We start from the raw sequence: 106,964 nt of genomic DNA on the forward strand, positions 1-106,964 counted from the left end.
AGGATGATTCTTAGGATTTGGTCCACAGTGAACAAAACTCACAAATAATTTTAAAACACTGTAATTGTCATTGACGTTTCGACCGGCAACCCAGGTCTTTCTCAAAAACTGCAAAACAAAGGACAAAAAAAGCGTCTAACACAGAATATCTTAAACAGTAGACATATACGAATTTAAAAATTACAAATATTATAAAAATAAATGACATATATTAGTCATACTCACAAATTTATTATTTTTTTTTTAAATGTCTATTATTAGCGCTGTTTGTGAAAAAGTACCACAACATACATCATTGCCAAAAACAATAACGTTCTTGCCTTGGCGTACGAATCACAAATAGAAGTGGAAAATAAACATTCATTGTATCTGATGTCTTTTTTTTTTTTTACCTCTTTGTTTTTATTTATTTATTTTTTTAGAGTGTACGTTTGTGTTAAGTTTAAGATCTACTGATACGCAGTGAAGCATCTGAGCATTAAAATGGTCTACTTTAACAATTCGAAATAGATTTCACTCAGGTGTTTATGTCGGTTTTCGCGTTTATGGCGTTTTTATTCCTTTGAATATGTATCATCTCAATTATTTCCCTTTTTTGTGTGTTTGGTTCGGTAGCAAGTATTTTTGTGTCATCGAAGTTAAAGGTATGTGTTTTCTCCGTTATATGGCTGCTGATGGCTGTTTTATTTTTTTTGTCGTACTTATGACCATTGATGCGGTTCTTCAACAGTTGGCTAGTCTGTCCAATGTACACTTGGTCACAGTCGTTGCATGGTATTTGATATACAATGTGACTTTTTTTATCTTTGGGTATTGGTGTTTTTAGTTTACTGAAATTCCTATTTAACAAATTTTGACCCTTGTGGCAGATTGTTACAGAGCTTCCCTTAAACACATTCGAGATTTTTTCCGATAAATTTGGTATGTATGGCAACGAACAATATTCTCGTTTTGATGGTTGTGTGTTTTCCTTAACAGAAATCTTGTTGTAGAATTTATGTATCCTTCTTTTAAAAATAGAGTTAATTAAGGCACTTGGGTAATTGTTTAGTTTTAGTGTGTACTTAGCCTTATATACAGCTTCTTTTCTGTACTCTGGATCAGATAGATTTATAGCTCTGTCAGCCAACCCGATAATAACAGTCTTTTTTTGTGATATTGGGTGTTGGGAGTGAAAATTAAGGTATCGTCCAGACCATGTATCTTTTGTGTACCACATCGTTCTGATTTTGTTTTCCTTGCGTATTAGTGTCATGTCTAAGAAGTTAATTTTGTCATCTTTTTCATATTCTATGGTAAATTTTATCTTTGTGTGATATGAGTTAAAACTATTCAGAATGAGGTCGCCCTTTTCTTTAGGTATTGCTAGAAAACAGTCGTCGACATATCGATAGAAACAGGGTAATTTAATAGTCATTTTGTCAATAACTGTTTTTTCTAGGTCTTCGAGAACAAGTTGCGCTGCTTGTAATATTTATTATTATATATGAAATAGGTCGAATTTAGAGTTAATTTTATGGCTTCCACGAACTCGTCTAGTGGAATGTCTGTGTGAAGTTTGATCATGTCCCATTTTTTATTTATTATGTCTATAGCTAAATCGATAGGAATGTTTGTGTAGAGGGACACTACATCTAGAGATGCTAAAATGTGGTCATGCGGTAGAATGATTCTGCTAATTTTTTCTTTAAACTGCCACGAATCTTTAATATAGTATTCATTATCATTCACTATGTTTTTTAAGATGTTTTTTAAGAATTTTGATAATTTTTCGAAAGGGGACTGAGTGCAAGAGACAATAGGTCTTAACGGGATATTTTGTTTATGCAGTTTTGGTAAGCCGTAGATCCTTGGGGTGATAGCATTATTAATTTTTAAGTGTTTTGCAGTTTGCGGCGAGATTAGGAGAGCTTTTTCCCATCGATTTATTATATCGTTGTTATTTTTTTGAAATATGTTTGTGGGATCGTTTTTTAATTCTCTATATGTGGCCCTATCTGATAGAAGTTCATTTATTTTATTGTCATAGTCGGTAGTGTACATTATGACTGTTTTGTTAGTCTTATCAGGTTTTAACGTTATAATGTTAGGGTTTTGTTTTAGAAAATGTTGGGTTTCTTTAACTTTTTTAACTAACATATTTTGGGTTTGGTTAGCAGTCCAGTTTTGCTTATTTTTGTAGTTTCTAATAATATTACAGCATTTTGATCTATAGTCATTCCGTGCGTCGGTTGAACAGTTTCTAAGAGCTGACTCAATACTGCTGATGATGTTAGGAATGGGTATCTCTTTTGGTTGGCTGATAGGGACGGCAAAATCTGGACCAAGACTAAAGATCTCAAGCACGTTACGCGGAATATAAATATTAGTTAAATTTTCTACCCAGTTCTTATTTTGTACTATGGTATCCATATTATTTTGATACTGTTTTAGAGAATGAATTTTTTTACAATTATTTTGCTTAATTTTATTAAAACCATCTTCAGTTTTGCCGAACACTATTTTTAAAAAATCATTCAAATATATTTGAGGTATTCTGCCAACTAAGTGGTTGTAAACAATGTTTTTTTCCCTTTCCAAAAATCTCAGAGCACTCGCTGTATCAGTGATCAATAATTTGAGGGTACTACTTACAAACTTGTTCATAACTTTGTCTTTAAAAGTACGCAGGTTATTCGCGCAAACAAATTTTACATGCTTTAGGTTAATGTTTAAAAATACCGGTGTTAACTTGTCATGCTTGCATCTTAACAGGAAAATTCTTCGGTTCTTCTGCTTTGCTATCTTTTGACTGAGGTTTGCATATCTCTTCATCAGGTTAACTGCTTCCTGTCCGTAGTTGGCTCTTATTGTTTGGTAGAAGTGCATCTTTTCCCTTGCACGATATATTGTTGAAAAATATGCTTTTCTTGGATCCTTGTATATTTTTTATAGGATGATTCTTAGGATTTGGTCCACAGTGAACAAAACTCACAAATAATTTTAAAACACTGTAATTGTCATTGACGTTTCGACCGGCAACCCAGGTCTTTCTCAAAAACTGCAAAACAAAGGACAAAAAAAGCGTCTAACACAGAATATCTTAAACAGTAGACATATACGAATTTAAAAATTACAAATATTATAAAAATAAATGACATATATTAGTCATACTCACAAATTTATTATTTTTTTTTTAAATGTCTATTATTAGCGCTGTTTGTGAAAAAGTACCACAACATACATCATTGCCAAAAACAATAACGTTCTTGCCTTGGCGTACGAATCACAAATAGAAGTGGAAAATAAACATTCATTGTATCTGATGTCTTTTTTTTTTTTTACCTCTTTGTTTTTATTTATTTATTTTTTTAGAGTGTACGTTTGTGTTAAGTTTAAGATCTACTGATACGCAGTGAAGCATCTGAGCATTAAAATGGTCTACTTTAACAATTCGAAATAGATTTCACTCAGGTGTTTATGTCGGTTTTCGCGTTTATGGCGTTTTTATTCCTTTGAATATGTATCATCTCAATTATTTCCCTTTTTTGTGTGTTTGGTTCGGTAGCAAGTATTTTTGTGTCATCGAAGTTAAAGGTATGTGTTTTCTCCGTTATATGGCTGCTGATGGCTGTTTTATTTTTTTTGTCGTACTTATGACCATTGATGCGGTTCTTCAACAGTTGGCTAGTCTGTCCAATGTACACTTGGTCACAGTCACAGCCATCAGCAGCCATATAACGGAGAAAACACATACCTTTAACTTCGATGACACAAAAATACTTGCTACCGAACCAAACACACAAAAAAGGGAAATAATTGAGATGATACATATTCAAAGGAATAAAAACGCCATAAACGCGAAAACCGACATAAAACACCTGAGTGAAATCTATTTCGAATTGTTAAAGTAGACCATTTTAATGCTCAGATGCTTCACTGCGTATCAGTAGATCTTAAACTTAACACAAACGTACACTCTAAAAAAATAAATAAATAAAAACAAAGAGGTAAAAAAAAAAGACATCAGATACAATGAATGTTTATTTTCCACTTCTATTTGTGATTCGTACGCCAAGGCAAGAACGTTATTGTTTTTGGCAATGATGTATGTTGTGGTACTTTTTCACAAACAGCGCTAATAATAGACATTTAAAAAAAAAATAATAAATTTGTGAGTATGACTAATATATGTCATTTATTTTTATAATATTTGTAATTTTTAAATTCGTATATGTCTACTGTTTAAGATATTCTGTGTTAGACGCTTTTTTTGTCCTTTGTTTTGCAGTTTTTGAGAAAGACCTGGGTTGCCGGTCGAAACGTCAATGACAATTACAGTGTTTTAAAATTATTTGTGAGTTTTGTTCACTGTGGACCAAATCCTAAGAATCATCCTATAAAAAATATACAAGGATCCAAGAAAAGCATATTTTTCAACTATATATATATATATATATATATATATATATATATATATATATATATATATATATATATATATATATATATATATATATATATATATATATATATTCTCACGTATTGATTCACGGATGGAAAAATGTGATGACACTATATTCCGGGATATCATCCGTTCGCTCGTTGAACTCCGACTGGAATCCTGCATCCGACTGGAATCCTGCAGATCTTGCATCCGACTGGAATCCTGCAGACGTTTCGCCAAAATCTCACTTGGCATCTTCAATGCTCGCGCTCCGAGTGTTCGAAGTGTTTTCGGAGCGCGAGCATTGAAGATGCCAAGTGAGATTTTGGCGAAACGTCTGCAGGATTCCAGTCGGATGCAAGATCTGCAGGATTCCAGTCGGATGCAGGATTCCAGTCGGAGTTCAACGAGCGAACGGATGATATCCCGGAATATAGTGTCATCATATATATATATATATATATATATATATATATATATATATATATATATATATATATATATATATATATATATATGTTTTAGTCCTTCACGGATGGAACTATGTGTATTGGTGGTAATCCGGGTGTTCATCCGTTCGTTGTTTGACCCTGGAGTAGGATCATTCGCCTGACGTTTCGCCAAAATCTCACTTGGCATCTTCAGAGGCCGCGCGTCCATGTCACTCGTACGTGTCCGCAGTTTAACTTCCGTATGCCTGTGAGGCTCCAACTAACTAAAATTAACCAAAACTAAGATGTTAAACATCACGTCCACTTCTTTTAAAAGTTTTTCATGGTATTTGAAACATTTCCTACTATCAGCAGTAAAGAAAACTGCTTCTATATCAAAAGTATGTTATTATATTATAGTATGCAGCACTTTCGGTAAACTTTTTAAGTCACTCGTTCCATAATATACTATTGTTTATGAGTGGCCATACCACTCCTCAATAACATTTTAATTAAACTTTAACAGTGTCTAGAGTGTGGGGTTCCACCAGTAGGCGGTCGTTGAACTATGTAGATGACACTTGTTGTTTGTTATGTCGTAAAGTGTACGTAATGGCATTTTAGTCCAATGATGGTCAATCGATCGAATAAATTTCAACAGGGCGGTCTATTCGGGCGGACATTGATTAAATTTTCATTCACTGTTGTCAAGATACCGCGACACGGAAAGGGTTTGAGTAATCGTTTTAGCTTGACCGGCAGACAAAAAATCACTGCATTAAAGTTTTCAACCTTTAATGGCATAGTTTATTTTTGACTTGTGCTTCAAACTACTGTTTACATTTTAGTACACCCAATGCTGGTGACATTTTTGTTCACAAAGGCTTAAATCCTGCGTGATATGAGTTTAACGCGGGAAAATAAATTTGAGGTGTTACAAGCGCTCTGCAGTGATAATAATCTTGTCAACAAAATAAAATAAAATGACGCATAATCCAATACTACAAACAATAATCTATAAACAACGAGGGATAAGACTAACTAAAGTACTCTTCTACTGAGTACAGGCATTTAATTACATTTTTTTTAAAAACGCATAAATTATCACACATTTTTATTTATTTCGGTAAGAAGTTAAAAAGTCGCACACCACGTACACTTGTATACGCTGAGTGAAAATTGCTGTTCAACACAAAACCTGACTTATTTTGAAACACATAAACAGACATTTCAAATACATAGACTATACAATACACTATACAATTAAAATAAGTCGTACAATAAGTAGATTTGGAAATACCGACCATATATTATTCAATACCTAATTCTATTCTCAACATGAGCGTAATAAACACTAAATATATGTGATTCTGTTAAAATGTCAGGTTAGGTAATAAATATTTGTTGGCTGCCAACCCCGTTACCAAAGAAAAGCAATTTAAAGTTCATGTTTTTATATATGACTATTACAAGAAACTTTACATGTACCGGTGTAAATCTTAAAAATTGTCGATTTTAAGCCAAGAAAATACAATTACTGAAAAATAAGTTTTGGCAAATATAGGCACATCGCATACATTGCCATGATCAAAATATCAACTGTAAATTCGTGGATAAAGTATATTAATCTAACTTTTTCTTCTTAATGCTTATTGCGAGTATTACATAATGTGCATAATGTGAAAATATCATCGTCAAATATCAAGTTTAACCAATCATTGACTTAACAGCGATAAAGAAAATGTTAAAGACTCCAGACCACTTTGCTGAATACGTTCAAGGATTTTAACACTTGGCTTATTACTTATTTACAACGCGTATAAGCCACAAATGTTAATTCATACTCGAACTCCAGTCCAGAAAAGTGTATTTTTTCATATGTAAGTCTCAAAATAAGTAATACAATTTAAGCTTGCTAAAATGAATCTTTCAGAACTTTATAGTTTTGTTTATATTTAATAAGTTGAAACTGCCTATGTTCTATCCAGTTAAGAGGTTCATAGAGAATACTTAAACTATAACTTTTTTAAATCGATCATGTCCGTCATTATATACTGCAGAACATTTTTTTATTTCTACAGCACCTAAGTTGCATATATCACGCTACATTTTTCTATTTCTTAAGCATCTAAGTTGCAGATATTTTTCAAAAGAATTTTAAGAGTCGTAACGTCTGACATTACGACAAGATTTTAAAGTTACCTAATATTAGCACTATAATTACAGTAATGAGCACTGATTACCACTATGCTTGCACTAATTGATATTGGTTAATAACACGTATTATTGAATATCTGAAATTAGGTCTAAGAATATTTTATTTTTATGTAGCTATTAACACAAAAAACCAATTTTGATACGTGAAGAGGTTTCCACATATCGATCTTCGAAAATATTAGCAAGTATGGAGTTTAAACAAATGGACGACAGCCGCGCGTTTGTAAAAAAAACCTCCTTGCTTTAATTTAAATTCCATTTCCATTGGCGAAGCCCATTAAGTCTATAGGGTTGGTCTTCTTCTTGTTTTATTACACCTGATTAAAATTCCGACTTAGTGTGGTTTAAGGGAACGAGTAAAAAATTTCGTTTAAAAGTTTTCGAGAGCGACGGTGACCTAAACGACGGACTATTTGCGTCGGTTTCGCCGACACCAAAAACTGGAGACCCCGAAATGAACTTTGCTCTTACCAAATACGGTATTTCAGAAAACTTTTAATGGCGTATCCGTGTTTGCTACAAAACTGAAATCAAACATATTTTGTTGAAATTTAATCTTCAATTCGCGCCCTTTTAATTCGTAAAATAGTTTTTTCCAGCGGAGGTCCAAAATAAAGAAACAAAACGATTTATCAAAGTTAAAAATGAAATATAAGCAACGAATTATCAAAAAAATTAAATTGATATATTACAGGAAGTTTATATGACCAATTATGTTTAACACTGATTCAAAACAAATGTGCAAATCTTAAGGCGTTGATTCCCTGTTCAAAATAAAGTTTTTATTTTGATCGTACAAACTAAAATTTTATTGATTTTAGAGTTAAACTTAAAGTAAAAAAAAGAACATAGACAATGACATGGAAAAAACAAATTTAAAGTTCTCTTTACAAATATTTTTTTGTGTTTTGTATATATTTTTTTTGGCTTACCTTTCCCAAAGAAAAATAAATAAATGGTGAAACATTGTATGTAAGCAAGGGAAATTGTTCTAAGGAAAGTTCTTTAAATGTCTTTTCAAACACCCTGTATAGTATAGTATATAGTAGATAGTATAGTCCAGCCAGAGCAGTCACATCACGTATAGTAACATAATCAAAAATGATCGGTATGTCTTAATTAAAAAGTGTTGACCTTGACGCGGATTGTGACACGGATTTCAAAATTTTAAAAAAGATGTCATGCTATGACATACCGGCTCAGTTACTCTGACGGTATTTTACTTCTGTTGTCGCCTATTTGTAAATATGATCTAAAAACTTTGATATACAATAAATTATTTTAATCATTAGTTGTTAGTCTTGTCTAATGCTTTGTAATTGTCCGAGTTTATTAGTATAACAAAATGGACGAGTTTTTTAATTTCTTGAAATTCTAATTCGTCTCTAAACTTTTTGGCAGCTTTTCTTTCACGAGCAAGGTTAAAGTATAATCAAAAATATTACAACAATAAATAGCCACAATCAAAATAAAAGAGAAGTAAAAGTTCAGATTCTCACGAAATTATATATTTTTACATGACAATTGTTTCGACAAAATCGTGTCTTTATCAAAAGTGTTTGTCATGTAAAAATATATCATAAATGGATTTTCATCGAGTAAAAGCCACCTCAGTTCAATAGCTACAATCTTCTAAAGCAACTTAGAATAAAGTCGTTTCTATGAACTATGTTTCCCTGAAACCTTACTGATTTTCTTGATTCGGTATTTTATGGCGGTTGAAGTTTTTGTATTAATTCGGAACTAGATACAACAAAGATTTATAAACACTAAAGTAGATATTTGGAGAGTAGAATAATCTTGATTGAGGAACATGGATTTGGATTTTGAAATAACGGAGATGAAGAAACTTTATTATTTTTAATAAAGGTGTACTGAGTGTACGGAAGTTAGATGCCAATAATTTCTTTTCACTTAAGATATAGTGATCTGATGGTGGTACTGTTGTCAATACCCCAGACCTTCAGTTTGTATTTGTTTATCAAATGGTTTATCAACCAAAGAAAGGGTCAATTAACCAAAGGGACCTTGGCTTGTTGCCCCTTTTAACACAAAACAAAATATTATAAAGCGGTCCCTGATGAAGATCGATAGTGTGTAATGGGACATGAGGTGTAAAAACGATTTTGATACACCCTTTTAAACATGGCTATAATATCATATAATAAGCATTACATCCTATCGAATTCTAACAACGAAAAAAGAGCTTCATGAATATGGAAACCAGTGCTAAAAATGAAATTGAATTCTCAAATGGTCGACGTAAAAATTATTTTTAGAAAAACGCCATTTTTGCGTTTTCTACCGATACGACGCTCCGAATTTAGTGATCTTAAATGTTTGCTCAGTCCGTGCAAATATTTGTTGTCAATCACGATATTAAATCCTCTGTTAAATCCGACATAACACCGATAATTTCGGGTTTATCCTAGAATTGGGGCTGAAGGGAGCTAGACAATCGCTGGTGGGAGTGAAATAACGATAAGAATTCCTGGATAAAGGGCACTGTGGGATTCGGTGATAATTACCAAAGGTTTAGAGTGGCAACCGATAGAATTTAGATGATAGATAAAATAGGTCGAATTTTGTTTGCACGGTTTTAACAGAAACGGATGCTCGGGATCCGTTCACGTATCGAGAATTAAAATACGTCAAGCATAGATAAAAATCTGAACGTTCGTAAAATAGACTATGGAATAAAAAAAAAACAGTTTCATTCAATCATTAAGAGAGTTTTGGTTAGTAAGCTGTCCCGTATTTCCCGTCCCGTAATTTAGAAATTACCGTATTCAGGGATACTAAAACTTTGACACTGTTAAGCAAGAGGTGGGTTTTTAAAATATTATCAACATCCTGGAGCAAAGTATCACGTTATCAAGGGAATGGGAAAAAAATTGCAAGTTAAAGACAAAACTACCCTTTATAGGAATATTTTGTAGAGTTTAACAATAGATGAACGTGGCAATAAAATTAGCATGTTTCAGTTTACACATGAGTAAATGTAGACAAGTTGCATTTAGCATTTTTAATGTAACTTTATCCGATCTGTGCTAGATTATTATTATCTACTATGACTGCGCAGTTGATATCGGATTTTCCAAAAATAGACAACAAAACAAACCTGATAGGTATAATTTATTTATTTATTTATTTTTAGTTATTTTTGCACTTCAAATAAATTTTTCAAATTAGCCAATTTTATAACCAATGAGAGGACTAGGTAAGTTAGGAATGACAAATTCCCAGGTTCTCAGGTTAGCAAATAAATGTCAAACTGAATCTTCCAAAAATTCGGCAGCAGAATCCCCGTCGCCGCGTTGAAATTTTATCTAGAAAAATCCTCTGTCAACTTAGCCGTTAAATCAACTGCAAAATGATTAAACATCTGCTAAAATAACAAAGTGCGGCAGTTACACGAATAATTTAATTATAACACCACATAAAGCATCCATATTTCAAAATGTTGTTTCCAGCAACTCATTTATGAAACGGTTTTATTCAAACAATTTAAAATAGGTTCGGCCGACAGGTCCCGTGTTGTTTTATTGCCCTGTCGTATTAATCTTGCATGGCCGCTGAATTTTTTATAAACTTAATTTATATGACCGTTAGAATTCGAGTGCACTGCGTCACTCTCAGGCCAGGACGGGTCGCAACAGTTTATTACCCTTCCTATTTTATAAAAATTTGAATTACCACAATGGAGTTGAAAGTTGGATCAATACATTGAAAACTCGATTTATTTGTTCTTTAATAGGACTTCTTACATCCTTGACAATTTTCGTTTAGATTAGTTTAATTTATATTTGAATTTAACTTATAGTGGCGGTTGAAATATGAGATATATCTATTAATAAATAGTATTCTTAGTCAAGAATATATTTTTTTATTGTATAGACCTTTTTGTGCTTATATTGCATCAATTTATAACAGGCAATTTTACAAGAATCCTGATATCCGTCATATATTTAGATCAATGATATTTTATACTTAAATCAGGATATTTTTCTTGGTTTCGTACCTGTCGTAGAAAACTCAATATACTCAGAAAAAAATTTCAACCACAAGCGTCCAAATTAAAGAGACCGCATACGTCATTCATAAAATTGCTATTTTTCTGATGTAATTATGGGCATTTAGACCAGGCAAAGTGGGGTGAAAAGAGTTCCCGAGATAAACGATAAAAAATAAAACAATTTTTCGTAATTATATTATAAACAATAAAACTAAACAAATTATGTAAAAGAGAATACTAAGCATAAACACACAAAACACGAAAATAAGAACTGTCAACTAATATTTTTACATTCTTCAGCAATGAATTTTGATTGATTACATAATTTCACAATGCTGATCGTACATAAATTGTTAACCTTGGACCCATCTAAATTACACATAATCAAAATAAAATGTCAAAAATCGTTGATACCAAATAGGTCATCTATGTTTGAGCTAAATTAGCTTATAAAAGCTAAAACTCGATGTTTACTAGTCAATATTATATCAGTGCTACAAAATACTTCCACTTGAATTAATTTCATCAAGAACATAATATAGCGTTTCATTGCTTCAGTAAACATTTTTGAAATAGACCTTTTCAATTTTTTAAAGGAACTTCCACAGTTTCAGTTGAGCTCTGAAGAAGTCAACAGTATGATTGGCGAAACCCCGGCAAGTTTAATCTATTAAGAATCCACCTATGAGCAATCTCGAAGATTTGTATATATACATTACAGAAATTTGAAATGTACTTGTCTTTTGCTTTATTGTGGTAATTTATGAAATAAATTTAAAATAAAAACAACACATAAATATATTAAATCAGCAAATTTGATTTAGAAACAACCGCAGGAGGATTTCAGAAAATTTGTAAATAGACCATTTGAACTCCTTAAGAAATAAAATTTGTAAATTTGAAAAACGCCCAGTGAAAATTTAAAAATTTAATCGCTAGCTACTAAATTCAACATTTTTGATGATGAATAAATAAGTAAAATGAAATAAAATTTAAAACTGAGTACTTTTCTATTCTAAGAATGCTTGGTGTGGTTTCTGACTGAATCATAGATCTCTGGAATGTATTACTTTAATGCCTGGCCAAAAATCTGAAAGCAACTTTACTTTTGTTATACATGTTTTGCTTTTGACGAATAAAAAATCAGCATAAATGGGCAAGCAAAATTTTGGTTCTATAAAAGCTAAGCAGAAGTATATTGGTAGTTAGTAGAAGCTATTAATCCGTTCAATGGGTTACCTGGGGCCGCTCCAGTATCCTCTACAATAGACAATTAATTTTCAAAGTGTCCTAAAACTTTAGTAGTAGCTAATTTTCAGCCTTCGCTTATGATATTATACCTTTGACGACTTGAGTGCTATAGAATTTCTTCTAGCCGCAGTAAAGGTAAAAAAATCATTTAACGAACCATCGTACTAAATTACTTTCGACGATTAAGAAAACGTATTAATTTAAAATCTATATAACGATTTTGGGACTCAAGTTCATTTTCGACTAATTTTTGCGGGTATTTTAGCAAGAATAATTGTCTGAAGTCTTTTAATCAGAATAATTGTCGCGAAAGCTTCATCTGCATTGGCTTTAGCAGGATTTTGCACAACGCGGAAATCTTGTTCCGGCCTATTTTATTGTTATTTTATGGAGTTTCAATTCAGCATCGCCGTTTAAAGATCTGTATGTTATAGAAACGAAATGAATCGAGGGTGGTTAATTGTAATTGAATAGCTGAATTAATCTCGAATTTTTCTGCCCAATTCAAGCGTAATATTCATTTATCATCAAAAGTTAAAATTTATTCATCGTAAAACGAATATTTGTAAATGCACTTTACTGTATTATATTGGGTATTGGGTTTAAAAAAAGTCAACGCGTCCTTGAAATATATTAATTTATTACGTTGAATTCAAATCAAACGTACAAATTTATAACTAGTACGAAATTTTGCAGCAATGTTGATCACAATAATTTTTTGACTAGAACGTACATAGATACCTAGTAACAATATAATATATCGGATTCTATGCGTATTGCAGGTAACACAAATAAAAAAACACAAACGCTGGCTGGATGTGGGAATGAATGTGAAGTATTCGATTGCTTGATGAGTTCTGCGTCACTGAAACAAAGAAATAATGTTCGTAACCAATTAACATTATATGCGTGGTTTATGTTATGGTTTATTTATACAGTTTCTTGTTAGCACTAGATAAATGTTTTGTGTTTAAGTTTCGCACGATACGACAAACTTGCAATCCAACTTTTAGTGCCGAAAACCCGGACTGGAATAACGAAAATATTCTCCGATAGGGAAAAATATTCTGAAATCACACATCTTGTTATAAAGATAATAGCGACTGGATTTTAAACGGGTCGAAATTGCAGTGTTCCAAGAGAAAGTCAAACAAATACTATGCGCTTTTGTCGGCCGAATTGCTTGGATCCGGAGAAAATTCTAGTCCGTTTCCAAATGGTTTTCTAATCCGTTTTTAATTTTAAACTACTTCAAATCAAAGTTCGTTTGAATGTAACATATTGGCAGACGAAATAAGGTTTGCGCAAAGGGTCACTTTAAGAAGTCACCTTCGTTAGCCAAATTCGCCAGTTATTTCCGAAGTTTTCTCAATGAATTTGTTAGTGATGTTTTACAAAAAAAAGTTTATTAAGCACTCACTCCGCTTGCGCCAATTCGAAGTCGTAACTAAAATGGCGTTTAGCAAACTTGTTGTATAACTTTTTAGTGATATGAAAGACAAAAACATTAACAGTTTTCTTTTGTGTAAAAGGCCTAGGCTGCAGTCAGTCACATTTGATTGATGCACACTATATTATAGCTTCATAACTGTTTTGGACGATTCTCACATATACGGCTTAAATTTAATATTATTCAAAAATAAATTATTTACTAACGCAATAGTTAAAATGAATCACAAAATACAAATATTCTTGTTTTGATAAATACTTATTTCAACATTTTCATAAATAATATTTGTATGCAAAACTTGAGCGGTAAATAACAGATAATTAATATATTTGACAAATGTGAGTTTTCCTACACCGTCATGGTTAATTAAGAATAATTAATGGAAAAAAGAAAAAAAGTTAAAAAGGTTCCAAATCAGACAAAATCATAAAAATACTTTTGATTTTCCGAGGAATTAAACTTAAAACTACAAATTTTAAATTTTTTGTATAATTGCAGTTTTCCCATAACCCTGAAATTTCTGGTAGGGTATCACGTTCTTTGATAGGGGAGGAAAAAGAACCTTGTCTAAACAATGATCTGGTACAGACACAAACGGACTAAAATTCGTATTGCTTATTTCCTTAGCCTTTTTGTAGCTTCTTGAATGGAGCAACTATATAGCCAGTTATGAATCCCCTAGAATGAACAGATGTGACCTGAACTAACACAATCGCTAGCTCGCTTTCTGCGCTGGCTAGATATTTGTGCAAATTTTTGTTTATTTTGACGATTTAAGTATTACGTATGAATTGAAAATGATAGTAAATAAATTAACAGTTAGAGGATTAGATTGTTTGTAACACACAAGCATTCAGTAATTTTAATATATAAATAGGCCGCTTCGAAACTACAGGCAACAATAAAATATTTGTTGAACTGAGGAAGCTTTTACTTGATGCAAATGCATTTATCAAAATAAATAAGAACTAAAAGTTCAGATTTTCACGAAATTATATATTTTGACATGGCAATTGTTTCGATAACACCGTGTCTTTATCAAATGTAATATTTACAAACTACCTGCTACTATATATACCGAAAAATGACCACAAAACCTTAATTAATGTTGTTGCCAGAATTTAAGTTCAGTAAAGGAGAGGTATTTAAATCTAATTGATCGTTAAGCAATACATTTGAATGTCTCATTTTTTAATCTCCATGGCTTCCAATAAATTTAATTTTCTACTTTTTGTGGCTGTATGTATTATATCAAAATTGTCGTCAAAAATGTGTTTTTCTGTGTTTAAGTGTGTAGCATAATTAGAATCTTTTTAAACGCTCTGATATGTTCGTTAATGCGTTTCTTGAAGGATCTACCTGTTTGTCCAATATAAATTTTAGGACAAGATCCACATTTCAACCTATAGACACTTGATTTTTGGAATTTTGGTCATTTCGATTTATTATTATTTAAATATTTTCCTATTGTGTTGTTAGTTCTAAAAGCTATTTTTAAACCACATTTTGACAAATGTTTTGAAACATTTTCACTACGTTCTGCTATGTATGTAATTGTTTTAAATTGTTCGTGTTCTGTATTAGGTTTCGAATAAATAGAGTTTACTGTTGTCTGTATTTGTTTTTTATTTATAATTTTATCTATAATGGACGGATTGTAGCCGTTGTCCAGTGCAATTTGTTTAATGATATTAAATTCTTTGTTGTAATTTTCAGTTGAGAGTGGCGTATTAAGAAGTCTGTGTATAAAAGAGTTAAATGCAGCCATTTTGTGTGTATAAGGGTGATTTGAGCTGTTATGTATGAATGTATCCGTGTGTGAAGGTTTATGGTATATTGAAAAATGTAATTTGTTTTGCACTTTTGTAATAGTTAAGTCTAAAAAATTAATAGAGTTATCCTGTTCAATCTCGAGAGTGAATTTTATACGATTATGTATTGAGTTAATGTAATTTAAATATTACATTTGATAAAGACACGGTGTTGTCGAAACAATTGTCATGTCGTGAAAATCTGAACTTTTAGTTCTTATTTATTTTGATAAAATATGAAATGATGAAATATAAAGTATGATTTTTGAATAATGAATTTGAAATAATGAAGTAACCACAAAGAAAATGAGTTCTAGCCAACGAAATCGCAAAGGTGAGTCAAGTATTTCAATATATTGATTTTCGGATGTACACATCCGCCCGTTGATTTTTTTATATTCATCTGTTTTCAATGAAATCAACGAATATTTACATTTCGCATTTCCAAAATTGACAGCAATATCATCTGCATAGTATGAAATCGTATATAGCACTACGGGCGCAAAATTAGATGCAAATGGGAAATAAATATACAAATAATACTAAATAAGTAATCATAAATATATAAGTAGTATTATTAATTATAAGTCTACCGGCAGAATAATAGTATTACCCAAATATTTCTTTCATTTTAAAAATTTCTGAGGTCTCACTCATACTTTAAATTCTCCGATGGTTAACAAAAATGACACACAAATTTTAAACACGCATGAGATGGTAAATAAATTCCCTTAAAATATATTAATGAAATCGGATTGAACAAAATATTTACTTACTATCAAAATTTATCAAAATTGTGTATTTGGATCCCGCAGTATCCAATAAAAAAAGTCCCCTGCTCTGAGCACTCCTGTTAATGTTCCCCTTTTTATTTTCATGTCAAAAAAATTGGATGCCCTATTACGTTATTCGTAATCCGGGCTGATTCGTACAAAAAAAAACGACAATGCGAATTTATCCGAAAAAATTTGTCAAACATATCCCGCTAAACCCGAAACCATTTTCATTCTCTTACCCGCAAGAAGCGTCTCTGCCATCCGAATAATATATTTCTATAATTTCGTAAATCCATATAGCTAACGGAAACAATAAACCGCCTCAATGCCTTTTAACCTTCCTCTCGGGGGTTAAACGACTGCACGCTTGTTCTCGTGGTTTTCTCATGTTCACATACATATAACCTCAACAAGGAAGTAGAACATGTGTTTCAATTATAAAGCAATCTGTAAGCATGTACGAAGTAATTACGACGAGCGAATTTAGAGGATTCCCTGAAAGCTCTGCTAGTAAACGCTGACGGACGGACCGCTAGAATGCTGCCCGAAAAATTCCGGCAACCGTCTTGACTAATTTAAATTGAAAGTGCCCATGAAAATTGGAATGTTTTAACCGTTTTTTCTATACTTCTAAATTGGCCCTTTTTTGTTGGTGGGTGTTGCTTAATACTATGTCAATGCCAATTTTGAGAAAAAGATTCATGAACGTATGCACTTTGCATATCATATTTTTGAAGAAAAAAATCATACCACAACTTTAAAATTAGTTGTTGTTCTTCAAAACCATCTTAATGTTTATTTTATTTTTAGTATTTCATTTAGTTAATTTATTTTGCCCCACTTCTTCATATAAAAACAACTTTTTTTTCTGAAAAACGTTACCACTCTGTCTCTCAAAAGTTCATATGAACTTTCTTTTCATAAAATGAGTTTCGATATGGTGATTTGTAGACAGAATTTTGTCAAAATACACATAGATCCCATTCAAAAAATTTAAAATGAAAATGTTGGGATAAGATAGTGACAGTTAATATCCGAAGTGGCCAGTGAAATTCGAGGTGAAACTGCAATCATGAATGTCAGTGTTATTGTGATAAATGAAAATTGATTCTATCTAGCCATGGTCACCAAAATTTACAATGAAGAGCAAAATAAATGCTTGTCTTTTCCTAAATAGTCAGTAAACCATTAATGACCTGTTTTTGAATTAATGTTGTCTCTGTGTTCTCAGACTCCACTTTTTTCATGTAACTTTGAATCCTTAATCGTATAAACAGTTTTTGTTTTTATTTTTGAATTATAACATATCACACAGTTACGTGAACAATTTTTTTGATAACCAAAATTTACTATGAAGAGCAAAATAAATGTTTTTCTTTTCCTAAATATTTATTAAACCATCGGGATCTGCATCGCATGGTAAAAAAAAAACAAATTTCAAAAATTTGTCTTCGACCATAAAGTTGATAATTTGTCCTCTTTGGAGCTTTTTTGATTCTCTCCACTACATAACAAAAAAAAAACAGTCTTAAATCTTTTCAAAATCTTTATTTTCTAGTCGACTTTGGAAAATGGAAATTCTAAAATCTATCCGGGAATCTATAGTCAGTTGAAATATTCAAAAAATATAGAGTCTTTTATTTATTATAATAACTATCTGGAGTGCGCAAAAAAAAAATCCTGATGACCCTTACGTATAGTGGACATGCTCATTTCTGTGATACTCTTTGTATGTGCTCTGTTTTCCATACCGTACACAACATAGATACATGGAGCCAATAAATAATAATAATAATTGTAAAATTGTGTGTTGGGCAGTTAAAAAAGTAAATTCGAATATTTACAAATAATCTGTATTTTCAAATTTTAGTTCTGTTTTGATCGCCGAAAGTTGATATTGTTATTTGCAATTTTGCAAAAGTCCCACAGGGTCCTCAAAATGCGGTATAAATTTCCTATCCGCAGGCTAACATTTCCATCGAAAGTTTTCTATAGCCCGCAACCTACAACTGCATTAAAAGCTTTCTTTGGTGTTCGAAACTACCTGCATTAATATTACCAAACCATAATTCCAGGATTGTCCCAAAACTCCGGAATCTGTTTAGCGAGCGGCCTTAAATATTTCGGGAATTCCCATTACAGTATTTTCCATTTAACACGAGCTTCAAAATTACAAAACTTCCCCGATATTAAAATTATGTGGCAGAACTTTATAGGGGGTGAATTGGGATCTGAGTTTGCCCTATTGCTATGTAAGAGGAATGGCAATATTCACCGGGTGATAATTCTAGAGAACATGTTTGTTGAAAAAAAGACGACGTAGGTAGTAATGGATTTACAATTTTATTGATGCAATTCATAAACTGCAAAATATTTGATTGATTGATTGATTTCTTTTTTTGTGGTTCATTAGCATCATCAATTAGATTTGTTTTAATGGAAGAAATGGCTTCCCAGCTTTACAGAATTTGGTAGCAAAATCCTGTTTTGATATCTTAATGGCTGTGTGAAATATTATATTAAATAAGCAATCAACATCAAATCTGACTCTGGACTAAAAAACAAAACGAATTCTGCCCGGTAAGTTTGTATACCTTGCAGAAGTATGCATTAATTTCATTGGTCGGAAACAGAAACTCTCAACAAGCATAATTTGTATGGCTCAGGTATGCAGAAATTTAAGGGAACGTTTTGTTGTCATTGAAGGAACCGAGAAAAGCTGCGCTGGATATAAACTATTTTCTGAGAAGTTACAAGTCTGATTTTTTTACGGAAAATTCTTATTATATTTCCAATTAAACGTGAAATGTAGCTTAAGTATTATTAATCAAAGTGGAGCAATTAAGCTGGAAATCGTGAAAGCTGGGTTCAACAGCAGTCCAGATATTAATGATTACGCAAGCGGGCGTATATCGTAGCTCATTTAGTTCCGATCGAACATAATATAAATGAGCTCCAGCGCTCTAAAGGTATTGCCGAAATAATTGCTACACGTTGCGTCTGTCTGGAATATCTATCACACTTCCATTAACAATCAGGATGGAATGTTTCAACACCCGCAATAAAATTGAATTCACCTAAAAACATTGGGTTCACGTTTAATCAAATTTGTAATCCTTTTTAGTCAGTTATGTAGTTATGCAAGTATAGGATATTATATGCCACTTGATAAAAGCAAGCAGATTCAAGTACCTAACTTTCTGCGTGTACTAGAAGCGTTTCCATTAAATATTTGTTCGCGTCAACTAAAAGGTATAATATGAAACTGTGGTTCACAGTTCAAGGTTCAATTTGGGTGAATTGCCCTCATAATTTTTTCTGGTATAACGTTTGTTTAAGACCTAGATTCAAAACGGGCCGCCGCAAATCGCAGTTCACATCTCTCCACCTGAACTAATAAACTTCCACAAAAATTACGTAATAAAACCGAACTTACCTCGAGCAGGAATGGGATCTTTAACGTTGGTAAAAGTGATGTCGGTATCTTGCTGATATAAATCTCCAATTTGGGCCACGCACTTCAGAGTTAATCGGCCATTGTGAAAATGAGATGGGAATAAAGGCAACTCGAGGGAAGATTCGCTCCAGAACAATTCCTTGAAAGGGTGCTTGTAGGTAACGCATTTCTCACATACCTGTAATTAACAGCCGCGTTAAGGGACATTTGTCTTCATTTCGGGACGTAATTTAGTGAATTTAGTGGTCGGCGTTAATTAACCGGGTGGTTGCAATTGTAAGTTTCAATTTTCAGCTTTAAGCAATTTGTTACATTTTAAGGAACTACGGAGACGGAAAACTAACTTGACTAGGAAAGAATGTAGCATGTAGAAACTGATATCGCTATCCCTACCGCTAAATTGCAATTTCTATAGTGTGTAGTAGAGTTTTGTTGATCTTCCGATTTTGCAGGTATATTTTATTTGTATTCATCCATTTTTTATTTTAATAAATAGTGCGCAATTTATTTATTAATTGTATAACTAGTTCTTTAGCGGTTCAGTAGAGTAGCTATTTTAAATGTAGACTGCGCCGCTTTTGAGCTATCTGTTTACTTTTCTTTGAAAAATATTAGTATGGTATATTGTTTTTTTTTATAATAAAGGCTATTTATTATTATTATTATATATTCTTTGAGATAAAAATTATTGCTTTAAAAATCGACAGCACTAAATTTCAAATACAGCAACTAGTCGACAGATCTTTTAACTATTAGATGCAAACTGCAAGAATGTGGTTATTTACTTGTAAATAATTCACCTCACCTTTGCCAGAAGAGGTCAGTCAGACCGTATGAATATTTCATGGTCGGTAGTAATTTTATCTCATAAAAATACAAAAATACTTTACTTTTTAATTGTATCACAATCACAACTTTTAATTTGTTAAGAGATTCTATTTATTAAGGACAAAATTCATTAAACTGTATCCTCGGCTCTAACTGTTAGCGGTCAAACTCGATACTAACCAAACCTAACCGAAAAGTAATCTTTCTTGTGTCAGACCGTCAGATAGACCCTAGGCAAAAATTAATCATCGAAGGTTTAGTTAATTTTGATTAGTTTTCGCTTAAATGGTCTAAAATATACTAGTTTGACCTGAAACCGGGGTTCGCAGGTATCATGTCCAACGGCACCAGTCGAAATTGGCGAAAAATTCCAGGGATTCCATCAAATTCCTAGGTAAAGTATGTAGAAAAGCAATTCGTACACGGTCATAGAATACCCAGATTTTATACAGAATACCCTAATTTTATACTGTTTCAGAAAAATTGATTAATTTTTAAACTAACTAAATATATGACGGGGCAGCACGATTATGTAGAACGAATCTATATACAATTGAGCAGATAATTTAGGCACCTATCTAAAAAAAAGTAAAAGACAAACGTTGGTGACATTCAATTTGGCAAAGGCAACCTTTATGAAGAAACACCAAATAGATATATACATTTAGCAAATACACTTTTAGCAATTGCGTCCGAAATACTAATTATACTAAATATTTAGAAAATCCTTAGATTAAATTCTGCATCTCAGAATATTATTCATCACTTGCTTATTTGACAGAAATTAGTTATCAATTAAAAGTTAAAGAAACATAATAGTCAGTAAAGTAATATTAGAAAATTTACTAAAATGTTGCTTATGTCTATGGAAAAGTTCAAATTACAAAGTAATAGATACTTCAGAATTTCTACATCAAGCTGTTCTGATCTGAGGCAAATAGTATTCAAATAACTACAATATTCACTAACTTTCGTAGCGAATGTGGCAGATTAAAATTTCGGCCTCAATAAAATTCTTTAGCACGTTGATGTTTGATATCAACCGAGACGGTCGGGAATGACAGTACCGGAAGAAAAAAAGTAGAGCAATAAACAATAGAACGCCACCGGAACCAATAAGTTTCGTTTAAGTGAATATCGGAAATACATAAAAATAGTATCGCAAACGAAATACGGTGTTTTATGAGTTTTACGGTATTTTACTATTAAAAGCGGAGAGATTTAAGTTTATTGCTTGTTCGCATTCAACGGTTTAATCCTTTCAAACCTGTCAACCATATTTAACTCCGGGATTCAAGTTTATGATGTTACCGCCGAGTCGTTTTGGTTTAATTAAAAACGCTGCTACCGCCATTCGGAGCCGTAATAATTGATGCTGGGGTTTAATGAATTGGAAAAAAAACAGAACTTTGAAAAATGGTTGCACTGTCCAAAATCATTTTCGATACGTTGTTATTCTTGTGAAAGTTCAAATAGCGAAGTAGCCGAAGCAAATTCGTTACGAAGCGTTTTTACTGAAAGTCAAGTAGAGTTAAAAAATAACAAAATGGAGTAATCAGGTTCGACATATTGGAAACTATCACTGTTCACTACTATTAAATTTTTCAAAAACTTTAAAAAACACTTCCCTCATTTATATTGATAGCATGATAGTTTCAACCAGTTCACTTTTAATTTACTTGCATTTTATTTTACAATTCATTAACTGCTGTGAAGGGGACAACATTAATTTTGATAAATAAATAAGTAAATAGTTTATATACCTTAGTTAACTTAAATTCAAGCTGTTGTTTAATATCTGACTTCATTCAAAAGGCAACTACGCCAAAAATATTTGCTTCGAATCTAAAATGTTGCATTTTCACGTTCCAATATAGGCACAGTTTCGCAATTGTTTTTAATGATTAATGAATTTTCATCCAGTATGGTATCAGAGATTAGAGACCATTTCACTTGCGGCTATGTTACATACAAAACCCCAATCTAAACCCGACTATCGTGACACGATAAAGGAAAGTTTATGTTAAGGAATTAATGAAAGGGGTCTCGGTGTAATCACGCATAATAGTGGTCCATTCGAGAGGATGGACAGAGTCCCTAATTGAATGGGAAAATTAGCATAAGGTGGTGTCGCATTAGAACTAATACTATCAACCCTTTGGCTACCAAAATTACATTTTTTTGTGAATGTCTATGATTATCCTATATAAGGTAAACATGGATAAATAATAATAGTGGACACCTAATTTTTAATGAAAAATTATTTGATTTGGAAAATTTTCGATAGTTTCACCAAGTAACCATTTTTTTTTATTACATATTGTACACTGCCACTTTGTACGCTGTGCTGCGTGCAGCACAACACAGGGAAGTTCCATATATCGGCACATGTGCAGCACCTTCGAAATGTACCTCTTGGGGAACCACGCGTTTGAATTTGGTTTCAAACATGTACTTATCTTCGCTTTTAAGTCCTCGTTTTTCTCGTTTCTGCAATCCTATAAGACCTCTTTAAGATAGCAATTGCAAATTCTTTCAATTGCGATTTTCCTTCACTTCGCATAGAGAATAGAATGAAGGAGTTCACAACCGTGATGTCAAGAAAGTGCCAAAATATATGGAGCCACCAGCGTTTGCTTTTGCTATTTACTTCGTAAAGGAATTCCTGAAGAGTATTGGACCAGTTAAATCATTCTTCGTTCCATCCAGCGCCCGCTTACTGACAACCGTTGTTTCATCTGGATTGTCAAAATTAAAAATTAAATATATACCGTCCTTGTCCATCCATTTCATGAAAAGGAATTCTCTACTATGCATTATCAATCGTTCGATAAACCTTTGCGATCTTTAAGGATGGTTCCACATGCAAGCATTTTTAGTATTTCTGTAGTATTGACTTTACCGGTATATATCTGGAAATCAGTAACATGACCAGATTTATTTGCACGTAACCACAATTTGTACCCCCGTTTTATAGGCTTTTGCGGCATGTAGTGCCGTGGAGATGATCGACCCTTGAATTTAATCATGGATTCATCTACAGACTGATGTTCATCTCAATCATAGTAGGTTTGATAGGGTTTCCGAAGTGCATCAAGGAATGGGCGAACTTTATATAGTTTGTCATAATTATCTTCACCTTTGTTTGGTTGTTTTTCATTATTATCCATGTGAATGTGTGCTGAAAACCATTGAAACCTATTTTTTTTTGGAATAATATTCGCTATATGAAAATCTCGATAGTTTTCGTTACTTTGATAGTCAGTAATCATTTGATGCCCATGAGTATGTTTATAACCAGGAAGTCCTTTCTTTCTTAATCACTTGTTTTTGGAGAGCCCATAAATTTGTTTGTTCTCTGACATGAGATATAAATTCTGAAGGGAAGAGATGGGGAAATATATCAATTGGTATTTCGACATCCGTGGGAATTTTGGAAAGTTGTTAATGCTATTGGTTCTAGTCCAACTAACATTATCCATATTGACTGCCAATATTTTTCTCAAATCTAACAGAGGAATTTCATCTTCACTATCAGTAACTGAGCTTGAATCATGGGTGCCGGTGTGGTTGCAATACAAGCTCCAACTAGTTCCGACTAATCCAAGAGGTTACACAACGAAACCTAACAATCTGATAAAATCGAAGATAATGATAATAAATAGATTTTATTGAGATTGAAAAAAATACTTACCAGCGATTACACAAGCGATTTGCCACTATTTTTGCAACCAAATCCAGGAAAATCTTCTAACACAATAAAAACAAAATCGTTAACAGGTCAATTAATATACTGTAATGCTTCTGTCAAATTTTGAGCGCTTATTCAAGTGCAAATCAATAGATAGCGCCATAGACAAGTAGTCTGCAGACGTTTAATTTTTTTGTCTGGTTGGCTCTGTAAATAAAGACTTTTCAGATCCTCGCGAAAGAAAATGTTACGTTTTGTTTGTTGACGAAAGTTTGGAAGCCAGTTTCGCCAAAGTTTTGCCCCAGTTAATTCAAAATCTGTTACCAGTACTTACCACGATATTATTTAATATAAAGGTAAGGGTCGCAGCCGGTCGGGATTGCGGCGAACTACAGTTTGCCTTCAACACGTCCCCTGCCTCGTAGAAACTTTTATCCGTACTTAAACTTGGAGAACTCTTCGGCAAAACTGTAACAAAATATATATTATAATTTATTATAACTTCAGCAGTGGCGCACTTGCAGAGGCTCAACGTCGCTCATTGGCGTCCCATAGTGGAGAACAAAAATACGGATATACTTTGGTGGCCTTCGAGATATAAAAGGTGTCTCAAATATTTTATTGCGCTGCCACAATGATTTCACCAAAATATAATTTTCAATTTTTGGTGGCGCCCGACTTGGAATATTTGCATTTGACAAGCAAAATAATTTTTTCGAGAGGAAAAGGGAATTTTATAGTATTTGATCAATCAATTCAACTAATCATCGATGAGAATCATCAAATTAAGTGCTTTGAAAAATCTTTGAAGATTTAGCATTTATTACGAACTACTGCCAAAAAATATATAAATATTCCTTAAATTTACAATTTTAAAATTATGTATTTTACGCATAATAACTTTTTTTATGAAATGAATTCTAAACAAATGTGCTTTTTAAGCATACAGGGTCAGTCAAAGTAAAGTTCATTATACATTGGTTTAAAAAATTATGATAAAATGGTAAATACAAAAGATGAAAAGATTATTAAGATGTACACTTCAAATATTTTACAGAGTGGCTCAAAAAAGCGTGACGAATAAAACTTACATTACTTTAAATGGAAACACTATTTTTAAATTTTGGTTTGAATTCGCTTTGAAATTTTTCGTTTTTTTGTTCATTACGAATTTGGATCATTTTAAATTGAAAAATTTCGATTTTCTTGAATGGCACACCATACATATAATTATTTTTATTAAAAGATCTTACGAAAACCTATAACTGCTATTAAGTAGGTCATATCCTATTTTTTATACTTTGGGATTTATTTTAACTTTCCCAAAATGTATCCTTCTTTCTGTCTAAGACTATTAATATAGAATTAGTTGGGCACAACAACTATCAACCAACAGAGCTCTGCTGCAGAATTTTAAGAGGAATGCAAAACACATATCTCCAAAATAGGATGTTCATTTAAAAAATATGTATGTTTCATTCGTCATAGTTATCCCATATACTTTCAAATAATTTTAAATTGTGCATTCTAACAATCTTCACAACTTTGCATTTACCATTTTCTCATAACTTTCGAAACCAATGTGGTAGTGATCTTTACTTTATCTTTGGCTCACCCTGTACAGTGCAAGACAACTAGGATAAAGAATGAAAAAAGAAAATAATTTCACTTGCTTGAGAAAGTTACACCATTGGCTAGATGGAAAAGTTATTGAGATTTTTATACAGGGTGTATAGTTTTAGGTATATCTAGAAGACTTATATATATATAAAGTGAAGCTGGAGTTTTCTGTATCTTATCTACTACTGAGTCATCTGAAATATACTTTATAATTTCACGTCGCTTCCAATATGAACTATTATTAGTGTCTTTCTATCTAGGATGTTTTCTTTCTTAAAATAAAAATATTGAATTTTTTCTCAAAGATTGTATATGACCGACACCGAAATTGAGCGGGACTGGAGGTAATTCATTATTTCTACACTTTTCTGAAGTAGCCTATAGGCCTATAGTACACATATATTAAGAAAAATTGAATATAGAGACTCTGTTTGTCCTGATAACATTAAACAGAAAAAAAATCTCAGTAAGGATATTCAACATGGCCACTGACAGCATTGTCTGTCCGTAAGTTCGATCATTTTTATATTGGTTTTGAAATTTGCGGGAAGAAGTTAAGTTTATGTTTTTGAAAAAGAAATGGCGCAAAGTACAAAAAATCTCATAGTCGCTCTATATTCGATTCATTATATATGTATGGTAAGCTATAAGGCAGGTTTATTAAAATTTATGGGTACATTTTACAAGAAGCATTAGGATTGTTAAAAAAACTTTTTAAGGAACCCACAATTATTCTTGGAGAAGATATCTTGTTTAGTTGGTGGTCTCGAGCATTTACTTCGTCAATATTTAAATTAAATTTACTGTCGTTGCTACTGTACATTCAGCATCCAGCGATTTTGTAAACCAATAAGAATCGCACAAGGTTCTATATCTATAACGCGTACAAAATTTAAAATATTTGCAAAATTTTGTTTTAAGCAGGCTGCTACTAAATTCTGAAGCCACAATAATTGTATGTCATATTTATAATGTAAAACCGGAATAATTTCTGGTAAAACTGATAATAATTTAAATGACAAAACAGCGTATACTGGGGACAAAGCTCTCCTATTAGTGCGTGTTAAGGTGCATATAACATGTTTGTGCTAGTTAACCAAATTGACCAAACTATTGCCGATTAACGATCGCTGGTATAGAAATTGTGTACAATAACTGGAATAATCTAAAACAGGTTTAAAATTGAATATGAGGTTCAGGCAGTAAGATTGAAATAAATTCCACACAATTCGTTTACTGGAGAATGAGCGAATTCCACGACTACAGACACGTTAAGCACACTTGGCTTCATACGGGATTCTGCACTTCAGTTTAGAATTGGATTGAATTTTACATTTATTTTGTTTGAATTCCACCCGTTCTGGATATCTTTACTACCAGATAAAATCACAAATATTACTATGTATATTTAATATATTTCCACAACACTAAAAAGGAAGGTAGAGATTTAATATTGAGCCCGGCACAACAATCATCGTGTAGAGTATCTCTGAGGTTATTATAGTACAGTAAGTAATAAATTCCTAAATTTTAAAGTTCCACACAGATTTTAAATGAAAATTTGCAATAAAAAATTCTTTTGAATTAATCAACAAAATTAAAGATATCAAATTCCCTTCTAACGCAACACGTCTTTTGATTTACAAAACTTATTTCCCAGTATTCCACCTAGGATGTGATAGATTTAGTAGATTTCACCCGAACTCAGAACCAGGATAACCCATTGGTGAAACAAGATTTATTAGATTGCTTAATAGTATCTATAGACCAAAATTATTATGAATTTAATGGACAGATTTATATATCTGAAGAAGGTTTGATTATGGGGAACCCACTTAGTCCTTTGTTAGCCGAGATTTTTATTTATAATTTGGAAAATATCATTCTAGAACATCCTTTAAGTAAAAGTTTTTTATGGTGGTATAGATACGTGCTTTGTTGGAACGGACAGACAATTGAATTCTTTTTTAAATTACATTAACTCATTACATAATCGTATAAAAATCACTATCGAGATTGAACAGGATAACTCTATTAATTTTTTAAACTTAACTCTTACGGAAGCGCAACACAAATTAGATTTTTCAATATATCATGAACCTTCACACACGGACACAGTCATACATAACAGCTCCAATCACCCTTATACACACAAAATGGCTGCATTTTACTCTTTTATACACAGACTTCTTAATACGCCACTCTCAACAGAAAATTACAACAAATAACTTAATATCATTAAACAAATTGCACTGAACAACGGCGACAATCCGTCCATTATAGATAAAATTATAAATAAAAAACAAATCCAGACAACAGTAAACTATTTATTCGAAACCTAATATAGAACACGAACAATTAAAAACAATTACATACACAGGAGAACCTAGTGAAAAAGTTTCAAAACATTTTTCAAAATTTGGTTTGAAAATAGCTTTCAGAACTAACAACACAATAGGAAAATATTTGAAAAACAATAAAACGAAATGTCCAAAATCTCAAAAATCATGTGCCTACAGGTTGAAATGCGGATCTTGTCCTAAATTTTATATAAAATAGTCTGGATTCTAATTATCTTACACATTTATACACAGAAAAACACATTTTTGGCGACAATTTTGATGTTTTACATACAGCCACAAAAAGTAGAAAATTAAATTTATTGGAAACAATGGAGATTAACAAAGTGAGACTTTCAAATGTATTGCTTAACGATCAATTAGATTTAAATACCTCTCCTTTATTCAAATTAAATTCTCACAACAACATTAATTAAGGTTATATATAGTAGCAAGTAGTTTGTTAATATTACATTTGATAAAAACACGGTGTTGTCCAAACAATTGTCATGTCAAAATATAGAATTTCGTGAAAATCTGAACTTTTAGTTCTTATTTATTTTGAGTGTTAACACTCTTGAACAATCGATACAGTCACCTATGCATTGTTTTTTTTTTGTTATTATCCTTCGAATAGCTCTGAAATTACCAAAATCAGTTCAAATTATGTCCCTAACTTTGCACGATATGTGCTAATTTGGCGAATGTCCGTGTATTGATTTGTAATTGCCCGATTGATTTGATTAGACACGATTGCTCAATTCCAAAAGGAGTGAACCCAGTGTGGAATCATTTTGGTGTGTATCGGATAAAAGAAATTTTGCGCTCATCTCTTCAAACCACAATTTGCTCTACGGATAACGCTGCAGTCTTTTTCAAATCTAAACGTAGTAAAAGTATCGTTAGCAATTGCTATGAAAATTACATCCCTTTCTATCCAATAAAACAAAATGGGTTAAATGCAATCGAAGCTAGTTTTCCATGATTGATACCATAACGGGAAGGTTTCTTTTTACGGAAAGATCTTCCCGTACGGCACTGCTCGCTTGGGGGAGAGGCCCAGAAAGTTACGGACGTCGCGTCGTTTCCAGCTCCCGTGACAAACTTTGGAATTTATATATACGGTTCGGAAATAACCGATCGAGTTTGTCTGGTTTTGATTAAATCGCTAATGTGCGGTTTTTACTAGTTTACTGGCGGCGTGTTGAGGTGGTGCCTATGCAGAGCAAAAGATCAATAAACCCACGAAACGGTGTGTCAAATTATATTAATTTGGGCTTAAAAGATATAATTTTCATAATATTGATGGCAATATTAACAACCTCTAATTTTATTACATATTTACTATAACACCGTCCGAATTAAAAATCAGCGCGCGAAAATATTGCACACCGGCGGCAAAATTTTCAATTTTATTCGCTGTTGGATAAATGTTAAAAATTAAAACGATTATTGTGCTGCATCTGAATAAATTATTTTGTCATTAGCGCAAAAATCGAACGGCGGAAACAACGTTTAAATGATTAATCGTATATTGTTATGTATTTACGACGTTTGATATTTATAATTTAAATTTAATTTTAAAAAAATTAAAAAAAGAATGCAAATTGAGAACCATAAAAGCAACAGTTCCTTGGGATTGGTTATATAGTTATTAATTCGCCAAAACTACCATGTTGATGAATATTAGATTTTTTTATTTTTAAATTAATTAATTGTCAATGACGTGAAGTTAAGAGTTAATGGTTATCTTTGTAGTATTCTGATTGAACCGAGGTTCTAGAATGTGTTATAACTTTATTGACTTAATGATTTGCAAGCAACAACATCATAGTTTCCTAGCATCACACATCAAGATGGAGTCCACGACGAATGTCTCTGGTTAGTTTGATCGTATGTTGATGTCTGTCACGCAAGCGCGATAACTAAAGGATGGTTTACACCAACATATACCACAATGTGTATGCTGAACTTAGGTATTTTGTTTTCATTTCATGATAGTAAAGATAGTAAGTGTATAGTATATTACGCAACAAATTTTATAAAGAGCGCTTTAGCCACTAGTTTGTGGAGACACATGCGGAGGGAGTGTTTAACAAACAAGGTTCTTGAAAAGCTTACTATCGAAAACACCAGATCGCTTATACTGAAAACGTAAATTATATATGATTTTTTTTGGGCAAAAATGTAAAAAAAACTAATGATCGTGGAAAAAGTGTAGTATGCAGTACGTTGATAAAGTTCTTCACCGCTCACCTCGTGCCCAAACAAACTGGTGCCTAAACTGTCATTTGTAAAACTTACTGCATAATATACTATTTGAATCTGTGAAAAATTAGATTAGAATGATCGTAGCCCTTACTTAGATGGTGTTTTGTCGAACAAACAATCATTTCCTTAAGGTCGTATAAACAATGCAAAAGTCAAAATGACGCACCAACCAGATAGGTTGATCTCCTATATTAAAAACACATAAGAAAACTTAACCTGATTTCCAATTTGAGGATTTAACATGACCCTAAAATATTTTCCTAGGGAAACAATACGTCTTTTGCACATTATGATGATATGATATGAGTGATTTGTGAGAGTTAGCGAGTATGCTGTCAGTTTAATGAAACACATGAAATTATCAATTTACTGTTATTCAAATGTTTTTCAAGACTCAGTGTGCCATTTTTATTGAGCTACATTATAAATTTTGTTACAATTTGTTTCTGACTAAATGCCATACCAATATAACATTATCCAATTTTGTTAGTTACTTGCGATTTCCAACGACGAAGATATTGAGATTTTGGTCGATGACACAATAATCGTTGATGATAAACATCCGTCAGTTTCAATGGATCAAAGACTCGTACACATTTGCCGGTGTTTCTGTTTCTGAAATCGACATCTGGGGAAAGTGGAGCCATAAAATTAACGCCCGAGATGGCCAAAATACTGTATGCCACACTACGTGCCATAGTTGTGAATGGTGTCCAAGAAAGAAAAACTTGGAAAAATCGCGAGGTCCCAAAAAGTCTACTTCATATACACCATGCCGGAATTGTGACAGGGTTGATATATGATGAGTATGAGAAGAATATTGTTTTAACAATTAAAACTTTACTTGAAGCGTTGCGTAGTGTTTTGAACATTGACTGTTGCCAAGAGACTTTGCGTGCGTTTGTACGAAGAATTGGTTTTTATTACAAAACTCTCAATAAGATACAAGTTTTGATGAAAACAAGAAGAATTTCGGAGTGGAGGACAAGATATTTGAGAGAAATCGAAGAAACGTCCCCATCATATATTTAGATGACACCTGCTTTGATAGCTACAATACCGTCAAGAAAGGATGGATTGAAGGAAATATTCGCTGGATGTGCCAGTTTCAGCGGGGCAAATGACTTATCATACTACATGCGGACTCTGAAGCTTGTTGGATAGATAATTATTTGTTGCTTCCTGCAAAATATGCCAAAGAAGCAAAGGTTAAAGAACACGAAAACATGACAGCAGACATCTTTGAAAAATTGCTTCCCAATGGAGCGGGGATTCAGAGTTGTCCGATAGAACTGATATGGGGTCAGCTGAATCCCAATTAAAGAAGAAACAACACATCGCCGAACTTTAGTTCTGGGGCAATAGAATTAATTAGAAGTTAAGTAGAAAAAATATCTGATTTTAGTTGGAAAAAATGTGTAGAACAGGTCATGTCGACTAGTGCCAGATTGTGTCCTAAAAGCCGTATATCTGATATTCTTCCATATATTACGGTTATAGTAGAATATCATTGACTTTTCGTTTATTCTTTTTCTAGTCTCCAGAGCTTCTATCCGATTTATAGTGACGGTTTTCAGAGCCCAGACTTCTGCAAAATACAGGAGCGTTAATGATATGTATCATTTTATCATCCTTTTTAATCGCTTGTCATTGCAAAAAAGGGTTTTGATTTTGATGAAGGTTGAACGAGCTAACTCAATTAAAGGAATTATTTCGTCCTCGTGGTTCATTTGGACAGTGTTGTAACACGTTAACTCTCTAGAGGGCCGAGTTAAACATTTTATGAAATGTTTTTACAAAATAAAATATGCCGCCCTGCAATCTACGAAGTACTTTGTTGGCCCCGTAATCATTAGGTGCTTTTCGCGTGTCTTTAAAATATAATACAATTGGCTACAACTATAAATAAAGAAATTTCAAGTGCAAATTCTGCAAAACCCGCTTTTTTATTGAACGTCAAAGTTCAATCATTCAAATGGTCGGATTTGCCACAAAAATCTAGCGGGAGATTTTTTTTGACTATTGACTTCCTCAATATTATACTTTCTCGTGCAAAAGGAATATATTCAGCAAAAATATTCGACCCTATTTTCCGCCATTTCCATAAAATTGTATTTTTCATCGAATGGGTGGCATTTTATTTATTAGGAAAATTATACCGACGTTAAATGTAGATTTTCTTTTAATTAAAGTGGAACGGTCAGTTTACACGCACAACGCCTGACACGTGAAACGAGGGTGCGCTTTTAACCGTTCGAGATAACGACGTGGTCGCTAAATGAACTTCGCGACGTTACACGCACATTTCCAAACGTCATACCATTTTAATTCGATCCTGAAATGTTTTCCCTCAATTTGCAATAATTAACATACTATACAAATTGACATGCAGGCCGCAGTCGTAAACTTGAATCAGATTAACCTAGGAAAGCGGTCACTACTGTCCTCTACACGATCAGTTCACTACGTCAGGACCGAGGTCAGGACGAACACCGGCAACACCGGCTGGAGAGCATTGTCATCCTTGTTCGATATTTCCTGCGATTTGCGCATTAACAAGTTCTTTACAACGTCTTGGATACCCGGTTTATTAATTAAGTGTTTGTTTCAATTTTGGGTAGTGTGTCTCACTGCTATGAGCAGGGAAAAGTGTTTTTCTACTCCCGTCTGTAAAATACCGATCTAGCGTGCGGGAAGCGTCACTTTAACACGCCAGGTTCGTTTACGAATTGAATTTTAAAGTTTGCCAGGTCTGACGATCATGTCAGTGAATGTATTCGTGTTGTTTTGCGAAAATGTACCCAAAACCAACGGGGCGTAGAAAAAGTATAGTATGCAACACGTTCGATAAACTTCTTAACTCACTCGTTTATTAAAACCTCGCTCCGCTCGTGTCAAATAAACTCGTGAGTCAAATGCCGTTTGTTGCATAATATACTATTACCGCACGGGTTTGGGAGCAATAGGATGTTTTCGAAGATATTTCCCACGCCTTGTGAAGTTTGTCAATTCTGACAGTCATGTCAGTGAATGTATTCGTGTTGTTTTTGCGAAAATGTACCCAAAAACTAAGACCGTAGAAAAAGTATAGAATGCAACACGTTTGGTAAACATTTTAAGTCACTCGTTTATTAAACACTCGCTCCGCTACGCTCCACTCGTGCCAAACACGTGTCCTAAATGCAATATCGCGCACTTGTTGCATAATGTACTCATTTTCTGCTCCCTTCTGTAAAATACCTAATTATATTTCGATATAGCGTACGGGAAACAGCACTTTACCACGTGAGTTTCTTGTCCCACGGATCCGAGCCCCTTCGGACATTTCTGGGATATTACCGCACAGGTTTGGGAGCAACCGGATCTTTTCAGACATTTTACCGCACGGCTTGAATTTTGACGTTTGTCAATTCTGACGGTCATATCAGTGAATGTATTTGTATTGTTTTGCAAAAATATACCCAAGCTTATTAAACTCACGCTCCGCTCGTGACAAATAAACTTCTACCTCAAATGCCATTAAAAACACTTAATATACTATTAAACACATAACATGCTATTAATACAACTATACTCTATAAGAAGAACATAAATATTATCAATAACGGTTTTATTTTATTGCAATTTTAAGGGTTCTTTATTAAAACGTGTTATACAAAATCGAGGTTCATCTGCGTAATTTTTACGAAAAGTAAGTACGTTTTTCCATTCGGAATTTAGTCTTAGGTGAACGAGTCACACAATATTTTCTTTCGATTCTTCAATTATCAATGAGATTTTCAAATGAATTTTTTTAGTAGGCTTATTTATCAAAATGTTTTGGAATCGGTCAGGTGGAAAAATACCTAACCATTATCCTCTGAACTGTTGTTATAAGTGATAGCTTACAGAAAGTTTATGAATATTGATTTTGCAAAGCAGAAAAAAAACAATTTTAAGGTAAGTTATAGTGTTATGCCGTGGCCTGTTACAACGTTTGCAGACTACATCCTGTATAATAACCACTAAAGTTATATACCGTTCGTGATTCAAAATTCAAAACTTACGCTTATTCAAACAATATGCGAGAAACGTTTCATCGAAAAAAACTGGGTCTTTGATAAAAAGATAAATTTAAATACGTAATCAAAACTTCTGAATTAATTAAATCAAATTATTATTTAATTAGGTACAGAGAGAGGAGATATGGAAAGGATCTTGAAAATTGATTTTCAGAACACCTTGTTTTAACCAAGAAATCCGCCAGATAAACACTAATTAGAGATAATTCGTCTTGCGGAATTCAGCACGGCGAAACAAGAGCAAAGTACTTTTAGAAAAAAAAAACATCGAGCGTAATGGAATAACTGGATTTTTAACAATAGTTTTCTGTAATTTGCACAAATACAATTTTTTTCTACGTATTTATGGAGAAAATATCTAATGAAAAGGATATGAGTGCTTAAGACATACTGAGAAGCATGCCTGTGCCTGTGGCACCTCGTGCAGCAAGAAGAAAACGTTATTTTTTAAATTTTGTGTGTACGATTATGTGGATAAACTTAGTTAAGAACTGAATTTTGTCGTGCTTATCATATGACGCTACGTACTTAGTTCGTAGCATTAACTACAGAAACTAGGGACTAGAAATATATGATTTGAAAATATTGACTTTCCTGAATTAGACAATTTCAATAAATTAGGAAAACATCGGTAGTAATTGTAGTTCTCTTTTTCTGCAAATTATTAGTTGTTGTTGGTAGTTGACTAGTTGCAGCAGTTCCTCGAGCACAATCATTTTACGTACTTTTATTTCTTTCTGGTTAGTGTTTCTTATATATAAAATTCACGTTCTTCATTTAAGGATTTAAAGAAGAAAGTTAGTCAGTATTCTCTTCCGACTTGTTTCTACTAACATCCATAACTTAAACAAATTTTTTGTGTCCTTACCACTACATATTAGATAAATGCATAATACTCACATGTACACTTCGCATGTAATGTGATTCTTACGTTTACATATATACTGCAACAAATGAACAAATATTATTATTGTGTATAAGGTAAACCATATGCAGTGCAGACCGTTTTTGGCCGCCCATTTGGCTCGTGCCTTTAGAGATTCTCATCCCCTTGCCGTACTCTGACGTTCCTATCTAGCACGACATGCGGCTTTAAAATGGTTGTCACATACCGATTAAATCAGCATTTTATGTCTGCCGTAGTAGTTGGGTCGAACAAAAATTACACGTATTCAACACTTCCACGAACACATCGTACATCCATTCGCTTCGGCTGCAACGTTGCACAAGACCAACAAACGAAATTGCCGACCAGTGCCTTTTGAAAAATTAATGCCAATTAGGCTTAAGTGATTTCCCAGCTCGACGTAACGCAATACGGGACGTGATTTTTTGCTAGAAAAAAACACACATGTTCCCGGCTGTATTGGATTACGCGAACATCGAATGACAGTTTAAAATTTATCGCTCTATCAGCATTCAAAGATATCTTTCAGTGCTTTTTCGACTACCGTTAGGGACGTGCCCTAGAGTCTCTAGATATTGATAAATATTGAAAAATTTAGTTTTTAGTTTGCTACTTTTGTTTTCAAATTATGAACTTGTTATTCTCCATACATCATAGGTAAATTGGCCTCCATTTTTCGTAAGATTGTAAAAGAAAACATGTTTATTTATTATTATTTTACTTTTTTCTAGTCAGTTTCATTACTTATAACCCGACGAGAAACTAGAAATACATAATTTTGAAACATTGACTATTTATTTATATAGATTGTATTTTATGAAATTGATACTCGAAGTTTTGAGTTTCCCTAATTGCCATTTTTTTCTTATTCTTATTTCCTTTGCGATTTTGTCGTCTCGTAATTAAGTTTTGGTTGGTAGAATTTTAGATAAGGCAATTAAAACAGAGTCAATTGTCGTCACGAGTTTTCAAATGGTCTTGAATCTTTTGAGAAACAGAAACAATTTTGCTGTAGTTGTTACGTCAAAGTTTGGGTCTACTCTAACCAAAACTAATATTTTACTATTGATATTTTATTATAAATTAAGGAAAATAGAAAACATTTGAAGAAACTAGCATTTTACTATTGACATTTTATTATAAATTAAGGATCGCAGAAAAAATTTGAAGAAACTTTTCTAAAAATCTCTCTGTGCTGGTGATATTTGTTTTAATTGTAGACAACGCAGGAGCAGATTTCATTCGTTAGTCAACTTTCATGTCAGTTTGTACGTCAGCAAGCAGAAAAAAGCTCTAGAAAAACCACTTTAGTCACGAATTTGTTTTGGTTAGTTTGCCGAGTTTAATAAAGGGTCACTGAAGAAGTTTAACTGGTCGCATATTATACTTCTTCAACGACCTTTAGTTTTTGAGTACAAATGGCGTTTATCACACTTGTTACATAATGTAATGTATCCCCAGCGTGTTATGATTTAGTGAGGCTATTGAACTTGCAGGAATTTTCGAAAAGGAGAAGCTCAATTGGAACCAACGTTCTTAAAAAAAAACAAAATTGCTAACTATTTATACACTACACTACCAATAATTTATGTAACTAATAGCGTTGATTAGTTATTATAACTTTTTATTACTATTTGCGCGCTCAACGATTTCACTTTTCGACTGACGCGCCAGGGAGCGGTGCTTCGCTTTTTTAGAATGCAGGGCCTTCTCGTAATGCGGGTCGAATATTCTAGCCCTCTTCCCGAGATGCTTTACCTGATTCCTGCTAACCAAAGTTATTTGGAACGCTTACAAGACCTACTGTAGCCGATCGTTATAATATTTGAATATACAAAATATAATGAAAATGAGACTTTTTATTAAAAATTCCATTTAAACATTCCTTTTAACTAAATACACCGGAAAAGTGAAATCAATGACACGCCTTGCCCAAGCAAACAATGCAATTTAGTGCTTCATCCTTTGAAAAAGTTCTTTAATATTTAAATTTCTGTGACGGAGAATAAAAATTTTAATATAGGGACTATATTAAGCCATATTATAAAGATCCCAAAAAGATTTTGCAAAGGTCAAACCATTTGCCTCAAGTTATTTTCGTCGCAGTGAATCATGTCCTACTCCTTTCTCCTTTAATTAAACCCTTGTAATCCTATTTTGCACCCCCAACACATTACGGCTGTAAACGGTGTACCTTTACGCACTTTGTTAAATTGCTCTGTCATTGCAGTTGAATTTCACGGGAGAAATGATTCTGCGAAAACCGGATTTGGGTCGGCGTTGTGTTAAATCCAAATATTCCATTACACTCCCTTTGTGTGGCACTAAAAATCTCGTTCGCATTGGTTCGTGGGAAAATGGAAATTACTCGCCACCAATATGTGATTATAACACTTAAATACATTTTTTCGTGAATGCATTGATTGCAAAATATCGTGAAAAACTGGCGCACTTGACTCTCATGTGATAAAAGCAGAAGAAGAATAGCAAAATTGTTTGTTTTATTGTTACATTTTTGCAAACAGTTCCTTCCTCTTTAATTTCTACTTGTTTTTTACATATACTTACATGTCATTTTTTTAATCCGTTAAATAAATAAATGTAATTTAATTGCCACAATTTATAGCGACAAAGTATTCTAAGCGGTTTTGTGTCTGAGGGAGAAAGAGTTTTTGCGTTTTGTATCCATTGGACGATGAATAAATAACAGAACATGTGACGACTTCTAATATCTCACTTAGATTTGCGAAAGCATGAACTGCAATAAATATATTCAAAAATGCTGTAAAATTCGTAGAGTAGGTTTTTAATTTTACTGTTTTGGAAATCATTAAAAAAATACTTTCTAGACGTTTTCTTCTGGGCAGATTGATTTGATGATAAAAACTAATTATTATTTTATTATTTTAATAATTTAATTGCACCACTCTGGGCATCTGGGCACAAGAAATGGAAGACATTAATTATGTTTGACAGTTCAAGATATCTGTAACCTGTACTAGGTAATTTTTTTAATAAATTATACAAAAATTAAATAAAATAGTTATGTTGCTAATCAAAACAAAAAAGTTAATTAGCTTATTATTTCCCTTTACATTTAATCAATCAATTAAAAAAGTCAAAAATTAAAGCACAAATATCTGAGTATGTAAGTGCTAACGAATTGTCTGTGACAATGCGACTATCCTTACCAACGCGAGATTGAAATTTAAGGTGTCACAGGGATTGCTTTAAAATTTTATATTCATTTCTTGTTCATATTTATAAGTTCTCTCTCGAATTACTTATAAAACGTCATTATCTTTTCTCTCAATATTTACCGATAAATGTTCTCAATGAAACAAAAAAACATTAGAGTAATTCTTGTATGACATGAAAGCAGCGACATCATTTTACCTAAAACACATTCAATCGCCAAAAAAGTGGGAAAGAAACTGCTTCAAATTCATCAGTTTTTGTTTATGTTCGCTGAGGGTGTGTAGGCATTTTATGAATTACTTGTGTAGTCCCTTCTGGATAAAATATAAAATGTGCCCTCCTTTGATTGTAATCGCAATATATATATGCACAAAAAATATTTTCGCTATTTTTCATGACAGATATCAACAACCATACATGATTGAAAGTGTTTCACCACAGGTATTTTTAATACCGTGATATAGAAATTTGTATTAATTTGGGGCAAAAAAATCTTAGTATATAAAAATGTGCTCTAATAATATTTTTATTCGAATTTGAAAATGCCCTCTGAATTTATTTAGTTTATCCATGGGTTTTTCTTGTTAAAACATTCCAATTACGAATACACCATACATTACTCAGTAATATCGTACCGTTGCAGTTTTAGTGAATATGCCATCGGAAAAACCGTCGGTCACTGGCGGTACTTTAGTCACGATCTAGGTGCGATCGGATATTTTCAGGATGTTTCCAGTAGATTTCAGCAGAGGATAAACTGAAGTTTGTTATTTCTGACGATTACATGACAAGTCACACAAAACGGGCTAGAATACCTACATCATTACTTATTCGAGAGAAATCATTAGAACGCGACAGCTTGTCGAGAATCCGTTATTTATTCAACAAAGTTATAAACATCCGATTCCAGGATTTCGAATAAACTCCGCTTTTATAATACGGAATCAATATAACTCCAAATGCGGGAAATGTACGAAATTGGGCAAGAAATGGCGCGACGCCTGGTAAACCCCTTATTCGCGAACACCATAAAATAACACGCGGTATTTGTATGCGCATCGAAGCATTTCCATGCGAAACGTTTCATGGCGCTTACGAATCCGACATGCTTTATTTCGGCGAACGGAGACCCGATTTGCATTTCATTTTAAATATAGTTTTGGAAAAATAAAAGAAAGAATGCTTAACAGTATATTTAAGAAAAAAAACTCCTGGCCAGAGCTCTTATTCTAACTTTATAAAAGCGGACACGGAAGTATGCTTTAATAGCCCCAAAGTTCGCGAAAATTTAGTAAATTCCCTTTTCTTAATAATTCGCGCTCATTTAAATCCACGAATATAACTTTCTTGGATTGCTTTGTCTGTTTATTTACGGATTTCCGGGTGAAGAATTGCGCAAATCGATCTAGAAACATGGTTCTCTTCCATTGAAAAATACTAGGTTAAGTAATGGTCATGGTTATGAAGTAAGACTTAACTTACATTACAACAATAGAAAGAATTGCTTTCGTTTAAGCTCGTATGTTTCCTAACCTTATAATTTTGTATGTCTTTCGCTTCAATATTGAAATGGTCGAAAAACAGAAAGAGAGATGAAATCTATAGAACAGACAATTACTTCTATAATAATTCAACTAATTTTAAATAACTAATGCATGAATAAACTGAGACACAAAAATCTAATAGGTAATAATACAATGCCCAAAATACCTCATTTCCGTTAACTAGCGTGTAAATGAAGAGGAAGTTTTTTTGGGGCTTGCGGAAATAGTTTCATTTCAGCAATCAAATATCTGCAGGCTTGTTTGTTAACTCGAAATGACTTATCACACTTGCTAAATGTACAGTGGTAGGATTCATGCTTCTACACAAAGCCTACCTTTCTTAAGTTGGTAGCTGAGTTGACAATATAATTGGCAATGCCTTGTTAACTTAACAATTGGTGTGGTTCAAGGTGACGAACTAGAATACCGTTCATTAACAATAATTGTTATTTTGCAAAAACTGTTAATTAGCAATAACCATTATTGTTAGCTATTAAATGGTACGTACCGACTACAAGCATTTCTTTGGTATCCGCTTGCACTGAAAATAGTGGAGGCTCTGTAGTTACTTCGCAGCTAAAATTCCCAGAGAGATTGAAACTGACGTTGCGTAGAACGACTTGGTGTTCGTTGGAACCGAATTCCTACAACATGCAACGAAAAAACATTTTAAGAATTAGAAAAAAACAATTTACATATATATATATATATATATATATATATATATATATATATATATATATATATATATATATATATATATATATATATATATATATATATATATATATATATATATAAAAATTTGGTCTAGCCGACTTTAAAAAATGTTTTGTTTACACTGAGCAAATTTTAATGAATATTTATTTTAAAATTAACAAAATGTGTAGCTTTGTAGCGCACAATTAATGATCTGTTTGGATACGCGGAGTATCATTTAACGCATTTAATGTAACGCGATAATGAGGTCAATATTCCAATTAATTTTCCAACAATATTCAATATATAAAATCAAACGAGTCTGAAACGCATGGTTTCAATTCTATTTATTTATATCACTGTAATGAAGGGCTAGCTTTAGCTTTACGCGATCCTTGTTGCTCCTATTTTTGATTGCAAATAAATTTAAAATTAAAAGCCAATTTAGGATTATTTAACGCTTACTTAGTACACTTGACGGAGCTCTACAATTTCAACAACCCCAATTAAGCGCTGGGGTGTAACCAGACGAAGTGGGCGTGTCCTAATATCTCGTCCCCCTCTTTAAACAAATTGAGCCCTTCAGCAATATTGCACCCTTACTGAGAACTAAACTCGACAAGATTTAATAAAGGTAAACGGAATGTGTTCGCTAGTTTACGAATTGACTTTATTTGGTTCATACATTATTTGCTAATGATTTCGTTTACTAAACACAGCAGAAAATACTTTGATAAATGCATAATAAAATAAATATTATTTTAAATAACATTGCGTTTTTCTGAGTCGCACACTATACGGTTTTGAAACCAATTACTTTCTTTGGAAAAACCTCAACTTTCCATAACAACAACTGAAGAACTTTTTCATTAACCAACAGTCCAAAAAAAATAGGAATTCTCATGGATAGAGAGAGTGATATGAGGTTTCAATCGTAATGTTATAAATTCTAATGTTAAAAATTATGTATACATATATATATATATATATATATATATATATATATATATATATATATATATATATATATATATATATATATATATATATATATATATATATATATATATATATATATATATATATATATATATATATATATATATATATATATATACTTAAGAAATGGTTCTTGGGTTTTTTTTGGTCCTTTTTTAGTGAAATTAAAATAAGTTTCCGTTACTTGTGAAACATTTTATTTTTTGTGACGTTTCGGCCTTCAAGACCTTCTTCAGACATTTAATTTTAACCTACAAAAATGTGTTTTTAAATAAAATTATTTATAGCATTGTTTTCCTGGTCATAATTAAAACATAGATAAAAATTTGTATAGGAGTCAGCATTGAAATGATTAAAAATTACTATTGCAAGTCAATAGAACAAACAAAGTGATTAAAAATTGTATAAAAATAGATGCACAACAATAAAACATACATAATTTTTTATATTACGATTACATCACTTTGTTTGTTCCATTGACTTGCACTAGTAATTTTTAATCATTTCAATGCTGACTCCTATACAAATTTTTATCTATGTTTTAATTATGACCAGGAAAACAATGCTATAAATAATTTTATTTAAAAACACATTTTTGTAGGTTAAAATTAAAAGTCTGAAGAAGGTCTTGAAGGCCGAAACGTCACAAAAAATAAAATGTTTCACAAGTAACGGAAACTTATTTTAATTTCACTAAAAAAGGACCAAAAAAAACCCAAGAACCATTTCTTAAGAATATATAAAATCAGAAGGATCCAAGAACTCATATATATATATATATATATATATATATATATATATATATATATATATATATATATATATATATATATATATATATATATATATATATATATATATATATATATTGCAGTTCGGTATATTGGGTGGCACTGTTGCGGTGAGATGAAACGTGCTTGCAGATGATTCAGAGCCTGACCTTTTCATTTAGCTATCACTTAGATTACCCTTTTCTTCGGTCGAACTATGTCATGCCAAAGCACAAAATAATGAAAAATACAGATACCAAAGCTCGTTCTCTTATAAAATTGCAAAACTGTAACCAGCTGCCGGCCTGTATTATTTATTATTATTTATTCATTCATTTATTCATTCATTTATTCATTATTCATTTATTCATGAAGCCCAACTAACAGGATGTTTGTAGTACAAAGTATTAAATAGTTACAGAGCCATTATTCTAACATAATCATTAACTCTAATAAAAAAACGAAAGATGGGAAAAGACTGAAATTAATAATTATAGTTAATGGGGCAATAACGTTTTTACCTCCAAATCGTGTCGAGCATTGTATTTGAAGCACGTTGAGAAAATAGGTGAAAATTTTAAAATATTAGTTCTTGGTGTAGGCAGAATGTATGTATGTATGTAATGGTTCAGAGCAATCAAACAATTTATTTAAATTTTTGAATAAAGTCATTAAATAATGGCGACCAAGGCGATCACTAATCAATAATATTGTATTGTGGGGGATATACTCCGTCCAACTTACAACAAACAAAACTTCTGGATTTCTCCTGCGTCGGTTATTGCTGAGTCGAAATTGCGGACGTTTCGCCAATCATCCTGTTGGTTTCTTCAAAGCTTGACTGAAACTGGCTCGTATTTTACTCTGTACCTGCTTTTTTATTGTTTGAGGGGGCGCTAATGAGGGGTATGAACACCGTCTGCGATGACTGATTCCCAAATTGGTGACAAGTAGAGATCTGAGTCGCGGTTAAGTTTGTTAAGTTGTTTATATAGAATTTATAGAGAATTTTAGTTATGCCCGGTTTCATGAGTGTATTCGGCAACAGCTGAATTTTGTCTTTGACGGACCGAAGATGTTGAGAGATTTTTGGACAAGTGGTAAATCTGGTTTTGACGTTATACTTCTTTAGAACTTTTAATATGTGGTCAGTGATGTTTTGTAAGTAAGGACCACAGTAGCAAGTGTAGGATTGCTTTCGGCCTCATTGCTATTGGAAGGTTGTTGTGAAGTGTATTTTGTGATGGAACGCTCAATATCTTTAATGTGGAAATTATTAGAGAGAAGAGCCGAAGTAAGGTGTTTTAATTCTGTTTTCAGTGACTCGGGCTGAGATACTTTTACGGCTCTGTAAACAAGAGAGTTGATAACCGATGATTTTTGGGCCGGATGGTGATGTGACCATGCATTAAGGTATCGGACTGTGTGCGTAGGTTTTCTGTTAACACAATGACCCAATGTTAGGTCTGATTTTCTATTGATAAGAATGTCTAAGAATGCAAGGTTATTATTAGCTTCCAACTCAATGGTGGAACGTATGTTAGCGTCTATCTAGTTTAAATGTCTAAGAAAATCTACTAGGGTTGACCCCTCATTGGCGCCCACTCAAACAATATATAAGCAGGTACAGAGTAAAATACGAGCCAGTTTCAGTCAACCTCTGAAGAAGCCAATAGGATGATTTGCGATGATTTGACCGACGCAGGAAGAATCCAGAAGTTTTGTGAAAGGTATTACAGTACAGTAGCCTGTGGAAGTTTACTTGAAAAATTATATCATACATACTTCAAAAACATACGCTGAATATTTTCCAGGCCATTAATATCACATTTGTACCCAGATGTATAATCTAACTTTTTTACATTGTATATTATATTTGAATTAAACTCGGGAGGATACCTATTATTAGCTGACTTTCCAACACGAGGAACACACATGTTAATAATTTCAGACAGTTTATCATAAAATACTCAATATCCGATTCACGGGAAAGAAACGAAAGAAATTTAAAATTAAAATTATTATCCAGTGACATAGGAAAGTCGTGTTTTCTGTTTAAGGAATGAGAAAATTGTAGTGACAAAGAATTGCAGATGATGATGATCATCTTGCTGAACTAATTCCTGTTCTACTATGCACATTATTAATGTCAATATTAAAACTAAAATATCTAATTTTGAATAAATTATGTAAAGTTCATTTTCTGTTAACAAAATGTACATTATTATAAAATAGGTAAATTAAAAGTACATATGCAGTGAAGTGGGTAAGTATGTGGGAAAAGAATCTACCAAACATTGCCACTTAAACATTATGTGACCATATTGCATTGCATTAACAATGCGGTAAATCAGAACTTTTATAGTACGGTAAATATGAAAAAGTATTTTTGGAATGACTTATAATGACTTATACAACGAAATCAAATAATTTGATTGATTGATTAAATAATTATAGCGAAGGATTAGATCATATTTTTTTTGTTGCTCAAAAAATTCTATTGAAAATATTTATTCACGACAAAGGAATTTTATTAGCAATATTTATTATTTTTATAAGAAAATCCCAACCAAAACTATAACTCACATCTATGTAGAGTCCATCCAGGTCCAACGGTTTTGTGCTAGGGTGTTCTTTTGGCGTATATCGATAAAACTCGAACTGACCCCGATACCACTTCACGGTATAGAGCAAGGCGTTCTCTAAATCGTAGCTGCACCTTAGTGTACTTTCTCGTCCGTATTCCACCACTCTTGGTTCTATGTCTAAGATGACGTCTTTTAAACAGGATATCTCTGCAACAATATATATTTCGTTATAGTTTAGTTTGTGTGAAATTAGAAATCAGGAAAACATTTTACATATAAATATATACATTTATGTAAATCATAATAAATAAATCATTTGCTATACAAATTTAGAAAACATTAATTAACTTCTACAAAACTCCAATCAACAAACAAAAATTTATTAACGCTAAACAGAGGTGACATCCACATAAGAAAACTAGTTACAGTTTACAGTTACAGACTTTGCCAAACAAAACTAGAGCTTTCTACTAAGAAAAAAATGTGGAAATAATTGAATAATAAATAAAAAGCTATTGGAAATGTATTTAAATCTTGTATTGGGTTTTTGCTGATTTTTAAAAATAGTCTATTCTCGTTTATGGTGGGCAAATTGAATCATATTTGACCCAAAGGGCGAAAACAGATAACGACTTATCTATTTTTTCAAAATCCATCAATAAAAACCAAAGAAAATTTATTTGTACCATTATAAATCCTGTTTGAAATATAATAAACTATTCAGGCTAACTTGAATGGGGTTGGCAATATGACGACAGTGTATCATTTCACGTTCTTCTTAGATTTTAATAATCTCCGCATAATATTTTTGGTTTGAAACGGGTCGGATTCTTCTTGGCCTAGTTTAGGCATCCGAATGGAAGTAGACTTTCTTTGTTATCTTGTTAAGTTGAGTGCGGGACCACTAAACTCTTCAAAATTGTGTTTTTTATTTTCAAAATACGCAGGGAAAATTATTTTTTTTAAATAACGTTAGTGGGTTTCGTCATAGCAATTAAAAAAACAGAGCAGCTAAAATTTTCGTAATACCACCCACCCACATTTTCTAGTGCGTGGGACTTATCTTGTTATGACTAAAATTGTAAATAGACAATTGAGGTTACTTCCTTTTTTGTTGGTGATTTTGGGTCCGTGGTTTTCGATATCCTGGTTGTTGATAGAAAAAAGTGCTTTCCTCGTAATACCAACAGTCTCCACCCGTACTCAGCATTCACTCGAGTTCCTTAATCGATAGATATCGATCAAGTTATCACGATTTGCCGCGTCAGTGCAGTGCGCTTGGAGTTTTGTGCCTAGTTCCAGCAACATAAATGCTAGTTTGCACCAACAATGTTAACTAAATGAATACTAAATTTAGGGGAGGCTGGTTAGATCATCTAGTAAAGCTAAAGGCGTTAAGCGCTCAGTTATTATTAGTGACATAATGGAGTTAGCCTACTTTTACTCTGCGCCCTAGAGTCACAAGTCTCACTTACACGATACTTTTTTAAATCTCGTTTGCGCTAGTCATTTAAAAGCCAGCAAAGTTTGCGTCCCACCTTTAAGTATATTCGCGTTGATCGCAGGGTATATGCCGTCTGTCTGCAGGGTTTTTATAGCGGTCGCCCTCATGCCACATGGTTCTGGAGTAAAACTTTTGCTGCTGAAGAATCTAGTTTGCCTGTTTACAGTGTAGTTTTTGGCGGCTTCTTTTTCTCTAATCCTCATTCGTCGGCATAGTAAAGACACGAGCACCGCTATTATATAGTAATATAGTACTCTTGACAGGGAATTTAGCATCAGTTCTGGTGTCCCGAGTACTAGATCCTGGAGGAGTCTTTGTGCCCCGCTCTGGTCCGTGACATTTGAGATCGACGAGTCTGGGGTATCTTTCGGATTGGAGGACGCTTTCTGACTGTCAGCCGTTATGGATATAAGCTGTGTTTGTGGGTGTCCTTACGATATCCTCCTATATATAATAAAAAATAGGTAAATGTGAATGCCTAAAAGTTTAAGCCTTATGGTTGGTATTTCTGAGAGTTTGTAAGTTCTCATGGGCACGGAGAGTCGACTATTTAAAATAGTTAAAGAGAAATAGAAACTGTCTCGTCCTTATTTTATTTTTTGCGTAGTCGCCTACGAACTCATACATCTAGAATAATATCTCTCCAATTCTCCCCTTCCAGGTGATCCTTTTTCTTTTAAATTAAATGATAAATTCCCCTTAAGATACTTTTTTCTTATACACTTATTTGCATTTTTTCCCTTTTCCTATTTCCTTTTTTTACTGATTCCTATAGTGGAGCACAGGTAATTCCCCATGAATATTTTTTTCATATTATTGACAACCCTAAGATTGAGGAAGTTGCAGGTTATCTATAGAGTTTATTGTTATTATTATTGTCTGTGCTTCCATTCCTGATACTTAAAATACTATAAAAAATTGCCGAACGAGTTCACTTAGGACTAATCAGCTTTTTTCAAATGTGCAGCGGGGCCAGCTGTCCAAACGGACAACGATCCAAAAAAACGACATCTACCACTCCACGTTTCGTGAATAACGACTGCCGCAACCGAATAGCACGTAATTTCAGACATTTAGCAATTTAAATTTCACAGGAAGCAGAAACTGGCCAGATATTGGCTTGTTGTGTATTATTAAGTGAAATTTACGTTTCCCTGTGTTTCTGCATACGCTGGTTTTCTTAAATAACTCATACCACGATATCGTCGGAACGAATAAAAATTGCAAATTCATTCTTATTGCTCTACAGTAAATTGCTTTTCCGCCAACAAAATTTGTTCCACGGCATGGAATTGTGTGTTTGTTTGCATTGCGACAGATTATGGTAAAATGTTTTAGCTGTAAGAGCGATAAACGACTAAAGTTTGCACACAACGCTTGTTTTGAAGCTTTTAAATATCTCAAAATTACTTTCTTATTTGTACATTGTGACCTAATCAATGTTCCGATCATATCAACGCACTAGAAAATGGTAGCAGTATTTTGAGCAGTTCGTTGCAGTTGATCAAGAAGTAATTCAATAAGATTAAAGAAATCGCTAGCGAAGCATAATTTCAAACATTTTTTATTTTTCAAAGAAACTTTCACAGGCTACTGTAATACTATTTACAAAACTTCCGGATTTCCCCGGCATCGGTTGTTATTGAGTGAACTAACGTTTCGCCAATCATCCAGTCGGCTTAAATGAAACTGGCTCGCATTTTACTTTGTACCTGCTTACATATGAGATATTGAGGGGACGGAGCTAAATGAGGGGCATAAACATCATCTCGGATGACCGATTCCCATATTGATGACAGGTAAAGACCTCAGTAGTGGTTAAGATTGTTTAACTGCTTATAGATTTATATAGATTTTAGGATTTTTCGTTGGTAGAAGAATTGATAATATGCAAGAAGTTTTATCGAATGTCCGCGTTCGTGATTGTGTTCCGCAACTGCTGATGTGTTTTATTTGTCTTAGTCTTAAGGCTCTTTCATGTTTTTTGAGACTAGTTGATATTTTTCGTCCGTTCTCTCCAATATATTCATTGCCGCATATGCTGTAAACTCCTGTCATCTTAAAAAAAATTTGTTTTTGACGTGAGTGATAAATATAGTTTTGAGGTTATATTCCTTGAGAACTTTTGCTATGTGGTCAGTGATGTTTTGAATGTAGGTTTGTAACCTCTCATGACTCTAAAATTAGTCGTCTCTACGGACTCCCTAATATACACACTGATAGTATCGTACTTAATTCATTTCATTTCATTGATCAATTAAGAAGCATCTACACGATATTCTGGTTACTTTCCATGCAGAACCCTCTCTACTAAAGTCCCTATTCCTGAAACTATCATCATCATTTCAGATATATTAAAATCCGAGAATCTGGAACCAAACCTTCTCACCTTAATTGAAAAATGTTTGTATGGAATATATTTCCCTTATAACGGTCAAATTTTTGAACAAACGTCGACCTGTCGCATATATTTATAGAAGACTTTGAGAAGAAAGCTCTCGACATCTTCCATCTAAAACCAAAATTATGGAAACGCTACGTCGATGATACTTTTCTTGTTTGGCCTCATGGGCAAAAATCCCTAGTAGATTTTCTTAGACCCCAATATACGTTTCACCATTGAATTAGAAACGAATAACCTCCCATTCTTAGATCCTATGACCAATAGAAAATCAGACCGAACATTGGGTCATTGTGTTGACAGAAAACCTACGCACACAGACCGATACCTCAATGCATTGTCACATCACCATCCGGCCCAAAAATCATAGGTTATCTTGTTTACAGAGCCGTAACACTATCTCAGAACGAGTTACTAAACCTAGAATTAAAACACCTTACCTCTGCTTTTATCTCTAATAATTTCTACATTAAAAATATTAAGCGTTCCATCACATACTCTTCTCTCTAATAATTTCCATATTAAAGATATTAAGCGTTCCATCGCAATATACACTTCAAAGAGAAGAAAAATATGAACTACTCAAAGAACATGAAAAAGCCTTAAGACTAAGACACTCACTCACCAGCAGTTGCCGAACGCAATCACGAAACCGGACATAAAATTTTATTCGAGAATCTATTGAAATCTATAAGCAACCCATCAATCTTAATCGCGACACAGGTCTTTACCTGTCATCAATATGGGAATCAGTCCTTTAGCTCCGCCCCCCTCAAACAATATGTAAGCAGGGACAGAGTAAAATGCGAGCCAGTTTCAGTTAAACTCAGAAGAAGCCAACGGGATAATTGGCGAAATCTTAGCAAGTTCAACTCACCAACAACCGACGCAGAAGAAATTCAGAAGTCTTGTAAATAGAATCCAATTCCAATAAATTTTCTTCAACAAAAATTAAATATTTATATAAAGTGGGATCGGTTGATTACCTTTAATTGCCTAAACCAAAAAATATATTTTTAAAATTCATTGTCCTCCCTTCCTTCCATCTATGCAAGGCGGTCCATTAATGCCTTTCTATACTGAAATATAAATGATTATTTGAACCAAGAGAGGAATAAGAGTTTGAAATGCCTTTGGCTTTCAAGTAAAGGGTATTTCTTCCGTAGTGTTTGGCATGTCTAATTAGTTTTACATATTGCTACATTTTTTTACAGAAATTTAAAAGCACAAAGAAGTAATGCATCTTGAATTTTTCAAAAAGATCAAATAGCTCAAACATCATAATAATATAAATAAAACTCAACTATCACTATAAGTACTTCTGTAAAATCACACACACCACGAGAACAATTTTACTGATTTTTGAGAATAAACACTTATTTGGAGTTAAAGAAGTCGTCTTTAAATTCCTTTGCCTTTCATCGCAACATAAATCCAACAATCTCCAATTTTTATTTTAAGTAAGTTGTTAGAAAAAATAGAAGATGACGTGTTATCCCTACAGAAGTATATAGCAATAGCTATCCAAATTTTCCAAATTTGTTACGTTGGTCAAAATTCCAGGCAAATAATACCTAACTAACCCCGTAACTAACACACGATCTTCAAAGTTAGGGTAAGATAATTTTTTGTTTATTCGTTTATTGACAACGAAGCTTTCAGACTTTTTCAAAATATTTGCGGAATAACAGGGCGCAAATCTAATATGCTTACGTGTGAATTATCTATCCTTTTCCAATAAGTCTAAAATCCACCTTAATTTTGTACCCTTTGTGTCAATTATCTATTTTATCCCCCAAACTCCGTTTAAATGCTGCTATTTCCTGAAAACCGTTTATTTTTTCTCTCCATCTGAATGAATTGAAAAAATCGTCGGCAAAACAGCAAACCTCTGGAATTATACGATTCCGAGTTTTGATTTTGTTGTTGTTTTATTTATACTCTGTATAGCGCATATCTTTTAATCTCTTACTGACATTTATTACAAATTTCAAATTTATTTATATACTAAGCAGCACTAATAAGCAAACCATTCCAAATATATTTTGACTGTAGAGCCCTTTTTGTTCATAATTTTCATAACGTAATTCGTAACTATCGAACATTTACTTCCCGAAGCAACAAAACGTTACCTACGATACTATTTGTATAATGTGATTTAAATAGAAGCCCTTTAGACAATTTTAAATATTTTCTTTCCCCCTATCTGTATGAATTGTAAACCAATCTGTGAAAGCCGGAGACCTCTGGGATTAAACGAATCCGGGTGAAGTTTTGATTTATTTCTAAATTCGAGAAAGGCAAGCAGCGATAAATAACTATCTTTACACTTTCACTCTGTTCTGACAAACTAAATCCCATATTTGTCCATGGAATAATTAATTACCTGTCGCACCTATTTCGAGGAGAAAATTATTTATGCGTTTCGGTTAAAACAACAAAAACCCGAACCGCGGTTGGGATTTTGGTGCTTTATAAACTCATTTGGCGCAGCTTAAAGAAGGCCAAAGACCTCGTAAAATGATCTAATTCCCCTTAATTTATGGATGGAATCCAAACCCCCTAACTCTTTGCTGTTAATCAGTCGCGGATTAAACAAAGACCGTTTGGACGAAATCCCCAAAACCTCGATTTAGTACACAGTTTGCATATGATAATGCGGAACGGCTAGTTGAGTTGTCCGTCTTGTGTAAATTTCTGGTAATGGAATTGGATATTGCGGGATGCAAATTAATCAAGACGACCTCTTTATATCAGCCTTTACGCAACGATTCTACGGGTGGACATCTGCGGCCATGCTTTTATAGGGATTATGGATAATTTTCCGAGGGAGACTGTGTCAATTGTACGTGGTCCAAAGATTTCGAATCCCTTAAATTAACGCCCAAATTTCCTAAACTAAAAGGGGTGTTTTATGTAATGAAACGAATGAAAGATCGCATCTCGACGATCAGACAAGAAAAACGTAACACAAATAAAAAGCGAGTAATTTTGCTTGTATTGCCACACAGACGAGATGTATTCCTAACCCCAAACGCAAATTTATAAAAACTAAAACTGCCAGACTGTTCGTTGGACCTTTAGTGAAATGATAGGAGTTTCTCTTTAATCGTGACGTTTATCTGAATCCGAGAATTCGTATGCTGCGTGGATATATATTTTCGACCCTTTCATATCGGTAGGAGCTTTGATATAAAAACAATAGCCTAAGATGCTAAGAATGTCGCTCCCATGGAGAATAACAAACACCGAAGTGCTGCAAAGGATAAACAGAAAGTGCGGAGCAGTAACTATAATCATAAGATAAGAATATCAATACTGCACAGCAAAAAAGGACAAAAAGAGCGTAGGTTGGTGAAAGATATCCTAACTGGAAAACGTTTGCTGCGGCTGCACTTTTTTTGAAAAATTTTCCTGTAAAGTCAAATTCATTCAGCGAACAGTGACTCAACTAGTTAGTTTTATCTCAAAATGTATGTTAATGTTACTTACTTCAGAGAACACTGATATTGTCATGTATTTACATTCTGAAATACTTATACAGTTAATTCAATTTAAATTTATCCCAGACCAGGCCTAGCGTAGATTTCAGTCTTCAACTTATCAAAATCGTGGGCATCACAATCTACATCCGGATAAAAAAATACATTTAGATTCATAACACAATTTGGAATACGGAAGAATAAAAAGTTATTGGGTATTGAAAGAATATGATTAGAAAATAAATTAAAATAATATGGTGGAAAAGTGAGCAATAAGAATTTTCAACCTGTTAGAACTCTTACAATAATAATGCATAGCTTCCGTTTAATCCCTTATTGGGTTGCATCAAGATTTACTCATTTTGCATTTTGTAAATGCAATTGAATTATTTAATTGTGTCTTATGGTATGTTTACAGATATACGAAACTGACCAATTGCTTTTGAATGGGATTATCCAAGGGTGGTCATTAACATACAATGCAACAAAATTATTATTTATTATTTTTTATTTTCTATTACGGACCACAGTTTTACCTGAATGTAAATTCCGAAACTTTAGGTAATAATCTTGTTGCATTGTATGTTAATGACCACCCTTGGATAATCCCATTTAAAAAGCAATTGGTGACATTCTTATATCTATGAACAGACCATACCTCGTTTGTTGCGCATATTCATATAAAATTCAAAGTGTTTAGTGAAATTAATATTAAAAATTATCAGGATCGTCCGAAATCTACACTTGTAAATGCTTCCATATCATCTCATGTAGTCTGCAGCTTTGATGCAATCAATCAAGGAAATTAATTAATATACATTAATAAACTGCGCACCGTTAAGGACGTACCATTATATCTTTTCCTTAAAATACATTTTTCAAAAATTCATTTCGAAATAAATCATTAAGTTTTTTTTACACTTTACTAAATTTTATCGACAAGAAACAAAAACGAGTTATAAAATTTACCTTGCAATTGTTAAAATTCCAAAGAGCACCACATAATGAGGCTGCAGTATACAGTAGAACCACATATTATTTTGGCAAGGATTTAAGGACTCCCTATGTCACATTCCATTTAAACACTTTGTTTTCAACATACAAATATAACCCAACGGATTAACCTACTTTTTGTAACACGTGTTATTAAATTTATTTAAAAAAAAAACAGCGCCCATCATTAGATATCAGTAGGAGAGCATTCAGTTCAATCTATTCCTTCTATTTAAATTCGAGACATTTGCCTAGACAGCCTACCAGTAACCGTTACTGCAACGCCCATGAATAACATTCGGAAATATATAAGGAAAAATTTATTCCGCATATGTATTACCCAAATCTGGTGAGAAATTTTGTCGTAATTCACTATGTGAAACTACGTAGATATTAAGCCACGTATTTTCCACACTGGAATACACATAATTCACAGTATCGCATTCGGTGCGAATTTCATGTAAATTATTGCCAACAATTTTGGGCTATGTTATGGTGGTTGTTGTTTAACGATGAATGCTTTAAGCTGTGCAATTTTGATGGATATATTTTGCAGTGATCGTGTTGCCTATTACCGAAACTGATAAAAGAGGACTAGTTTGAATTATATTGGTATGTTTAATACTATAATTAGCCTTAGTGATTTGAATAGAATTTGTTATGGATAATGTTGGCCTTAGAGGAACGAGAATTTCAATGATGCAATTTAGAAACGTCTTACTGTCAGACCTTACGTCTGAGTTCCGCATCAAGGAAAGGAGGAGCGGCAGTATTTCAACGCAATTTAAATCGCTCTGAGGGAATACGAATTAAATCTGATTCTAAACAATCTCGGGTTAGGACTAATTAACTCTGTTGTTTCAACAAAATGAAACCTCGTTTGAGTTGTTCAGACGGCGTTGAGAGTAGAGAACAACTTGGTTATAAATGTAGATACTACATTTCTGTATAAATTTCTTGCAGTAAGCCAAGCTCCTTGGCAATTTGAAAGTAACGGACTATAAATAAAAGGCGAGTACTAATAAAATTGTTTGAAGATTTTTTCAATTCAGTAATGCAAATATAAAGCAGAAAAAATTTATATCATACTCATTGATATAGTTAGTTATCCAAAACTAATTTCTAATCCAAAATTCAATCAAATACAAGATAGAGAATTAAGAACCTAGCCTATCCATCTTTTGAATATTATTATGATATAGATATATATAATTTTTCTATATCCACGATGATTATAGCGAGACACATTGTAATGGTTTAAAGATTGGTCGGAGTCTACGGTGCGATAGTGACGTGCGGAGCGCCCTCTATTGCCAATTGTCGGAGACGTGGCCGGTGAAGAAGTGCGAAGTAGCCAGTTCCTTTTCAGGGGACGAAGGATGTAGACGTTCTATTTTATTGATTGTTTAATTTTGATCGACTGAACTAGAGTCATTACGACCGGTCCATGCTATTTGTATTTTTTTTTCACGTATAGTAATAGACTCCTTTAGTGAGTATTTGTTTTTCGACGGTTCTGAACCCGGCGTACTTCGGTAGAAGCACATTACAACATGCTTTAAATCCATAGATGTATTCCATATTCCGTAACTGTATTGTAATGTAATTCCAATAATAAAAGTCAATAAATGTCACGGATAAGAGATCATATAAAATACAGTGAAAATACAATACCATTATTTTGATTTTCCGTAGTATGTATTTCAGTGAAGCTCGAAAACTGGGGGGCCACAATAAATCATCTGTAGTATTTAACCTATAAATGTAGCACATATTCAGATTCATCTTGTCATTGATTAAAGTATTGCTTAAGGAAATATTTTCGATTCGTTTAGACACTTAACAATATTGCGTCTGTCAATAATTACATTTTAGAAGTTTTTTCATACCTGCCACTTTCCCTGACCACCTATCTACTATTTTAACAAAGTCACCTGCGTAACTTTGTTAACTTCTCGGCTACAAGAGGTATATTAATGTTCAAGTCAGGAGTTCAAAAGCAATCCGACTATGCAAGGTTGTCGCTTAATGCTGACGAGATGAGTGTTCGGTAAAATATGACCTAGATTATTAGGATTCGTTAATAATACTTATAAATCCTAATTTTTCAAAGAAACTTCCACAGGCTACGGTAATACTATTTACGAAAAATCTGGATTCCTCCTACGTCAGTTGTAGTTGAGTCGAACTTGCTAACGTTCATCAATTATCCTGTTGGGTTTTTCAGATCTTAACTAAAACTGTTTGTTGATGCACTAAAACGGTTTCAGTTAAGTTCTGAATAGTATAATACGGCCAAAAATATAGTGCATTTATTGCTTTATCGTTTTAAGTATTTTACAGTACCTTAACCGCAGACCTTCGCAGGATCGTGGAACAGTCCATTACAACAGATGTTTATTCTGCATTAAATAGGTCTTGCCGTAACTAATATTTGCAGAAATTTTTAATTCAAACTTAAATAGACCGTTTTAAATTTGATTAAGCATTGGCGCATGAAGCGTTTAGTTTAGTTTAGATGATATGTATCGTATATGTTACGGGGGTATTTGACAGTGATCCTTCCAATAAGTACTTATTTATGTACCTGGTTCTCGAGCTTTGACCCTGTCAGGTTGTTTTCACTGGATAGTTCACTGTACTCTATTTATCTCATAGGTAAATTTGAAAATAATCATTTATGTCTTTTGCGCCTCTCCATTAACCACACTCTTCTTGTATTGTTATGTCTTCTAAGAAGTTCTTGGATTTGTAAACAACAAGAGTCTTTTTTATGACTCTAAATTATATTCGCGGTAAATCCGGTTACGTCATAAGAATATAGATAAACATTTATTAGAATCTTACAATTAAAGATGTTCCCCTGTTAGAAGAAAACATGGAAAACAACGCATAATTTGAAGACCAAGTGAAGAAGGTAGTCGAACCTAATGAGAACTTTGAAGACGAACTACCTCAGCAAATTAAAAACGGATCCATTTGTCTTCGGATGCTAAACAAGCTATTTTGAATGTTTACAATTTTATAAGAAATTCAGAACGGGAAGCAGGAGCAGCAATAAAAAATAAGTGACATTACTAAAGTTCCGAAGTCAACTGTAACTGCTGGTACTTCGCGCGTATAATCTACGACGCTTATAAAGTGAATAGTATTTTAACACTAGAAGAACTGCATCAAAAAGTGCTTAGTTGTGCCAAAAAGTCGTTGCGTACGTTTTTGAAAAAATGGATTTTCAGCACCAAACAGTTAATAAACGACAAGTGCTAATAGATTCTCAAAGAATTTCGCAATGGAGGGTTAATTATTTAAATCCAATTGAGAAATTTCGAGAGCAAAAGAGGACAATAGTGTATTTAAAGGAAACGTGGTTCAACACTCACGACACAGTAAAAAAAAGGATGGTGTGATAACAGTAACAAATGTCTACTAGACGTGCCACCTTCCCATGGAAAACGCATAATAATTATTCATGCTGCGTCCAAAAATGGTTGGGTTGAAGATGCCTTATTCTTGTCTGCCAAAAACGTCAAAGATTCAAATGTGGGTTACCATGCAAAAATGACCGCGGAAATATTTGAGGACTGCCTTGAAAATAAACTTTTGCCAAAAGTATTGGCTGGTATCATTCAGCCCAAATTAGGAAAATTTCAAATACTTCTTCAAATAAAGACGAATTTAAAAAATTCTGTACCAAAACGATTTATATTTTGTAGCGAGCTACACGAAAAAACAAATTCTGGAATTTTTGAAAAATAAAACATTTTAACAAAGACTACGAAATCGATTCGATAGCACAACAAAACAGACATGAAATCTTGAGATGAAGGACTCTCCTGGAATGGTTACGGGTAAGGGTCTGCTCTCCAGGGTGTTCTATAAAGAGCTACGATTTTGGAGTAATAAACAGTAGTCAAAGTTAATCAAAGGGTCGGTTTTGAAAGCACTACATTTCTGGTCGAAGTATACTTATAAACCCTGATTGATAGGATTCAGCCAACTTGGGGTTGGTCATTGCCGAATTCTTTGAATTTTGAAAAGAATTTGTTGAAAATAACCATCATCTAAAACACACTCTTCTGTTTCTTGATGCATGTAACGCACTTTCGAAATTTCAGAAAGATATTGACAATCGTTTCTCAAATAATACAAAAGGAAAAGGTTTTTGCCTGTAAGACATTTAATATGATTATTTTCCAAAAATGAGCTCAAGAATTACCCCCTTGAGTATTGACACATTATCAAAGAACAACTTATATATTTTTAATTAAGCCGCTACATACACCGGTGTTAGTGTAATCAGATAGTGCTTGAGTCACTATATTTTGCATGTTCGAGAGAATATCAAGATTTTCGTAATTTTCATATTGGTTCCAAATATTGAAAATATTCTCATAAAAAAATAAAATGGTACAGCGCCTGGTAAGATACTGATAAAGAATTTCAATTATGCGAGATTTAAAGTTTCAACGTTCAAGGAATAATCAAATTTAAATTGTGTCTGGGCTACGGCTATAAATCAGCGGTTTTCCAGACTGAAATAGGTCAATTTAGGAATGCCTCGACCGAATTAATAATCATCAGCAAGATAGGATTTACGTTCTACGTAAAAATTATCCGGTTTCGCTCTGTTATTTGCATTAAATTTAACCAAAGCTAATAATGGACGGACGAAATGTTTGCCGTTGGTTTATATGAGACTTGCGTGCATAATGAAATTCTTTCCAGTAATAAATTTTACTCGTCAAGCCAGACATGAATATCGAAAATGATATTGTTTGCCAATTTAGCCCCCTAGTAATATAGCTTAAACATGGAAACAAAATTAAATGTTATTCGAAAGTCATTGATGCTCAAAAGGAATCTCCAAGATAACATCCATTCCTTCGTAAATTATTAGATCGACATAACTTAGCAGAAAATATTGGGCCAGTAAACAAGTCGATGGGTTTGAAGTTATCTGTTAAGATACGGACCAAGAATGTCAACGAAGTATGTAGAATACCCAAAATCAATAATTCCATGAAAATGGATTCATTCTAATGAAACAGATGCTTTGAATGTAACAAATGTAAACAAAACCAATTCCGTGACCGACTTGGGTGTAGTCAACCACAAAGTATTCTACTAAGAACGCTAGAACTGGGGTGCTTCATTATTCGTTGCATGACTTTGTTTGTCGCTACGCACCTCTGACTTCGGCCAAACATGCTTTCCTATCCCAAATCTCAATGTCTCGCCCTTTCGTGCATATTTTCAAGGGTCGATATACAACTCACTCTATTCACAAGGAAACGATTTTTCAAATCTGGTTTGGGGCAAGAAACTTGTTAATATCACTACTGTTTTCAGAACTGTTTTGGTCTTATTTTTTTTTGCTATTCATGTGATTTATTATCTTATACCTTCGTTAGGTGATAATGAGTTGGTCTTACATGTTGTTATTAAATATTTCCCAGTATAACTATTCTGGAGGAAATCTGTTTTAATGTTATTCGATTTAGCATCGGGATATGCTGCTTGGTCATTTGGTCGTCTACATAATATTCTAACCATCGTGTTGCTCTAGAATAGATTGGTCTGATAAATTTTGTTTCGTGCGGGTTGGTTTTCTATATGTGCATGTGCCGATTGGTTCACAAATTAAACTCACAAGAAAATCAAAAAAAGGGTGAAAGTGGTTCCTCTCTTTTTCCGAAGCCAATTTAATACAGTTAGTGAGTGAATTTAGGCGATTCAGTTTCTTCACTTTGAAGCATCCAAATTTATGAAAAATGTAAGGTTGACTTCAATCGTACTCAATATGCTATGTATGCATTAAAAATGTGCCCTCCGGCATCACTCCAGACAGTGCAACTGAAACTAAATGCTAAATATATTAAGATCTTATCTGCACGAACGCGCTTTTGGAACAGAACAGGGATTCTGGAAGAGAATTTGCAAATTGTAATTATCTTCAATGCAACTTAAGTTTTTCCTCGGAAAGCGTGTCGAAAATGTATACCTCGTGAAAGCAAGCGTAGCATGCGAGCTTGATATATTCATACCTTACAACTTCTCGTAATAACTTACATAATCCGAGGAGAAATTAGGCACTTTAATTATACGTGAATTATTTGTGAAACCAGGGAAGCAAGCGTAGATTTGGTAAAGGGAAACCTATGTATTCATTAAATGTGGGTGCAGTTTAAAATATTGCAATGCAAGAAGATAACAATGTATCTCGGGCTGTTATTGCCGCTGTACAACCGTAAATCACTTGCTTTTGTAATTGGAATTAATTTTAATTAAACATTGGCTAACAAGCTCAAGGATCACAATTTGGATAATAATCATAATAGTTTTATTGTTAGAAGCATGCACTAATAAAGAAATAAATAACATGTACATATGCAAGTCGATCTGCAAATTAAAATATTTTTCAACTTAAAATAAAATAAAATCTTTATTAAGTAAAGCGATTTTGTTCACACCCTGCCCCTACAAAATTCAAATTCAAAATCAAAAATTTATATGAAAGCAACATACTCTTCAGGAAATTTTCAAAAGCATTCTGCAAACCGCATAAAACTTTCCACTATTTTAAATAATACTTGTTTTGAAAATTTACTTCACATATTTAAATTCCTTCAACTTATTTTTCAGGACCTAAAGAGAAAATTAAATTTTATTTTATTATATTTTTTTATTATTATACAAATTAAAAATTTGTATAATAAAATGAAACAAATTTTATTATTTTAATAACATTTTTGATTTGTGAGCCATTTCTGTACCAGAGTGCAGAATGTTGTGCACATTTGGCCATCCATCCATCCAAATTAGTTTTTTGTTAGTTTCGCCAAAAATCCTCTCTTCGAAAAGCGTTTGTCCAAAACGACTGGCCATTTGAAAAAATGTAGTTATAGATGACAATGTAAAGTTGCTAAACTCAAAAACTCTGTTACTATTATAATTTTCCTGCATTACTGGAGTCCCCAGATTAGTTTGTTTCCCGTTATGTCCACCTAAAATTATTTTCATTTATAAAGGCGTAAAAAATTGAAGTTATGATTTTTATTGTGACACTTCATATTTAAACTCTTCCTACCCACAGAAACCATGAGAGGTAGATGTAGGAAAAATTGAGATACATTTTGAAATTTACTAGAGACACCTGTATAGTGCCAAATAACTGTATTTAAATGGTTAAATTGTAGTTTCTGCATTATAAAACAAATCGCCCACATTTAGTAAGTAGAAGAAGCTTTTTATGATTTCCCATTCCAATCCAGATTTTTTTCATAATTCCAAAAAAGTAAAACAGGATATTCTATTTAAACAGTTTCAACCTCAGCTATTTCCAGGGAAACCGGAAGTATCATTGAAACACCAAATACTCTGGAATTTATGCCTTGTCTAATATATATTCTTTGAAACCCGGTATATCATCAATCCAAATCGAACAATCCAAAATTTGTACCTCTTGCAGAAATAACGAATCTCACTTTTTAAAATTTCATTTTATTCACTTTTCTTTGTTTACTTATTTCATTTTGTTTTCAATATTATATTTTAGTCGCATTTTCTAATATAAAGAAATTATGTATTGTATTAACTCCCTGCGCATTCACCTAAACAACTAGATTTTCAAAAACGAAAAAAAGCCCATTCATATGAAAACGGACTGTAAACTATTTAAAGGAACTAATAAATGTACAGAAACAAAAGCGCAGCTATTGTTTCTGTACATTTTTCGCCAACGTTCCAACAACAATAATAACATTACTTTTTCGAAACATATTAAAACCGAATCAAGAAAAACTTTTTACGCCTAATTAAATTTGCTTTATTAATTACCCCGACGTTTTAATTAAAACCGCATTTGAGATATGCAGTGTTTGAGGGAAGTCGAACCGACCTAAAAGGGAGGCCCAACGAAAGAGAAACAAAGAAAAAAGTTGGCTTTTTAAAAAGTTTTAACTTCAAGGTTTCGGATTCTCGTATATTTTTCCTTTTAGAGAGAGCCGTAATGTTCTTTTCGCGGGAACGTTTTTGTGCGAATTCTTTCTTCTTTGCCGCATAGGCAATATGAGATTTACTTATTAAATTATTTCCCCAAAACTGTTTTCTTCACAGGAGCGTTTTTTTACTAAGCAGGTCGCTTTTTTTTGTTAACCCGACTGCTTGGGCATTAATTTATTTTTTATGATAAAATTTGATAGCGCTTGGGGTGATACTTTTAAAAACAATTTGAACTTAAAAAGGTTTCTGGATCGGAGGGGTTAACGTGCGATCTTTTATGCTGTCAAAATTTTAATCTAATATTGTAATATTTTGGGGTTAATAATAATAAAATAATAATAATATTAATAATCAAAGCTTTTATTGCCCAAGAGTTTCGTATTTGCATCAATCGGATAATCATTTTTTAAAGATATCTTGCACAACTGCCAACGAGGCTATTCATTAAAATTAAACTATGAACAAAGGATATTTAAGTGTTAATGTTGATTCTGTCATATCTCAATAAATAGTGGTTTTATGTCTTGCAGGTTGCTTCTGCAAAAAAAAGGCACTCATTTTCCTTCCAAGCTCAAGATATCAAACCTAGTAGGTAAAATTTCATAAGAAATGTTGAAAGGTGCCGTAACGAAGTAGGTATCACTGCTTAAATTAGGTTCCGATGAGTCAATTTATTGCTTGTAATTGTTATAAATGCTTCTTAAATAGACTATTGAAAATAAACTCGGCAACATGTATGAGCAAATTATTTGCAAAACCGTCCCCCCTAATCTCATTCAGATATCTTCAGAAAGACGAAAACTTTTTGGCCAGATATTCATTTATTTAATAAAACCTAGGAGTTACAAACTGTCTAAAGTCAAAACCGTCAACTCTGTATACTGTGATTGAAAAAACTTTGATATTTTAAATTTTAATCTCGTATTTTGCAATTATGTAGACCAGATTTTTTGATTTAACCTATTTCGTGTTCTCTTGACTCTTGACTAGAACCATTTCAGGAAAACACATTTGCCAATTTTCCGCAAAGAACCAAATGATATAAGTTTGAGACAAACTCTACCGTAACCACTACATTTCGGCCAGATATTTCTGGATATTTCTGGATTGTTTTCTCACTGGATTTCAGGACTTGAAATAACATTTCCCAAAAGATAATACCCAGGGAAGGTTTCAAGCGGAAAAAAGTTTGTTATAAGAGAATATGAGTTTTTAGATGATATTAGAAAACGCCTCCGTTGGAGCGCAGATTTTTTTAGGTCCAAAGTAAATATAAGTTTCGATTAGGGATTACGTTAAAATGAGTGTCAGTCTGAAAAGGATTTAGTAAAGCGCTAATAAAAACTTTTATGTGAAACGGCAGTCTTCGAATTTTCAGGTGACCATAAAAATTTATCATAAACTCTGCATCAAACGTTCAAACCTGAACCGCGATAAAAACGGAAGAGGGGGATAACTCAGTGGCTTTAATCTATGCAGCTGCTTCAAATCGAATCACTTTTGTTGATTTATACGTTTTCAAAGCTTTGTCAGGCCAATCTACCGAATATATATTCAAACGTTAGTTCTTATCTCGTTCCTATTTTACACTTTAAAGTGAGTTGGGAATTGGTCGACGCATAAATCCAACAAAAATTACATTTTAAGTTAAATTGGAGGTGAAATTCGTTTACTTCTTTGGAAATTTCCATCCCACCCAACGGAACGAGCAATTTCGAATTAAATGTAAGAGCGCAAAACGTAACCGAACGATGAAATTTTTACTTTCACGGAGTTGAGCTCAAACCGACATTAAATTCTTAATTGATCTGCTCATGACATTCATTAAAATCCTCTTGAGTAGTCCAAGTGTTTTTTTTTACTTTTCGTTGATAGTTAAACCACACTCATAAATCAAGGAAACTATGTCGATAATCAGCAATGTAAATTAAAAAGTAAGGATGAAAACTTTACAGTAGCTTGGCGTTTTCGTAGCGGAAAATGTTTTTTGCTACTCCCGTCTGTAAAATACCTAATTACACACAGATCTAGCGTGCGGGAAGCGTCAGTTTACCACGTCAGTTTTGTTTCTCACAGATCCGAACCACTTCGGACATTTCCGGCATTTAACCACAGGTGTTTGGGAGCAAAAACTAAATCACAGAAAAATGTTATGCAATATATTAGACAATTTAAATACTATGTGCTTTAAGCTACAATTGAAATCTAATGGACTAGTAGGTAAGTAGTGATATTTATAATTTAAGTTTCCCACAGAAATTTTGCATACCATTCGCATGAACTTTGGTGGTTTTTGTAGTTTTTATATAAACATCTTGCCAAGACGAATTGTACCATTTTCAAATATACATGTCTCATCAGGACAAACAAAAAAAATTGAGAGTTAGGACCTGCTTTTTCATGCTTATATGATCTTAAAATTTTACTAATCCTAAAAGCTCTATTCTTCTTCCGTCTTTTTCTTTTTCTTTAAATAAACTGTTAACGATCAATCGTAAAAGTGAAATAAACAGCATAACGTTTTAAAATTATGTTTGTTCCATTGTTTATATGACATATCCAATAATACATCTCTCTCGGTCTAACGTTAAAAAGTTAAAAAGATACATCAATAGCAGAACCGATCGAAACGATAAACGAATAGGTTTAATGGCAACTAGTAAATATTTTGTTTGTATGATACGAAATTTAGTAATACGATAATCTGTTCTTATTTTTAATTTGTTAGATTGTGATTTTTTCGTGACGGTCATAGAAAAAGTATAGTATGAAACACGTTTGGTAAACTTTTTATCTCACTCGTTCACTAAGCACTCGCTCCGCTCGTGCCCAATAAGCTCGTGAATCGAATGCCGTTTGCCGCACTTATCGCATAATATACTATTAGAATATGGTTACTATTGGGAGAGTAGCCGGGCCTCATTTTATTGTCTTCCTTTATATTTTATCTGAAGATGGAGCTCGGTGAAAACTGCCTTCAATCATATGCTGACATTGGAGTAATCTCCTAATCCTTGATCTACTCCGAAATAGATTAAAAATAAATAAAATACCCCTGAATATAATGTATCGGGAACAGAACGCTGTAGTTTTCTAGTGTTCACTTTTGATTTAAATTATTTGAATATATTATATCAACATATATTTTATTTCATTTTAATAACCAAACACGCAATCAGCTCCGGATGCCTAAAACCCACTAACCTTGATCAGCTTTACATGCTAGCCGGAATTGCACCACCGCAAATACGTAGGGAAACCCTAGCCATGGCCGAACGAAGCAGACAATGTGAAGACCCCAGACATCCTAAGTACCAATATATTCCGGCAGCGGCCAGACTGAAATCAAGGCGAGCCTTTATGCAATCTACACAGCCCCTCACAGCGTCTAAAACTGTTACCAAGGAGACAAAATGGGAACAGCGCCTAGCAATCAACGACATCCCAACTTGGAATATAAAAGAAAAACTTCCTGCAGGCTCTGACTTAGACTGGGGTACCTGGAAAACCCTCAACCGACTCGGGTGCCAAATGGGGAGATCCAAGAATAACCTCCTGAAATGGGGATACATGGAAGAGGAAATGTGTGAATGTGGAGAATCCCAGACAATAGAGCACCTTCTAGCTTGTCAATCCCTACAAGCCCCATGTACCATCCGGGACCTTTGGACGTGCAATGAAACTGCTGTGAAATGCGCCAGACACTGTGAGTGGTATATGAACAATATCTAATAATTTCTAGTCACAAGTTGTAGTCAGACACGATTAAATAAATAAACCAAGCACGCGTCCGCCTGTAGTATATCGTGTTGGCTTTGTTCTTGGGTACAAAAATAAATAATTTCTTCATAATTGAGTGACAAATCATCAGAGATATATGAGTAGCAGTAGTAGTAGAGTGTTTACTTTCAGTTTTAAGATTATCGATACATAAATAAACATTATATTACTTAATTAATTTTATCGGTTTTATTGGTATACTTTTAGACAAAGTGTTAATCGTGGTTTCAAATGATTCACGACAGGGTCGCTAGTATATTTCTTTCTCATCACAATCAAAAAATTGAGAAAAAAAAGTAAACGTGGTTATTCCTAAACTGAGTCGAAAGCTATTTAATGCTAAACCAACATGAAGATAGGTACTAATATAATAAATACCGTAAGGGTTCGGCCAAAAACGCTTTTTAATATTTTTTTTGTTCGTAACAAATTAAATTTTATAAGAAAAATAATTCCATTGCTAGTGCGAAATATGTAATTGGAAGCTGACAGAAAACTCATAATAGATATTTGACATTTTGGAAACTCTTAGCGGAATAACTTGTGCCATCATCTCGCGTAATTTGATTTGCGACAAACAACTTTCGTTCGGACTAAGAGTTTTCATTCCGGCGCCGGTAGATAACAGCTTAATGTGATCACAGAGTACCTTCGTAACACGAGTTCACGTACAAGCTTGCTTTATCTCGTCAGATCTGTGACAAATTTCGAATAATTTCATTGCACAAGGGAAAGGTTAAAATGTGAGTGAAATACCTTTTGAACTAGTGTTTAAGTAGTAAATACTTATAAAAAATCGCCATTTGTGTTCACAAATTTCTCAAAAAAGCAATCGAAACAAAACTTGTTCACTTCTATTTATTCCTATTTATCTTGAAGCCTTTTGTGAAATCAAGAGAACTCGGCTTAAAACTAATGCTACAAAAATAGTTTTGTCACTTTTTTCCTAAAGCTTAAGTCCCGCGAAAATCACATAAAATTTTGCAATTATTTTTGGTCGCGTGTTGAAGTTTCTGATAATACGTTATGTTTTACGAGAGAAATTTACTACTAAGAAGGGACTCTCTCGAGTTATACGTGTCTTCAGTAAGCTACATTATCAAACAATATATAATCTTAGATGAATTTTTCCACCACTAATTTTTTTTTCACCAGCATTGAAAATGTATAATATATAAGTAATGCAAGGGGCATACAATTTGTGAATGCATTAATTTTCTATTCCAGTGTTATTTGCTTAACGCTATATTTATCTACCACATTATTGTAAGTGAAATTTTAAAATTATGTAAATATTTTTGGTTAGTTACTTGCCTATTATTATTATTTAATTACTGCCCTCGAATAGAAAGTTATTGTCACTAAAAAACGAAGTCATGGATGAAATCAGATGAAATCAAAGTGACTAATAATAAGCCAGGGGCCGTTACCTCTCGCGCACAAGCTCAGACCAAATTATCTTCTCGTAACCAAAAGTTTTTCCGCATATCTTTGAATTAAATTTGCATATATACAACGTCTTTTTTGCATAGGGCTATACACAACACTTGGCATTCCACATTTCTTTGGGCATATAAGCTTGTTTAAAATCTGGTCACGTTGCCAGGAATTATTCTGCTCCTTTGGCGTGTACTTCGCAAACTACTGCCACTTTTGATAAGCCGGGCTGTTTCTATACAGTTTTAAAATGGTGGATGATATTTGACCACAAATACCGTTTCGTGCAAAATAAATATGAAACTTTTCTACTTTTATTTTTGAAAAGTGCTTCATTATATGTAACATTTTTTTCTATTCTCTCTCAGTCGACTCAATTTTTTAAGTACAAGGATTCAAGTCAAATATTTCTTGTTTCATATTTTGCATGAAAATTTACTTTTTCACATGTTTGTCTGCATGAGTCGTAATTTGATGTATTCAAATAAATAATTCAATTGACAACAAAGTTTTAAATGACTTTAGCATAAAAATATGAAACAACTTAATGTAAAGATATCTAAAGAAATGTGGCAGGTTATTTCCAGAAGATCATCATGGTACATACATTTTTTTTAAATTGGAATTGATTTAGTAGCCTGATAAAAGTAATTAAAGATCTTACTTCCATTATAAGAGATTGATTCATGAAGCAGGGAGGATGTAGTGATGGGAACGTGCAAAAGACAGCGACGGGCGAAGAAAACTGGTGACTATAAATTAGTAGAGTAGAGTTGTAGGAGTCACACTCCACTACTGATGAATGAAAACTATCTTAAAGAATTGAATATTGGGGCTGTGGCTCGATCTGAGTGTAGATCTGTAATTTCTAATTTGTAATTTTAACCGCAAACCAGTCAAGAGTGTTTTTTTTATCAATTTAATAAATACGAGTCCCAAAAAAAATTGTTACTATCCAGTTTTATCACCGTTAAACTATCGCTATCGCATGTGAACTAAACTAAACTGGACTTTTTGAAATCCGGACAGAGACACAAATCGAGACAGCGGCCATAAGAGACTGGATATCTAAATTGAAAATATACTGTCCCATTTAAGTTTAGCAAGGTCGTTAAGAGAAACAAGGCTGGCCCTAAGACCGAACAATATTCAACACCTATTTTTTAGAATCTACTTCGATCGACTTAACATGTACCGTGCTGTACAAGATAGGGTTAGTAGCCAAGTTTTTTTTTAAGTGACGTATAAAACAAAACACTATCAATTTTTTTACATAAAAGCCTACATCCCATTTTTTAAACAAATTACCCTGTATATTATATATATGGTTAATAGAATATCTTATTCTGATCATAATGATGTAACACACTATATATTTTAGTCCACTCGTTTTTGACAAATCGGAAAAAATAGGAGACGTTAGCTAGTTCGAGTCAATAAAAACTATTACAGTAGCCTGTGGAAGTTTCTTTTAAAATTTAGTGTGTCTTGTCATTTTTTGTGTTTTTCTTCTACTTTCATTTGTAAATAATTACTGTTGTTGCAGTCAGTCACGGCAATTTTTGGAATTATATAAAAATTTCCTATTTTTGCCGATTTGACAAAAACGAGTGGACTAAAATATTAAGTGTGTCACATCATTGTGATCGGAATAATATATTCTATTTAACACATATTTAATATACAGGGTGTTTCATTAAAAAAATACATGATGTAGAGTTATATACGTCACTTGGAAAAAAAACTTGGCTACTAACCCTACATTTTATTTTTTTGTTTACCTTTATATCTCTAAAAACAAAAAAGTTACAGCCAATTAAAATGTTATCAAGATAAATTGAACGCACGGTACTGTTATTAATTTCTTTTGCTTGCTTTTTTAAGACATAAATTAAACACGTAATAGTTACAATTACTTATTTTTTTCATAAATGTAACTATTGGCTTTTATTTTTGTATCAGTTTCGTTTTATTTGAAAGCGGTTTATATGTGTGATACGTTACAGATTTGTATTTAAATTTACTTGACCTAGAAATAATTGCAATTGAAAGTAATTCTCATCTTTCAATTGGCAAAAATATATTCATTGTCTGTTGTGAATCTTCCACTGGGTCTCCCTCATCAACACTACAGTGCGTTTAAATATATAAACTAAAAAACGAAGTAGCTTAATTTTGTTCAAGTCCCGAAAACCATAACACAGAAAGCGCACCGTAGATTTAGTTATTTTTTGTTGTGCGATTGCCTACTTGATTAAAGACAAATATTCCGCAGCTTTTAGTCGAAGCCGCTTTAAAACGTCAAATAAAAAACATTCACAGAAGGGCACTTGATATTGCAGTCGAATTTAAACGAAAGTCGTTCAGTTTCCATTAACACACATACTGAGCACGGCCTGAAAAACATTCCCCGATCCACAGAAATCACAATTTTTTAATATTGCTCTCAAACTTTCGGTTGATTTATTGCCCTTTGCCCCGTAACACGGGAAAGTTTCATTTTAGGCAAAATCGCGCGAGCGAATTCCGTTTTTATATTATTTTCATTCAGTTTGGTAAATTTCGATAAAAATGGCAATTCGTGATGAAAATTATTCCAAAGGAGCTTTCTATTAAGTTCGCAGAACGGACTTATTTTCGAGAAGGAGAGTAATATTTATGAAGATATAAAAGTGTTGTATAATTAACGGTGAACTTCAAATATTGAGTTAAAAAAATGACCACTAGGTCGCTATTTGGAAACAAATATCACAAAGAATGAAAGTTGATGGGCTTTAGGCCTGGTTTCAAGAAAACTAGTTTCTTATCTTGTCGACATATCTACAAATTTATTGTCTGCTTCTGGACAGATAAGAATAATTTTTTATGTGAAAAATAATAGGAAAATGGCAATTTTGTCTACTAAAACCTGTTTTCCACAATTTTTTACAAATCTCGGATACCCTAATCAGACAGCCTTTCTTCGTTCAAAAATAGTAACACTTTAAATTAAAGAGGTATCAAATTAATATTCATAAAATATCTAATTTTTTGAAAGAATTTAAACTAGTATAGATACCAAAATTCACTCAAAATATTTTTTTATAACTTAAAAAGCTCCACCAAAACGTAGGAAGATCGAATAAACTCTTCAAATTTGTCGAAATGTCGAAATATCTCCACTTTTTTTAAATAAAAAATTTTATCATCACTTAAAATTTTGATTTCTCTATGGCTTCATAAATTACAAAGAATATTCAAGGAAAAATATTTTACTCGAAATTACCTAAGCAAATCCAAACAGCCGTGTGTACATTTAAAAAAAATATTATTCTAATATTCAAATAGTTAAGTTATTTTAATTCTAATATTCACATATTTTGAATAAACATCAAATGTTAACACTTTATTATGCATAGAGTGGAGTTTACAAAATGGTATTATGGGATGGGTAACAGTGCTAGATCTAATTATATATCTTCTAGTTATCTAATCTAATTATATATATATATATATATATATATATATATATATATATATATATATATATATATATATATATATATATATATATATATATATATATATATATATATATATATATATATATATATATATATATATATATATATATATATATATATATATATATATATATATATATATATATATATATATATATATATATATATATATATATATATATATATATATATATAATTATGCAAAAATATTTTCTAAAAATCCTCTTTCAAAAACCTAGAAATTACGCTTTTGTACAGCTCTTCACGAAATCGAAGTGTATTATGGGAAGGCAGATATTTTTGAAGACAACGGTTAGTTTTGGTTAGATAGTCGGAAATCGAGAAAAGAGAAAATGTATAATAAATAAGTGAAAATACAAATAAATCAAAGATTCTAGACATTTCAAAAATTTATACCATTATATCTATGAGCCTTGAAGCAAATGCATAAAGATAACAAAGTAAACGCATTATTATTATTTGTTTTAAAATTTAATATAATAATAATAGGTTAGATTTTGAATTTTGTATAAATTACGTAATGAAATATATTTTTTGGGAGAATATTCAATTGTTAATTTTAGTGAATGTGCTGTGTTATTTTTATGTTATAATTATGTATGATTAATATATATGATGTTCTAGTTAAACTTAAACACCCCTACTGTAAAATACTATTGCAGCTATTCGTACTAGCGATATAAGAATAATTTAACCACGCCGTCACTGATTTGTTCGTGGAAACAAAAGAAAACATGTACTTTTACAAAAGCTACTTTGTTTGAATCCAGGCACGCCGTAAAACCATTCCCGTTGTTTTTATCCCAAATTTCTAAGTACAAGACGCTGATACAACTCATTCATTTTCTTTCCTCGAACTTATTTGCTCCCGAAATCTTACTAAAGGAGGAACGATCCCGAATAAAACAATAAATAAGACCTTTAAATATCTCGCTGGAGCCGTTTTGGAATTTCCATGGCTGGAGTTTGCTGTTTACAGCAAATTATGACTTCGATCCAACAAGGGGAAGTTGACTTTTCCACCAGTAATTATCGACGCTTTTTAGGCGTCTCCGGGCTTGTTTCGTAATGGCAACATAACAGATTTTAATTCGTTCTTGGAAGAAAGAAGAAGGATTTTACTTTCAATGTCGAACAAGTAGGGTTATTGAATTAAACGGTCAAATTTTCTTGTGTCAATTGGGTCCTGTTATGCAAAAAGCTATCAACCAACATTATATGAAAAAATTTTATAAACGGGTAATCTGGTCAATAATTAATTCCTCTTTATTCTGCAAAATATTTTCAACCCAATGTCGACTCTAGACCTGGAAAATATATATACATACATACTCTTCATTTTAGCATAAAACTTTTAACCCACTTGGCTGACACACTAGATTATACATTTTGAATTTCGCGATCTGCCTATGATATCCAACTGAAACTAAGGTAAATTTCTGCAGAAGTCAACAGCATGATTGGCGAAACGTTAGCAAGTTCGACTCAGGAGGATTGCAGAAGTTTTGTAAATAGCAACATTTAGACTTGAATGAATAAAGCTCGAACACTGTGCACAGAAGATTTTGGAGAAATTGAACTGAGGTGGTTTTTACTTGATAAAATTCCATTTATCAAAATAAATAAACTCGGAAACAGGTTAACCCATTGGTGAAACAAGATTTATTAGATTGCTTAATAGTATCTTTAGACCAAAATTACTTTGAATTTAATGGACGGATTTATATCTCTAAAGTCACGGTGTTGTCGGAACAATTGGCATGTCAAAATATATAATTTCGTGAAAATCTGAACTTTTTCTTATTTATTTCGATTTTGGAAAAGGTTAAGGCATGAAAATTAGTGGTTGACTTTTGATCTTCAAAAAACATTGCCTTTACCAAGAATACCCACAAATATTATGTTCTTTAAAACGCAGCTCTGGGTATAAAATGCTGGAATTCACAGCGGTAAAGAAGATTGCGGATATTGTTACGTTTGGGTCGAAGGAGAAGCTGACCGAGGGTCTCAAGAAGTGGGATCATGTAACAGTCAAACATACATTTCCTCAGAAGTGCTTTATTCTGTAGAGTGACTCGTGTGCCGGTTAAAACAGAAATATTAAAATGACCCTTTTCCCTTTCCTTTTCCTTATTTATGTTTTACGAATACCCCAAATCTCGAAACAATTACCCTAAATTTTCTAATTTCGGGACTTCTTACCGAACGACTCGGATTTCAGCGATATAGAATGCAAATTAAAATCATTCTAACGTGTTTATACTGCTAATGACTATATTGATATTATGAGAAACTGCCTTAAAAAAGGGCATTTATAGTAACAAAAATGAAATCGATAATTTTTATGGCGTTTCAAATATTGAAAAAAACATTGTAAACAGACAACAAACCGAAACAGGAGAACAAAGAAACTGGCTATTATAATATATCTTACATAATATATATAATCTAAGTTATAGAAAATAATTTCGCAAATAAATACCCGGGAATGAAAATAAAAAAAATTTAAGAGGAAGATCAATCTCTGAAGAGAAATTTAAGAACTTTAACTCTGCCGTTTTATAGCAGCTTAGAATCAGATAAACCTATAGTTGAATATGTAGGTTTATTCGACGCTAGTTTTCATTGTTGAAGCAAAGTGGAGACTTAAGTTATCGAATTTTATATTTTTCCTTTATGATTCCTTAATATAGTAATTTGTTGATCCTTCCTGTTCCTTGTTTTCATTTTGCAAAATCCAGTCACAAAATTTTTGGTATTTTCGAAAAAAATTAATAAAAATATAAAAAAAAAGTAAACTAAGATGATCCTTGCACTTGCAAAATGTTCATTTAAGAATATCTCAATATTATTGACTTGAGAGTTGGAAGTTTTTTTGCATAACATAGCCCAATTGACCCGTCAATTGACCAGTCAATTTACCGAACTAATGGTAAAAACACCATGAAATTTATACTTATTTATTTATATTCTGCGTTATGTAGCCGTCGCGTCGATCTGGGAATCTTAGTATCGTATTCGGGTATTCCGTGAAGAGGGTTATAGGTAAATTGTACATCACAAACGCATAATAATCTGTTATAAAATACATATTATTATTAAATAATGATAGGTAACACTTCACAATTGCAAGATGTTATTTAAAAGAAAATTTTGATTAGTCAATTAACCGGTCAATTAGAAAGTGATCATTTGACCACTACGAGCAAGTCCATGGAAATTTTCTTAAAGTTTGGTGTTTATCTTATTAGAATACCCAATTTGAATCCTAAATATTTTAGTACATAATTTTCAGGTAATCTTTATTTTTTAAAGATATGTATTATTGTAAATTTATTTATGATTATTATAATACACAGCAATGTCGTTCCACGAATGAATAATATTAAGCTGGAAGCTGTAATAAACGGATTCATTCATGCGAAATACAGTAATATGTTTATTACATGTAACGATAGTTCCACTTACGCCTTCGAGCTTCACGGAACTGGAATTTAATATATGATATAAAACCCATTGTTTTGTAGTTTCTAACAGTTTCGTTCCCTGGAATAATTTAAAGATTTACCACAAATTTTAAAACTTTTATAGTAATCTTTCAAAAGTTGTTGTGGCGTTGTAATTTTCGTTTACTTCGCGTAAAGAATACAGAAGAATTATAGTAGTTAAGTGAAAACTACTGGGTACTCAAAACAGATTAACAAACGACATTTGGACATAAATTTCTTTTTTTTATTTTATTCGTTTTTTGTAATCATTGGTAAGTCTAGGTTTCAAAAATTTTAAAGAAAATTTCGGTCGATATTTGGTATTTCTGGTTATTGAGGTATAATTAATTTTGAAACATTTGTACATTTAATGGTTTGTTGATTTTCCTTCTTTAAACTTATACTAATTTTACCTTTTTTGAATTTAACCCTCATCAGGAAATCTGTCATCAATTAATGTAACATTTTCATCTTAAATGTCACATACAGAGTTTGTAAAAAATAGATTTCAATCGGATGAGTAAAATTTCCGTTTGCTTAGTGTAGCAAACGAAGACATTAGCGACTTTACAAACTTTTATCTTGCAATTTCGGAAGGCTTGACAATTTTTCTTTTAATTATAATGTTTCGTGTTTTGTAAAACCAGATTAAAACCGATTTTTCAAATATGACATCTAATTTTTTTTAAATTCAAAAAGAGCTAAAATCATTGAAAAGTGAGGAAATCAAAATCATATCGGACCCCAAAAAATTTTAATCATTGAATAAAATTAATATATAAAACAAAAATTAGGAAATGAAAAAATCCTTGTTAAATTGTTAAAGAAGAATTATTTCATTATTTTCAAAACAGAATACGCCCCTAAATAACAAAAACGAAAAATATAAATAACTCGAAATTTAGGTTAGAATTAATATGAGGTATAATGTATGATGAGTATGTTGAAATATGCAATAATTAGTTATCATTTCATCTTAAATAAACTCTATAGAATATCGCATTTTTCATTAACATATTTCCTCATAAATTATTTCTATTCTGAGTTTCTTTAGATCTTACAGTATTTTGTTTATTAAATATCAGTTCAAATAGTGAAATGCAACTTTAATAATTAAATCTCATGCATAAGAGCTCAGGACTACAACCTAGTCGTAAACACTTTGCTTTAAAATAGATTTATTGCAAAGTACCTAGTTTCGGTCGCAAGTTGTATTATGGAAACTCAGATAATTAGCAAGCAAAGAAAAACTTTGTGCTTGATAACGTGTTGTGAACTAGGCGAAGCCGGCAACTTTCGTAACTTGTCACAAGACGTTAACAGGGAATGTCGGTTATGGGTTCCATTGGAAAATGGAAAGCTCCAAATCATCTGAATAATGACAGTCAACTCGAATGTAGCGGAAAAGGACTAAGAAAGAGAACCGAACATTGTCTGAACAATGCAATTTGTTACTGAGCGTAAATACGGAAAATAATCAAAATATTTTAGAAAAAACATAAAAAAAAATTTGGACATATCCTCGGCAAATCATTTTCGCTTAGCTGATAATATTCAGATTGATTAAAGACATTGAAGATATTTTCAATATTACTGCTTCTATTTGTAAGTAAAATAATTAGCATGACAAATTTAAATGAACTCAAATCTTTTGGAATGTTCGACCTGAGCTTCTGTTAAAGTAAGACATCTTTAAGGGTCTTAATTGTATAAAGTTTAGGTGTAGCTAAGAGATATGAACAGAAACATATAAATTAAAAACGTTAGTGTGACATTCAAGTAGAAGTGGCAACACTGCGGGCTAAATTAATTCGCTTGCCAGATACTTACTTGTAATATACCACATTCCACTGTGAGCCCAATAGCGAGCCATCCTTGATAGTACTAAAATCAAGTCCCACCAGATATTTTAGCACAAATAATCAATAATTTTTTTCTACAGAAAAATTAGTAAGCAGATTGCTGAATTTCCAAGAACTTTAATGGAGTCGTTTCTATAACATTTAATTGTTTTTCTTTCACGAGGGCAAAGTCAAACGCAATATTTTTGCATGCGAATTTTCTGAAAAGAATGTGCAATGGAAAAAAGATATATTCCACAAAATTGTTGAACCCCGATACATAAGGACTTTTGAACGCTTTTTGGTTTTTTCTCTAGCTGATTCGTACTACTTTATGTTCAACTCGGATACGGAGGCGCATAAATAAATTATAATGTAAATAGATCCTAATTTATCTATTTCATTTTCCACCGGCCTGCGCGCAAAACCATCTAGTTTGCAAACTGAACCTTCTGCGGTCAATCCTGGAAAGGAATTATTTTAGGGTAACGGCCGCTCGGTTTCTTTTTCCGTCGCATCCGGTGACCCCGACGTCATTCCCGGGAGAAGCGATTTTTCATTGAAAATCCCGACAAAAAAAAAACATGTAAATCACCTTATAATATTTTTCGTTTTTTGTGTCACCCTTATTAAGTGAACGTGAATCCGTCCCGGCCCATTGTTTAGCAATTCGTATTCGTTCAAGTGGTCTTCAATGTGTTTTTTACAGTCGAGACTCAAAAAAAAACTATTTGAAAATTACACAGTTCTACAGTGATTTTGATGTTTGAAAGCTGTTTGCTTATTTCTATATTTTGGAGGGCCCTTTTTATAGCGCCCAATATCTTTAAAATGTTATTTTATTAATATAAATACCTATTGATTTTTATGAACTTAAATGTGATTTGGCAACACTGGATACTATTAGATTTCCCTGCACACCAACAGAGTTGGCGCAGAAGCGTCAATACAGTGTTCTAGCCTGTTTGGTTGTATTGGTCACCGTACTACTGTGTTCGCGGCTGTTATCTTCGTTGTTGCATATTTCTAGTGTTCTAGGACGTATACATACTAAAGGAAGAACAATCCAAATAACGTTTGTTATATCTAGATCACGGTAATTGTTGTTTTGTTCTTGTAATGTTCACGGATTTAACAGAAAAAATAAAACTCTGCTATTCCACCAGTTTCTCATGGACCAGATGTACCGACACCAACCGCCCTAAAAAAACTGGAAAACGTCATATCGTCAGAATGAGAGGAATCTAATTCCGACCCAGATCACTCAGATTTCAAGAGCACACCGAAGTGTTTACCAAGAGCAAATTAAAAGGATGCATCCGAATTGTTAGCGTCTAGACTTCGTGACAAACATTTACTGGCACCTGGCGTCGCATCAAGCTTTTACCGGGATCGCGAACAAGGGATAGGTCAATATTTTACTCAGGAAGGCCCGCCAGTGTATTCCAACAAAATTGCTGACTTAGTTTTAAAATTAGGAAGTGTGCCTTATATAAAAGAAAAGTGCACAATGGCCCGTTGCCCATTGCGTATTCGGTACATTTAACATACGAAAATTTAGGATTTCTTCAGAAGAAAATAAACTATCAAGAACATCAGTGGATGCTTTGTGGTGGCCCTAAGATTACACAAAATTTCCATCCTAGAGATAGACATTGGACTCAAATAGAATGACCCTCTAGAACAACCTGGTGGCAAAAATGCATTAAGGGATAGCTTGGTTAACCCCAAAAAAGTTACTGTCTCCTCTTTATATCAAACTTACGCTAGGCAAAAACATTTGTGCGAAAAGAAGATATTTTTGTTGGGCTGCATAAGCACATTATGCAAAGACAAGGATTTTCAAAACACAATGACCAATGTCGAGAAAAACGCCTGGGTTTCATTTAACGAAGTAATTGATAAGTTTCTTGGGAACTCTAAGGACGAAAACAATAAACAAAATATTTATCAACACTTTCATCGTATAGGTTGTAATATGAATTTGCATTTCCTGTTTTTACACTTGAACTATTTTCCTGAAAACCTTGGAGCTGTTAGCGAAGAGCAGAGAGAAAGAGAGAGAGGTTTCACCAGAAAATTAAGAAAATGGAAAGGCGATACCAAGGCAATGATGGCGGACTACAGCCGAATGTTCAGACAATGCACCTTTCTGACAAACAGACGAATATTTCACTCAAAAAAATCTGAGTAAAGTTTTTTTTTTCACTTTTTTTAACTAGGATTCCAGTTTTTCACTGAATAAAAAAATTAATTATTTTAGAAATATCTTTTTTCCTGTAATATTTGCAAAAAAACTTATGTGATACAAATAAATACATAGAATTTCTGAAATCAGCTTGCCAAAATCATATAAAATCAGTTTTCGAAATAAAAACATCTGTCAAAAAGTTTAATTTTGTAGACCTGTGTTATTAATGAGAATAAATCATTCAAACTAGGGCCCATTATTTCCTGGTTCGTTGATGGATGGTTGATGACAGTTCTGGCTGTACGCTTTAACTAAAAACCCTAAAAGGCAATAATTGCGTGAAATCGGAAAATCTAAAAAAACAAAACTATTAATTAAGCTGAGAGACATTGATGGAAAATAACTTGTAACGCCACAAAACACATTATAAGTAAGGCGAAAAGTCATTGTATTTTAAATGTGTTGCTAACGAGTACAGCTATACAACATTTATATTATCAAAAGCAATATTTACTAGAAAATTGCACACTTGTAATTTTGAACCAATCAAAATACATAACAACAGAATCTTTTTTGACTGCCTGATTTTTATTTTTTCCATTATAATTTTTGTACATTTCAAGTACAAAGCTAAGATGTCTTCTATATTCTTGGGATGCTTTGTTTCTCGTTTCTGTGAATGGTGAAAATGCGGAACTTAGAATGGAATGTTTGCTGATACTTGAAGACAAAAACTGATGTTGTTGAAATAAAAAAAAAATAAATGATTTAATTTTCAAACACAACGAGTGGTAGAAATTTTTTACCGAATACCACAAGAGGTCAAATTAAATCCGAAATTAATTTGAACTCTAGTGATATTACTAGTGAAAATCCTCCCCTATACCGTGGCGAGTAGTTTTCTTTCCATCATACTACTACAAACGGTCGTGTGCTTAAGCAAAGTTCTCTTAAACGAACCTTTTTCTTTTAAGATTGCTTTCAAATCATGTTCTTTGAAATATTGCAAAAAAATGTGCAATTCTGATAGAAAAATATAAATCCTCTTTTTTTTGCGTTTTAACATATCCATGCGATCTTAAATAATCAATTTTCGTTACAAATTAAAGAAGCAACATAATTTGGGAAATATGTACCATGTGCAAGAAACAAAAAGCTAGCTAAAATGAGCACCTACTCGCCATCGTGTATATTTCAGTAAGGTTTCGATTTTCTATCCGAGTAAATCGCACATAACTTATTCGGTTTCGCTAAATACATGTTTTAAATTTTCATCACGAGTTTCCGCGAACCATATTTTACGCCTTTGTTGAGACCTTAATATTGGCGGCCCCATAAAGTCACTTAACGTAAAATATTAGTGCAATTCCCGTCATAAGCAATATAAAGGGTATGAACTACACTTACTTTTCTTATTTCAAAAGAACGATTTTTTTAAAACGTTAAGTTCTATTTTGTAGAAATTATTTAGAAAATAAAATACTCTCTCATTCTATTTTGAAAATTTGATGAATGCAGGTATTACAAACCCAAAATAAAACTCATATTAGGTTGACTACTTGGGTTATCTATGTCCATAATATAAATACTATAGAGCGGAAAGTGGAACTTCTTCACTATGTACAAAAGGCAGGACTAACTTACCGTTCTGAAATTACGTTTGAAGCTATTTAAATCTAATAAGAATAGCGATGCAATAAAAATGCCAATCCCTAAATTCCTTGGAACCCCAACCACATCCTTCACTGCATGCTTATTTATTGCGTACCTCGAGTCCACAGAATGGGTCTTCGGAAATCTTCTAAATTGATCAGCGTATTTTTTTGGGTCAATAGGATATATTGAAAAAAATATAGGGTGTTAAAATAACTTTCAAATTTGGTATACTGGGGTTGAAGAGGAAATATAATTTTAATTGCTTTTATATGTAGCCAGTTCCAATTTCTATTTATTTTATGAAGCCAAAAAATAATAACGCCTTCATTTTTCCACATCAATAAAACCTGTGAAATAACACTGAAAACAAACCAAAATAAGTAAATAATTTATTTATTTATTTACCCAGCTATATAGATTATAAAAAAAACCGATCGCACAATCTTCAAGTATGTGTGGCACAACCCTACATTTATGTAACAAGAGACCAGCCCTGTATAAGAAATTAACAAAAAGGAAAATATACAAAAAACTAACTATAAAACTAAAAAAAGGGTCGATGCGGGCAGCAAATAATTTACCTAAAACTCAAATTTCAGATATACTCATAGGGGATTAGTAATTCAAGAGAATGGAAACAGTATGGAGAAAGATACAAGATTTTTCTTTACTCATGGCTTTAACTAAAAAGGCAGGCATTGTTTTTGCTCGTTGAAAAACTCAAATGTTGAATAATTTTTAACTATGGACTTATATCTGCTTGCAATTTTCAACAATAACTTCTTTTATATGAATTTATGAACTAAACTAAAGATGGCGCTGTTAAAGTATTGCCCATTCTTAACCGAAGACGACGCACAATTTTGTATATTTTAAATATGTGCGAAACAAGTCAAAAAATTATTTAAAACAATGAAAATCAAACAATTTAACAATGCTTGACCAACAGTTCATTATTTTAATTGCTAAGCGAACTGACTACAATCATACTACCATACTACCATCAATGGAAAAGCTCTATTACTTGTATTTTAATGCTCTAGACAGATGAAAATAATTTTTTGAATGATTTAAATAAGCAAGGCGTTCCACCCAACTTTTTCAATTTTTTACAATTTGCAATTCAATAAAAACTGACCTTAAAACTTTAGATAGGAACCGGAACCTTTCGATTGATACAGCATGTTGTTCTTCATCATTAAAAATAATTAATGGTAATCATAATAATGACAGGATTATAATAATATTAATATATGCTATAATTATAACTTAAAATGTAATTAGTTATAATAGGATAATTAAATAAAATTTTGTATTTTAGTGAAAAAATCATAAGTCGTAACTCCCCCCAATTAACCTGTTTATGTTGGAATGAGAATAAAAATGAGGGTAAAAAATGATTTAAGGAAAAAATCAATAGACACATCATATGCGCAAATTGTAAAATCATTTTACAATAAATCTTTCTTCGAAAAAAGTTACCCTTCAGACTGTCCAAATTTGAATAATTTTACCCGCACTCCATCACAATGACCTATAAAAATAAACGACCTTGCTGATAATAGCCCATTAGCAGAAATATATTGCGGTCCAATATCTCCCCGAATCGAACAAAATAGCACCCTCAGAATACCCCCGTCTAAACGCATCTCTTACCTCTACGCAGGAAAACGAGTAGAAGGATAACAGTTTTTGGTGAGCACATTGTGTTTTTTATTTTATTTAGAAAAAGGGCGTTTATCGCGTCGCACACTTCATTTTATCACTCGGATAACTGCCGCGATCTCGGGAAACTTTCAAATAAGTTGGCGGCATCGGATTCGCATCGCGGCGTCTATGGAGGGCATCGAGGTGCGTCGTGGCGCCAACAGCGAAGCGACGAACTGAGTGTGAAGTAGATATGCCCGGAGTTCGCGACGTGCGCGAGCAAGGCATCGCCACCAGGAATTCGGCAAGAAATTGGCGGATTTTTATACAGCGCATAAGGGTGCCGTTTGATTCTGCAACTACGATTTCGAATTTTCTGGAAACCATTTTCGAATGCCGTCGTTGTTTGGGCTGAAGTTATTATAAACTAGAAACACTCTTGAAATTTTGATCGCAAATCCTGTTTCACAACACCGACCTTTTTTGTTAATAGTTTTCGTAAAATTCAAGTGGGAGAGGGGGTGGTATTTTAAGTGGTTTACTTTTGACTTAGCTCGTATTTTTAAAGAATCCAAAGAAGCCGACCTATATATTTTATTCTTATGCCATTCGAAATTGATTAGTACTTTTCTAAATTAACGCATGCACTTAGACAAAAATATTGCCCCCGCTATAACTTTTTTATTTTATATTTTCGGAAAGAAAATTTAGGCACTAACGTATAAATTTAATATTACATACTTATTTCTATACAGAGTGTTGCAGAAAATCATAGTATTGCAAAGTTATATTTTTCTAAAATGAAAAACAAAATCGATGCTTAGTCATCATGGCGTCACTACTTTTGCGATATATCTTGAATAATATTTTTGTTCAAAAATGGATAAAAGAATAATGTTTTCAATTGACAATAATTCTAAAAATTATCATTGTATATAAAAAAAGACAAAAATGCAAATAGGGCCAGAGTCATGCCATGCCTCCCGAAATAATATTGTGTTTCTTAAATAAGTATCTGGAATAGTAAATCTGGGCTACAGGCTGGCCAAAATTTGCTAAAAATACTAATCGCTGAGTCTTATTTTCCTCAGTCAAATGCTGAACTTCTGCAAATCGTTTAAGTAATAGAAAAACATATAATTCTTCATCAGGACTTAAAATGCACTGCCTAGTTTTTCTCTCCAAAGTTTTGTTTCTTTGAAATGTATAGATGTTCATGAATGTCATTGCGCCTATCTTTCCTGTGAATTTGCATATATTCTCCGTATTTGCATTGTTTTTTTATAGAATTTTGAAAAATATTACATTGCTTTTTTATCTTTGACATTTTGGAACACCTTGTATACAAATAAGTATGTAATATTAAACCTACACATTAAACCCTACAGCTTTTGTATTAACCCATTTTTTCTAAATCCTAAATCAGAAAAGGAAGAGATGGAGTCACATTTAAAATGTTATATATATTATAAATTATATATTACCATATTATATTACAACTGTCTTCATTAAAAATGTATATTTTATTAATTATAATTTTATTTAACAAATAAATAAATTGAAAGTCCTATCAGTTTTATAATTGGTTGCCATGAAATACCAATCTAGAGACTACAGATCGTTGTCTTATTTTTACAAGCACGAGGAATATGCAACAGAAGAAAATTTAATTTAATTAAAATTTACCTTACCATGACCATTTTAAACTGCGTAAAATTAATATAAATAGTATACATTTTATTTATATACCTTTTTTTTTGTTTCATGAAAACGTTTCTGTTCAGATTAATAACCTACCCAAGAAGTAACAAGCCATTGCTGCAAAATCCTCTACCATTTCCCTGAAATTAACATACTTTTTCCTCTAGTGCATGTACCCTATAGGCGTGTTAAGGTAGAAAAAAAAATTAAACTACTTTAATATCCTTAAATAGGTAAATGGAAGCAATAGTATATTACAAAAGAAGAAGAGAGGGAGAAGAAGCGATGTTTGTCCCGCGGTTGCAAATCACCTCGCCCACCCACACGTGCGAGACATGGCTGAAGGAATTTAACTTAAAAGTTGATAATCTTTTAGGTATGCGTACCCGGTACTATCACTCTCGGTTAAAATAGTTAATTAATGAAGTACAAATTGTGAACCGTATTTTATTTATGATTAAGATTAATATGGTTAGCGAAAACTAGAAAATTGGTTGCGCAAAGATATCTTCAAATCATGGATGATTTATATGCTCAATACCCAAACTCGACCTTCCCTTTATTTACATCCTATATTGGGCCATTCTCTAATGCTGATTTGGTTCACGGCTTATCTTGAGAAACCACACCATAGTCAGCTTGTCCTACGACTCCTTTACCATTTCAAATGCGAGTTATGTCGTAATGTCGTAAATGTCGTAGATTATTTGTTGTTTTTTTTTTAAGGAAAGCTTGGCTCATAAAACTAGACCATGTTAAGAAAGGCAAGCTTATTGACTAAGATGAAAACACCAATGAAAGAGTGGTTAGTACTGGTTACGATTTTAAATGTAAAATATCAATGAAATGATCATTCCATCAGATTCGTAAAGTAAATCAAAAAATTCGTTCGTTCTTAAATATTAATAACTAGAAATAATTTGCGTTTTAATTACTTTTCGTGCTTCTGTAATTATTATCCGGGTTTAGGATTTAATGTATTTATTTTTCAATCTAATATTTCAAGAGTATAAGAGGCCTTCATGGTTGATGACATATAGCGGCGAATACTAATTAGCATTGTATTTTGTTTATCGATAACAATTGTTTCTTCCATTAGTTCATTAAAATAGTCATATATTTTCCAAATTTTCTCTAAAGTCCTAATTTTGATTTGGAGTTATTTATAGCGTTTCTCGACATTTTCAAAGTACGAAATAATAATAAACCCAAACTTACCGAAACACAATGTCCGCAAAAATAACAAACAATAAATCCAAAAGTTCTGTGTGGCGAATACTAAAATATATTCTCGAAGATAAAGATAATGCACCAAAAACTTTTATCACGAAAAATAATTTCCTCTTGTTTTTTCTCTGGGGTCTAATAGCTACGTTACCCACGATATTTTTATTTATTTTGGGGTGGCCTTTTGCGAACGTTTCCCAGTTAGTTGGTTTTGTTTTCTTTGCGCAATTAATTATGGATTCACTTATACTCGTGCACGATTCCAAGAAGTTAAATTTAATGGCCGGCCTATTTATAATAAAATTTTAAGGACGTGGCTTGTAACGAAGTAAATGACTAAATTTAACTGCGAATGCGACTATTTGGTTTTATTTCATGTTTAGGTGCATCTGCTGGCAAACAAAGCTAAAGTGTGCGTTTGCCAACGGCCGAGCGAGGAAGGGATCGTCGTGGCCTAATTTTTGGTAAAATAGACTATGCTCATTATATCCCAGTTTATCTAATTAATTGAAACAAGTGATTAAAACCAAATTTGCAATACGGCGATCACCAATAGCGATTCAAAAGGCAGTGAGATACCATTTTGCAGTATCTCCAAAATAAGCATTGCTAAGACAAAAAAAACAAATTAACGAATAACGACATCCCTCCCACTGAGTGATGTTTTTCGACAATTTTGTTGCCAAGTATTCTCTCGTGTCTCTGAGTTAATATGCGAAGAACCAATTATTTTTAAACCACATTCCTTCAAATTCTAATAATTGGTCTCGTTTGAAATATGCTTTTATGCTTATTAAAGCTGAGTGAGTTGTTCCGGTTTTTGGGAAATTTTTCGTACCAGTATCATACAACAAATTCCCTTGGAAATTTCGTTTGGTTGTTAAATTTATTTAAAAAATAGAAACAATCCATGATTATAAAGTCTTAAGAAAGTTAAGACATATACATCCAACATAATGAGGTTCTCGGAAAGCATAACAAGAGTCAAAACACATTCATCGGGATTTTTGGTTAGAACTTCCTAGAAGTTAATTGATCCAATGAACCCAGTTGAGGACAATAATAATAGTTTTGCTCTCAATCCAACAGCTAGTTAAGTTTACTTACCAGTAAGCCACAGCAAAAATGCAGAAACGAAAATAATTCCTAGATTATTGTATAACTTTTCAAAGATGCTGCCACACGCTACTGTAATACTATTTACAAAACGAATGGATTTCTCTTGCGTTGATTGTTGATGAATCGGGGGGCATGAACATTGTGACATATTGATGAAAGGTTAAGACCTGAATCGTCACCCCTCTCTGTCTGTCACATCTCTTGATTCCCCACTCATGATTCTAGATTCATAAACCAGGATTACCCATTTGACCTATTGTTAGCACCGTTGGTTCTCCAGCATATTCTCTAGCAAAATATCTAGCTTCTATATGAAAATCTTTTAACTGATAATCTGAGAATTTGGTACTATAATTAAAAACCATTAGATTAGATCAAAACGATATTCTGCTTAGTTTCGACGTAGAATTCCTCTTTACTAAAGTCCCTATTGTTAAAACCCTCAATATTTTTTCACACATATTAAAATTCAAGAATCTGGAACCAAACCTTAATTGGACAATGCTTGTCTATTTATTATTATTATTATTATTTTATTATCACCATTCATCGCGCATATATTTATTGAAGCCTCCACCCCTTCTGTTACGTTGATGACAATTTTGTTATTTCGACTCATGGTCAAGAATCCCTACGAAATTTTCTTAGCCATTTAAACTCTATGCAACCTAACGTGCGTTTTACCATTGAATTGAATACTAATAACATCCCACTCGTAGATATTCTATCTAACTATCTCAACCCGTGTCACCAAACAATGAATTAAAACATCTTAGATGGAAGACAAAATGCCGTTTGAGTTACCAGGAGTGGGACAGAAAGGACGAAAAATATCAACTAGGCTCAAATAACATGAAATAGTTTTAAGACTAAGACAAATATCACTAAATCACGAAACCCAAAATCAAATTTTAGTGGATAAAACTAAAATTCTTTCATTTAATCAAAAGCACGTAGAGAGAAGAATGCGAACCAGTCCGATTCATAAACAACCCAGGAGGAATCTAGAAGTTTTGTAAATACCAAGGATTGTATAGTGTAAAACTGGATTTTTTTTTAATTTTAATGCTGGGTACAGACATTTATATGATAATAATAAAACGGACCAGGGAACCCGATCTAACCTAACTGAATACATGGATACTTGTAGCCACTGCTTGAAAATTCTAATAAATATGTGCAATTATTGTTTGGTGTTTTTCTAAAATCTTTAAATCATGTAACATGTAAGAAATTGACAACATTTTATCGCACTATTAATTTTAATATTTTAGGATTCTAGGCGACTATACAAGTAATTATATTTAATTGCAATTTTAAAATTGTACGCAAGAAAAAGCAGCTCCGGCGCTAGCCTCTGTTTTTCAAAGTCTTCAAAGCAAAGGGCTCTGGAATATTCAATGAATAAAAATGAATTTCATAAGACTCAATATTTCAGAGAGGATCACGATTTTTTTTATTTATTCCGTATTACGTTTTATTATTATTATCGTTATAACTAGTACCAACGTCATTACCATTTGATTTTATCTTCTCCTCTTTTGCATTTCTGTTTTTTGTTGCTGTATTAAAAACTATGATTTTTTGCCAAATTGCTTGTCTAAAAGTAGTAGGCACTAGAATTTACTTCAAATAAAATACTACAACATACAAAAATTTGTCCCGTAAGTTTCAAGTCGATACACACACTCTCCTTAAGAAGGTTAGTATGTCGCGTCTCATTGAAATTTAATTGTGAAAGCAAATCGAGAAAAACACTCACAACTTCAACTCGAGCAATCAGAGGAGACGCAATTGATTTATTGCTACATACCCCACGTTGAATAGGCTTTTGACCGAAGTGTAAGCCCAATTCGACCTTGGTCTTTGTAAGTTATATATCGCAGACGTGAGCTGGGGGCCGGTCCGATTGAGTTACCACTACCCCGAGAAATCCATGGGAACAAGTTTATTGACGTAAAAGAGGGTTTTAGGCTGTGACGTTATTATGTTATTCCTTTAGCGTAACCGCAAGTAAAATCTCGTTCGGCATTTAACAAGGGGATATTCAATTAATTCAAAAACTCGAATTCGCTTTACTCATTGCAAACTATAAACTAAATTACGTTTCTTTGATTAAATTTAGATCAAATGTCGAATTTTATTTCGATTTCATATTATGCCCACCTATCATCTTACTTTATTTGTATTCGTATATATTTGTAAACATTGACTTTTTTTTAAATCTATCAATCTAATCTGTCAAGTTTAAATCAGCATATTGATTATTTTCTATTATTCCCTGTAATACAATATGTGAAATTGTCCGAATGATATTTCCGGGGCGGGTTCTTTATCCTTTCCTCGTCTCCTCTCACCTTTCCTCTTCTCACAGTATTTAAGTTCCAAAAATTTCAAATAATGTTTCCAATGTTGTAAATGAGCAATGACAATGTGCTATTACCAAGCATCTCTCGATCCTGTTATACTAGGAAATCTTTCCATAGAATTAATACAATTTTCAAACCATACTTAATAATGCACTCATCTCACGAAATCACACTTTCCCTCTTAACCATTCCGTATGTAAAAGGTACGGAAGAAAAAATCAGAGGAATAGGAAGTTTGGCAGCTTTGAATCTTGATCAAAACTAAACCTGAAACATCGAATCAAGAGAGATTGAACGTCTTCTCAATATATACACAGAGAGAAATTTTTCTCTGAACTAAATTAAATCTTTTTAATAACAAACGTTACACAAAAATTAATTACAAGAATAAAATTACGTTTCCAGTAAATAAGCTTTCTTTGAGACAAAATTTATTATATTTTTACTTTAATTGGCTTAACTAAAATATTTAATTCAAAAACCCGCAATTTGGTAAATTATATTCTCATTGCGCCTATAACGTGTTGCTGAAAATATATATTATATAATTTATTCCCTGAAGTAAATAATTCTTAACTTCACATACGTTTAGAATTAAGTAGAATACAAAAATTACCGCTTGGAATAAAGCGACTGTTACATTAATGGCATGTTACCATATTTCTTCAAGTTAAAATTTATTTGCTGCTAATTCCCGAAAGCATAAACTTTTTGACGCCAGTAACTGGCATCTTTGGGGATTCCTTTACGCTGCTGGGCGCACATGTATTGCCGCCATGTTACATTCTGATTGTGAATGTGGATAATCGATAAATTATTATCTGAATGGGGAGGGGAACATCTTGTTGTGTTGTTTCGAGGTATGTAGAATTAAATTATTTAATATGTAATAGATCCCTGAAAATTAGTAAGTGGACACCTAATATTGCTGAGACTAGGGAACCTATTGTTCTTCAAGTAACGATGACCCGTTTAAGAGGGGCCTATACCTTATCTCGAAACCTACAGGGGTTACAAAAAAAATTAAATACAAAAGGTGACCCTTTTTTTTAATTTACCTAATCGTTTTTATAAACAGGCTGCTAAACAAAGTTACGTTTTTTGAAATAGAACACCCTACATTTATTGCATTTTTCGATAGTCCTTTCAAAGAGAAATTCAACGATATATATAATAATAGGTCTGTGATGCACCGTTTCGAACTTATTAGCGATTAACTTCAAAATTCGGGTTATGTTTATCCATAATTGTTGGGTTGCTTATTAACTTTTATTATTTTTTATTAACTTCTATTATTTTTTTGCGAAAATAATGCTTTTCTTTAGGCAATGATTAAATTTAAAACATTTTTTTAAAATACGCGGTGTTGTCACTTTTCGCAAAGTGATTCTTCTCTCAATTTTGTTGGATTTTCGAATAGACACTTTAATAACAATTTCAATTATATAACATAGTACGTGTCTGAATTTGTCTTTGAAAGGACTATCCAAAAATGCAATAAAATGTAAGGCGTTCTGTTTAAAAAATGTACCTTTGTTTTAACTACCTGCATATAATAAGTGACGATTAGGAAAATAAAGAAAACAGTTATTTTAACAGAAACAACTTTTGTATTTATTTATTTTTTGTAACCCCCGTAGGTACCAAGATAAGGTATAAGCGGGCCGGGCCACCCGCACATTGTTTCTATTTAAGAAAATTAATTTAAAGTATGGATTATTTTAGACATCTGCTCAGATAGAAGAAGCTATAAGTGCAAAAAGAGAAAAAGTAAGAAAATATGACATAACATTACAACCCTTTACCATTGTAGAAGCTCCCATAGTGCTCTCACAAATTAATATCTCTGGATATTGTATGCTTTAGACCATCACGAACCACAACTTATAAACAATCTTTTTTTTAATAAGCAATACAAAAGTTGTCCATATTTTGCCGAAATTGTAAAATTACTGCCACAAAAGTCACTGGTGACCGATCCAAATGACGGAAGTACCGACAAGTAGCAATGCGAAGAAACCTACCTGAAGATAGCAAATTGGATTATGCCAAAATGTCGACTTTCGCTACATTTCGTTCAATTGAATATTATTGTTCGCAAGTCGCTTATATTGTAAATTAATTTAACATTGCTTGAAATAAATATTTCACTTTAGTTTCTTCGACGAACGAACGAAAACTTTTCGCACATAAATAATAATTGTACCTAGTATATACCCCTTTCCATGCAATAAATAAAGTATATTTGTAATAATACTAATAGTAATAATAATAATAATATTTCCTGTAATTGTGTGTTGTGTGTTCCTGGAAAATGGAATTTTATCGCAACAAATATATTTTAGTTGAGATATGAATTAAAAAAATTATTCCCCGTATTTGATTTTAATTGCTCAATGTGCTTTATTTTCAGGAACTAATTCTTTTTCTCTGTGTACCTGGAAGAGCATGTGCAACACACGAAATGGTGAGGAATTGAAATCTTTATCTGCAGTCGCTAATAAAAAACACCAATGCTAGCATCCTTAATGGACAACTTTATGGTTTACTCTATCCAACTCGGTAGTACACTACCTCATAACGGCCTGTATCTTGCGTAATTATGTAAAAATAGTTAGTTTCAATGGAAATTTTGTTAGAGCTGACTGAGGCCTTCGACGAGTTTTGCTTTTCAAAATCGTGTTAGTAATAAATATTAGAATAAGATATAAAAGGGTATTATACAACAGCGAATGTGAATTTTATAGAAAACAGTCTAGATAAAATTTCCAAATTTATACTACCGTGCGAAAAGAGTGTAATGCTAGATATCAGTTGCTTACTATACCGCGAGGATTGCGGGCGACATATTTATAAGCATATTAAATTTGTAGGTGGAAACGTTGCACATTTTTGCCCTTAAAGCGGCCAAGATAGCGCGAGGGTTGTTTATGAATATTTTCCTACCAGACAGTTTTAAGTGTGCAAGAAAATTATTCTGACAAAATATATTAAGTTAAGACCACTTAGAAAAAAACGCGCGTTTTCCAGGGTCCATTGGTTCCGCATACATGATATCTAAATTGGACATCTTCCGCAGACACTTCGTTCACTGAGCACAGTAAACGGCTAACAGGAAGGGATTGTTATTTTTAAACGGAGTGTTGGGTCAGGTGTTTCCATTTGTTTTAAGATCAACATAAACATTTGAGGACGTTTTTTTTAACTCGATGTTTGCGAGTAAGTGGAGATTGAATATTAGACAAACAAAAATGCAATAATTTTGTAAACTCGTTAATTATAATTATAAAAAAAATAAATTTTTGAAAGTAAATGACCTTGTAGCCGCAGATTTTTTTTAAAGTTGCTCACACGATCTAATGCGGGTAGCAGTAATTTTGTTATTGAAAATTACACACTATTCTGACCAATAGTTTGTGTATTCTATTAGTTGCTTGACGCTTGATGTTTCGATTTTTAGTTTGGTGTTATTTTGTTGGATTTCCGTTAAGATTGCATGACAAAATTAAAAATGAGAAATAACTGATTATAACTGTTTACGGAAACCAAAAATTAGTAATTTTTTGAAAAGTAATGTTTGCCTTCATACCCATCCCAGCTTATCCGCAGTTTTCTCATTTCGTTTTTCCCTCCCGACAAAGTGGTTTTGAATATGAAAGCTGTTCTACGGAAGGCAAAATATTGTAAATATATGTACGTATATATAACACCCTTTGCGGGTCCAAGACCCCAGGGATCTTTAGGATGTTCTGTGTGCGGCAAGAAATTTGATATTGGGTGTAGCGCTTAAGCAACAATCCTTTATGCGACTTTCTACTGCACCAGAGTTTTAGTTTTAAATAGTACCTCCAAATATATAACTCAACAAATAAAGTGAAACCTGCTGGTAAATATTATACAGAAAAAGTTGGTATATGGTATATATTCAGAAACCTTACTTAACTGCTCCGAAATGCATTTTTTTACTAACGTATTTGCTATATTGTCATTATTTTATATTAAAAAAACTTTGCAACCGAGTTTTAATTTTTCTTTAATAACAAATTTTGACTGACCTTTAAAGCTTAATTTTTTCATAACTATAATAATCCTTGATCCGTAGTTTTCTTTTAATTTAACAAAATTGCTTCGAAATTTGTGTTTTTGCAATACTTAAAACTTTGATCAAATTTACTCGACTAAACAAAATTGAAGATAATTTGTCACCATATTTGTCTTTGAAACACCACGTATTCAAGTATTTCAAAACACAACACAATAATCTAGTTTTGAGATGCAATTTTGGGCAAAACAGGTTATTTTTACTAGCCTTAAATATAAACATATGTAATACTATTTACAAATTTTCTGGATTGCTTCGGCGTCGGTTGTTGTTGAATCGAACTTGCTGACGTTCCGCCCATCATTCTGTTGGGGTCTTCAGAGCTTAACTGAAAGTGGCTCGCATTCTACTCTGTAAAGTCTGTTCATAGATGTAAGAAAGTGACTAACTCATACGAATTAAGGAAAGACCCGTGCAACGTAAGAATGAAATATGACCGAACAGGTCGTTACTTTGCTTGGAATTTAATTATTTGGGATTTTGTTAGGAAAGATACTAAACAATGTTTATTTATTTATTTATTTAAGTGTTATGTTTAAATCTAAAATAAAATTACAAATTATTTTTATTACCTACTTAAACTACTTAAAACTATTCACATAATATATCGGTATCACTATCTCTATCGTCGCCTGTTCTATATTATTTGCAATATGGATATACGATGGTTCTGCTTTTTCTATATGTTTAACAGAATTTGCCCAACTTTGTGGAGGGATGTTAAAAACATGGGTTTCTATAAGTTTGAGGACATTGCAGTTAACATGGTGAAAAACATTGTTACGACGAATGCCAGATTTCAGTTTGTGCCAAACATATTCAATAGGATTAAATATACAGTCTTAAGGTGGAAGCCTTAAAACTGTATGCCCTAGATTTTTTGCATAATTATCACAGACGTATTCCTTTTGTAGGTTCAAGATTTGCAGAACCTTAATAAATTGCTTTTTGGTATAATCTTCGTGAAAATAAATGTCGTTATTATACATGTTTTTGCTTCTGTGTCACATGACGAAGAGGTTTTAGTCAACTGTCTACTGTGATAACTTGCATTGTCCACTATAATTACGCTATTAGGAGGAATGTGTGGAACTAGTTTGTTTTTAAACCAACTTTCAAATAAATCTAATCTAATATTTTTCGCAGACAGAGAAGTCCATTTGGAATCCAACCATCTTTAGAGCCAGCATGCAAAATAGTTATTCTTTTACCTCTTTTTGATGGCGCGTTTGTTTTACACTTATCAGTTGAGCCAACCCAACGCTTTTCCGGGGTATCATAAGTGTAGAACCAGGTTTCATCCAAGTAAATAATTGGCCTTTGTTGTTCTCTGTAAATCCTAATTTTTTCTATATATTTCAGTCGCCATTTCCGAATTCTAAAAGATTCAATTAAAACTTGCCTTTTGTTCATAAGGTAGTTCTGCCCCATTTAACACCGCTTTCATCTTTTTCAAGCCTCCTAATTAAGATATCTAATGTCGGCACGCTTTGTTCCTCGTATAACCGATAAATTTTACGCCGTATTATATCTTGATCACTTTCATCTACACTCGAGAAAATGTCAGCATCGCTTCTTTTTTTCCTCGCTGAAATGGTATTATTCACAATTTTCCATACAGTTGATGTTGGAATTTTCGTCAATGTAGCCGTTTCTTCTGAAGATGCTTGTTTACTGGCACCACGTTCAATGAGAGTCAAATAAACATTTTTTCTAACTTCCTCAGTCTCAGTAGAATAGTGTTTCCTACATTTGGGCGGGAGCATCTCCTAAGATACACTAGACTCGCACATATTTTGTATAATTCGCACATGATTCAACACACGCTGTATTACACACGAATTAAGAATGATTACTAATAAACTTAAACTAAGTAATATACCAAACCAAAGAATATTAAACACAGGTAAATATAATATTATTTTGTATTGCGGACCACAATTTTACCTGAATTTAAATTCCGATACTTGCAGCAATTGGTCACTTTCTTAAATTTATGAACAGAGCATACCTGGTTATATATTGTTGGAGAGTGGCATACCTAAAGAATTGGGATGAACATTTTCTCGAATGACTGATTTCCATATTGGTGAAAGGCAAAGACCTGAACCGGTTAAGATTGTTTGCTTGGTTATAGATGATATAAATTATAGAAATATTGGTTGTTTATAGATAAGAAATCTATTAGCAACCAAACAATATAAAAGCAGGCACATTTATCAAGAACCGACACAGGAGGAATTTGGATCTTTCTTTGAAAAATTAAACATGTTTTCATAAATTAATTTATCCTCAAGTAATTCTAAATTAATAACAATTTTGTAAAAAAGTTTTAACTTTTCTAAATAATCAAAATACGGGCTTCACAATCATTTTGCACGTCGTCAATCACGTACCTTATTTAAATTAAGGATTTTTTAGGCGTCTTGAGCATTTTTACGATACAACAATTTAATTTAAATTTCAGTCAAGCGGTAAAGAAAGTTTTGTGTAATATCAGAACTTCTCGACAGCCCGATTTCCCATACAAACAAGTAGCACAAGACCTTTTTTTTTATTTTCATCTCACTGAGTTTCAGAAATCCCGGGGTAAAAACCCTTTTCCATAACTCGACGGGAAAACTTTCCTTGATAATTATGTAGTTTTCTCCCTCGTGCCTAATTTGTTTATCGGGAAGATATTTTGCAATGTAAATTCGCAACATATTCGGGGAGGGACCTGAGGGCGCGTCAGTCGGACGGATGGATGATAGATGGTTACACGGATGCTCAAACGCGTGTGTAAGAATGGATGAATAAATGAGTGATCTCATAAATAATAAACAGGCACCGACCTGTCTATAAAACCGGGCAATCCGGCGTGAAATGCGACTTTAATATGTACAACGTTTTCGGAGAAGTGGATATAGACCGTAATTTATTTTTTTGTGTGGCGAAATGGAAATATTGTATACGAAATCCGATTCTTTATTGGAAGCGCAAGGTGGAGAATAATGTTGCGATAAAATTTCAAAGAAAAAGATTCCTACCCATATCCCCATTACCAATTTCACTCCCTACGTATCAGGAAAGCCCTACTTTTTGTACAGACTGTCCGCGAATTGTAAACAAACACTTTGCGTTACTTCTTAAATATATATATATATATATATATATATATATATATATATATATATATATATATATATATATATATATATATATATATATATATATATATATATATATATATATACATGTCCTTTTCCAATCATATTAACTGCATTCGTAAGCTTATAAAATTTACCTTAGAGATGGAACTAAATAACTCTTTAAACTTTCTGGGCTTATCTATTACTGAGCAAATTAGATTGTTCATTTATTAAAAAAAGCAAAGGAATTAAATTGTTGTGTTACTCAAAAATGACACCAGGGATGTATTTTCTACGTGCTTCATTGCACGAAAATATTTTCAAGATGGATGGATGAGTAGCGAAAACAATTTTTCACACCGAAAGTTTTTAACTATTTAATTTTAAGTCTTAAAATTATGACAAGTATAGAGCAGGTTCCGCTTAACCTATTCGAAAATGCGACTTGAGTTAGACTGGCCTTTACTATATGGAAATCTGAGAAAGAAGATGCTCTTTGAGTTCAAATGTTTACTTGACCGTGAGAGTAAATAGTATATTCTGATATATATATGGTATTATAGTATATACGAGCCAAGCGCAGCGGAGCGAGTTTTTAATAAACTAGTGAGTTAAAAAAGTTTACTGAACGTATGGCATACTATAATTTTTCTACGACCGTTAGTTTTTGGGTACATTTTCGCAAAACAACAGGAATACATTCACTGACATGACTGTCAGAATTGACAAACGTTAAAATTTAAAGCGTGTGAAATATCCCCGAAAACATCCGATTGCTGCCAAATCCGTGCGGTAAAATCCCGGAAATGTCCGAAGTGACTCGCAATCATGGGAAACGAAACTGACGTGGTAAAGTGACGCTTCCCGCACGCTAGATCGATGGGTAATTAGGTATTTTACAGACGGGAGAAGAAAAAAGTTTTTTCATGTTCGATTAGAAGTGATGCTGTTGACGGTGTTTGTGTTTAAGTTATATTTATGTCTACTCCACTTAAGATTTGTTTGATACACAAAATGTGTCAAATGAGGAATATTCTTACTGAACTTACTGACATTGTATTTCAGCAACGAATAAAAATGTACCACCAAAATAAGAAATTTTTGTATATTAACTAAACCTGGTACAGCCTGTATATTTTTAAAAACCGAAACTTTATTGCTTATTCGTTAGCACCAATAATTTTGGTTGGTGTGGTTTTATCTGCGGACCCCAATTTGGGCAACTTTTAAACGAACTAACAGTGTGGAACGCCCAATACCTTTTCCAAATTGTGCTTAAGTTGTACTTTTAGAAATTAAGAAGAAAAATTGGGACGATCAGAGAGGGATGTACTATGATAGAGAAGAGAAAAGTCAAGTGGTATATAAACGGTAAAGGTGATTGAAATAGATTGCACGACAGAAATTACAAGCCTTATATTTAAAATTCCAGAAATTAGAAGACAACAAAATCCTAACAATTAAAGAGAGACAAACAACTACAAAGCTAAGGTGCTTAAAAAATTCATTACAGAAAAATAAAGAAAATAGCTACCGAGATTTTGAGTTGAGTTCCACTGTTAGATTCTATCTGAATGGCTTACAAAACACAGACTAGAAAGAGAACTTGGCGGCTGCCCGTGTACAAGAAAAACCTGTTTTTTTTTTCAAAAATACAATCTAGCTCTTATCCAATACTTGAAAGACCATAATCGAAGAGCAGATCAATGTGGACCAGTCAGCGGGGTGAGGCGCTTCGGGAGCAGGATATAAATACAATACGTACCCTGATTACCGATCAGTACTTTAAATTAGTCTCGAAGAGTAAGCAATTGAAAATGTCAATGGATATTTGGAAATGCCCGAACCACTTCGACTCATTTTATATGCCCCAGAGGTCCAAAGATGAGCCTTTGTTAGGCTATATAATAATTGTATACCAGAAAATAACACCCATTTATTTTGTTTCTTTAGAAAGGAGAAGTAAATCATTTTATGCAATCTGTGTTGCTGCGCAATCCATCAGAAGTGCATCTTTTTGTAATCAGCAATAAATAGATTAAATTTCTTTCAAACTTTATAAGCGCTTTAATATTCAGGACAAAAAATCATTGAAGAAAATTTATCACTTTTATTTTATGTTCTGCTATAACAGCTCAATAAATCAAGTGCAACTCTTCGGTTGAGATGTTTCAGATATTTTCTTCTAAAATGCTAATATAAAAATTTGGTTGTCCTACGTTGGGCTTTAAATTACGAAGGACTGTCATTCGCCCGCCGCAAATACACAATAATGGCATTTTTATGCTTGAATGTATGTTTCACAGTGTGCTCCAATTTTGGAATGATTTAAACACATACTCTTAGAATAAATGAGTAATATAATCGTTTAATTATTGCGTGGCAATTTGCCCGCCATGTTTCACCCATAAACATATCGGCAAACTTTAAATTTATTCGTTCGTTTGCCGTTAAATCATTTTACGCGAATTTGAGATATTAATTGCGAGGCGGCAATAACGACGCCAATTCATCATCAATTAAATACCTACCAATCGGTAGGCTTAAATCGTTATTATAGTCTTGGTTTTCTCATGAATCACGCGAAAGCCCCATTTAGTCTCTCTACTCGGATATAATTGATTATCGGGGATGCAAGTAGGCCACCATCATTTCGCGCTTGCATTTTACTATTTCTTATTTGCCAATCCATCGTATTTTTTTTTTAATTTTGCAAAAAAAAATTCGGCAATAATAATTGTCGTTATGATCTCTCGAAAAGTTTGTCAATCTTGCTGCGAAATCCTAACTGGAAAAACCATTATTGTTTTCATGTTGTATTTAGTAGTACATGTACATGTACGTGAATTGCTATTCTTGACAATTGCGCAAACATAATAAAAATAATAAATGACTTAATTTACAATTAATCAAAAATATTATATAAAACTTTTCCCCGAAATTACTCTTCTGGTGCCGAATATACCCATTACGAAGATACAACATTAAATAATTCTTCGATTTCAAAAACCTTGAAGCTAAATGACTCATCTGATGTCTGATGTCGAATTTGATGATCATGACAGATCAGAATCGGACTATATTTCTACGGATAGCTACAGTTCATCATAATGTGAAGAAAATTTTGTAATTGATTGCTTTAAAAAGACCTACTTCAAACGTAGTATATTAGAATCGAAAACGGACAATCACTTGGAACCAGTAAGTTAGGTATTATATTTTCTTATCAATAATATATACATATATATATATATATATATATATATATATATATATATATATATATATATATATATATATATATATATATATATATATATATATATATATATATATATATGTGTGTGTAATGGAAATTGTCTCAGGAATTTCTGGAACCAACACAGACATGCATTGTTACGCAAAACCCCAACCCTGCTGCTAAAATTTAAAAAATTACTTCGGTTGTCTTTGCTAATTAGTAAATCTTTATAATAATACTTGAGATTGTAGAATTTTTCATATTCGAAAGTTTAATTTGTCATAAATAAATGTTCGAGAAAAAGAATAACGAACGAATTAACGAACCTTGATTCTTTTTCTTTTCCTCTAAAACGAAACATGGAAGTTTCATTTTTAATTGTATCTGTATATATATATATATATATATATATATATATATATATATATATATATATATATATATATATATATATATATATATATATATATATATATATATATATATATATATATATATATATATATATATATATATATATATATATATATATATATATATATATATATATATATATATATATATATATATATATATATATATATATATATATATATATATATATATATATATATATATATATATATATATATATATATATATATATATATATATATATATATATATATATATATATATATATACATATATATATATATATATATATATATATATATATATATATATATATATGGATAAGTAGGGAAAAAATCTCAAGGAAGTCCGCCAAAATGGTGGCGAGAATGCTGGACCTCGTCTTCCGGGGAAGACGTGTTGGCAATGAACAGGCAGTAGTCCACTAATATGGTATCCATGTTAGAAAGAAGAAGAAGAAGAAGAAGAAGAAAATATATTAATAATTATAAAATTTAAATTAAATGCAATTATTTACTTATCGAGGGAAGTGCTGTGTAATTTGTTGTTTGTAAAGTAAAGCAAAGCATTATAATACAAACCTGGAAGAAAACGAACGCTGAAAAATGGCACTCTCAAAATTTATTCATATATGTCATTTAAGCATTTTGAATATTATGACGAATATTTCTGATACCAATAAAACTGATGAATACATCCAAAATTCGGACAAAACTATTGCAAGGTGGAATAATTATACTTTGGTGCTATATAAATTGTACACAAAAATATTTGATTTTTTGTATTCTTTTTTTGCTGTCCACATCGAGATAGAAACCGTAAACATCATTATTATACTTAAAATGTGACAATACTATTTACTTTGAAATTTAAAATATGAGGGCTGCTCTAAAGTTCTTTGGAATAACAAGTGTTGCTTAAATCTAAGATTATTATCGATTACTTATTTCATTTCCACTTTCTGGGTCTGATTTTTATTTTTTCGCCTGATAGAAACAATCTCTTCGGGCATTCACACTTTGTTTGTCATCGTCAAAGTTGCTTCAGTTGCAAAAAGCTGTAAAACAACACATTCTCTCATACATAGATTAAAACCGTATATACGAAACTTTAAAGAATAAAATTTTTACTTTTTTCTTTAGTTTGAATGTTTTGTAAATTATGACACACTTTTGTTGTACTTAGAATCATTGTTTTCATCGAACCGCGTCTGTGTGTGATATTTTCGATACAAACATGAAATATAGTCCTACACCGCATAATGGACTCGAAGTTTTCAGGTTCGTGCAATAGTTTTATCCTTATAGACACTCGACCGCAGCGGAAACATTAATCAGGTCCCGAAGCACTAGGTGACATTCACAGATCTTCCAGATTCACATAAGACCGACGTGTTTCGTAAATAATTTCATGGAAAACGTCCGAGAAACGCGCTGCTTCGGAAACTTTCGCATCGAGATTCGGCAGTTTTTGCCATCGATTACATAATAGATAACGGTCGGTTCAAGAACGCAATAAGTAACGCCCTGGCTAAGCTAGAGGATTAACAACGGTTAGCAATGGGAAGCCAGAATTATTAATAGTTCAGGGTGTTCTTCCAAATTCTTTAACACCGAAGTGGATACATGTAACTTCCCTAAAAACCAACATCAGAAAAACTAAAGTAAATTATATACCAAAATCTAAAAAGATAAGCAAGTAACTAAAATATTTCAAAAACTAACGGTACTAATAGCAAAAAACTGTAAAAACACAAATGCTTAGATATAAAATATTATTGCAAAACAAGAATGTTAGAATTTATTTAGACATCAAACGTAACCTCCATGAGTATTATTGCGAAAGAGTTCATCCTATCTTATCTATCATAAAAAATTCGTCCATCATTATGGAAAAATGTGGTTGCTCATTTATTTGCCAAAAGAATGGACATTTTTTGCAAATTGTTTTTTCAATGACACACAAAGCTGACAATGGCTCTATATAACATCAGTGATCCTTAAATCTATATACGCGAAATCATCACAAATTACCGCAATTGTTTTCAAATTACTTCTCCTTTGGATGATATCCTACAGATCCCTGGTCGATGCGAGTGATTGAAGTTGAAGCCCCTTCTATACTTATAGTTTATTCCCAATGAGAGATATATTTCACTCGACTCGCGTTTCTGCTGCATTATTGAGAAAGCTTCGGCCCATCGATAACGCTTTATTCCACGACTCTCAAATGCAAACAAAGAGATAAATATCCGTTTAAGCGATTTGGACAAACTCTATTGGCGATGCCGTTTATGCGCGTCTGGTTTTTCAAACAATTCGTATATACGTAATTTTTGGTATAATTTTGGTGATTCAGTGGTAATCATATTTCTTCAATCTCAGTTTATACTAATATATAGTTTGGCCGATAGGTCTTATAATATTGTACAGTGAGCAAATAAAAAGAAATAATGTAGTGCAAAATTTCGAGGACATACATCATAACTGGTAGCAATGATACGGCCCAGACTTGGTGGCTCAATTAGGACTTGTCAAAAATAGTGACAAGGGCAATTTATAAAAAAATTGAAAGGAAATTGTTTCTGTGTTCAACTGTGAAATAAAAAATGTAAATCCTTATTCTTGGTTTGATTAGTTTTTTGGTTTTGTGGCAACTGGTATACACTTACACTGCGCAGTCAAATTAATGCATATTTTGCGTTATAATCGGAATGATATTATGACGGATTCCAACTTTAAAGGATATTAAAATAATAATTATATTTGGCTACAAATTGATGTCTTTAATTTAGAAATATTTCTCGATATTTTTTCAAATACTGTGCTAAATTTGCGTCGCAGTGCGGTTTGCAGACGAATTGCAAACATGATTTATGTTTATAGTAGATGATTTTTGATAATTCTGAAGTTCCTTCAAATTTTTCTGACTTTTGATTACTGGGCCCGAATCGGGCAAAGTAATTCCTGGAATTACCAATTAACGCATTCAGAAACTTCAAAATCTTGCACCTATAATTTAATTCCATTTTCCAAACTTTTGCTAATACTTATGCGTAAACTTATAATGTTGTCCTTCTTCCCATCATCTATCTATTTCTAACATATTCATAAATTGGTTCTAAAAAGATACCAACAGTATCAAGATGCTAACAAAATAAAACCAGAAAACGTAAAATTAGTTATTGAGATTCAGACATCTGGAACTATGAAAATGAATACCAGGTTTGTTTATTTCAAACTAGATTTTTATTTTCATATTTGATAAAAATAATATAATAATATAATTTTATTGTATCACACAATACAAAGGGAGTATTTGAAGTTACACTTCCTCACTTGCCTACGAAAATCGTAAGTTAATTATTTATTAATTATTAGTTACTTAAGCCCGTATACTATACTATTAAGATGCAAGCAATACCAAAAAAAAAGAAAGGAAATAAGCTCATATTAAACACATACTTATTATTATTTATATTAACTTATTTATATAAAAAAGTAATATAACAAAAGAAGAAGATGTGGCATTAACGAGCAACCAGCAGGCAAAATTATCAAACGAAGAGGAATCCTGTGGTCCTGGTAGGAAAACGATCTTATAAAGAGTGATTTATGAGGGGGGAGGCGATATAATGTGTTTATGCCTCACGTCCAAATTATGAGCATATCTAAATTTATTTTGTCAAATATATATTCAGGCCATCTTCTACTGATTATTTTATTGTCGTACCTTCTGACACTCTCAAGCAAACGTACACAACAGTTCTGTATACGCTGGATACGTCTTAAAACACGCTCTACAAGGCAAGGATCGTACACAGCGCCACAAAAGTTAAACTTTTCGATAAGACTAGACCATCACAGAATGATTTTTTAAATTATGATTTGAAAGGTATCTTTGGCAAAAAAATAAATTTAATCTTTGCAGTTGCCTTTTTCACGCCGTTGGTTACATTCCTATAAACAGTTAAACACTCGAGAACTTCGTTATGCAGATTAATGTGTAAAAGGTTGTGGCACAAATCCCTTGTTTGGAAACGTCCAACCAATAGTACTTGGCTGTTACCTGTATTGGATAGTAGTTCCAAGTGTCACAGGCCTTTGAATAATCTAGAAGAATCAGAGCCGTCAACCATGATTCGATGCCTCCAGAATGTCATCCGTGACCTTCATTAACGCAGTAGTACAATTTTGATCCTTATTAAAGTCCCACTGTAGAGTAGTAAAACAAATTCTCATCACTTTTTTACAAAACGTCTCTCATCAAAGTAAGGCAGATCTTTCTAGGGGTTTGTGATCCAATCGTATATTCAGATGAGCATAGATAAATTAATTGCTACGCTGCGAATTTTCTTATTTGCACTAATTACAATCTACGTTTTCAAATTATGCGGATCGTGCTAACTCCTGGGGAAAATAACAACATGGCTCGGAGTGTGTACTTTCCTCGGAACGCAATGTTCGCGATTTCCGAAATCTACGTCACTTGAAGTTTGTATTCCCTCCGATAATAATAACATTGTTGCTATTGCCCCGCTTTTGGGGGTTCGGTTATTAATTCGCTTATAAAATCCATCAGTGTCGCGATAAGTTAATGCGAGAACGTGGTCGCGACGTTATAAACGGCAAGATTCGCGTCAACGTCAAACTTAATATCGAGTTTACTCGCTGTCAATACGATTATAGTATCGGGCACTTGATTCCGCTCACGTATTGCTTGCTTTGCCTCCATGCCCCGAAGGAATATGTTGTTTTATGGGGGCAAATGTGTGAGATACAAGGGTATAAAACTCGACTAATACCGAGGTGAAAAATATTTTTATGTAATAGTTCTTGTCAGCGTTAAGCTTGTTTTATATTTTTGTTGGAAGCATATTGACAATATAACTTGCCTCCGTTATTTATAAACTACTTTTAACTTGTAAATTCCCGCTTTCTTCGCAAGATATAGTTTTTTACTCTACACAAACTCTTCTTTTCGATACTGCTTAACATAAAAACTGATTGCTTTTTACAAAACTTCAGAGCTTGACTGAAGCCAACAGGATGATTGGCGAAACGTCAGCAATTTCGACTAAGCAAAAACCGACGCAGGAGGAATTCAGAAGCTTTGTAAAAAACATTAAAAGAGCCTTTGGAAGTTTCTTTGAGAAATTATCAAAACTGATTGGTGGTAAAACTATCTAAACAAGGTACAAAATTATTGGTATTAGATAGAAATAAATGATTGAAAATCTACGGAATCTACGGAATCTCTGCTGCTACCGCTATTTTTAATCTTTAATAAAAATTTATCAGAAGGGCACTTCTCGACTATTTGGAAATGTGTCAAAGTAGTACCTGTTCATTAGAGTGGCAGCAAGATTGATATCATAAACTACCGACCCATATCAATTCTTTCTATTGCAGGCGAAATGTTTGAGGCAATTATAACAGAGGAGTTATTTTTAAAACTTAGGTACGGTTTTGAGGAAACGTAACATGGCTTTTTTAGGGGCAGGTCCGTCGCCACAAATCTCTCACTGTATATTCAGGATGTATCTGAGGCGTTCGATAATAAAATGGATGCAATGTACACCGATTTCTCGAAGGGATTCTATAAAACGTAAAAACTTCGGTGTGCACGGTTACCTTTACAAATCTTTTCAATCATACGTTAGTTCTAGGGCATACCTCAGGGATCGAAGTTGGGACCTATTCTTATTTTCTTTGTTCATAGCGGATCCGGGTAAAAGTTTTCGTTTTGCAAAATTTGTTTCATACGCTGATGACCAAAAGGTATATACGAATGTCAGGCGCATCGACGACTATCGCAAGTTTCAGGAGGACCTTGATAGGTTTTATGACTACTGCTTAGGAAATCAACTATCTTAAGTTCAGTAAATTAAAAAATGATACAACTTTTAATTATAGATTCAATGGAGTATGTATTAAAAAATAAACCATATCACGGATCTTGGAGCAACTATAGGCACAAAACTGAGTTTTGAAATTCATATTGAAAACACAGTGAAAAGGGCTTACAGAAACTTGGATTTTATTACAAGGGTTAGGAAAGAATTTAAAGATCTCAAGTTGCGGGTAGTACTCTATAATGCCTATGTGCGGACTCTTGAGCGTGATATGGAGTGCTCAATATCATAAGTATGTAAACAGAATTCAAAGCATTTCAAAAAAGTTTATTTTTCTCATGAACTTTAGATATAACCACAATCTAATCTATTAAACAAGTCTTAACTTAACTTAATATTGTTAATAACAGAGTAGACTGTTCAAAACTGTTGGAAACCTTATCCTTTAATGCTAGGATGGTAACGACTAGAACGAAAGTACAGAATTAGCTTACGATTTGCTGTAGCTCCATTTGAAATAATTGAATTTATTTTGCTTTAGGAATGAATTTTCTCATTACCGAGAGATCGAAACATGAACTTTCACTCATGCTTGAAAAAAGTCCCAAATAGTGATTTTACATTGCGAATTTTAAAAATAAGATGAACTGATTGGGGAACAGTAAGTGGTTGTACGGAATTAGTAGGAATTTTTTCACGAATCAAAATTCGAAAATCCATGAGGGTAGAGTTAAATAAGTCAAAGATACGAAGGTTGTGTTTCTCCATGAAACTTCAAAGCGACATGTTTTGGCATTACAATGTAGATTTTCTTAGACATTTAAATTCTATACACCCTAACATACGTTTTACCATCAAATTAGAAACTAATTACTACCTCCCATTCTTAGATATTCCTATCAATAGAAAATCTGCACACAGGCCGATATCTTAATACATTGTCACATCACCATCCGGCCCAAAAATCATCAGTTATCAACTCTTTTGTTTACAGGGCCGTAAAACTATATCAGACCGAGTCACTGAACCCAAAATTAAAACAAATTACTTCTGCCCTTCCCTCTAATAATTTCCACATTAAAAAAGTATTAAGCGTTCCATCACAAAAAACAACCTCCCAATAGCAATGAAGCCGAAAGCAATCCCACACTTGCCACTGTTGTCCTTCCTTACATTCAAAACATCACTGACCACATATCAAAAGTTCTAAAGAAATATAACTTCAAAACCAGATTTACCGGTTGTCCAAAAAATCTCTCAACATAATCGATCCGCAAAAGACAAAATTTCATTTGAGACGCCAGGAGTTTACAGCATTCCATGCGTATGCGGCAATACATTGGAGATACCGGACGAAAAATATCAACTAGGATTAAAGAATATGAAGGAGCCTTAATATTAAGACAAATAAACTCATCAGCTGTTGTTGAACACACTCATGAAACCGGGCATAAAATGTTATTTGATAAAACTAAAATTCTTGCATGTAATCAGTTCTTCTACCAAAGAAAAATCCGAGAGTCTATAGAAATCTACAACCTAACAATCTTAACAGCGACTCAGGACTTTACCTGTCACTAATATGGGAATCAGTCATCCGAGAGTCGGTGTATATGCCCCTCAAACAATAAAAAAGCAGGTACAGAGTAAAATGCGAGACAGTTTCAATCAAGCTCTAAAGAAGCCAACAGCACGATTGGCGAAACGTTATCTAGTTTGACTCAACAAAAACCGACGCAGGAGGAATTCAGAAGTTTTATTTTAAAAAGTATAACAGTAGCCTGTGGAAGTTTCTTTGACAAATTGAAGTTTAGTTGTACGTCTACATGTAACATCTAATGCAGGTTAATTTTTTTATATAACGTTTTTGTTCTGCTCACTCTGGTGGACTATGCTCTGTTTCGTAATGAGTGAAATATAAATCTGTATTGAACTGTAAAACTGTGTGGCAGCAGATAGTTGAGCTACCTTTCAAGCAGTTGTCAACGTTCTTGAAAATGTCTGCTGTTTTTTTTGGAAATAAAATTCAAAGAAGTTTCAGAAAGATATGTTGAAAGAGATTGGATTGGAGATTGTAAAATTAAATAAACCTCTTTGTACGAAATTGTCGAAGAAATCGCTGCAAAACGAAATATAACGAAACTTCGCCTTCATTGCAAATTTAACCATCTAGAATTGGTATAGTAAGTAAAGTAAAGTTAAGTACAAACATGTATAGCAAGGAATAAGACCATTTCTTAAATGAGCGACGCTGCAAGTGAATAAAGACAGAGGATGATAAAAAAACATCGAACATGTGATTAAAATAGAAAAAAAATCTGGGAAGCTAAATAATATGCTAGAAAACATTGTGTAGACCCTTATTATTTCACTCAATTTCACAGTCTATTTGTATTCTGAATAGTATTTTTCTTATAAAAATAATTCTATAAACTTCTATATACTTACTTCTGTAGTAACGCTTCTGTCACATTACTTTTATTTTTTCATTTCAAGGTGTATAGGTCTTAAA

General features: G+C 32.6%; 2 protein-coding genes across 3 annotated transcripts; both read right to left on the reverse strand.

Moving 5' to 3' along the window:
• Window positions 1–1,437: 1,437 nt before the first annotated feature.
• On the reverse strand, window positions 1,438–2,868 carry LOC132697147 (uncharacterized). The gene has a single exon (XM_060662438.1). It carries the CDS (start codon window positions 2,866–2,868, stop codon window positions 1,438–1,440), a length of 1,431 nt encoding a protein of 476 aa, XP_060518421.1.
• Window positions 2,869–12,968: 10,100 nt separating this feature from the next.
• On the reverse strand, window positions 12,969–81,519 carry LOC132696769 (uncharacterized). 2 transcript variants are annotated; one of them, XM_060661780.1, is made up of 6 exons: window positions 81,304–81,519; window positions 45,348–45,556; window positions 40,802–40,937; window positions 24,688–24,821; window positions 19,814–20,012; window positions 12,969–13,205 (listed from the first exon to the last, which is right to left on the reverse strand). In XM_060661780.1, the coding sequence occupies exons 1-6, from the start codon at window positions 81,350–81,352 to the stop codon at window positions 13,108–13,110; spliced, it is 825 nt and encodes a 274-aa protein (XP_060517763.1). In that variant the 5' UTR covers window positions 81,353–81,519; the 3' UTR covers window positions 12,969–13,107. The 2 variants fall into 2 exon arrangements, with proteins under 2 accessions (XP_060517763.1, XP_060517762.1); XM_060661779.1 differs by lacking the exon at window positions 81,304–81,519 and adding an exon at window positions 46,888–47,018.
• Between the last annotated feature and the right edge of the window lie 25,445 nt (window positions 81,520–106,964).

The sequence above is a fragment of the Cylas formicarius genome, unplaced genomic scaffold (genome assembly GCF_029955315.1).
Source record: "Cylas formicarius isolate icCylForm1 unplaced genomic scaffold, icCylForm1.1 PGA_scaffold_1__22_contigs__length_36826433, whole genome shotgun sequence".
NCBI classification, from domain to species: Eukaryota; Metazoa; Arthropoda; class Insecta; order Coleoptera; family Brentidae; genus Cylas; species Cylas formicarius.

What these genes read in the sequence shown, in the direction of transcription:
- LOC132697147 (XM_060662438.1), bottom strand. Translation starts at nt 2,868, where the DNA reads ATGCACTTCTACCAAACAATAAGAGCCAACTACGGACAGGAAGCAGTT.
- LOC132696769 (XM_060661779.1), bottom strand. Translation starts at nt 46,960, where the DNA reads ATGAGGGCGACCGCTATAAAAACCCTGCAGACAGACGGCATATACCCT. An exon ending in CAACGCGAATATACTTAAAG is followed by an intron (nt 45,557 to 46,887) that starts GTGGGACGCAAA and finishes ATATTGTTGCAG; the next exon opens with AGATATCCTGTTTAAAAGAC. An exon ending in TGGATGGACTCTACATAGAT is followed by an intron (nt 40,938 to 45,347) that starts GTGAGTTATAGT and finishes TGCATGTTGTAG; the next exon opens with GAATTCGGTTCCAACGAACA.